This window comes from Pelophylax lessonae (genome assembly GCF_965119305.1).
Source record: "Pelophylax lessonae genome assembly, chromosome: 11".
NCBI classification, from domain to species: Eukaryota; Metazoa; Chordata; class Amphibia; order Anura; family Ranidae; genus Pelophylax; species Pelophylax lessonae.
Window position 1 is genome coordinate 203,493,007 of NC_138778.1, and position 133,597 is coordinate 203,626,603.

General features: G+C 46.7%; 1 protein-coding gene across 3 annotated transcripts; it reads right to left on the reverse strand.

Moving 5' to 3' along the window:
* Positions 1-47,212: 47,212 nt before the first annotated feature.
* On the reverse strand, positions 47,213-117,546 carry YTHDF1 (YTH N6-methyladenosine RNA binding protein F1). 3 transcript variants are annotated; one of them, XM_082272580.1, is made up of 6 exons: positions 117,280-117,546; positions 94,423-94,447; positions 84,644-84,723; positions 77,665-79,209; positions 63,808-63,869; positions 47,213-47,878 (listed from the first exon to the last, which is right to left on the reverse strand). In XM_082272580.1, exons 1-5 carry the CDS (start codon positions 117,304-117,306, stop codon positions 63,837-63,839), a joined length of 1,710 nt encoding a protein of 569 aa, XP_082128706.1. In that variant the 5' UTR covers positions 117,307-117,546; the 3' UTR covers positions 47,213-47,878; positions 63,808-63,836. The 3 variants fall into 3 exon arrangements, with proteins under 3 accessions (XP_082128706.1, XP_082128705.1, XP_082128704.1); XM_082272578.1 differs by having other exon boundaries at positions 47,214-47,878; positions 84,644-84,762; positions 117,280-117,545; XM_082272579.1 differs by lacking the exon at positions 63,808-63,869 and having other exon boundaries at positions 84,644-84,762.
* Between the last annotated feature and the right edge of the window lie 16,051 nt (positions 117,547-133,597).

A 133,597-nucleotide genomic window follows, 5' to 3' on the forward strand; every position in this document is an offset into this window, starting at 1 on the left:
CCTGTGGAGGATGCCGTGAAGAGGCCTTGCAGCTTACACATGTGTTTACAAATGTGTGTTAACAAAGCCGCTGCACTTAGTGGGAGGTCTATACTGATGGAGGGGGTCTGTACAGAGAGGGGTCTGCACTGATGGAGGGGGTCTGTACTGATGGAGAGGGGTCTGCACTGAGGGAGGAGGGTTTGCACTGAAGGGAGGAGGGGTCTGTTCTGATGGAGAGGGTCTATACTGGTGGAGGGGGATCTGCACTGATGGAGGGGGGGGGGGGGTCTGCACTGAGGGGAGTCTGTACTGAGAGGAGGGGGGTCTGTACTGATAGTGAGGGGTCTGTACTGATGGAAGGGGGAGTCTATACTGAGGGGGTCTGCACTGATGGAGAGGAGTCTGCACTGAGGGGGGTCTGCACTGATGAAGGTTCTGCACTGAGGGGGGGTCTATATTAATGGAGGGGGGTCTGCACTGAGGGGAGGGGATCTATACTGATGGAGGGGGGATATGCACTGATGGAGGGGGGGTCTGCACTGATGGAGAGGGGTCTATAGTCCGGGAGGGGGTCTGTACTTAGTGAGGGGGGCTGTATTGAGGGAGGGGGATCAATACTGAGGGAGGTGGGTCTGTAATGATGGGGGGGGGTCAGCTCTGAGGGGAGGGGGACCTGTACTGATGGAGAGGGATCCGTACTGATGGAGGAGGGCCTTCATTGAGAGGAGGGGGGTTTGTACTGATGGAGAGTGGTCTATACTGAGGGGGGTCTAGACTGATGGAAGGGGGTCCGCACTAATGGAGGGGGTCTGTACTGATGGAGGAGGGTCTGCTCTGAGAGGAGGGGGGTCTGTACTGATGGAGAGGGGTCTATACTGAGGGGAGGGGGGTCTGCACTGATGGAGGGGGGTCTGCGCTGAGAGAGGGGGCCTGTACTAATTGAGGGGGATTAGTACTAATGAAAGGGGGGTCTGCACTGAAGAGAAAGGTCTGCACAGATGGGGGGGGGTCTGCACTGATGGAGAGGGGTCTATACTCAGGGGGGATCTGTACTGAGAGGGGGGTCTATACTGAGGGGGGAGTCTGTACTGGGAGGGGGGTCTATACTGATGGAGGGGGTCTGTACTTAGTGGGGGGGTCTATACTGAGGGAGGTCTGTACTTAGTGGAGGGGGGATATGCACTGATGGAGGGGGGTCTGCACTGATGGAGGGGGTCTGCACTGATGGAGAGGGGTCTATAGTGCGGGAGGGGGTCTGTACTTAGCGAGGGGGTCTGTATTGAGGGAGGGGGATCTATACTGTGGGAGGGGGGTCTATACTGAGGGAGGTGGGTCTGTAATGATGGGGGGGGGGGGTCAGCTCTGAGGGGAGGGGGACCTGTACTGATGGAGAGGGATCTGTACTGATGGAGGAGGGTCTTCATTGAGAGGAGGGGGGTTTGTACTGATGGAGAGTGGTCTATACTGAGGGGGGTCTAGACTGATGGAAGGGGGTCTGCACTAATGGAGGGGGTCTGTACTGATGGAGGAGGGTCTGCACTGAGAGGAGGGGGGTCTGTACTGATGGAGAGGGGTCTATACTGAGGGGAGGGGGGTCTGCACTGATGGAGGGGGGTCTGCGCTGAGAGAAGGGGGCCTGTACTGATTGAGGGGGATTAGTACTAATGAAAGGGAGGTCTGCACTGAAGAGAAAGGTCTGCACAGATGGGGGGGTCTGCACTGATGGAGAGGGGTCTATACTCAGGGGGGATCTGTACTGAGAGGGGGGTCTATACTGAGGGGGGAGTCTGTACTGGGAGGGGGGTCTATACTGATGGAGGGGGTCTGTACTTAGTGGGGGGGGGGTCTATATTGAGGGAGGTCTGTACTTAGTGGAGGGGGGTGTGTACTGAGGGAGGGGGGTCTGTACTTAGTGGGAGGTCTATACTGATGGAGGGGGTCTGTACAGAGGGGGGTCTGTACTGATGGAGGAGGGTCTGCACTGAGGGAAGAGGGCTTGCACTGAAGGGAGGAGGGGTCTGCTCTGATGGAGAGGGGCCTATACTGATGGAGGGGAGTCTGCACTGATGGGGGGGGGTCTGCACTGAGGGGAGCCTGTACTGAGGGGAGGAGGGTCTGTATTGATAGTGAGGGGTCTGTACTGATGGAAGGGGGAGTCTATACTGAGGGGGGTCTGCACTGATGGAGAGGAGTCTGCACTGAGGGGGGGTTTATATTAATGGAGGGGGGTCTGCACTGAGGGGGAGGGGGGATCTATACTGATGGAGGGGGATCTGCACTGATGGAGGAGGGGGTCTGCACTGATGGAGGGGGGGTCTGCACTGATGGAGGGGGGGGGTCTGCACTGATGGAGAGGGGTCTGTACTGAGGGAGAGGGGTCTATAGTGCGGGAGGTTGGTCTGTACTTAGTGGGAGGTCTATACTGATGGAGGGGGTCTGTACAGAGGGGGGGTCTGTACTGATGGAGACTGTACTGAGGGAGAGGGGTCTATAGTGCGGGAGGGGGGTCTGTACTTAGTGGGAGGTCTATACTGATGGAGGGGGTCTGTACAGAGGGGGGTCTGTACTGATGGAGGAGGGTCTGCACTGAGGGAGGAGGGCTTGCACTGAAGGGAGGAGGGGTCTGCTCTGATGGAGAGGGGCCTATACTGATGGAGGGGAGTCTGCACTGATGGGGGGGGGGGTCTGCACTGAGGGGAGTCTGTACTGAGGGGAGGAGGGTCTGTATTGATAGTGAGGGGTCTGTACTGATGGAAGGGGGAGTCTATACTGAGGGGGGTCTGCACTGATGGAGAGGAGTCTGCACTGAGGGGGGGTTTATATTAATGGAGGGGGTCTGCACTGAGGGGGGGGATCTATACTGATGGAGGGGGATCTGCACTGATGGAGGAGGGGGTCTGCACTGATGGAGGGGGGGTCTGCACTGATGGAGAGGGGTCTGTACTGAGGGAGAGGGGTCTATAGTGCGGGAGGTTGGTCTGTACTTAGTGGGAGGTCTATACTGATGGAGGGGGTCTGTACAGAGGGGGGTCTGTACTGATGGAGAGGGGTCTGTACTGAGGGAGAGTGGTCTATAGTGCGGGAGGGGGGTCTGTACTTAGTGGGAGGTCTATACTGATGGAGGGGGTCTGTACAGAGGGGGGTCTGTACTGATGGAGGAGGGTCTGCACTGAGGGAGGAGGGCTTGCACTGAAGGGAGGAGGGGTCTGCTCTGATGGAGAGGGGCCTATACTGATGGAGGGGAGTCTGCACTGATGGGGGGAGGTCTGCACTGAGGGGAGTCTGTACTGAGGGGAGGAGGGTCTGTATTGATAGTGAGGGGTCTGTACTGATGGAAGGGGGAGTCTATACTGAGGGGGGTCTGCACTGATGGAGAGGAGTCTGCACTGAGGGGGGGGGGTTTATATTAATGGAGGGGGGTCTGCACTGAGGGGAGGGGGATCTATACTGATGGAGGGGGATCTGCACTGATGGAGGAGGGGGTCTGCACTGATGGAGGGGGGGGGTCTGCACTGATGGAGAGGGGTCTGTACTGAGGGAGAGGGGTCTATAGTGCGGGAGGTTGGTCTGTACTTAGTGAGGGGGGGTCTGTATTGAGGGAGGGGGATCTATACTGTGGGAGGGGGTCTATACTGAGGGGAGGAGGGTCTGTATTGATAGTGAGGGGTCTGTACTGATGGAAGGGGGAGTCTATACTGAGGAGGGTCTGCACTGATGGAGAGGAGTCTGCACTGAGGGGGGGTTTATATTAATGGAGGGGGGTCTGTACTGATGGAAGGGGGAGTCTATACTGAGGAGGGTCTGCACTGATGGAGAGGAGTCTGCACTGAGGGGGGGGATTATATTAATGGAGGGGGGGTCTGCACTGAGGGGAGGGGGATCTATACTGATGGAGGGGGATCTGCACTGATGGAGGAGGGGGTCTGCACTGATGCAGGGGGGGGGTCTGCACTGATGGAGAGGGGTCTGTACTGAGGGAGAGGGGTCTATAGTGCGGGAGGTTGGTCTGTACTTAGTGAGGGGGGTCTGTATTGAGGGAGGGGGATCTATACTGTGGGAGGGGGCCTATACTGAGGGAGGGGGGTCTGTACAGATAGAGGGGGGGGGGCAGCTCTGAGAGGAGGGGGACCTGTACTGATGGAGAGGGATTTATACTGGGAGAGGGGGGTCTGTACTTAGTGGAGGGGGGCCTGCACTGAGGGAGGGGGGTCTATACTGAGAGGGGACTATAGTTGGTGTAGGGATGACACAATGAAGGGGTGACACAATGTTTTTTCTATACCGGATGACACCAACCCTAGTGATGCCACTGCCTCATACTACCAGTAGTGACACTGACCCTAGCCAAATGCAAAACTAGTGAAAACAGTCAGAAAAGATGAGTAGGGAAAAATAGATGTCTGTGGCCTCCACCTGTAAAACCATTCCTATTTTGGAGTTTCTCTCATTGTTGCCAATCAAGTGCACCTGTTGTTAATTGTATTACTACCAAAGCAGCTGAAACTGATTAACAACCCCCTCTGCTACTTAACTGACCAGATCAATATTCCAGGAGTTTACATAACTTGAAGCTGTACTCTGAATTAAAAGTGTTCCTTTCATTTTTTTGAGTAGTGTAGTTTGCCCAGTGGGTCAATTAATCTCGGGCCGCATCAGCATTATGGTTGCCCTCAAAGGGCCCGTTATATCTGTAGGATTAGATGTCCAGAGCACCCCCCCCCCCTTACACCCTTACATGAGATGTCAAGAGCCTCCCCACCATCAAAAGTCAAGAGTCACCCACCCTTCCTTACATCACAGTGTAACCCCTCACCTTGTGCTGCTGCCAGTAAGAAAATGCGGGTGGATCTGGGAAGAAGTGCAGGGTCTGGAGGAGAACCAGAGGAGGGCTGGAGTCAGCGTCCAGAGTCTGCTGAATGTTGAGACCAGGGGAGGCAAAGACAAGGTGGTGTTGTGGCTGCCCAGAGGGATGCAGGATCTGTAGGAGGAGTTCTGCCCCCCTCTCTGCTGTGGACTGCTGAGAAGGGGGGGTGGGCAAAGACTAGCCTTTCTGCAGATGCACATAGGACTGCAGGATCTGGCGAAGGAGTTCTGTCCTCTTAGCTGCCGACTACAGAGACAAGGTGGGGGCAGAGACAAGGGGTGTGCCGCAGCTGTAGGAGAGGTGCGAGGGCCACTTGAAATGGCCTGGGGGGCCGCATTCGGCCCTTGTGTTTGACACCTGTGCTGTATATCATTTTTATTTAGAGTTCTATAAAGGAACAAATGTTTGTTAACTTGGTTTGTGTTTTTAATATATTTTTTAAAAGACATAACGAGTTGGTAAATGTAATATCTTTGTGAAACAGGATATGTTCATTAGTCTTTCACTATACTTTGATTTGTTATAGCACAGATGTACAGTATTGCTTCTTCTCCCTCTATTGCCCATTTAGGGAAACCAGCCATAGAGGGAGCATTGTGTTATGTTGACCTTTGCTTCTGTTTTTTTTAATCGACTAGCCTGCAGAAGGACTAACCGGGTGATCATTTGTAATCCAACTTCTGAAGGATTTCCTATATTCATCTGCTACAGTAAAACATGGAGGTGATGTTGAGAATTTAGCTGAAGAAGTACAAACTTGCTGAATCAACTACGATATGACTTCTTCTAGGAGAGCATATGGCCTGACAGGGTAGTAACCAGTCATTGGGATAACTACTGGTTGGCTCTAGGTAATACTTTTTTTATTTATTTTTATCAGTATTAGGTACTGTCTTTATAGTGTCCTATGCCCTCTTTGGTGGACACCATAGTTTTAGAGACCTGTCTTTATAGTGTCCTATGTCCTCTTTGGTGGACACCATAGGTTTAGAGACCTGTCTTTATAGTGTCCTATGCCCTCTTTGGTGGACCCCATAGTTTTAGAGACCGGTCTTTATAGTGTCCTATGCCCTCTTTGGTGGACACCATAGTTTTAGAGACCTGTCTTTATAGTGTCCTATGTCCTCTTTGGTGGACACCATAGTTTTAGAGACCTGTCTTTATAGTGTCCTATGTCCTCTTTGGTGGATACCATAGTTTTAGAGACCTGTCTTTATAGTGTCCTATGCCCTCTTTGGTGGACACCATAGTTTTAGAGACCTGTCTTTATAGTGTCCTATGCCCTCTTTGGTGGACACCATAGTTTTAGAGACCGGTCTTTATAGTGTCCTATGTCCTCTTTGGTGGACACCATAGGTTTAGAGACCTGTCTTTATAGTGTCCTATGTCCTCTTTGGTGGACACCATAGTTTTAGAGACCGGTCTTTATAGTGTCCTATGCCCTATTTGGTGGACACCATAGTTTTAGAGACCTGTCTTTATAGTGTCCTATGTCCTCTTTGGTGGACACCATAGGTTTAGAGACCTGTCTTTATAGTGTCCTATGCCCTCTTTGGTGGACACCATAGTTTTAGAGACCTGTCTTTATAGTGTCCTATGCCCTATTTGGTGGACACCATAGTTTTAGAGACCTGTCTTTATAGTGTCCTATGCCCTATTTGGTGGACATCATAGTTTTAGAGACCTGTCTTTATAGTGTCCTATGCCCTCTTTGGTGGACACCATATTTTTAGAGACCTGTCTTTATAATGTCCTATGCCCTCTTTGGTGGACACCATAGTTTTAGAGACCTGTCTTTATAGTGTCCTATGCCCTCTTTGGTGGACAGCATAGCTTTAGAGACCTGTCTTTATAGTTGTAATGGTGCTGGTGGCTGAGCCTGATGTGCAGAGGTAGCCTTGTGGGATCTAGTACAACAGGAACAAGGACGGGTCACACTGGTGGTAGACACGGGCTAGTCTGAAGTGCGCAGTCTAAGTGACAGCAGGTCTTCACCAGGGCTTCTGATGGTGAGGATGGATTTTACTGCGTGCTGAACACCAGGTCACGGTCCTCAGGGTTGCCCCACCAGGAGGTGAACAAGTCCAGAATCCGAAGCAGATAAGCCGACAAGGATAAGGCAGGAGAGTGGTCACAGGAACGAGCCAAGGTCAGGGCGGGCAGCAAGCAGACGAAGTAGTGGACAAGCCGGGAGGTCGATCAGGAAGTCAACAGGAAACAGCAGGTTCAGGATCAGGAAGTACAGGTAAAGCTGCAGACAAGACAGCAAAGGCTCAATGTTCCTGAGGTGTTTAAATAGGCCAGCCTTTTGCCAATTAGTGCAATTAGTCTGCACTAAGTTAACTCTTTAGTTGCAGATTCATGACAGCACTTCAGTGTGCACAGGGAGTGTTCCTAACAATAGTGTCCTATGCCCTCTTTGGTGGACAGCATAGTTTTAGAGACCTGTCTTTATAGTGTCCTATGTCCTCTTTGGTGGACACCATAGTTTTAGAGACCTGTCTTTATAGTGTCCTATGCCCTCTTTGGTGGACACCATAGTTTTAGAGACCTGTCTTTATAGTGTCCTATGCCCTCTTTGGTGGACACCATAGTTTTAGAGACCTGTCTTTATAGTGTCCTATGTCCTTTTTGGTGGACACCATAGTTTTAGAGACCTGTCTTTATAGTGTCCTATGCCCTCTTTGGTGGACACCATAGTTTTAGAGACCGGTCTTTATAGTGTCCTATGCCCTCTTTGGTGGACACCATAGTTTTAGAGACCTGTCTTTATAGTGTCCTATGCCCTCTTTGGTGGACACCATATTTTTAGAGACCAGAGTTTGGTGACCTATTTTCATTACGTTGTGAAGAGGTGATGATGATATTAAGGACCACCAATCCTAAGATTCAGGCTGGGAGCAACCTCAGAGGGTATCATCCAGGAGACAGTCTTCTAGGGATGTTGGATCTCCTGTTTCTAGTGTTCATGTATCAATCCAATTATAGTGTTAGCTGACTTGTGGTTAGATATTAATTGTAGGCACTCTTTAGGTTGTTTTAGCTGTTTATTTATTTTTATTAAGTTTTAACTTCTGCTTCCTTCTGAAATAGACGAATGAGCACAGTGATGTGTGAGTATAGGCTGTAGCTTGGAGGGTTAGAGCTCTGACTGGTCTGCTGGAGTTCAAATCCCTCTGAGGGAAAGCCTTGTGTGGCTAATATGGTGCCTGAGCTCCCTGATAGTGGGAAATGTTTCTGACCTGCTTCCCTATCCTACCATCTTGGGGTTCAGGTAGTGTGCAGTACATAGGAGAGAGGGCCCCAAAAAACAACAACCCCTTAAGTCCCTGCTTTTGGAATGGGCAGCCCATTCTGCTGATAGATGTTGCAGTGATGTCATATACTGTGGACCAAAGAGGCAGGGTGTGATACCCACACATGTTACAGGCCTGTGACTGGAGTGTTGATCACGGCCTCCAAACTTTCACTCAGGCTCTTCAGCACATCCATGTTTCTCTTACGTCCTCCGACAGTCGCCGCCGCCTCTAAGTCATCACTGTTGGGTTTTGACTTCCGCTCCGCAGGAGTAGCTAGGCATAAAGACTTAGTCAAAAGAACAAAGGCATTTGCATATACACACCCATGGGGGCTGTCCCATCTGGTCAATACCCCCCTGCAGTGACCACTCCCAACTCAGTTTCATTCTGCCTAGCGTCAGGAGTAGTTAGGATTCCCTGTGCTGGGGCTCCAGTCTCAGCCTAACTAATCTTTTATTTGATTTTCTTTGAAAATGTCAGTTTTTTCTTACTTTGCTAGCTGTTTATTTTGTCAGCTTTAGTTTTAGTCATTTCTTCGGAAGAAGATGGATCATGCGGTGCTGGGATTCGGACTGACCGCCCTGGTTCTCCAGGGCAGAGGGTCAGATGGACCCCCAGCCCGCCATCGAGCGTTCAGCCGTGGTTCGTCCTGGCACTATGAACGACCCATCCCTGCTCGCTGCAGGGATGCAGCCGTGAGGTGGCTACCTCACAGGACACATCTGCGATGCTGCAGTGTCATGTCCCTGGCTAACGGCACTCCCTGTCAGATGAGGACAGCGTCTTTCCGTTCATAGAGGCTCCCCACGCCATCTGGTACAGGTAAGTACTTCTGTGTGGGGCCTCTGTCTGGGGTGGCAGTCCTGTGTTGCTGTGTGTCCCCCATGTCTGTGCCTGTGTGACTCCCTGATGCGGTCCCTACGGGGATCGCTTGTGCATGCGCTGTGGTGCTGTATGTTTTAGGGGGTCCCCTTCCCTGTGTCACTACCGTGCTTGTGGGGGGTGCAGACTGTGTGTGTGGCGGCCGCAGCGGGGTGAATCCGAACGGTCCGCCATTTTAAGTTTGGGCAGGCATGTTTGGCTTCTCTATGGGCAATACTACATGCTGTTTTGGTGCCATCCGCCGCCATTTTGCGGTAGTAGAACGATCGTTGTCCGGCGGCCATTTTGGCGGAGCCTTCCATGCAATCCTATGGGGCAGCCATTTTCCCTGAGTCATGCAGCCTATAAGTTCAGCCTACTCTAGCAGCACTTCCTTTTCCTCTGAAGCAGGACATCGGTGGCAACACTCTGCGGGGCTCTGCAGGTTATCGCTCTCAATATCTTTCTGTATTGTCGCTTCTGGCTCAGTTTTTTCTTCTCCTGTTTGGGGGTCTTTGTCGCTGTAGCTGTAGCGGTGTGCTGCGCACTCCGCAGCAATCTTAAAGGGACAGTACAAACTTATTGCACTGTTGTTTTGTCACCTTGGGCAATGGATTCTCAGGACAGCAAATTCCCCCCAGCTCTGGTGGGGGTCCCCAGTTCTCCTGTGGCCCCTCTGAGACCTGATTTTGCCGCTGTAGTGGCGACTTTGGTGTCAAATATGGAAATGCTGATGGCTGAACGTGCTGCAAGAAAGAGGCCCAGATTGTCTCTCTCTTCTGATTCAGATGGTGATATGGCTGCTGCTGCGGCGGGCGGGCCCTTTTCAGGGTCTCGCTCATCCTTGGACCCGCTGGGGTCTGAGGGGGAGGCAGAGGTGGAAGGGGTTGATACCTCCTCCCCGGGGTCGCCTGAAGAGCGGGCGACCATGGATGAATTAATTGTTTCTGTTAAGGAAACACTACATTTGGTGGATGATGCCCAGTCCTCCGGGCGTTGTGTCCTCATTTGGGACGCACAGGACCCGCAAGTCGGCACAGGTTTTTCCATGCCCGGCTGAGTTTCATTACACTGTTAATGAAATGTGGCGCACTTTAAAACGTCCATTCCTGGTGCCTAGTCGGTTCAAATTGCTTTATCCCTTTGCACCGGCTACGGAATCACGATGGTGTGTGCCTCCACAGGTAGATCACACTGTGGCCGTGTTAAACAAGGCTACCTTGGTTCCTTCTGAGGATACCCCGGTTTTCCGGGATCCCACGGACCGGCGGTTGGAGTCTCTAGCCCGCCATTCCTATACGGTAGCGGGCTCGTTGCTCAAACCCATTTTCGCGTCCGTTTTGGTGGCTCAGGCGGTGGCTGATTGGACTAAGGTGCTTAGGAGCAACCTCGTGTCTGATGATGTTCCGCCTGCCTGGCTGGAAATGGTGGATCAAATCCACCAAGAAATCATGTATTTGTGTGATGCGGCCTTGAATGAGGCCCCTTTAGTAGCACGCCTCTCTAGTGTCTCTGGTACTTAACCGGCGACTGATATGGCTGAAGCGCTGGTCGGCTGACCAGTCCTCGCGGAAAACAGTTGCTGATTTTCCCTATGCTGCGCCTAGATCCAATCTAGGGGTCCTTTCGTGCCTTTCGCAACCAATCCAAGGGCAGGCCCTTCAAGGCCCAGGGCAGCCAGAGGTAGAAAAGTTCTGGAATGGCTAAAAATATATATATATATATATATATATATTTATACACGATTAAATAACAAAATGACAACTTCTGAGGTCTGTGATTAGGAGCATAGACAAAGAACTGCAGGAGGTCAGCAGAATTGAGACACAAGAAATGATAGTAAAAGCAGTGGTGGCTGGTGCTTCATGGGCCGGGGGGGGGGGGAGGCAGATGGACCGGACCGGACCACACCATACCCCCCCCCAGACCACACCGGCCCACACACCCTAGCATTGCCACCTACAATAGACCATACACAGAGCCCTTCGTACCTTCGTAAGATCAGAGTCATGCAGCGATGGCCTTTCCTCAGTCCTCAGTCCCCCACGTCTCCTGGAGTCCTCCCTCCTCATCCTCCTCCATGGCCAATGGCATGGGTTTGCCTTTCGGCCAATCGGGAAATGGGTCTCGGACCCGCTTCCTTATTGACCATGAGGAGGATCCGTGTAACAATAGCGAATATTAATTTGCTATTGTTACACAAATGGGTGGGCTCGGGGCACAGAGCACTGTGCCCCAAGCCCACCCTTTTCTGAAGCCTATTAGAGCCTCTGGCTCTAATCACGTGCTTTGGAAAAAAAAAACCCGCATTGAACTCCATGCGTCCGGCGCCCTGCATGTAGATTAGGGTGCCGGACGCACGGATAGGGGGGGCCCCTGCGCCCCCAATGCACCAGCCACCACTGGGTAAAAGGTAAAAAAACATTTTATATATATATATATATATATATATATAAAAAATAAAAATGTAAAAAAATGCAATTGTTTAGAATACACATTGCTGCCAAACTCAATGTTATTCCTTTAGGGTTTGGATTCACTTTGACCTTTGGATTATGGTCATACCACAAATAAGCCTTCTACTTTATCAGTATAAGAAATGGAAAGCTTTAACCACTCGCCGATCACGCACTGTAGTTTTATTGCTACAGTGCAGGCCGGCTGCACAGAATCACGTGTATATCCATGATTTTGCATTTCCGGGTAGGTGGCACCCGCATCCACCCAGCTGTGCTGTACTGGGCGCCAGCACATGCCAATCACCAGTTCCCGGCAAAAGATTTATGGCTGGGACCCACCGATTGGCGGGACCAGTGGCAGGAGAGAGCTTGGTGTATGTAAAACTTCAGAAATCTCTCTGCTGACAGCGGCAATGTGCCGGTTTTTGGTTTCGGCAAAGCAGGGAATTAAAACCGGCAAATCCCTTAGTAAAAGCCCCACACAGTACAAACTTTACACATTGTTAGGCATATATTTATCCCCGTGGTTACCCCAGATGTTAACCCCTTCCCAGCCAGTGTCATTAGTACAGTGTCAGTGTATATTATTAGCACTAATCACTGTATGAGAGTCCATTCACACTAACTCGATCCCAAAGTCGCACGATTTCCAGTGTGACTTTGATCTGACTTCACACTCAATGGACCTAAGTTGCATCAAAATCTGCACCAAAGAAGTGACTGCACATTTCTAAAAATCGCTGGGACTTTAGGTTGCACTGATCTGAACGGGTGCCACTGAAAAGCATGGACTGCGATTTGTCATGAGATTTGTCATGTCCAAAGTTGCATGCCAAGTCGCACAAGTGTAATAGAAGCCTTGGTGTCACTGGAGATGTCAGTGGCCGTTAGTCAGTTGCCACAGACTGTCAGTTTTTCCACTGTACTATCAGACTTCCGCTATAAGTCGCTGATCACCGCCATTACTAGTATAAAATAAACAAAAATTCCAGTACATATCTCATAGTTTGTAGATGCTGTAACTTTCACGCAAGCCAATCAATATGCACTCTTTGGGTTTTTTTTTCTTTTTACCAAAGACGTTGGAGAATACATTATGGACTCTACGTTAGAAGAAATCTGATTTTTAAATTTTTTTATTCAATATATTTTTAAAGAGAAAGTAAAAAATATTGTTTTTTTTCCAAAATGTATGCTATTTTTTGGTTTATAGCGCAAAAAATAAACAACGCAATGGTGATCAAATACCACCAAAAATAAGCTCTATTTGTGGGAAAAAAATGATATAAATTTTGTTTGTGTACAGCGTTGCACGACCGCGCAATTACCAGTTAAGGTAGCGCAGTGCTGAAAATAAAAAAATGGCCTGGTCATGAAGAGGTAAAACCTTCTGCTGCTCAAGTGGTTAACCAGTTACCGACCGCCCGCCGCAGATTTACTGCGGCAGGCAGCGCTCCTGAGCAAGGCAACGTATGTATACGATCCCCCTCCCTGTTCTGCCTGCTTCTAAAACCCTCCTCCCGCAGCGCTGCAGGCTTCTCTGTTCTGTAATAACATAACAAATTGTAAAAAAAATAATAATAATTAAACACTGTAAACATTTTTCCCAGTTTTAAAAAACAATTATACATTTTTTTTTTTATATAAAAAACAATTAAGGGCTGATTCACACAGGTTCTCTGTTCTGTTTGTGTCCGCTAATAATGATTTTAGTGTATTTTTAGTGAAAATATTGTAATGGGGGGAGCTGCCAGGTGGGATATACGTTAGGGTGACCAGACCTCCCCGGATTGAGGACACTGTCCCCGGTCCAAGTCTGTCCCCAGAATTAGGGCTGGATTAATGTAGACAGGACATCTCATGCTGGCTGAGAAACAACCTGGTGGCTCAGATGCGGACCCCCCCTGCTGGACGATAACACCTTCCTGTATATTATGTAGTCCTGTGCCCAACGTTCTGTGTATTATGTACTCCTGTGCCCAGCGCTCTGTGTATTATGCAGTCCTGTGCCCAACGTTCTGTGTATTATGCAGTCATGTGCCCAGCGCTCTGTGTATTATGTACTCCTGTGCCCAGCGCTCTGTGTATTATGCAGTCCTGTGCCCAGCGCTCTGTGTATTATGCAGTCCTGTGCCCAGCGCTCTGTGTATTATGCAGTCCTGTGCCCAGCGCTCTGTGTATTATGCAGTCCTGTACCCAGTGCTCTGTGTATTATGCAGTCATGTGCCCAGTGCTCTGTATATTATGTAGTCCTGTCCCCAGTGCTGTGTATTATGTAGTCCTGTGCCCAGTGCTCTGTGTATAATGCAGTCCTATGCCAAGTGCTCTGTGTATTATGCCGTTCTGTGCCCAGCGCTCTGTGTATTATGCAGTCCTGTGCCCAGCGCATTGTGTATTATGCAGTCCTGTGCCCAGCGCTCTGTGTATTATGCAGTCCTGTGCCCAGCCCTCTGTGCCTTATGCAGTCCTGTGCCATTTGCCAAAAAAAAATGTCCCCGGATTTCATTTTTTGGTCACCTTAATGTACTGGGCCCCGTGATTTCTGACAGCAGCCCTGGTCAGGATATTTGAAGCTCATATATTTGTTTTTTGTTAAAAAGGGTGATCGTACCCTTTAACCCCGGCAGACTTTCTAACATGCATAGCAATTCCTGTAGCAGGATCCAATTTCCTAACAGCATCATGGAATGAGGCAGAAAATTACAACTGCCACTCGCCTTTAGGTGCAAGAACACCAGCAGCAACACTAGTCATCACCCCCCCCCCCCCCCATGGCACCATTAAGGGGCCTGGGGGCCAATGTCTGCTGGCAGAAGTGTGGCAGAGGAGGTGGCCAATCACAGCTGGGAAATGTTGTGCTTCAATCAAGCAAAAGAAGATTCATGGGCTTCCCAATACTGCCATCTGCTGGCTATAAAAGATATAGCAAAACCTTTCTGAATTAAAAAGAACCCGATTTACTCAATAGATGCAAACAGTATTGGTGTTTGTATTGTACTGGAAGGCATCCCCAAAGTTTCACTTTAGTACATGGAGCGTATGTAGGATACAAACAACAGTGCAGGTCTTTTTAACCACTTAAGCCCCAGAGGATTTGGCTGCTCAAAGACCAGGGCCTATTTTGCGATTCGGCTCTGCGTGACTTTAACGGACAATTGCGTGGTCGTGCGACGCTGTACCCAAAGGAAATTGACGTCCTTTTTTTCTCACAAACAGAGCTTTCTTGTGGTGGTATTTGATCACCTGTGCGATTTTTACTTTTTGCGCTATAAACAAAAAAAGAGCGACAATTTTGAAAAAATAACAATATTTTTAATTTTTTTTTATATAAACCCCCCCCCCCCAAAAAAAAAATGTAAAAATCAAAATATTTTAACATTTTAGGCTAATTTGTTTTCTGCTACATATTTTTGGTGAAAAAAATAGCAATAAGCATATTTTGATTGGTATTATTTTTTTTGCTTTTTTTTTTTAAACTAGTAATGGCGGCGATCTGCGATTTTTTTTGCGGGACTGCGACATTGCGAGGGACAGATCGGACCCTTGACTGACATTTTTGGGAGTACCAGTGACATTACTACAGTAATCAGTGCTATACATATGCACTGTTACTGTAAAAATGACACTGGCAGGGAAGGGGTTAACTTTATTGGTGATCAGTGGGTTAAATGTGTCCCTAGGGGCGTGATTCTAACTGTGGGTGGGGCGCGGCTTGTGATGTAACCACAGAGACATACGATCCTACATAGCAGGATAGTATGATCTCTGCAGTTACACCAGGGAGAATGACAGGCAACTTTGTTTACATCAGCCGCCTGCCTTTCTCCCTCTCCAGCGGGAGATCGTGGTGGACATCGGAGCCGCCGGTCACTCGCACGGGGATGTTAGTGAACAAGCGGGAGCGGGAGTGCGCCTCCGGCTGTGCGCTCGCCCCCTAGAGGCTCGTGGGCGAGCAACGTAGCCCTACGTCGCTTTGCCCAGTAGGGGCTGACCGCCGCAGTAAATAGTCGTGCGGCGGTCGGCAAGTGGTTTAAAACTGAGAGCAGGTGGGCTCTTTATTTTTAGAAGAGACCTAAAATACCTCTTTTGCAATAAAAGAAGCCAACCTGCTTGCTCACAGCCTTCTTTGGAATAAGCTCTGAGCTGTGCAACATTTCCGGCACAACACCTGTGTGCCTGGGTGACTGTACTCCTGCGCATGCACAGCAGTGACATCATCATCCCACGCCAGCCAATGAGAAGAGTCACAGCCCAGCACCCAGAAGAAGCTGGGTAGAAGATCTGGATTAAGGAGACGTCAGATTGTTGAAGGGAGGGAAGTATCGCTGAGTTTAGCTCCTCTTTAAAGTAGATTTAAAGCCAAACCACCATTTAACCACTTCTGGACCGGAAGGATTTTCCCCCTTAATGACCAGGCCATTTTTTGCGATTCAGCACTGCGTTACTTTAATGGAAAATTGTGCGGTCGTGCACTGCTGCACCTAAACAAAATTTCCGTCCTTTTTTCCCCACAAATAGAGCTTTCTTTTTGTGGTATTTGATTACCTGTGCGATTCTTTTTTTTTTTTTTACACTATAAACACAAAAAGAACGACAATTCTGAAAAACAAAAAACAATATTTTTCATATTCTGCTATATAAACATTCCCAATAAAAGAAAAATTAAAAATCAAAAATGCTCATCCTTTTAGGCCAATTTGTATTCTGCCTTAGTGGGGGTGGGCGCGAGCTCACCCCCAGGAGTGCTCCTGCAAACCAGGGTACAGGTACAGTGCTCCGCGCAACCAAGCCAGCCTGCTGCAGTATATCTGCGGCGGGCATTCAGCAAGTGAATAGATAGGAAATAGGCTGAACCTAATTTTTATTTTTTGTCAAAGTTCCAGTTGCAAAAAAGAGTTCCACTAAGGATGTGGGATTATGTAGGCGACCTGAGCATCTAAATGAATATACAGATATTAATAAAAAATATAATTTTTTTGTACAAACATGTTAAAATGGCATAAAGACATATACATACAATAGATATGCCCTGGGCTGCTGTGTGTTTTCAGTGTTCCATTAGGGATTTCCCGTATATACCTCTTCTGGGGACAACTCAAAATTTTAGATTTCTTAAAATTTTCTGTCTACGTGATTATGTAAGCCAGCGAAAATTTGACTGGGATTCAAATCATTCCCTCTATAAAACTAGGAAAACTGTTTTGTTTTTTTTTGGTGGGTGGAGAGATCAGTAATTTGTGGTGATGGTTGTGGGGTGGGTGAAGAGATCTTTTTTTTTTTTTTTTTTTTTTGGTGGAGTGTGGTGGGGTGGTGGGTGAAGAGATCAGTTATTTTCTTTTCCTGATGTTGTGGTGGTGTTGGGGTGGGTGAAGAGATATTTTTTTTTTTTTTGGTGTTGTGGTGGTGGATGGGGTGGGTGAAGAGATTTTTTTTTTTTTTGGTGGAGTGTGGTGGGGTGGTGGGTGAAGAGATTTGTTTTTCTTTTGGTGTTGTGGTGGTTGTGGTGGGTGGTGAAGTGTGGTGGGTGAAGAGATCAGTTTTTTTGGGTGTTGTGGTGGGTGGTGAAGTGTGGTGGGGTGGTGGGTGAAGAGATCAGTTATTTTCTTTTTCCTGGTGTTGTGGTGGTGTTAGGGTGAGTGAAGAGATCTTTTTTTTTTGGTGTTGTGGTGGTGGGTGAAGAGATCTTTTTTTTTTTTTTTTGGGTGTTGTGGTGGTGGGTAAAGAGATCAGTTTTTTTTTGGTGTTGTTGTGGGTGGTGAAGTGTGGTGGGGTGATGGGTGAAGAGATCAGTTTTTCTTTTGGTGTTGTGGTCGGTGGTGAAGTGTGATGGGGTGGTGGGGTGATGGGTGAAGAGATTGGTTATTTTCTTTTTCTTGGTGTTGTGGTGGTGTTAGGGTGAGTGAAGAGATCTTTTTTTTTTTGGGTGTTGTGGTGGTGGGTGAAGAGATCAGTTTTTTTTTTTTTGGTGTTGTGGTGGTGGGTGAAGAGATCAGTTATTTTTTTCTCCTGGTGTTGTGGTGGTGTTAGGGTGAGTGAAGAGATCTTTTTTTTTTTTGGTGTTGTGGTGGTGGGTGAAGAGATCAGTTTTTTTTGGTGTAGTGGTGGTGGATGGGGTGGGGTGGGGTGGAGTGTGGTGAGTTGGTGGGTGAAGAGATCAGGGTTTTTTGTTTTCAGTGTTGTGGTGGTGATGGGTGGCGTAGGTAAAGAGATCAGTTTTAAAACCTAAAAGTCATTATGGAACCTTTTCTACTGGACCCACATAAACAGATAAGGAAACAGAACACAACCTGTATACAGTATCTGCAGGGAGATGGCTGTTTGTTGAAAGGAGAGCCTGTTCTACTCCAAATGCCGTACCACAACAGTGACCCTGATGAATCTGAAGGTGGTAACAAATATTTATCGACCTCTCATCTGGGAGTTGTGCTCCAGTAAGCATGACAGTTTCTTGGAGAAAATCCCAGATGTTGGGACAAGACCAGCAGCAGATAACTCATATAAAATCAGTTTGGATATTTTTCCCAATTTACCCATTGAATAATAGGTGTGTAGGTAGAGCGCTGGACCTATAACAGGAAGGATAAGAGTTTAGATCTAGAGACTACTGTCAGTCTAGCCTTGAGGGTTCCCAGAGTAGTCTAAGAAGTATGGAATGAAAATGCTACAGATATAGTTGAAATACAGTAAATATTTGCTTCACGTGCCAGGAGAGAAGTAGCCAACTCGTTTCTGGGACATAATGCTCTCCCTTCATCAGGGCTTAGATGCAGATAGTAAATAGGGAGAACAATGGGCTATAGATCGTTAAAGGATAGGTTAGGATTTTACCAATTCGGGTCGCAGTTTCTATCCCATCATTTATGTAAATCTTGTTGTCCACTAGTCTCATAATTTAGTCTCAACATCCCTGATGAAGGAGGAGTATTGAGCTCCTGAAACAAGTTGGGTTTCTTGAAATCTGTCATGGGAAAAACTGGATTTTTTAATTTTTTTTATTTATGGCAGCAGAGGCCACCAGGGCTTGTCTAGGCCATCCATGAGCAAGAAGGCCATAGTGGACAGGTACATACGAACCACCCAGACCACCTCCAAGGAGAGCAAAGAATCCTCTGTAGGATGTGACAGCTGGGGACACAAGGAAGGCAGGACAATGCACCCAGTCGGGCAAATATCTGACACCACCTATGGCATAAAGGTGGGGCCTAGAAGAACCACCTTATCCTTAAGTTGCACCCAACAGGGAGACAATCAAGAGAAGACCGTCAGCTCACACACCTGCCTCGCAGAAGCAGTGGCGGCCAAGAAGGCAACTTCCAGGGAAGGAGTAAGCTAAGGAACCTTCTGAATACTCTCCAAGGCAGGCTTCTGGAGAACTGAAGGAACCAAATGCAAGACCCATGGTGACAAGAGGAAGTGCACAGAGGATGCCAGATGACAAAGTTGCAAAGCAGGAATTGCATGACCAAAAGTTGCTGAAAAAAAGACAAGGGCAGAACCTGGACCCATAATGGTACTCCGGGCAAGGCATTGTATATTGCCCCTTTAGCCAGAGCCATCGACATGGGATGTGAAAAGACACACAGAGACATGCACAAGGCAATATAAGCCCGCCAGGGTGAAGATATATCTTCCCAGAAGCAGACTTGTGAACTTGCAATCTTGGCGAGCAATACCAACCAGACAACTCCCAGTTTCACAATCTGGACTTCAAGAATCATGTCATCAAGCCAGAACAGGTATCACAGGATGATAACTCGGACCCTGGGGCAGGTGGCCTCCCAAGAGGTGGCTGCCAGGGAGTGTCCATGACCGGCTGCTCCATGACAGTGAACCTCAGACCAGTCTGGAGTTACCCAAAGAACCAGAATCCCTTCAGCCACTTTCCTCCTTGTGCAGTAAGTTAGGTAGCAGCTTGAAAGGAGGAAAGGCGGAAATTAAATGAGATTGGTCGTACAATGCCACCAGCGCATCCGCCATGGTGTCCCGCACTCACACCACAAGCGCGGCACCTCCGCTTTGAGGTAGGACACCCAAAGATCCACATTCCGGAAACCCAGGGTAGGTAGATCTGATAAAACACATCTGGGAGCAGGAACCAATCCCCCTGATCCAGCGACTGATGATAGAGGTAAGCCGCTTTCAAATTCCCAGCTTCAGGAATATGCACAGCGGAGACAGACAGAAAATGCTGTTCCGCTCACTGCACGAGGCGGGAAGTCTCCAGCGCCACTGTCACACTCCACGTCATGCCCTGGTGGTCGATATAGGCTACTGGCGGCACTTTCCTATAGATCCTGACTGAGAGCCCCCCAAAAAAGATTTGTTCAGTGCTCCAGAGTCAATCCGACTGCTTGCAGCTCCAGGACTTTGATGGGCAATCAAGCCTCCTCCGAAGTGCAGCAGACTAATGCCTAACTCAAATTCAGGGCTTCTACCTAGCCAGACAGGCTGGCGGCCTAAGTGACGACTGTCCATCAAACGTGAAGAAGGACCTAACAGAGCAGGGGACCAGAACCCCCATAGGAGGAAGGTCCCCGTCAACCGTACCAGAAGAAACCTGGTCATCCAGGGAGTCACCCCCTCTTTGGACAGGAGCACCTACTTCGGAGCTCTCATATGGACCTGTGCATATGGGACCTCCTCGAAGATGGACACCATAAGACACAGAGTCTGCATGCAAGACTGCAGGGAAGACTTGTGAGATAAGAGTGAATGGACCGCAGTCCAAAGCTTTCAGAGTATGCCCCCCAGGAAGGACACCTTGGCCTGTTCAGAGTCCAGAGTCAGACCCAAATACTCCAGTCATCTGGTAAGGGCAGACATGCTGAGGTGCCGGACCAATCTGAAGTCCTCCAGGGAGCGCAATGCGAGCTCCACGAGGTCCTTTAGCATGACCGTGGAGTCTGCCCACCTGGGCAGAAAGTTCAAAGAACCAATCACGGTAATCCCCATTGTCTCAATGCTAGGACTTGAGCTAGCCCCTTGTCGGACCTGCCCGAGGAAAATGCCAAAAATGGATAACGTGCGCCTCCAACCGCAAGCGCATCAACTGCCGATGCCTCACACATTGGCACGTGCAGGTCTGCATCCTAAATGTACATGGATGCTAGAAAATCCCCTGGAAGCAAAGCACATAATAGGCTAGGGCCAGAGGCCCAGAAGCGACAAACCCTGTCCTTTGCTGGGACCAAACACGCCTTTGAAGGTGGGTAGGCCCTCCCTGGAGTGGCCAATAATGCTCGGCCTCACCCTGCATCCACCGATGGGACAAATGGTGGTGAGGAGTGGTCACGAAGGGTACCAGAGAGGAATATAAATTAAATTATCAGTTGTAGCCAGACACCATCCATCCGGGGATCTAAAAGCCAGGGAAGAGGGACAGTCAAAGAACCATGACCCGCCACCCAGGGAGTGGGAGGGGGCATGTATGCATATTGAGAGGGACCCCTCCGAGGGCTTAGAACATCCTCGCACCACCCCAGAGCCCTGGAAGAGCAGAAGCCCTCATCTGAGGAGAGCAAGAGAATGGAGGGGGAAAAAAAGGGGAGCCGCCCATAGTCAAAATGGACGCCGCGCCTGTCTCTTCTAGCAGGCCATAAAGACTAGGCCCCAATTTGGGAAGCGGCCCGCCACAAGGGATTGCTAATAAGCGAAACCAGCAATAAAGCCACGGGCCAAGGCGGAAAGGCCCCAGCACTTTTCTACCCGCTATAACAATGTCAGCACAGCCTGAAGTCTGCACTGTACATCCGGCACACAAAGCGACCCAGAAATTGGGGAAAAGGGGGAGCCCACAGTTGGGACAAAGAATCCAGGCATTCACATGCCTCTCCTGGCTACAACCAGGGATCGCCAGCTGGTCATCGAACCAGAGAGATCCACCCGGGCTGTGTACCCCTATTAGGTGATTTGCTGCAGAGCATTACGCTGCCAGCAGCACCATAACCCCAACATAATGCAGTCTGCAGCACAAACAAGGAACCCCAAAACCAGCCCGCCACCCCCCCAGGATACATCAGAAGGTCCCTGATTTCCCCAATGGACACTGTCGCACCTACCCAACAGAACGCATTCACCCCAGATGGGACCCTGACCGCTAAGGGGGGCGGGACAGGCTCTAGGCCTGAAAGAAACCCTACACCGCTGACCACCCCAGGGGGTACATGCATCCAAAGCTGCATCTCTGGAGGGAAGGGAGGGGGCATATTCTACTTTCTGATCCAGCAGGTAAGCGTGTAAGGCTCCTTTGATAGATCCTGCGCTCCATCAAAGTGGGGGGGGGGGGGGCTGTAAGCCAGGGTAACACTGGGATACAGACTATAGGCACCTGGTCATATGTGTTGCCACGAGACGTTTAACTCACCGGCTGTCCTGGTCCAGAATGGGGCTCAGTTGCCGCTGACCTAGCGCAAAGATGAAGGTCTGCGCACACTAGCTGGACCGACTGGGATGACCACTGGATCTAGATTATCCAGCCCGTCACCCAACCTGGCTGTTGATTGAAGATCTCCACAGGAAAAACTCCTAGGGACCTCGAAGCACAATGGTCTTTGTGTAGCACAAGAAGCATTTTTTACATGTTAAACTCAGATTTGCCTCGTTTGAAGTGATGGAAAAGGGCGACCTTGCCATTAACGTGGGACAGATTAAAATCCTTAAAGCGGACTCCTGACCCCCTGACATGCCACATTTGGCATGTCATTTTTTTGGGTGGGGGAGCGGGTACCTAGATTTGACAGCTCCCACTTCCACACGGGCCGCCTAGACGGCTCAAGCGAAAGTTCTCCTCCCCCCCTCCCTCCCTGCAATCTTCTGGGACACGTTAGAGGTCCCAGTACATTTCCCGGCCATTCATGACACGCAGCACTACTCACGCATGCGCAGTGCGCACTTGGCTGTAAAGCCACAAGCTGGCACAGCTGGGTGCCCACACTAGTGATGATGGTGCTGGGGAGAGCCGAGGGAGAGACCTGAGGCTTCGGGTGGCCGCATTGCTGGATCGTGGGACAGGTGAGTGTGTGTTCATTAAAAGTCAGCAGCTACAAAAAGTGTAAACACAAAAACGGCTGGAACTTCAGCGTACCTGAGTAACCATCCTGTGCCTTCTAGAACATTCAAGCAAGTAAAAAAAAAAAAAAAAATCTACTGGACCATAAATGGTAAACTTTTCCGAACACTTGTCAACGTCCAAAGAGAGAGCAGGAATCTTCTACAATAAAGCACATAAAAATGAACTCATTGCTTATCACCCATTTCAAATGAGCAGTTCCTTGGCTTCTTCTGGACATCACAGCTCACCCTTCTCTGCCCATCAAGGCTGGCTCTGGCATGCCTCCGTGGGTTTTCAGGAAGCACCAACCGTGGGTGCTGATGGCAGGCTATGTTCGAGAAAAACTCTAAATTTTACATTACATTATTAATGACAGGTAAGTGTCCTAATTTTAAAAGTCAGCAGAGAGGGGCGTGTCCTGCTGGCAATGAAAAAAGGCCAAACACTAGGAGAGCTGTGGCTCTGAGAACCGCACAGCTACTGTCCAAAGTGACCGGGGTACGAAATCTCCACACACCACAGTTCCCCAGCTGGGATCAGGCAACATGCCTAAATGGGACTACCTGCGCTCGGTACCTCAAAAATTGACTGATTTCTTCACCCTGGCCAGAGGATCGAGGAGGCAAGATGGCGCCGCGCCAGACACGTGCATGTCAGACCAGGGCCGGTGCTAGACTGTTTTACGCCCTAGGCAAGATCAGCTACTTGCGCCCCCCCCCCCAAAAAATAAAAAGGGAAGGGGTTAAAAACTGCTCTATGTCATATCCAGTGACCCTGATCTGATGGTTCCTCCATGTAATGCTGTCATACCCAGTGATCCCAATGTTCCTCCATGTCACACCCGGAGACCCTGATGTTTTTCCATGTCACACCTGGGGACCCTGATGTTCCTCCATGTCACACCTGGGGACCTCAATCCCCCATGGCACACCCAGGGATCCCAATTCCTCATGGCACACCTGGTGACCCCCAAACCCCTGTTACACTTGTGACCCCTCTCCCCCATGTCACACCTGGTGACTCAGATTCCCCATGGCATACCTGGTTACCGCAATTCTCTTTTACACCAGGGATACTCCATGTCACACCCAGGGACCCTGATTCCCTGTTCTGGGGACACTTACTGGGCAGTATGAAGAGAGTGGCCTGCACTCTGCCCTCCTTCACCATGATCCTGCTTATTCCTTCTCCCAGGACGCTCCTCTCCTGGACCACAGTGCTCACCACAGCTCCAACTGGCTCCTGGTGGAGGGAGAAGCAGCAGTCGGAGAGCTCCGCACCTCCTTCATCACCAACATCCTCAGACCATTCCGTTGCCTCGTCGCTTCTGCTCCAGTAAAGGTGCCGCCCTCCAGTGCCGAGCTCCGGCTCAGGTTCAGCTCTCCTCCACTCCCTGCTTAATACCGACCCAGGGAAATGAACGGCTGCCCACCAGCTCAGATTAGAGAGTCACTTCCCGCCCAGGGATTAGGCCGCTCAGTTCCAGACGAAGAGGATCATTATGCAGCTAGCACTCCGGTGGGCTCCTTTCCTGCCCCTTGGGGCTTCCCCAACAATGGTGGAAAGCCAGGGCCTGGTAGTTCTGCCACTGCCCCAGACACCTGGCATCTTCCTCTGTCCCTTCTTCCTCCCCCACTGCTGCCCCTTTCCTCAGCTCACAAGGATCATTCATGATGGAACGTGAGTGCTGACTCGTGGCTGCGCCCCTAGGTGGCAATGCGCCCTAGGCGGCTGCCTAGTTTGCCTAGTGGAAGCACCGGCCCTGTGTCAGACACAGAGGATTCCTCAACAGAAGTTGAGAGCACAACATCCACGGTACATACGGAGATCATATGCCCTCTCCTCCAGACAGCCCTACAACTCGTAGCCCTACCAAGTCTAAGAAGGCTAAAAAGTCTGTGCTGCTAAAGGATGAGGCCAATCCTGACAGCCTTTTACCAGGCCATAGCATGCAGCCACCATTAGAGCAATTTCCCTCCTCAACCCAACCAGTCTCTATAGCTGATCTAAAGGATATGTTGATCTCTTTGAGAGACTCACTACATGGAGATATGCTGAAGATGATGGCACCTGTACATGCCTCTATTGGTGATCTGCAGCAAAGAGTATCACATATTGAGGATAAAATGGAGGATGCTTTCTCTGTCCATAATTCTCTGGTAGATGTCTGCAAAGCACAACAAAATGATATTCAAAAACTCTCTGCCAAAATAGCCGACGTGGAGGATAGATCCCGTAGAAATAATAATAAATTTATATAAAATTTTCTTCAGCAACTATTGCGCTCTTTGCTTCCAACCTCTAAAGATATGGAATTGCTTATAGACAGAGCGCATAGGCTGCCAAAACCGGCTTTTCTTCCCGATAATGTTCCCCGCGAAGTTTTGACTAGAATACATTTCTATCATATTAAGGAGAGAGCCATGCAAGCCACACGAAAGAATCCACAACTAACAGGGAAATTCGCAGGCATTACTTTATATATGGATATATTTTTTTTTGGGGGGGGGGGGGGGGGCAGAACTCCCCTTTAAAACATTTTCTGCAAGTACATATAATACCTGTTGATCTTGTTAGATATCCTTGTAACTTCCTATGCCCAGAACCAAAATCTCAAATTATGTCATCAGGCTTTCCCATTATCCTTTGTGAACTACAAAATCACTCCACCCTGTGTAACAAAGAGGAGGGGCCTGTAATCCAAATCAGGAGAGAAACCTAGGGTGATACAGTAGGGGATAGATTAGGGTGAGTGAGCGTGGTCCCCACTAGGACAGGAAGTGTGTACTGGCAGGATCAACAGGTGAAAATGAAATCAACCCTGAAAAAGGAACACCAATGCAACCACCAAATCTAAGTAGCAATAAATAATATATGTAATTTTTTTTCTCTTGGGCTTAGATACACATTTATTAAAATTGGTGCACTCAGAACCTGGTGCAGCTGTGCATAGTAACTTCTAGCCTCAGCTTAAACTTTGAGAATAAGGCCCGATTCACACTGGTGCGACATGTACTCTGACTTTGAGAGCACAAGTCCTATCCCATTAAGTGCTATGGCACCATTCTAATAGGAGCGGCTTGAGTCGCTCCGACTTAGAAAAAGATTCCTGCACTACTTTTGGTGTGACTCCGGCGTGACTTGCATTGACTTCTGTTTTTAGGGCTTGGGCTTGGCCCCTTAGTTCCAGTGAAGGCGTCAGCATACCAAGACATTTTGGACAATTTCATGCTCCCAATTTTGTGGGACAGTTTGGGGATGGCCCCTTCCTGTTCCAACATGACTGTGCACCAGTGCACAAAGCAAGGTCCATAAAGACATGGATGAGTAAGTTTGGCATGGAGGAACTTGAATTGCCTGCAGTGTCCTGACCTCAACACGATAGAACACCTTTGGATGAACTAGCATGGAGACTGCGAGCCAAGCCTTCTCGTCCACATCAGTCCTTGTCCCTACAAATTTGCTTCTGGAAGAATGGTCAAACATTCCCATAGACACACTCCTAAACCTTGTGGACAGCCTTCCCAGAAGAATTGAAGCTGTTAAACCTGCCAAGGTTGGGCCAACTCAATATTGAACCCTACAGACTAAGACTATAATGCCATTAAAGATCATGTGCGTGTAAAGGCAGGTGTCCCAATACTTTTGGTAATATCGTGTATAGTTGCATTAGTCGGTCTGATAGTCTGGGGGAGACAGATTAAACAATATCTAAAATCTCATCTCAATCAATGTCCTCTTTAGCACCAAGATCGGCTTCCCATCTCGTTTTGACTGTGTAAGCTAGTGTAGTAACATTGAAAAGATGGATATAGAGAGGAGATTAACTTAGTAGAATCTGTACTTAGTATAACATCTACGATACAGTAGGAGTAGTGGACATAGAGGAGCATGAATTATGGAACTGGGTTTGTAGCGCGTGTCGAAGTTGAAGATACCCAAACAGTAGGTGATTGGGATTCCTCTTTCAACATTTAAAACGTCTTAGGTCCAGTGGAACGTGATGTAAATATAGTATGCCACGACTAGCCCAAATGATGGGAACCGGGATTGTCAACAAATCAGGTATGTTGCTATTGAGCCATAATGGAGTGAGAGAATGACCTGTCAAACTTTCAATTTATGCATAGTAATCCCCCAGATTCATTGGTGATGAGTAGCCATATCATTTTCGTAGCAGGTGTGGCTAGGATGCGGTTTGCTGCGCATAATAACTTGAAGAGGAGTGTATGCCGTGTGTGTAGGTTTATTGCAAACCAGAGATGGATAACATCGGAGATCTGATTTCTCAAAATAGTAAAAGTGGGATACCGGAAAAGCCAAATATTAGCCATAAAAATCAGGAAGTGCTGCTCCCTGCAGAGATGTGGGGTTTTTATAAACTGTCCAAGGTAGTTTAGATCTACCATGGCCCCAGACAAAAGGAATTCAAAATAGATTCTAGTGTTTTAAAGAATTTCAGGGGTATATGTAGGGGGCATATCATAACAGATACAACACTTTAGGCAATAATATAATTTTGATCCGACCCATTACGCCTAATGGGAATCGGGCCCACGTTTGTGTTTTGATTTTAATCAGGGTGTGAGGAGGGAGGAGGTTCTATATTAAAAGATAATAGAATTTTTGTAAGAACTTACTGTAAAATTATTTTCTCGTACGTCCTCTGACAGACGTAGCCACTTCATAGTTTCCTCACAAATGGGTAATGTGCCACCTACAGGAGTAGACTAGACAGTGAAACTATTTAGAAAAACGTTTCACTAGACACACCCTTAGGGGCTGTCCCCTCAGACATTACCCCAGACACATCCAGCTTACTAATCAGTTGCGTAGCAAGCAGTGAAGGAAAAAGACAACCAACCCCACAATAGAGGGGCGGGGGCTACGTCTGTCAGAGGACTCAGAGAAAATAATTTTACGGTAAGTTCTTACAAAAATTCTATTTTCTCTTACGTCCTCTGACAGGCGCAGCCACTTCATAGTTTCCTCAGAAATGGGATGTCCCAAACCAGTGTAGGCATGAGGGGTGGGAAGAAACGCAATCAACTAAACGGTACTGATCCATCAAGGCCAGAAAAAAACGTAGCCAACAGGGCAATAGAAGCTCAACCAACAGGAGCTAACCCAAAAAACGAAAAATTCACCCCAGTAAGAGAAAACCAAGTCTCTTCAGCAAACAGCAGCCTGCAAAATCTTGGGCCAAAAGAAGGAACCGAGGATGCCATTAAGTCAATCTTGTAGAATTTCGTAAAAGTGTGTACGGAGGACCAGGTCGTCGCCTTACACACCTGAGCCACAGAAGCCTGAAGACGAAATGCCCAAGAGGCACTCATGGCTCTAGTAGAATGTGCCCTCACAGGGAAAGGAGGAACCTGACCCTTTAGTGAATAGGTCTGAACAACCGTCTGTCTGATCCATTAGGAAATGGTTGCAGCGGACGCAGCAGAACCCTTACGAGGTCCCTCAGGAAGGACAAATAGGGAATCAGACGTTCAAAAAGATTCCGTGGCCGACAGGTAAACCCTGATCGCCCGGACCACATCCAGTGAATGCAGAGCAAATTCCTTGGGATGCTTGAGCTTCACACAAAGCGAAGGCAACACAATATCTACATTGAGGTGGAAAGCAGACACCACCTTAGGGAGAAAAGATTGGTTGGGTCGCAGAGCAACCTTATCCCTATGAACGACCAGATAAGGTAAACGGCAAGACAGCGCCGCCAACTCAGACACCCTGCGAGCAGAGGTGATAGCCACCAGAAAGGCAACCATCTGGGACAACACAGGCAGAGAGACTTCTCTGATATTCTCAAAGGGAGGTCGTTGCAAAGCAGACAAAACCAAATTCAGACCCCACAGAGGCAAGGGGGGATCTCCTTGAAGGAGCCAGATGACACACCCCTTGAACAAAGGTGCAAATCAAGGAATTATTTGCCAAGGGACGCTGGAAGTAAACGGCCTAGGCCGACACCTGACCTTTAAGCATGCCCAAAGCCAAACGTTGCTCCACACCTTTCTGCAAGAAAGCTAAGACCCTTGCCACCGAAAAGGAACAAGGATGCAACCCTTGTGACTCACACCAGGCAATATACGCCTTCCGGGTACGATGATAAATCTTCCTGGAGGTAGCCTCTCGAGCCCTCCACAAGGTAGGAATCATGGCATCAGAGAGACCTCTATTTCTCAACCCCTGGCCTTCAACAGCCACGCCGTTAAAGCCAGAGACCGTAAAGCAGGATGGAAGATCGGTCCTTGAGATAGCAGATCTTCCCTCAGAGGCAGCCGCCAGGGAGGCTTGTCGACCATCCTCAGGAGGTTCGTGTACCAAGACCGGCGAGGCCAGTCTGGGGCCACCAGAATCACCTGCACCTGTTCCAACGCCAATCTGTGGAGGAACTTGCACAGCATTTGAATCGGAGGAAAGGCATAAATCAGCCGATACCGGTGCCAAAGCACCACCAACGCGTCCGTGTCGTCTGCCAGAGGATCTCGAGCCCTGGCCACGAACCTTTCCACCCTTCTGTTGAGACGAGACGCAAACAGATCTGGCGTCCCCCACCGGGCACACAGGAGACGAAACACCTCCGGATGCAGGGACCATTCCCCCTGATCCAAGGACTGACGACTCATAGTCCACCTGCCAGTTCTCCACTCCAGGAATGTGAACAGCGGAGAGAGCTGGAACGTGCGCCTCAGCCCAAGTCAGAATTTCGGCCACTTCCCTGGCCGCCCGGGCACTCCTGGTGCCCCCTTGGTGATTGATGAAAGCCACAGCCGTGGCATTGTCGGTTTGAACCCAAACCGGGTGACCGTGCAACCAAGACGCCCAATGGAGCAGGCAGAGTTTGATCGCCCTGAGCTCCAGGACATTTATCGGCAAGGAAGAATCCTCCCTTGACCACACACCTTGGGCTGGCATCTGTGGCAAAAAAGACTTGCCCTGGCTCAGAGCGGGCGACAGAAGCCACCACGAAAGCTCCAACCTCGTGAGATGGCTCAAACGAACCATGCAGTCCAAAGAACTGAGGGTCCTTGTTCCATTTCGCAAGAATTTCTGCTTGCAGAGTCCTTGTGTGAAACTGGGCAAACTGAATCGCCTCGAAGGCTGACACCATCAGCCCCAGGGACCACATGCAGGTCCACAGTGAGGAGAGATCGCTGTCCCTGAGGACTCTGATCTCGTCCTGCAAGGTCTGAAGTTTGTCCTCTGGAAGGAAAACCTTTGCTTGAGCGGAGTCCAAGACCATGACCATGCCCAGATAATGCAGAGGTACTGACTGTGTCAGTGCCGACTTCTGGACGTTGATGGTCCACCCAAACTCCTGGAGAAACCGCTGGTGACCTTCACAGAGGGATGTGCAGGTACGTATCCTTTAAAATCAAAGGAGGCCAGAAAATCCCCGATTTAAAGATGCCACCACCGACCAGATGGATTCCATCCGGAATTTTTGCACCTGCACAAAGTGGTTTAGCGACTTGAGGTCCAGAATTGGACGCAACTTGCCCTCCTTCCTGGGAACCGTAAACAGGTTTGAGTAGAAGCCTCAAAACCGGTCCTGCTGAGGAACCGGAACAATAACGCCCTGTGCTAGAAGATCTTGCACAGCCCCCTCAAGATCCTTTAATCGATCTGGGGACAGGCGGAGATTTGATGGAAAGAACCTGTCTGCCGGACGAGATCGAAATCCGATCTTGTACCCTGTACGAATTAGTTTGTGAACCCATTTGTTGTGAATCAGAGACGTCCAGGGTTCCTGAAAGTAACTCAGACATCCCCCCTGAGCCGGGTGAGGACGTCCCTTCATGCGGAGGAAGACTTGGCCGCAGCACCAGACTGACTGGCCTTAGGCTTACCTGACCAAGCCTTCTTGTTTCCGCCGGAGGCTTTAAACAGTTTACCTTTTTCCTGCGCCCCTGAGCCACGAAAAAGCCCCCGGTGAGCCTTGAAGGAGGGACCCCGCTTACTGCGGGGCGCCTTACCCTTTGGGGGCCAGGGCAAAAGAGTACTCTTACCCCCTGTGAGACCCTTGATCATTTCATCCAAGGAGTCACCAAAAAGGCATTCCCCCAAAAAGGGTAGATCAGACACGTTCTTCTTAGGGGCCTGATCCGCCGACCAGCTCTTCAGCCAGATCATGCGGCGAATTGCAATCCCCACTGCAGACAATCTTGCGACCAGGGGAGCCGACCATGGCCTGGGCCATTTGGTCCGTGAGCTCGATGAGTCGGGGGAACCGACTCCGCCAGCAGGTTGTTCATAAGCACCTTAATCCATTCCGTGACCATCTGAGAAGCGAACACAGGCTTGAGGAGCGAGCCCGCCACCAAGTGCTGGTAGTGGGAAAGAGACTCCAGGCGCCTGTCCACTGGGTCCTTAAACACCGGGGAGTCCTCCATGGGAACCACAGTGGATTTATTCAGCCGGGACACAGTGTGGTCCACTTTAGGTGGCACCGTCCAACGAGTGGAAACTGAGTCTGCAAAAGCGCCATTGCTCATTCACGGTCTAGTGAAACTCCTCGGGGCAAAGGAAAGCCCGACCCGACTTCTGGGCTTTGCCGGAGCCGAAGACAACCCGCTTTCCTGACTGTGTGGGCTCATCATCAATATGCAAAGTCTCCCTGACGGAGCGAATCAGTGCTTCTACCAAAGCACGGTCCTGCGCTGCAGCTGAGAACTCCTCCTTCTCCTCCTCGCCGCCTGAGTGTGAAGACAGAGATCCTTCAGGGAGGACAGTGTCAGTGGCAACCACCTCAAAGCCAGAATCAGAAGATTGAGAGCGCATCAGCCGTTTCTTAACCACTTACCGCATATCGACGTAGGGCTACGTCGGTAAACTTTGCGGGCTTATACCGGGATGATGCCTCTAGCTAGAGACATCATGCCGGTACCGTGATTTGAAGCCGACGGTCGGCTTTCCGTCGGTAACGACCGATGCGGCTCGGGAGCCGCTCGATCGTTACCCGGGGGGCGGGAGGGGACGTCCCCCCCCTCCCGCCGCCTTCCGTGGCTTTGCTCGGGGCTCCCGTCCCACCGGGAGCCCCGAGCACCCAGCCGGCACATCCGCCGGCTGGATGGAGTCCCGATGAATGCCGGAAACGGCATCGATCGGGTCTCCGATGACGTAACCCGGAGGCGGCGTCCATGACGTCACTTCCGGGTTACTGTGCTGCAAAAGGCAGCAGATTTGAAAAACAGCTGTATGCAAAAATGCAGTTTTCGGCGTTTTGCATACAGGGAAGTGTAGTGGAGGGGTCTAGGGTCTTTTAGACCCTCGATCCCTCCATAAAGTGTACCTGTCACTACATATTGGTGTCACAAGGGATGTTTACATTGCTTGTGACAGTAATAAAAGTGATCAGATTTTTTTTTTTTTAAAAAACCTGTAATAAAGTTAAAAAAAAAGAAAAAATAAATAGGAAAAAAAAAAAAAATTTAGCCGCCCCCGTCACCGTCGAGCCGCGAATTAAATCGCTGTTCAAACCACACATGTGAGGTATCGCCGCGATCGCCAGAGCGTGGGCAATAATTTTAAAAAAAGAGCTACACTCTAACTCTAAACTGGTAACCGTTAAATAAATTTAAAGCGTCGCAGATTGAGATCTCTATTGACCGTAGTTTGTCGCCATCCCACGGGGGGGCGCAATTTTAAACCGTAACATGTTGGATATCTATTTACTCGGCGTGACATCATCTTTCACAATATACAAAAAAAATGGGCTAACTTTACTGTTTAGTATTTTTTACATGCAGTGAAATGTGATTTTTCAAATTTTTTCCAAAAAAATGGCGTTTTAAAGACCGCTGCGCAAATACCGCGTGACAAAAAATTTTGCAATGACCGACATTTTATTCTCCAGAGTCTTTGCTAAAAAAATATATATAATGTTTGGGGGTTCTAAGTAGTTTTCTAGGAAGAAATACTGGTTTTAACTTGTAAACAAAAAGTTTCGAAATAGGGCTGGGGCTTAAGTCGTTAATAGGAACTTGTGACATGACAAGATCAAATTTTGTACGCCAGAGCTTCAATGGCTGCAGACAGGGATGCCAGGGAAGGAGATCTGGATGACCCGGATGCACACACAAGATCAGTGGGGAAATTTTCACTCTTGGACTCCATTTTGGTAAATTGACAAAAAAAGATACACTGGCACTTTATATCAGCACCGCCAAATCGCGCTACTGCTGGAGTTCCCCTTTAGCAAGCAGACCCACTGACAAAAGCTAAACGTGTCTGAAAAATGCCCAAAAGGACTAAAAAAAACCCTTACTGTGTCCAGAGAAACAGGATGAGCAGCCGCTCTCCACACTGTCTGCAGAAAGTGAAATTCCTGGGAGGAAGTGACCTCAGATCACTAGAGGCCGAACTCCCCCTGAGCCAGAAGAAAATGGTGCCATAATAAGGAATAGGAGAAGCACAGGGAAAATGGCCACCGCTCATACAGTGCGGCCTGCCCACATCCAAGATGGCGCCAGAAAACCACGCCAAAACACACAGCAAGGCAGAAAATGGCGTCTGCCCTTACAATGATGCAGCCTGGCTGCTCACACCCAAGATGGCGGCCAAACTCGGTGCTGGCGATCAGGAGCCCAGGGAACAAGACCACCGCGGGAATCCACCACAGGGACCCCCTCAAGGACAACGTAGTAGTCATACACCCCCCCCTTGGCGTTAAACGCCGCTATAGTGCCCCCATTAGGAGCAGGGAAGGCAGGACCTGTCCTGACATGCCAGGGTGATCTTACAGAGACCGCAGCTCTGACATCCCCAGGAGTGGGCCCAGATCCCCCCAACGATGAATGTCCCAGGGACACGGGGCAGTATCACTCACCATACCATGGACCACGGGGCTCCGCTCCGATACAGCTCGCCGCCCACCCTGAGTGGAGGTGCTGCCAGCCAAGAAGGGTATGCTGCAACCAGGGTGTTCCAGGGTGATGCGTCCCAGTGAAAACCTCCATTCGCATGCTCGTCCCCATCCGTCGGGGCACCGTTGTGGCGAGGCCTGGGCGGACCATAACCTGCGCACACTCGTTGGCCAGGCTGGGAGACCATAAGGATCTAGATTATGCAGTGCGAAATCTCAGCCCGGCTGTCGCTTGTAGTTCACCAGGAGGATCCCCCTGACACTAGCTAGCGATAGTAAGCAAAGACAAAAAAACAAACAGAAACATTTCTCAAAGAAAAAAAAAAAAAACCTAGGTCCTACTCCTAACAGCAAGAAACTGATTAGTAAGCTGCATGTGTCTGGGGTAATGTCTGGGGGGACAGCCCCTATTGGTGTGTCTAGTGAAAAGTATTTCTAAATAGTTTCACTGCCTTGTCTACTACTGTAGGTGGCGCATTACCCATTTGTGAGGAAACTATGAAGTGGCTGCGTCTGTCAGAGGACGTAAGAGAAATGTAGTCTTTCAACGTTCTTGTGACCACTACTCCTAAATACTTAATAGAGGACACCCTAGCAAAAGGAAGAGGGGAATTGGTAAGAGATTTGGTCACTATGCATTCATGGGAAAATTCACTTGAAAGGGTCCCACCCACTGAAACCTTGGAGAAAGAAGAGATCACATGATCTTCCATGTAATTTCCAAAGGCTCAGATGAAACATCAGAGCAGTGGAGGGGTGTGGCAAAGGTAGAGGAGTTGACCTACCAAGAGAATCTCTCACTTTGCCTTGAATGTGTAAAAAGACCAACTGACTTTAAATGGAACCTGTGAGGACAGATATAATGGAGCGGAATTGTAAAGGTACAATATCCGGGACCATTATACTAACCCTTGTGGCAGTGGCCCATCCTCGATCACCTTTACAATGGCAGCTCTCGGGGTCTAAACTGGCATGCAATAATTGGACACCATAGGGGCCCTGAAACTGGTAAACCAATCCCTAAAGTAGGACTGACATCAACCAAATCCCCACCAATAAAAACCATGAGTCCAATTTCATGACATTATTGAATCTTTATTAGTCTAGACAAGCAGAGAGCATAGTGGCCAGTGTGTGGGGTTGCTGCAGAACGCAAGATGAGAAACCATAGGCAAGAAAACAAAGATGCTTATTGGCTACATTCAGTCAAATGAACCCCTCCCACATCTGACAGAGGGGGAACCTGGGGGGTGGGGACACAGGCTGCTGTCCCTCAGGGCTCCTCCATGCATGCAGGAACTGCATATAACAACAAAAACCCTCTAGGATACATCAATGGACCCCTGATGAAGTGAGCAAAATGATGAAGGACAGATGCTGTAGTCGTGAGAGATGAAGGGTTTGATGTGGACTACACAAAAGGGAAAAAAAGGGATTTTGCCAAAATGACAGCCCATTTTGTTTACCAAACCAATGTTCTGCTTCAACTTAAACAATACATTTTAAAAAATCCCATCAAAGAGGCATAATTCCTGTAAAAATACACATCACCATCGCTCAAACCGTGGTGGTCGCCATTTTATGAAAAGCTAACAAGTTCTCCTGTTAAAGAAATTATGAATCCATGTCCTGCTGCCAACATGTTCCCCGCAATGCGCTGTGTTTTCATCCGCTGCCGGAAGGAAGCAACACATTTTGCCGGATCCTGAAGATTGTTTAGACGGAGATCTGGCAGTGCAGGCAGCGGGATGAGTATTAATGTTTTCTTTGCAGGGAGGGTGACTTTTCAGCTTTTTAAAATAGCAAGTCCCTTAAAGAATATTATCCCAGCATCGAACTAAAGTGGGACGCCAACAGAATTTAGTATAGAGTAGGAAAGGGTTAGAACCTCAGCCAGTTTGCAGAGACTTAACCCACCTTCCAGTCATGTTTCCATTAAGAAAGAAGGGGGAACTATTGTAGCCTCTCAGGGTTTTATTACTGGGTCCTCAAGTGGGAGGAGTTTCCCTTCTTCCCTAAAGGGAAACACTGAGAATAAAAAAATATGAACCCTTACCCCACTCTAAATCCAAAAATGTTGGTTGGTGTTCCACAATAAAGTATATATACAGCCAAAAGTTTTGGACAAAGTAGGAAATTGCTAAACCGTTAGATATTATGAAGATCAGGTAAGGGAAATCTGTCTCAGAACAGAAGATTTCCCCTCTATTGTGATGGTAACAAACTTAAAAATCCTTTTCCCAACCCTTTTTGGTTTTGGTGACTAACCAAAAGGCCAAATATCCCAGATTGGAATAAATGCAATATAATTTTTACAGGATTTCTAACCCTTCTTCCGCTCCATCCAAAACATGGTTTTATATAGACTTTCGTATCCAAGTCACATGGGTGAGTATCATTTATGGCTTCTGGTTGTGAATTTCCATAATCAAAATGTCAAACTTCCCCAAAGAACCAGCCCTGTTTAAGACGCGAAAGTACACTGTTGATAACACATGATCGAGGGGGCTGCACTGGACACTACCATTTATTTAATGGCTGAAAATTGCATCTTAAGTCACACAGATTTTAAACTTTAGGTTCTCCACCTTTCATAGGACTAGTTTAAAAGTAGAGGTGAGCTTGGGCGTCCTCTAAACTCATCTCCACTTGAACCCTGTTCCTTTTTTATACCAATGAGTTGCAGGCCAGATTATTCCCACCCCACAGCCAGTCTTTGTCTATGTGAGCTGCAAGGCAGGTATGACCCAGCCCATCGGAGTAATGCCTCGTACACACGCATCTATAGTTGGCCGTGAATTTTCGGCCAACGTCCGATCGGACGATTTTCGGCTTTTTAGTATGATGCTTTCGACAACCGACTCCGACTTTTCGGCCGAAAAAAATCTGGTGTGCAGGCTATAAAATTTTTGTTGGCCGTCAACATAACGGCCGATTTTCCGTCAGTCAGTACAGATTTTGGCAGACAAAAATCTGATAAGCAAGACTGGGCATGCTCAGAGAAGAAAAAACACACGGAAGGTAAACCAGCACATGACATCACTTCTGAAGTTGGTTTTTGTTGGCCGAGAAAATTTGTGCGCAGTCTAGAGCACATTTCAACCAACACAACAACACTGGACAAAAGACGGCCGATCGGTCGGCCGATAATCGTTGCGTGTGTACGAGGCATAAGTTATAGTTCAGGTAGAGACGAGTTTGGAGGATGCCCAAGCTCAGCATATCTGAATTTTCCCCAACTGCTTAAGACAAAAAGCAATATGGTGTGAGGGTAAATCTATAAGACAGGGTTGAACCGTTTAGAGACATTCTGTTAAAGGGTCTGCACAGACCCAAAATGAAAAATACTAGAGTTAGCAGTTACCATACTAATTATAAGCACTGATATAGTTTAGCAACTGACTTGTGCCAAGTACTGAAACTTGCTAAAAAAAAAACATTTCAGTCCGCAAGCTGTAGAATAAATGAAGTAAAGATATGGTATGGGAACCACCATTAGGACAGTTGGGTGGACGATACGCTCAACTGCCCAGGCTGACACCAGGAACAATGCTGAGGCAAGAAACTGGTGTGTTGTGGCACCATGGATCAGCTGACACATGGTAGGCTACAGTCTGTCTATGGCTAGCCTCACACAAGCTATATACTTGGGACAGGATTCAAATCCAACTTTCTTTAATCTGCCTCATGCCATCTGTCTGCTGAAACAAAGGCAGATTATCCCCTCCACAACAATTTAGTAAAGTCAATTTATCAAAATTAACCGGCTCCATCATCTGTTTCTTAAGCCTCGTACACACGCGTCGAAAATCGGCAGGGAATTTTCGTCCGACGACCGATCTGCCAATTTTTGGCTTGTTAGTATGATGCTTCCGACAACCAACTCCGACTTTTCGGCCGAAAAAAATCTGGTGTGCAGGCTATAAAATTTTTGTCCGCCGTCAAAACACGGCCGATTTTTGTGCAGTCAGTACAGATTTCGTCAGGGAAAAATCTAATGAGCAAGTCTGGGCATGCTCAGAGAAGAAAGAACACAAAGAAAGCAAACCAACACATGACATCACTTCTGAAGTAGAATTTTGTCGGGCGAGAAAATTCGTGTGCAGTCTAGGCACATTCCAACCAACAAAACACCACTCTGGACAAAAGACGGACGACCGGTCGGCGGAAATTCGTTGCGTGTGTACGGGGCTTTAGCCTACTACTCAACCGATTGGCAGCTTTCAAGAGATGACTTCAAACAATTTTTAGGTCTAACTTGGCTGGTAGCAAGAGAATAAACTGGATGCGGAAAGTCTGAAGCCAACATGTAAGAAGGCTTTACCCAAATCAGATTCCTGGTTTCCAGCAAATTAAGGAAAACATTTCTGATCGTTAAAGTGTATAAAAGAAAAGTTGGATTGTCCATAGTAACCATATTCTCACAGGTTTTAACAAATAAAAACAAAAGTGACACAGATATACAAGACCAGGTCCAGAAAACTGCTGTTTATAATGACCATGAACAAGCATTTAACTTAAGTTCTATTGTTATAGCAATAAACACCATTAAAAGCAGAATTTAAAGAGGAGCTGCAGGCAGGTTCCAAAAAATTAAAAGTCAGCAGCTACAAAAACCGTATCTGTTGACTTTTAATTAACAGACACTCACCAGTTCCGGGATATAGCACTGTCCTCATCAGGGTTTGGTTCTTCGCTGGAATTTGAGTCCCCCTTGTGGCTTCACAGGCAAGGGTTAAACTTGGCAACTGAGGGTCCAGCTATGGATGGACCACTAAAATTACACATCAAATTTTGCTTTTTTTTTTTTTTTTTTATTCTTAGACAACATATGTACCCTTTCAGGATCAACAGAATGCAGTTGAGGTGGAATAGAGGGGAACAATTTTTCACAGGGATGGACAAATCCTAGGAGCCTGGTCCCCAATGTGTACCGAGGCCTGTGTCAATGGGCTTTGGGCTTGTACAGATGCCATCAATTTTGCAGCTGGAGACACTTATGAGATTCAGAATTCATCGACCAAAGCATTTGACCTGCTTAAAGTAGGTTTTGCAATTGTATAGACTTATGGGAATGCAAAGCCGATTTGAAGGAACAAAAGCCTATCGACACAGACCCCAGAAAGTACAGATGGCACCCAACTTTTTGGAAGCCTATGGAAGCAGAGGTACCCCAGAGAAGAACTTGTTGGCCTCAAAGATGCGTTTATTTACCTTTCTTATGCTCGCAGAGGATATGCTGTCCTGCAATGTTACTGAAATACCCATCAACTGTCATAAAAAAACTTCCTTTCTATCCTAAACATACTTCAATCCTCTTGTAGAGGCTTTGAAGCCAGTGAGCGGCCATTTCAGCACAGAGGATGGATGCATTTAGGGATAAATGGCTGCCTCACCATCTGCCCCAACAACATATAAAGCACTTCAAGTCCCCAGGGAGAAACATAAATGAACAAAAATTTTGATGTGTAAGATATCTGGATCAGATGCATTGATGTAACAGCAGAGCATCCCCATTACACCCCTCACCTCAATTCAGAGATCTTACGTCCCTGTAGATCTTTTATAGTCATGAATACATTTCTACCATAACAGATTTAGAAAGAAGCAATTTGTTCCAGCAATATCTGAACAAGGAGTACCCTACGGAGGCAGGCTTACCTGTAGTCTAACAGCGCTCTCTGGTGGCGAGAGTGCAACAGCTTTCAGTCCAGATCTACAAAGTCCCCTTTTAAACACAGACAGACACGTTTTTTTTCTGATGTTTTAATATCAGGAAGAGAGAAATTTTGATTCAGAAAGACACGGTGTTAGTATAGACCCTGAAAATGCTGCAGCAAGAGGGAAGAATGGTGCATTTGGTTACGGTCGATGCAGCCAAGCCCTGGCTATTCTAGATCAGTAACCAAAACACACACAGGTATGTAGAGGGGGGGACATGCAAGACGTACACATATCATGAGGCTATGATGTATAAAATGGAGGACAGGATGTGGCTGGGACACAAAAAAATGAAGGCAAACCCCCCCCCCCCCAATAAAATAAAACAAACAGGTCCAGTTTGAGACAGAGTTGTGTCATGAATCCTGCTCAGGCGATTGGCTGTTGGACAGTGCAGACCCAGCTATCTAACCTATACAAGTAGAGTTATATTAACTCATGTTGCTTTAATATACTAATTAGTGGTGTAAAGAAGCAGCTTGTTTTCTTAGCGGTTATCATCAAATGACAGGCCTTTTGCCTATATCAACTCTTCTATCGTTGGCAGGAAAGGGACTGCTGGAGCATTACCAGTTGCACTGGTGAACACAAACTTACTTTTCTAAAACTTCGTTGGCATTCATGTTTTTGCCTGGGAAACCAATATCGTTTTTATTGGCTACTAGTTCAAAAATACAAGCATTCAAACATAAGGAGTTAAATCAGCTCTGTGAAGATGATCTATAAGGATTCAGGGGACCCTAATGAAGACCAAGGCACTATTCCCCCCCACTGACACCAATGATGGGGCACTATTCTTCTCCCAGACACCAATGATGGGGCACTATTCTTCTCCCAGACACCAATGATGGGGCACTATTCTTCTCACAGACACCAATGATGGGGCACTATTCTTCTCACAGACACCAATGATGGGGCACTATTCTTCTCCCAGACACCAATGATGGGGCACTATTCTTCTCCCAGACACCAATGATGGGGCACTATTCTTCTCCCAGACACCAATGATGGGGCACTATTCTTCTCACAGACACCAATGATGGGGCACTATTCTTCTCACAGACACCAATGAAGGGGCACTATTCTCCCCCACTGACACCAATGATGGGGCACTATTCCTCCCACTGACACCAATGATGGGGCACTATTCTTCTCACAGACACCAATGATGGGGCACTATTCTTCTCACAGACACCAATGATGGGGCACCATTCCTCCAGTACATACTAAGCTCCAGACCTTCATCTACATTTAAGCAGAATACGTTCAACCTGACTGCAAGAGCTACAAAAAGTAGGTAGGAAATGATGTATATGTGATTGTATGGTTGGGTTTTTCTTTTTTGTTTTTTTTTCTTATTGGTTGAACTAGATGGACTGGTGTCCTTTTTCAACCTAACTATATGCAACTATGATTCCTTACATCGAAATAGGTATTTTGCCTTGCAAAAGCTACTCTTGGTCACGTGAAGAGCATAGTAGACAATCTGGAGCAGCATTTTCTCCAACAAAAGCAAGTAATTTAGCCCTCGCATCACTATTGATCAATTGTAGCAGGACTGTTGACATAGCTGTGTTAATATTTGAATAAGGCTGAGCATTTAAGATTATATTAACTGTCAGGTCTCCTATTTTGGACTGTAGGGAAGCAGGCTTCTAGAACAGAAGGATGAAGGCTTATTTGGATATGGATAAAATCCAAACTAAATCTAGGCCAGTTTCTATGGTTCTCCTTAACACAAGTTTCTTTCCTTACATTTTAGGAGCTCCCCTCTTCAAAGTTGCTTCTGGGATTACTATATGCAGAGGATTAAAGGCAGGATCTAAGATAATAGATCAAGTTGGATGTGTACATGGTAGACAACACTAACCCTTAATTCAGGCTTCATATGCTGTTAAATTTTAACCACATTACAAATCATTGTTCAAGCACTGAAGGGAGTCCTTTCCCCCCAAGTACTTGGAGCTCCTAACTACAAATTTAGAAGGTGCTTATCCGTTGAGCAACTGAATTATGGTGATCAAAAAGGCAGTAGCCCAGGCCCAGAATCAGGTATTTCACCTCTACCATTAACTAAGCTCGGGTAAAGAAAATGCATTCTATATTTGATGCACTTGAATGAAACTCTACCCACACTGATCCAATGTTACCAAACACCTACCAAAGAGGTAAAGTCCAGGCTTAACCACTATGATCAAAAAGGCAGCAGCCCAGGCCCAGAATCAGGTATTTCACCTCTACCATAAACTAAGCTCGGGTAAAGAAAATGCATTCTATATTTGATGCACTTGAATGAAACTCTACCCACATTGATCCAGCGTTACCAAACACCTACCAAAGAGATAAAGTCCAGGCTAAACCACTATGAGTGTTGGCCGGAAAGGGAGCTCATCCAGGCTCCAAGTTGCAGCAATGTCAAGAAGGAAGATCCATAAGCCACACATCAGATGGCAGACCCCTATGGAGAGGTAAATGGCAGCCTCAGCCTGGGCTACGACCAGGCCACACCCCCATCTGACTGGTCCATCTACATCCATACGGGTCTGCCATCTGGTGTGCAGCTTACATATCTTCCTTCTTGACATTGCTAGAATCCTCCCCACTTAGGGGCCGACCTCTCCCTAGCAGCAGCAGTGGCCTCCAGCACTGTCCAGACCTCCACAGTAATTAAACATAGGCTTAAGTCGACTATAGATCAGCCTTTCTTAAACCTTTTACCCCAAAGTAAGCCTTGAAATAGTTTTTAGGTCTCAGGGAACCCCTGCTAAAATTAGCCCATCGGGAGTCTTTGGGAAATGCCTCTTACATTGGTGGTCAGTGAGAAGAATGACCCCACAACAGTGGTGATCAGAATTCCACACTTACAGTGAGCTAAAAAGATCATTAGTGTCATGCCAAGTGGCGACAGACCTGAAACTATGTAGCCGCTATCAGATGGAAGGTCAATTAGCCATAGCCCAAGGAACCCCTAGGAACCTCTGGAGAAACCATGGGGTTCCACAGAACCCTCGTTGAGAATGGCTGCTAAAGATTCTAGAAGTATGACCCCATTCAAGTCTACAGGGAGTAACAATGCAGACATGGCCAATGTCAGAAAAGATTTCAGGCTTGAGGATGTAAACTCTGGTGAAGGTCACCACTGCTAGGGAGAAGGGGGTCAGATCAAGTTAGGGGCCTAGGGGAGGATGGCCTGGGTTTTAGTTAGAAAGTAAACTTTTCCTTTAAGCTAGGACTTGGTGGATCAGACTATAAAGGGGGCAAGCCAGTTTACTCTCTTAAAAAGAAATTCCCTAAAATGAGGGTATCATCATTCGGCTCTTGGTCCTCTCTTGCATTGCAGAGGAAAGTCCTCATCTTCTCTAACTACTCCAGATAGGACCTCTAAACCTTCCAAAAGGCTTCAGGCTAGTCTAGTCGGAATATGGAGAAGTCATGTGCAGAATACTTTAATAAGAATGGTTTTAATCTGATCAAAACTGTACTCATCTAGAACAGTGGTCTCCAAACTGCGGCACTCTGCTTGCCTTTAATCGACCTTTGGGGCACAATTACTTCCACTGATACTAACAATGGGGCACCATTCCTGTCACAGGTACCAACGATGGGGCACCATTCCTGCCACAGCCAACAACGATGGGGCACCATTCCTGCCACAGACACCAACGATGGGGCACCAATCCTGCCATAGGTACCAACGATGGGGCCCCATTTCTGCCACAGACAACAACGATGGGGCCCTATTCCTGCCATAGACAACATCGATGAGGCTCCATTCCTGCCATAGACAACAACGATGGGGCGCCATTCCTGCCATAGACAACAATGACGGGCACCATTCTTGCCACAGACACCAACGATGGGGCACCATTGCTGCCGCAGACAACAACAATGGGGCACCTTTTCTGCCACAGACAACTATGGGGCACCATTCCTGCCATAGACAAAGATGGGGCACCATTCCTGCCATAGACAACAACGATGGGGCACCATTCCTGCCACAGACACCAACGATGGGGCACCATTCCTGCCACTGACACCAATGATGGGGCACTATTCCTCTCACAGACTACAATGATGGGGCACTAATCCTCTCACAGACACCAATGACGGGCACTATTCCCCTCCACTGATACCAATGATGGGGCACTATTCTTCTCACAGACACCAATGATGGGGCACTATTCCTCTCACAGACAGCAATGATGGGGCACCATTCCTCCAACTGATATCAACAATGGGGCATGGTTTCTTCCACCGATACCAATGATGGGGTACTAATCCTCATCAAGCCAATGATATAGCACTACTCCTCCTTCTCCTACTGACCACCAAGCCTGAGGCCATCTTTATTTTCACTAATGCCGACCAGGGACATTTTCCACCCCCACTGGCCACAATTCGGTCCCCCTCCCCTAAAATCTGAAGGACAGCGAACTGGCCCTTTGTTTGAAAGGTTTGGAGACCCCTGACCCAGAAGAACAAGCTGCTAAGATACACCACATGATAAAGAATTAAAAAGCGGTATTTGAATGTTGGTCAACTACTTTTTTTTTTTTTTTTTAAAGCAAGGTCTTCAATGCACAGCCAAGCCCATCGTATGTCACAGAGCTTCCAGGAATCAAAATGTTCCTGGAACCAGCACAATTTAAGGAATCTACATTGTCAAAGCAACTGTCATGGACCAATGGCGGGACACAGGCTGCAGCTGATGAACCAGTCTGATAAAAGAACCGCGTTGTTGCCCTGGACACTCCAATCAGATTAAAACTAGAAATTTTGCTGTAAAAAGTCTTGGCTGAGGCACAGCACACAAAGTTCTTATTTCAGACAATTTGATCATGAGGCCCAGTGTGTGACATCACTGGTAACAAACAAGTTGCACATTTATGAATGTGGAGATTGGAAATACATGGCAGAAATCCATAAACACTTACTGCTTTATCTGCCAAAAACATATGCAGTTCTGTTCATCCAGTGTTGTGATTTGAACAGCTCTGCCACAATAAGGCAGCATCACTCTATTTTCCAGGTTAGGAGTTTCCTCTCCATTACCTTGCTCACTGCACAAAGTACCAGCATCATTGCTGGTATTCAATGAGCAAAGAGGGTGACCAAGGAAGTCGCAGTTTGATTATCCTAGAAGTGCGAATCACTCAAGTGGCTTAACAGATTTACTGCTGTGCATTTAGCCATTTCTTCGGAATTATGCTTTCTGGTGGGTTTTAAAGACAGACTATTTTAAAGTAAAAAAATAAAATAAAAAATGTGGTCTTTAATAAATTTGCAGTAACCCTTAGCAACTGGATAATGTCTTGCTGGTTGCTACAGGTATCTGCACCTCATTATTACCCATCTTTTTAAAAGGTTAGTTCACCCAAAACAGATATTTCAGGCTTTTGGCAGAGGTCAGAGAGCTGCACCAGTTTGGGGACCCAGAGGGATTTTTGTATTAGAATAATAATGTATCAGCACTATGAGAGGGACCCGCTGAGCACACTCCCGGAATCACAGGGAACATCCAAAATTCTGGGGTAGGTGGGAATAAAACCCAAAGCCTGTAGGAGTTATACAGAGTCTGCAGTTGACTTGGTTTACCAGACTCCTTTTAGGCTGAAATATCGCTTGTGAGTGGACGGTTTTGCCCAGAGAACCTTCTGATAGCAAGATCACAAGAGGTCTTTTTTTTTTTTGGGTGGAAAATGCACAAATGTCACATATCTAGCTTGATGAAAATACATTCTTAAAAGGAGTTTATAAGAAAAATTTACATTGCAGCCAAAGGGCCCCCAGTAGTTTTCAAATCATTGCGCATTGTAGATAAATAAAGATGCTTTTAAATTGGATACCTGAAGGTCAAACACGGTTTACGCAAAGGTTGTCCATAAACGTAGCATTTTGAGCGATCTGTGCGCTACTGCATATAAGTAGGATGGACAGTTAAGCGCGCCCTCATCATCAGAGAAAACAAGAGCTGTCTATTGTCCACAAATCTGGACAGGCACGGTGCACGCTCCCTTGTCCACAAACAGGCACAGTGCATGCTCCCTTGTACACAAACATGCACATGCACAGTGCATGCTCCCTTGTCCATCAACCTGCACATGCACAGTGCATGTTCCCTTGTCTACCAACCTGCACATGCACAGTGCATGCTCCCTTGTCTACCAACCTGCACATGCACAGTGCATGTTCCCTTGTCTACCAACCTGCACATGCACAGTGCATGTTCCCTTGTCTACCAACCTGCACATGCACAGTGCATGTTCCCTTGTCTACCAACCTGCACATGCACAGTGCATGCTCCCTTGTCTACCAACCTGCACATGCACAGTGCATGTTCCCTTGTCTACCAACCTGCACATGCACAGTGCATGTTCCCTTGTCTACCAACCTACTCATGCACAGTGCATGTTCCCTTGTCCATCAATCTGCACATGCACAGTGCATGTCCCCTTGTCCACAAATCCGCACATGCACAGTGCTTTTTCCCTTGTCAACCAACCTACTCATGCACAGTGCATGTTCCCTTGTCCATCAACCTGCACATGCACAGTGCATGTTCCCTTGTCTACCAACCTGCACATGCACAGTTCACACTCCCCTTGTCCACAAATCCGCACATGCACAGTTCACACTCCCCTGTCCACAAATGCACAGTGCACGCTCCCCTGTCCACAAATGCACAGTGCACACTCCCCTGTCCACAAATGCACAGTGCACGCTCTCTTGTCCACAAATCCGCATAGGTACATTGCACACTCCCTTTTCCAAAAATCCACGTATGCACTGAGCAAACTCCCATGCCCACGAATCCGCACAGGCACAATACATGCTCCCTTGTCCACAAATCTGCACATGCACAGTGCACGCTCCCTTGACCACAAACATGCACAGTGCACGCTCCCTTGTCCACATATCTGCACATGCACACTCCCTTGTCCACAAATCTGCACATGCACAGTGCACGCTCCTTTGTCCACAAATCTGCACATGCACAGTGAATGCCCCCTTGTCCACAAATCTGCACATGCACAGTGCACACTCCCTTGTCCACAAATCTGCACATGCACAGTGCACGCTCCTTTGTCCACAAATCTGCACATGCACAGTGCACGCTCCCTTGTCCACAAATCTGCATATGCACAGTGCACACTCCCTTGTCCACAAATCTGCACATGCACAGTGCACGCTCCCTTGTCCACAAATCGACACATGCACAGAGCACACTCCTTTGTCCACAAATCTGCACATGCACAGTGCACGCTCCCTTGTCCACAAGACTGCACATGCACAGTGCACATTCCCTTGTCCACAAATCTGCACATGCAGTGTGTGCCCCCTTGTCCACAAATCTGCACATGCACAGTGCACACTCCCTTGTCCACAAATCTGTACTCCCTTCCTGTCACAGCAGCGCTAGGAGCAGAGGAAGCTGAGAGACGTACTTGGGGGAAGAGCGCACTGTGTATGTGCAGATTTGTGGACAAGGGAGCGCACACTGCGCATGAGCATATTTGTGGAAGAAGAATGCTCGTTCCTGTGATGATGGGGGCATGCTCATTAGACCACCGATCTTAGCCAATGCGTAGGACAGCATGGACCGCTCAGAATGATAACTTACTGGCTCTGCGAAAGCTGTGCTTGGTCTACAGGTTTGTAATCTAAAAGAGGCACACTTTGAATACAATGCATTGAAATCTGATTGGGCCCCTTGACAGCAGCTGTAAACTTTAGTATAAAGGTGAACTAACCTTATAAAAAGTCAAGCCCCTTCAACTGACCTGTATAACTACTGTGCTCAGAATTCCTCCCCTAATCCATTAATTCCATGCACTGTTGTCGAAAATTTAATTATTTTTTTTATTCACTTCCAGAGTAACAAATATTCCCCTCTGCCAGGATTAACCAAGCCAAAAGCATTGCTGCACAACTGCTGTTATATCCTTTGTGGCTAATACATGGTTACATAAAGACAATTTGCATTCACCAATCCGTGTGATGTATTCTGCCTTGTATCCCAAGAATGTACAAATAAAAAAATTAGGTGTGGGTAAGGGGGTTACCTTTACAACTGGTGAAAAGCAGGGGAGGGGGGGGTACCTTTAAACTGCAAAATAAAACCGGCAACAGAAACAGACAAATCGGAAGCAGATATGGTTTAAATGACGTTATTAAATTCTGGAGGTGCCCAGGAACACAGCACAAACGGCTTATTCATTACATTTCACAGGTTGTCACACTAGTTATATAGTGAGGTGGGGAGGGGGGCGGAGCCAAGACCCACCCCTACAGTGGCTGCAAGGACAATTTTCTCTTGTCAAGGATTATTTGGATTCTGCCCTTCAATTTTGGGTCAGTTTGACAAACTATTTCTTTTTATTCCTCAGGACAAGTAGCAGATATTTGGGTTGGGAGGGGGTTGGGGGAAGAAGAGTAATAGTACACTTATAATCTACAGGTGTATAATGATACAAGAAAAAGACAGGTGGACTGGCCAAAACAAAAGAAGATAAACCGAAAAAAAAATGAAATTATTTTAGGAGTGGAGGTTATGTTGTAGCCTGCGTTAGAAGATACACAGATACTGAAAAGCGTCATTTCAGTCCCAGGCCTACAGGCTGCACCACAAAATGTCTATTTCAGTTTTTTTTTTTTTTTTTTTGTTTAAATCACCTCTGAAAGTTACTTTTTTTTTTGTTTTTGTCTTTTAAGATCAGTTCTATTCAGAAAGGTGAAGCCGTGTCCTTATGGTTTGCTTCGAGTCTGGCGATCCTGCGGAGAGATTAAAAACAAAGTAAGATTTGGTTTATCGCTGACAAATAAATGTACGAAAAAACAGAGGAACGGTGTTCATTGCAAACCTGTTTTTATTTTAAAGTGGACCCAACACTTAAATGAAAGTAAACCTTTTTGCCTCCGCGGAGAATCAATATTCCCTGGGTTCACGCATATGCGATGTCAGACATCGCATGTGATTCGCACCGCAACTGATGTGCAGATCACATGCAATATCTGTGCAAATGGCAATTCAGCAAACATGCATTGGATTTGCACAAAACCACAACCAATGGGATCCAATTCCTGTCCGAATGCACAGTTCATACTGCGATCTACAAACCGATCCGGGGTGTCATTAATTGTGTATTGACACCCGCAGCGGTTTGCAGAGGGCAGTGTGAACTACCTGCGGGGGGAGATGCGACGTGGGAACCCGCACTAGAATCGCGCTGGTTCCCGCATCACATTTGTGTAAACCCCGGATTAACCTTTCTTGCCCAGCATCCTTAAACCTCGTACACACGCTACGAATTTCCGCCGACCGGTCGTCCCCCTTTTGTCCAGAGTGGTGTCTGTTGGTTGGAATGTGCTCTAGACTGCACACGAATTTTCCCGCACGACAGAATTCTACTTCAGAAGTGATGTCATGTGCTGGTTTGCTTACTTTGTGTTCTTTCTTCTCGGAGCATGCCCAGGCTTGCTCATAAGATTTTTCCCCGTCGAAATCTGTACTAATGAGACGAAAATCGGACGTGTGTTGACGGAGGACAAAAATTTGAATGCCTGCACATCAGGATTTTGTCAGCCGAAAAGTCGGAGTCGGCTGTCGAAAGCACCATACTAACAATCCGAAAATCGGCAGATCGGTCGTCGGACGAAATTTCCCTTCCGAATTTCTTATCGTGTGTACGGGGCTTTAAAACTGTGCTATTACACTCAAGGGGCATCTGCTTGAGCGGTCACATGAGCGGGAGAGGAGAGAAAGGAGATGGTCCCGCCTACTCCCAATCATCACTAAAGACTGTGAGCCGTCTTAGGCTGCATTCACACCTGAGGGTTGACTTTTTGAGCATTTTTATGCATGGTTTTTGAGCGTTTGTGTATAGCGTTTTTAAAGCATTTAACTCCATGGTGCCGGCCGGACTCAAAAAAAGCGGGCTTGGCGCCAAGTGGCCACATATTTGTGTGCATTAGTGCAAAGAGCACTGTGTTGAGAACGCGCGCCCTGGGCACGGTTATTAGGCAAACAGAGAAAAATACAATCTGTTTAATAATTTTTTGCTATTTTTTTAGCGTTTTTATTGGCTTTTAATTTATTTCTTATATTATTTTTACTTTTTTTTGTAAGGGGATAAGGGTTAAAGTGTTACTAAACCCAAAAGCCTGCAGTCACTATATCTAGTCTCCCACAGTACATTTGTGTACACACTAGCCGAAAATCGTACGGTCCCCTTCCCCGACCGTGAGCACCGCTCCCCCGCACCTCACACACAGTCGGTCCGCGCGGCGGGACGTTCCCACCCGCGGACTCCACTCACCCCCCGTTCGGCTCCCGCCCTGGCTTCCTCCCGGCGCGCGCGGCCCCGCTCTCTAGGGCGCGCGCGCGCCGCTGTTCTGAAATTTAAAGGGCCAGTGCACCACTAATTGGTGCCTGACCCAATCAGCCCAAAACACATAAAAACCCACTTCCCCTTCCTGTCCTTGCCGGATCTTGTTGCCTTTTGTGCCTTGAGAAAGCGTTTGGTGTATTTCCCTGCCTGTGTATCAGACCTTCTGCCGTTGCCCCTGACTACGAACCGTTGCCGCCTGCCTTGACCTTCTGCTTCGTCTGACCCTGTCTTTGCCTTGTCCTTCTGTACCACGCCTGAATCAGCTGTCTGTGAGGTTGAGCCGTTACCGGAGGATACGACCTGGTTGCTACCGCCGCAGCAAGTCCATCCCGCCTTGCGGCGGGCTCTGGTGAAAACCGGTAGTAACTTAGAACCGGTCCTCTAGTACGATCCACGCCAATCCCTCACTGACACAGAGGATCCACCTCCAGTGCAGTCATCTGCCGCCAGTCCGGACCCTGACAGCTGAATTCGCATTGTACAGACATCACATGTGATTTGCATAGCAGTGCGGTGCGAATCACATTAGAGGTCTCACAGCACATTATGTGTGAACCGGCACTGGGCAGAAACATGCTTAAAAACACATTAAAAAACGTTCAAACAAGCTTTTCCATGCACTTCTATGGAACAAAAAAAAAATGCACAAATCTGCCCAATTCAAGCTACTAAAAAAGCTCATGAACGTTTTTGAGCTTCAGGCGACTTGGAGTGGAGATGTGAACCATCGCCATAGAGGATAATTTTTTTTTTTTTCTCCTCCAGCGTTTTGGAACTTCAAGCTTCAAGCTACAAAACGCTGAGGTATGAATGGGACCTTAGACAGCTCAGTCACTGTGCATGCAGTGAGTGTGTTCTTAGAACAGAAACGTCTGCCGCTCGTGGACGCAAATGTGCAAAGTTTGGGCATTAAACCCACCCTCTTTGCTGCCATACATACAGTATCTCACAAAAGAGTACACCCCACATTTTTATAAATATTTTTTTATATCGTTTCATGTGACAACACTGAAGAAATGACACTTTGCTACAATGTAAAGTAGTGAGTGTACAGCTTGTATAACAGTGCAAATTTGATGTCCCCTCAAAATAACTCAACACACAGCTATTAATGTCTAAACCGCTGGCAACAAAAGTGAGTACACATTTTGGGCGCAATTAGCCATTTTCCCTCCCCGGTGTCATGTGACATATTAATGTTACAAGGTCTTGGGTGTGAATGAGGAGCAGGTGTTTTAAATTTGGTGTTATCGCTCTCACTCTCTCATACTGGTCACAGGAAGTTCAACATGACACCTCAAGGCAAAGAACTCTCTGAGGATCTGAAAAAAATAAATGTTGCTCTACATAAACATGGCCTAGGCTATAAGAAGATTGCCAAGACCCTGAAACTGAGCTGCAGCACGGTGGCCAGGACCATACAGCAGTTTAACAGGACAGGTTCCACTCAGAACAGGCCTCGTCATAGTTGACCAAGGGAGTGGAGTGCACATGCTCAGTGTCATATCCAGAGGTTGTCTTTGGAAAATAGACTTATGAGTGCTGACAACTTTGCTTTAGAGGTTGAAGGAGTGGGGGGGTCAGCCTGTCAGTGCTCAGTCTGTACGCCGCACACTGCATCAAACTGGTCTGCATGACTGTCGTCCCAGAAGGAAGCTTCTTCTAAAAATGATGCACAAGAAGCCCAAAAACAGTTTGCTGAATACAAGCAGACTAAGAACATGGATTACTGGAACCATGTCCTGTGGTCTTAGGAGACCAAGATAAACGTATTTGGTTCAGATGGTGTCAAGCGTGTGGCGGCAACCAGGTGAGGAGTACAAAGACAAGTGTGTCTTGCCTACAGTCAAGCATGATGGTGGGAGTGTCATGGTCTGGGGCTACATGAGTGCTGCCGGCACTGGGGAACTACAGTTCATTGAGGGAACCATGAATGCCAACATGTATTGTAACATACTGAAGCAGAGCATGATCCCCTCCCTTCAGAGACTGGGCCGCAGGGCAGTATTCCAACATGATAACGACCCCAAACACACCTCCAAGACGACCACTGCCTTGCTAAAGAAGCTGAGGGTAAAGGTGTTGGACTGGTCAAGGATGTCTCCAGACCTAAACCCTATTGAGTATCTGTGGGGCATCTTCAAATGGAAGGTGGAGGAGCGTAAGGTCTCTAACATCCACCAGCTCCGTGATGTCGTCATGGAGGAGTGGAAGAGGACTCCAGTGGCAACCTGTGAAGTTCTGGTGAACTCCATGCCCAGGAGGGTTAAGGCAGTGGCGGAAAATAATGGTGGCAACACAAAATTTTGACACTTTGGGCCCATATTGGACATTTAAACTTAGGGGTGTACTCACTTTTGTTGCCTGCGGTTTAGACATTAAATGGCCGAGCGTTGAGTTATTTTGAGGGGACAGCAAATTTACACTGTCAAGCTGTACACTCACTGCTTTACATTGTAGCAACGTGTCATTTCTTCAGCGTTGTCACATGAAAAGATATAATAAAATATTTACAAAAATGTGAGGGGTGTACTCACTTTTATGAGATACTGTATATGAGTTACGTTGGTGGTAAGAGAAGCTTCCCCCCCTTCCCAGCAGAAACTGCCAGAAAATATTCAGAACTCCTGGGTATAAGAGCATGTGACTCAGTTTACCCTAGTGTGCAAGCTACGGTGCTTGGTCTCATGGGAGTGGGTGGGAAGACCCTGTTCCTGTGTACTCTTACACTGAACAAAATTATAAAAAAACGCAACACTTTTTTGTTTTTGCCCCCATTTTTCATGAGCTGAACTCAAAGATCTAAGACTTTTTCTAAGCACACAAAAAGCCTATTTCTCCCAAATATTGTTCACAAATCTAAATCTGCGTTCGTGAGCACTTCTCCTTTGCCAAGATAATCCATCCACCTCACAGGTGTAGCATATGAAGATGCTGATTAAATAGCATGAATATTGCACAGGTGTGCCTTAGGCTGGCCACAATAAAAGGCCATCCAAAAATGTGCAGTTTTACTGTATTGGGGGTCCGGGGGGGGGGGGGGAGGTCTGAAAATCAGTCGGTATCTGGTGTGACCATCATCTGCCTCACGCAGTGCAACACATCTCCTTTGCATAGAGTTGATCAAGTTGTTGATTGTGGCCTGTGGAATATTGGTCCAATCCTCTTTAATGGCTGTTCGAAGTTGCTGGATATTGGCAGGACCTGGAACACATTGTCGTATACGCCGATCCAGAGCATCCCAAACATGCTCAATGGGTGACATGACCGGTGAGTATGCTGACCATGCAAGAACAGATCCTTGCAACATGGGGCCGTGCATTATCATGCTGCAACATGAGCTGATGGTCGTGGATGAATGGCACAATAATGGGCCTCAGGATCTTGTGATGGTATCTCTGTGCATTCAAAATGCCATCAATAAAATGCACCTGTGTTCGTTGTCCATAACCCCACCACCAAACCGTTCACTCACACAATGCCATACACGCTTGTCTGCCATCTGCCCTGTACAGTGAAAACCGGGATTCATCCGTGAAGAGAACACCTCTCCAAAGTGCCAAATGCCATTAAATGTGAGCATTTGCCCACTTAAGTCGGTTAAGACGATGAACTGCAGTCAGGTCAAGACCCCGATGAGGGCGACGAGCATGCAGATGAGCTTCCCTGAAATGGTTTCTGACACTTTGTGCAGAAATTCTTTGGTTATGCAAACCGATTGTTGCAGCAGCTGTCCGGGTGGCTGGTCTCAGACGATCTTGGAGGTGAAGATGCTGGATGTGGAGGTCCAGGGCTGGTGTGGTTACACGTGGTCTGCGGTTGTGAGGCCAGTTGGATGTACTGCCAAATTCAACGCCTTTGGAGACAGCTTATGGTAGAGAAATGAACATTCAATTCACGGGCAACAGCTCTGGTGGACATTCCTGCGGTCAGCATGCCAATTGCACGCTCCCTCGAAACTTGCGATATCTGTGGCATTGTGCTGTGTGATAAAACTACACATTTTAGAGTGGCCTTTTATTGTGTCCAGCCTAAGGCACACCTGTGCAATAATCATGCTGTCTAATCAACATCTGATATGCCACACCTGTGAGGTGGATGGATTATCTCGGCAAAGGAGAAGTGCTCACTAACACAGATTTAGACAGATTTGTGAATATTTGGGAGAAATAGGCCTTTTGTGTACATAGAAAAAGTCTTAGATGTTTGAGTTCAGCTCAGGAAAAAATGGTGGCAAAAACAAAAGTGTTGCGTTAATAATTTTGGGGAACGCCCTGGGGAACGAACAGGGAGAGCTAAGGAACGTTATGCGAGGCTGGGAAGGTAGCATGAAAGAGAACCTGGAATTTTGTCCAGCACAGAAAAGGACAGGTTCAATTTAAGCCCATTTTTGGAATCAGGGAAGGTAGGTTAGAAGTCAGAAGCAGCTGTAAACCTACTTTCCAACCACAATAAGTGGCGACACTGCAGGTGCCTTGACCTTGAATATATGTAAACCCTAACTGGATAACATTTAGCTTGCTAAAGCACTTGAGTATCTTAACCACGACTACCTGACGCTGCAGGACGTTGGACATACCGATCTCAATAACTTCAACAACATCCTTGAGGTTGAGACCTCCTATCCATTTTTGCCTTTTATGGTGTATATGGTCTGCTGCCGACCCAGTCCGGTCCAGTATCTGCTCAGTATTTAGTAGAAGCCCCCTTTTGATCTAATACAGCCAGGAGTCTTTTTGGGAAAGATGCAACACCTGGATTTAGGGATCCTCTGCCATTCCTCCTTGCAGATCCTCTCCAGTTCTGTCAGGTTGGATGGTAAACGTTGGTGGACAGCCATTTTTAGGTCTCTCCAGAGATGCTCAATTGGGTTTAAGTCAGGGCTCTGGCTGGGCCATTTAAGAACAGTCACGGAGTTGTTGTGAAGCCACTCCTTCGTTATTTTAGCTGTGTGCTTAGGGTCATTGTCTTGTTGGAAGGTAAACCTTCGGCCCAGTCTGAGGTCCAGAGCACTCTGGAGAAGGTTTTTGTCCAGGATATCCCTGTACTTGGCCGCATTCATCTTTCCCTCGATTGCAACCAGTCGTCCTGTCCCTGCAGCTGAAAAACACCCCCACAGCATGATGCTGCCACCACCATGCTTCACTGTTGGGACTGTATTGGACAGGTGATGAGCAGTGCCTGGTTTTCTCCACACATACCGCTTAGAATTAAGGCCAAAAAGTTCTATTTTGGTCTCATCAGACCAGAGAATCTTATTTCTCACCATCTTGGAGTCCTTCAGGTGTTTTTTAGCAAACTCCATGCGGGCTTTCATGTGTCTTACACTGAGGAGAGGCTTCCGTCGGGCCACTCTGCCATAAAGCCCCGACTGGTGGAGGGCTGCAGTGATGGTTGACTTTCTACAACTTTCTCCCATCTCCTGACTGCATCTCTGGAGCTCAGCCACAGTGATCTTTGGGTTCTTCTTTACCTCTCTCGCCAAGGCTCTTCTCCCCCGATAGCTCAGTTTGGCCGGACGGCCAGCTCTAGGAAGGGTTCTGGTCGTCCCAAACGTCTTCCATTTGAGGATTATGGAGGCCACTGTGCTCTTAGGAACCTTAAGTGCAGCAGAAATCTTTTTGTAACCTTGGCCAGATCTGTTCCTTGCCTCAATTCTGTCTCTGAGCTCTTTAGGCAGTTCCTTTGACCTCATGATTCTCATTTGCTCTGACATGCATTGTGATCTGGAAGGTCTTATATAGACAGGTGTGTGGCTTTCCTAATCAAGTCCAATCAGTATAATCAAACACAGCTGGACTCAAATGAAGGTGTAGAACCATCTCAAGGATGATCAGAAGAAATGGAAAGCACCTGAGTTAAATATATGAGTGTCACAGCAAAGGGTCTGAATACTTAGGACCATGTGATATTTCAGTTTTTCTTTTTTAATAAATCTGCAACAATGTCAACAATTCTGTGTTTTTCTGTCAGTATGGGGTGCTATGTGTACATTCATGAGGAAGAAGAATGAATCTAAATGATTTTAGCAAATGGCTGCAATATAACAAAGAGTGAAAAATTTAAGGGGGTCTGAATACTTTCCGTACCTGCTGTATGTCTTAATATTTGAATCAGTGAGCCATTTAAGAGGTCACTATTATCCTTGGTCCCCGATGAAGCCCACTACATTGGCGAAACATGTCGGACCCTGGTGACCCTATCATTGTATCTCTTGGTTCAGAGTATCACAATTATGTGTAATTTATGTACACTATTTTAATAGCTTATGCCTTTTTCTGCATCTATGACCTAATGTTTGATCAATTTGATATGTAATAACATTTGTATTTTTAACTGTATTGGTTTCGATTATCTGTTTTCTGCCAGACAAATCACTGCCTTTAAAGTCCCATTTTTTCGGTGGTTTTATGACTGTAGGATACAGTCATTCAACACCTTTCCTATATGAGTATCTTAACCAGTTGCCAGTGGCCGTTGGCATATACAGTGGGTAAAATAAATATTGAACACGTCACCAATTTTCTAGGTAAATAGATTTCTAATGCTGGCCATACAAGTACAGAATTTCGGCCATTTGCAGACTGAACGATTATTTGTCGATCAAAAGCGAATTGTCCATATGATCGTTCATATGATCATTTCCATGTTCGTAGTGATTGTTCAATAACAATAAAAACATACAAGACAGAAAATTATTTTTTTCGTTTCGATTATAACATACACTTACACAATTGAAATAGTAAAAGTTTTCGATTTAGATCTAACGACATTAGCCGGGTCCGTGGTCGAAATCGTCGGTAAACTTGGGTTCACCAACGGCACGAATATTGAACGACCTTTCCGAAAACTACCAGTTTCTGCTGAAATTCTGTGCGTGTATGACCAGCATGAAGGTGCTATTGACATGAAATGTTCACCACATGTCTAACAACCCATGCAACCCATACATATAAAGACACTAAAACAAAAAAGTTAAGAAATTAATGGCGCTTTTCCACTGCATGGAACCGTACCGGTTCGGCACCCTTTTGTGCTTTTCCACTGCTGGTACGGCATGGTATAGGGTCGGAACGGTTCGGTACGGTACGGTATAGGTTTGCTTTTCCACTGCATGGAACCGAACGGTACGGTACGGCCCTGAAAAAACAGTACCTACTCGATTGTGGTTCTAACAGGTACCATATCCCACAATCCTTTGCATGCAGTCACTACTAGCCACTGATTGGTCAGAGAATCCCACCCACCCCGTTGTTATCCCACCCACTTAACTTTAGTACTGCTTTAGTGGAAAAGCAAATCTATACCGTACCGTACCGAACCGTTCCAATCCTATACCATGCGGTACCAGCAGTGGAAAAGCAAACCAGGCCAAGCAGGGCCGAGTAGAGCCGAGCCGGTACTAGCCGGTACTTGCAGTGGAAAAGTGCCATAAGTTATGTGTAAATAACGGAATGACACATGGAAAAGTATTAAGCGTACAAGATCCTTTGTTGGTAATGACAGCTTCATGATGCCTCCTGTATGAAGAAACCAGTCGCACGCATTGCTCAGGTGTGATTTTGGCCCATTCTTCCACAGTCTTCAAATCTTGAAGGTTCTGTGGTCCTCTTCTATGAACTCTGATCTTTAGTTATTTCCATAGATTTTCTATTAGATTTGAATCAGGTGATTGGCCAGGCCATTCAAGCAGCTTTATTTTCTCTCTTTGAAACCAATTAAGAGTTTCCTTGGCCTTGTGTTTGGGATCATTGTCTTGCTGAAATGTCCACCCTCGTTTCATCTTCATCATCCTGGTAGATGGCAGCAGATTTTTATTAAGAATGTCTTGGTACATTTTTACATTCATCCTTCCTTCGACGATATGAAGTATGCCAATACTATATGCTGAAAAACAGCCCCACACCACGATGTCCCGCCAAACTTCACTCTTGGTATTGGGGTATTTTTGGGGTGAAGTGCCATTTGACCTCCAAACATGGTGTGTATTATGGCATCCAAAGAGTTCAATTTTGGTCTTATCTGACCAGGCTATATTCTCCCAGTATTTCACAGGTTTGTCTAAATGTTGAGCAGCAAACGTTAAACAAGCTTCAACATGCTTTTTCTTCAGCAATGGAGTCTTGCATGGTGAGGGTGCATACAGGCTATGGTGGTTGAGTGCATTACTTAATTTTCTTTGAAACAATTGTACCTGCTAATTCCAGGTCTTTCTGAAGCTCTCCACAAGTGGTCTTTGGCTCTTGGACAACTCTTCTGATAATTATTTTCACTCCTCTGTCATACATCTTGTGAGGAGCACCTGGTCGTGGCCGGTTTATGGTGAAATTATGCTCTTTCCACTTCCAGATTATGGCCCCAACAGTGCTTACTGGACCTTTCAGAAGTTTAGAAATCCTGTAACCAATGCCATCAGTATGTTTTGCAACAATGTTGCAAAGGTCTTGAAAGAGCTCTTTGCTTTTACCCATTATGAGATGTTTCTTGTGTGACACCTTGGTAATGAGACACCTTTCTATAGGCCATCAGTCGAGACTGAACCAGCCAATATTAATTTGCATGACAAGGGGCAGGATTGCTTTCTTATTACTGATAGATTCCAAATAGTGTCTTGGCATTCCATGACTTTTTGCACCTCCCTTTCTTCATGGGCTCAATACGTTTTCCCTGTGTCATTCCATATTTTTTTTTTATACAACTAAAATTTCTGAACATATTTGTTTCCGTTTCTTTGTATGTATGGATTGCATGGGTTTTGGTACCGACATGTGGAAAACATTTCTTGTCAATAGCACCTTTAGAAGTATATTTACCTAGAAAAATGGTGACGTGTTCAATACTTATACACGGTATGTGGCAGCATAGCAGTCAGCTGCACCCACATAAAGGCGTACATCTGGCGTTTATGTGCTGGGAGGATGTTCATGTCTCCAGTACTGTAACTAAGCTGCCACCAATAGCTACCAATCAGTTTATAAGTGAAGGCTGGTAGAGCAGGTTCCCAACCATGACCACTGTGATAGGCAATCAGGAGCCGGTATGGACCATCTGGTGCCAGCGGTAGTGGGATTAAAAACTGCTTTTTTTTTTTAGATTCATAAACCCTTTCTACTTGTTTTCATTATTTTATTTTTTTTTCAGATCTCCAGCAGCCTCTGTCTACATGCTCTCCAGTGGTGGCTTCATGCCATTTCTCAGGGTGTTTCCCGATGGTGACTATAGTGGACCATGGCTGTGTAAGCTGTGGAAATGGTTACTAGTAGTCTCCATCAGAAGCTCACGTGACAAGGTAAAGCCTCGTACACACGCATCGAAAATCGGCAGGGAATTTTCGTCCAACGACCGATCTGCCGATTTTCGGCTTGTTAGTATGATGCTTCCGACAACCAACTCCGACTTTTCGGCCGAAAAAAATCTGGTGTGCAGGCTATAAAATTTTTGTCCGCTGTCAAAACACGTCCGATTTTCGTGCAGTCAGTACAGATTTCGACAGGGAAAAATCTAATGAGCAAGTCTGGGCATGCTCAGTGAAGAAAGAACACAAAGAAAGCAAACCAACACATGACATCACTTCTGAAGTCGAATTTTGTTGGGCGAGAAAATTTGTGTGCAGTCTAGGCACATTCCAACCAACAAGACACCACTCTGGACAAAAGACGGACGATCGGTCGGCCGATAATCGTTGCGTGTGTACGGGGCTTAACAATGAAAGAAAAGAAGTAAATAACAGGGACAGAGCATTGTCACCCTATAACAAGAAGCATATGAACAAGAACCCTCATAGCAGGATCAACATGGGATTATTTTAGGGCATACTCACACTGGGAAAGGTTGTACCAAACCATGGGCCAAGTCGAATTGTCCTCCTCCCTTCTTCTGGTCTGTACTCTAAGGAAACATTCTAGTGTACGCTCACATCTCCTCTGCCAATCAAACCATAGAGATCTCCACTTCCGTGCCCAGTGATATATGGAGGGTTTTGAGCTCAGGCCTGGTTTACACTCAACCCGGACATGAACTGTCCCCAGGACAACCACTTCCAAGGTCCCAGGCACAGTACACTTAACTGTTCTCAAGCCTTTAGAACCCTTACACTATAAAACGCCAAGGAGGTGAACCGTGCCTGGGTACACACTACTGAAAGCTGGAGATCTAAAGAAATACTGTAAAGGACTTTTGAGATTTCAGCCTCAACCCATCTTAAAATGTCCCCTCCTAACACCTATGCTAACCCGGGTAATAAAGATGTATATGCATACCTATTCTCAGCCCACTCCTGGTCACAAGATATCCTGTGTCAACCAGTGGCAGCTGCAGGGGAGAAAAGGGAGTGCTCAACAGCAGCAGGGAATGCCTGGAAGTGGCAACGTTACCTATAGGCTCCTTTGTCGGCGCTCCCTTCTCTCCTCTGAGGCTGCTGCTGTCTGACACAGGGGAGCCATACTGTCACGTGACTGGTCTGGAGGGGACTGAAAACTTGAGTTTACAATGGTTTAGGTTTGTACACAGATATGTTTATTCTGATTTTAATCACTTATTTACTCTACCTAAAGTGGTATTAAAGGATCGTCTTTTTAAAAAAGAACAAACATAATTACCTGCTGTGTGTAACGGTTTTGCACAGAGTAGCTCCAATCCTTTGCTTCTCAGGCCCCCAGCTGGTGTTCCTGGCTCCTCCCCCTTGACCAGTGCCCCCAATAGCAAGCCACTTGCAATGGGGGCACACTGGTGCGTGCTTGCTCCCGAGCCCTGCTCTATGCGTCCATAAGACACAGCACCGGGACTAGGCCCTGCCCCCTCCTCACTGATTGTGCCTGACAGCAGTGGGAACCAATGCCCCCCTGGCTCCAGATGCTGTTTGAGAAAAATGAGGCTGTCGTGCATATCGCTGAAGGTAAAAAAAAAAAAAAAAATACCTTCAGCTTTTATAACCACTTTAAAGAGTGTTTGATTGCTAAGTTCTTAGTGCAGAGCTAGCAGGGAACAGATACAGCATGGGATATATACTGTATCCACCTAGGCGAGTATAAGGGCCCCAAACCAACCATATATTTATCTTTTAATGGGCAAATCTGTTACAAACTAGGGAAATTCTCAAAAGTATAAAGTAACAGGTGTCTGCAAATCAGCAACGTGGACGAAGTTCACAGCAGGTGAAGTGGAATCACAACTCTACTAACGCCAGAGAATCAGCCCGGGTAATATTTCCATAAGGAGATCACATTTCCCTTCGGACAGGTTTTATTTACATAGAATTATATCATTGACAGGTAACCCTCTTGCTGGACAGGTGTGACAACTTCTGCATATGACATTAATAGGAACTCCTCTCGAGAAACAGCTTGGCTTTTCTTGGTGCCCTAAAGCAGTGGTCCTCAACCCTGGCCTACAGGGCCCACTAACAGGCCAGATTTTAAGTATTACCTTGGGGAGATGCAGACTAGAGTACTGCAATCACTGAGCAGCAAATGATATCACCTGGGATGTATTTCAGATATCTTGCAAACCTGGCCTGTTAGTGGGCCCTGTAGGCCAGGGTTGAGGACCACTGCCCTAAAGCACATCTAGGAAGCCTTTGAAAATAAACTACTCATAAACCTGGGCAATATGGACAGAGATACTCTTTATAGCCAAAAGTATGTGGACATCTGACCATCACACCTCTAGGAGCTGGTTGACATCCCATTCATAAACCATGGTCATTAGTAGTGAGCCATTGGCTCCACCTCCCCTAACTCTGCAGCTATACCAATGAGAGTGAGTCTGTGGGAATTTGTTCGCATACATTTTTTTCACTTGGGATTGTATTAAAGGCTCACTGACGTGGTTGTGTAAATCAGTAGTCTGAGTGGACTTTGTTACATAGATTTGGGCAGATAAAGAAGATCATAACTACTCTAAAATGACCCCTGACCATCACACCTGTCTGAGCTTGTTGGACACCCCAATTCCTGGCCCACCTTTGTGCCTAGAACCACCTCCACTTTTCTGTAAAAGCTTTCCACAACATTTTGGGATGTGTCTGGGAGAATTTGTGCCCATTCAGTCAAAAAGGCATTTGTGAGGTCAGGTAGTGATGTTGGATAAGAAGACCAAGCTTACATTTGGTGTTCTAATTCAGTCCAAAGATGTTCAGTATGGTTGAGATCAAGGCTCTGAGCAGGACACTCAAGTTCTCCACACCAAACCATGTCCTCATGGAGCCATTACCACAAAGGTTGGTGTCTTTGTATGCTGTACCATAATCAGCACTGTTCACTGAAAGCACCTGAACTCATTATTATGGAGGGGTCCACATTCTTTTGCCTATACAGTGTATGATGAAAAATGCACAAGCCTTTATTTAAACCAGGATGACCACATATAGAGGCAGATGAATTGCTACACAACGCCTGAAGAGGCTCCCAATTCTGGACCTTTACAGCCAAGGAAGCTGCCATCTTGGCCTCTGATCTGCAGTTGCCACAGTGCTGCACACATGAATAATTATGATACCTGCCTTGTGATGGCTTGACAGTTTGGTTGAGGACACAAGCAATTGTGACAGAAGTAACAAATAGCCCCCGTTCACATGCAAGCGATCCGACTTCGGGTGGCGACCTCCGAGGTCGCGGTGCGAGCAGCGCGCCGCAACCTCGGAGCGGCCGCCACGGACTTCATAACATTGAAGTCTATGGCGGTCGCCTCCTGGTCGCCCCAAAGAAGCTCCGGACCCTTTTTCTAAGTCGGAGCGACTTGTGTCGCTCCTATTAGAACGGGTCCGCAGCTTCCCTATGGAAGGCGACCTGTGAGGCAACCAGGTCGCCTCACAGGTCGCCTTAGTGTGAACGGGGGCATAGGGTCCAACAAGCTGCACGTTCAAAAAAAAAACCATACACTTTATCAGTATAAAAAAAAAAAGCAACAAAACCAGCAAAAAAAGACACTGTGGGAGCAGTGTAGAGGGTGAACGTGTTTTACGCTATCTAGTGCGTACTCATGACTCCTGGGTGAGCATTAGTGCGAAACGCGCTCACCCTCACCCTTACTCCCATGGTGTGCTTTTTTGAGGCTTCTTTTATACTGATAATAAAGCAGGTGTTTTATCGGAAGTGCAGCTTGTTGGATTCTATTTGTTACCTCTGCATATGGCGGATAAAGCAAAGCTGGCACCTACTGTGTCCAAAGGTGGAGAGGATGGCTTAGCAGACCCACCTAGAGCGGCAGCATATACTTAAGCAACTGTGACAGTTATTTACGGCATGCCTTAAATGTAACTGTTTTTTTGGGAAAAAGTTAAAGCATAGCGGCAAACTTTTTTTTTTTTTTTTTACACGTTTTGGATAGAGTGGAGAGGGATTAGAACACCTGTCCATTTTTATTGCCCCCATTAAGGAGATTCATCCTCTCTATCTGTCCAGTTTACCATTATCATTGAAAGTGAAAGTAAAAGAAAATCCCATATTTTGGGTTGTCCCCAGAAAAGTAATAGAGGGGAAATCTCCCAATGGGGACACTAGATCTGATGACCTTGGGGACCCCAAAGGATTACCCTAATTTGGGATGTCCCCAGAAAAGTAATAAAGGAGAAATCTTCCAATGGTGACATAAGTTCTGGTGGCCCCAAATGGATTTCCTTAACTTGGGTTGAAAAGTAATTAGAGTTGAAATCTTCCAATGGAGACATTAGTTTTTGTCGAACGGAAGACCCCAATGGAGTCCCTTAATTTGCGTTCTCCCCAGAAAAGTAAAAGAGGGGAAATCTTCCAATGGGGACACACGTTTTTGTGGCCCGGGGGACCCCAAAGGAGCCCCTTAATTTGGGTTGTGCCCAGAAAAGTAATAGAGGGGAAATCTCCCAATGGGGACACTAGTTCTGGTGGCCCAGGGGACCCCAAAGGATTCCCTTATTTGCATGGATTTCCTCTCACTTCCTGTTTGGCAATGGGACAAAATGAAGGCTAATCTCTGAAATGGGACACAGATGGTGGAAAAAAAAAATCACTATCCAAAATGAAAAAAAAAAAAGTTTTGCCTCTAGTTTTACTTTGAATGGATGGGTTTAGTTCCGCTTTAATAAGATTAACAAGGAGATGGGAAAGTACAGAACACAACAGCTTCTACAGGGAAATAGATATTTGCTCATAACTCTGAGCTGCCCTGTAGCTCAGATCTGTTGATCATCTTCAAACGAGCTTTTTAATAAAAGGCAAATCCTGCTTCAGTATTTTGTTCATTCTGAACTGATAGGCTTAATTTGAGAGCTGCATGGACAATCTTTCCGATGCCAACACCTGAAAAAAGGCCAACAAATGCAAAAGAAGAATGTTTTACCTTGCGAACCTTCTTCTCCCTCTCGTTTGCTAGCAGTTCCTGTCTCGGATGCCACTGCCACTCTATGCAAATGAAAGGGAGAAGAAAGATTGAGCAGAGAGAACATAAAGACAGCCCCTTCAGGAAGAGGTCAATGAAAGAAAACAATTCACCAGTAATGGAATGTGAAGCAATGTGGTCTGCAATCACTGGAGGGGATTTAACAAATACATCTAGGCATACATGCACACATTTTGGGGCAGAGACCCTAGAAAATAAAATGGCGATCGTTGCAAAATTTTAAGTCACACTGTGCGCAGAAGTCTTTCAAATGCAGTTTTTTTTTTTGGAAATAAATGACACTTTAATTAAAAAAAAAAAAAAAAAACGAAACAGTAAAAAAGTTAGCCCAATTTTTTGTATAATGTAAAAGATAATTTTAAGCTGAGAATCATGATTTTAAACTGAGAATCATGATCTTTATTCTAAGTAAAAACAAAAAAATTGTGGTTCTCATTTTATCCAGAATCGTGCAGCTCTAATGTACATTTTTTTTTTTAATACATTTGCAAAGGTTTTAAACTTCTTTCATGTTGTCATTATGGGGTCTTGTTTGTAGTAGAATTTTGAGGGAAAAAAATGAATATATTCCATGTTGGAATAAGGCTGTAACAAACCGTGGAAAAAAAAAAAATGGATTTTTGTAAGCACTTACCGTAAAATCATTTTCTCTGAAGTCCATTGACAGACGCAGCCTCCATACTTCTTATCCATTGGGTTATGCTGTCCCCTGCAGGAGTAATTCTAGGCAGGAAAAGTAATTCTCCACGCCGACGGGGCTGTCCCCATAGGCATAACTCCACACCCTCTGCTCCAGCAAACCAGTTTCATTGTAAGCAGTAAAGATACAAAAATCATCCCCATAACAGAGGGGCGGGTGCTGCGTCTGCCAATGGACTTCAGAGAAAAGGATTTTATGGCAAGTTCTCAAAAAAATCCTGTTTTCTCTATCGTCCATTGACAGACGCAGCATCCATACTTCTTATCCATTGGGACGTCCCAAAGCAGTGTAGGCATGAGGGGTGGGAAAAACGCAAACCAAATAGTTAACGTAATTTCTAAAGGCTAAACTTAGCCAACTAGGTAACATGAAGTTCAACCAGGAACCACAGGAGCTCACCCATGAAAGAAACCCCTCTAAACAGAAACAAACGAGTCTCTAAAGAGCAGCCTGCAAAACCTTGCAGCCAAAGGATGCATCCGAAGATGCCAACAAATCTACCTTGTAGAATTTTGTAAATGTGTGCACAGACATCATACAAACTAGCAGTACTGAGGCCTGATGGCAAAAAGAGTGCTCTAGTAGAATGTGCCTTCACAGGGAAAGGAGGAACCTGACCCTTCAATGAATAAGCCTGAACGACCGGCTGCCTAATCCATCTGGATATAGTCGCAGCAGATGCAGCCAAACCTTTACGAGATCCCTCTATAAAGGACAAAAAGAGCATCTGATTTCCCAAAAGACTCAGTGACCATCATCAGGTAAACCCTGATCGCCAGAACCACATCCAGAGAGTGCAAAGCAATTTCCTTGGGATGCTTAGGCTTAGGAAAGAGTGAAGGCAACACAATGTCATCATTTAAATGGAAATCAGACAACCCTAGAGAGAAAAGACTTAAATTAGTTCGGAGTACCACTTTATCTCTGTGGACCACCAAATAAGGAAAAACAACAACAGGACAGCACCGCCAACTCAGACACTCTGCAGACAGAAGTAATTGCCACAAGAAAGGCAACCTTCTGGGTTAAAGAAAGCAGAGAAATCTCCCTAATGTTCTCAAAAGGAGGCTTTTGAAGAACAGACAAAACCAGATTGAGATCCCACGGAGTCAACAGGATCTTCTTGGGGGAGCCAGAAGACGCCCCCCCCTGAATAAAAGTGTGAAACAAGGCATTAGCCAAGGCCGACACTTGGCCCTTAATAGTGCCTAAGGCCAACCACGTACGATGATAAATCTTCCTAGAAGTCGCATTCTTAGCCTTCAACAGGGTAGGAATCACAGATTCAGAGAGACCCCTATCTCTCAACAACTGCCCTTCAACAGTCATGCTGTTAAAACCAGCGACCATAAAGCAGGATGGAAGTTCGGTCCCTGGGACAGCAGATCCTCCCTCCGGAAGTCTCCATGGAGGATTTGCCACCAAGTTTACTAGGTCTGCATACCAAGACCAACAAGGCCAGTCTGGGGCCACCAGATCAACTGAAATTCCTTCCACCAACACCTTGCGGAGAAGCCTTGGCAAGAGTTTTATCAGAGGGAAGGCATAGATCAGCTGATACTGGCTCCAAGGAGCCACCAAGGCATCTGTGACATCGGCCAGAGGATCCCGAGACCCGGATTGTGGACTGCGGAAAGAGCCGGAACATTGTCTTCCGCCCAAACCAGAATCTCGGCCACCTCTTTGGCCGCCAGGACACTCTTGGTGCCCTCTTGACAACTGATGTAAGCCACAGCTGTGGCATTGTCCGATTGAATCCGAACCAGAGAACCGCATAGCCGATTCGTCCAGTGGATCAGGAAAAGCTTGATTCCTCTGAGCTCCAGAATATTGATCGGTAAGGAAGACTCCTTTATTGACCAGGTGCCCTGGGCACAGAGCTTCCCCAGCACTCCACCCCAGCCTGGTGTCTGTGGTGACCACCGTCCAAAACAGTGGTAGGAAGGACTTGCCCTGACAATGCTGGCAACTGGATCCACCAGGATAGAGCAGATCTCGTGAGTCGGCTGAAGCGTATCATTTGCCTGAAGACTGTGGATCCCAAGTTCCATTTTGCAAAAATCTCTTTTTACAGAGATGAGACTGAGCAAACGGAACCACCTCGAAGGTCGATACCATCAGACCCAGGGCTCTCATGCAAGGCCATAATGAGGACAGATCAGTTTGAAAACAGCAACCGCATCACACCCTGCAACTTCTGAAGTTTTTCCAGGGGAAGAAAGATCCTTGCCAAGGCAGAATCTTGGTCAGCCCCAGATAATCCAACCTCACTGAAGGCATCAGAGTCAATTTTTCCTGAAAGGTCTGAACGGGTGAGGGTGCCCCTTCATCCTGAAGAGGACTTGTCCATAGAACCGGACTGGCTGGTCTTGCCTGACCATGGCTTTTTAGCCCCTCCAGAAGCCCTGAACGACTTCACTTTTTCCTGCGCCTCTGAGGCATGAAAAAAAACGTCTGAGCCGTGAAAGAAGGCCCCCTACCTTACCTTTGGAGGATTGAGGAAGAAGAGTACTCTTCCCACCAGTTAGACCTTTGATCAACTCACCCAGTGAGTCGCCAAATAATCGCTCTCCCAGGAAAGGGAGATCAGTTAAGGCCTTCTTGGAAGCCGGGTCTGCCAACCAGCTCTTCAGCCACACCATGCGTCTTATGGCAATCCCCACAGCCAACACTCTGGCCACCAGGGGAGCCGCATCTAAGGACACATTACACAGGAACACCAGAGCCTGGGCCATCTGGTCCATAAGTTCCATCAGCTCTGGAAACTAAGTCAGCATCTAAGTTCCCCTTAAAAATCTTTACCCATTCCATAACCTTCTGTGATACCAAAACAGACACAAAAATCGGTTTCAGGATTGGAACCGCCAGCACATGAAGGTAGTGAGAAAGGGATTCCACCTGCCTGTCCACCAGGTCTGTAAACACCGGGGAATCTTCCACAGGCACAATAGTAGATTTGTTCAACCTGGATACAGGGTGATTCACCTTCGGTCCAACGGTTCAAAACCATCTCTGCAAAGGAATAACAGCGTTAAAGCACTTAGGCACTACTAGCACGTGCTTGATGCGCCGCCATTGTTCATTATCAATATCATGAAAATTCTCAGGACAAGGGGAAACCTTGCCCAATTTTGGGGTTTTGCAGGAGCCAAAAGACACCCGTGTCCCCGACAGTGTGGACTCATCTGCCATTTTTAAAAAGTTTCCCTTACTGATACAATCAGGGCTTCCACCAAAGCACGTTCCCGCGCTGCAGCTGAAAGAGGACAGGTCCTCTTCACCATCCGACTGCAAGGACAGCGAACTCTCAGAAGGGGGGCGTCCTCTCTGAATCAGAGGACCCCACTGATGACAGTGAAGGCAGCAAACGTTTTTTTGGCTATTAACCTTTTTCCATCACGAAAGCGACCTTGGTCGCCAGGCTTTCTAGTGCTGTTGAAATCGCGGCCAGCAACTACGTTCCAGAAGGTCCGGTAGTCGCACGAAGGGGATCTGAGGGTGAAACCACTGCCCGGGACTACAAAATGAGTTCAAAAGAAAACCGGGCATGGTCCCCACCACCGATCACAGCGGTATGCAGAGTCCTCCTTAAATATATGCAGATAGTAGAGTGCGCAGGGATATGCCCCCAGTACTTCACCACCTCTCTGAGAAACCTCCAGAGCCGATCTGTGCAGCAGGAAAGTGAAAGTCACAGGATAGGACATCAGCCTGGATAGAATGTGAAAGGTCACGCTGCCTGTGTAGATCAATAGGGCTACACAAAAATGGCTGCCAATGCAAGTCAATGGGAAGCACAAGGAAAATGGCTGCACCATGCATGTCAATGGGGAGAAATTCTCCTTATGCCCACACAAAAGATGGTGGCCCCCACGGTTCGCCATGCGGACCCCAAATTGGAGGCCACAGAGGATCTACAAGACCCAGCAGAAAAATATACAATTTTCACCCCCCAGGACACCAGGCACTGCGGCAATGGCGCCCCCCCAGGTGAAAACCGCAGTAAGGGGAGGGGCAAGGTATCCTGACAGGCCAGGGGGATCTTTTAGGAAGTACTAGGTCCTATCATCCCCAGGAGTGGGCCCACATCCCCCTCCAAGGCCACTAAAGGATAAGGGGACGGACGGACAGACATTATTTATTCACCATACCATGGACCGGGTGGGCTCTGCTCTGGACAGACCACCTCCCACCCGGAGTGAGGGTGCTGCCAGCTGAGCGGTACGTTCCAGGTCGTCGCGTCCCAGCGAGACATCCACTCGCAGGTTCCTCCCCATCCAAAATGGGTCTACATCATGGCAAGGCCAGTGGGGGACTATAACCTGCTCACACTCGCAGCCCGGCTGGAAGACCTTAAGGATCTAGATTATCCAGTGCGAAACCTCAGCCAGCTATTGCTTGTAGTTCACCAGGATGAAACCCCCTGAATACTAACTAGAAGTGAGTAAAGAAAATAAAATAAAATATTCTTAAAAGAATAAAAAAACTGAGACCGAAGTCCCACCAGGAAACCTAGATCCTACTCCTTCACTAGGCAGAAAAAAAAAACTTGTATGCTGGAACAGGGTGTGTGGGGTTATGCCTATAGGGACAGCCCCCATAGGCGGGGTAAACTTTTTCCCCTGCCTAGTCCTTTTCCTGCAGAGGGGGCAGCATAACCCAATGGTCTAAGAAGCATAAGAGCTGCGTCTGTCAATGGACGATAGAGAAAAGTGATGTGAATACTTTCCGGATGCACTGTAAATAGCTGGGGCTGCATACAATTCAGCATGCCAAACAAGCGCACCTGTTGGCCCAGGTTAGCCCAAACTATTTAAAGGGCCAATAAATGTGGAGTAAGACTTAAAGTGATCAGCATTTACTCCGGTTATGTACCAAATAAAAATGGGTAAATGCAGCTAGTGTAAATACACAGATCTGTTGTAGTTTTAGCTCTCAGTGGTCTCCTGCATGTGTGCCAATCAGTGCTGTGACAGCAGCGCACAGAGCTGTCAAGACAGCATGAGTAACCTAGAAAGAGCAAAATGAACATCCTCCGTTTTCCGTTAGCCAGCCAGTAGGGGCAGGGAAGCAAGATGTACAGCTTAAAGCCAAGCTTTTAACCTTTGGATAGAGTAGTGAAGAGTTAGGCCTTCAGCCAGGTTTTAAATTGTGGTCTGCATCTCTGCCAGGGTAATCCACCTTTCCTTCCTGTTTGTCCTGATGACCACTCTCAGGACAGAGTGAGGGAATTTTAAGTCGTCAGAGAATGAGGTGAGGGAAAATCCTCCAATGAGGACACTTGTTCCAGTGACAACGCCAATCACTTAAAAGAAATTTCCTCTCAGTTCCTTCTGAGTCCTTAGAACAGGAAGTGAAGGGAACCCTCCCCAATGGGACAGACATATACCTGAAAGGGAATTACCCTTTTCCTCTACTAGATCTCCAACTGAAAAAAGAAAAAACTTTGGGTTTGACATACTTTTTTAAAGCAATACCACCACCTTGCCCATGTAAGCTTTGGTAAAGGCCTCCACCAACCCAGCACTTCCTCATCGCTCCAGCCTCACCTAAAGCTGCTGACAATCCCAAGTCCTTCCGGGTATAGAACATGCGTCATTGTCCAGGCAACATCACATCGCTGAGACTGAACTGTCACAGCTCTCTAGTCACCAACACCAGTGATTCTCGCATCAGCTACAAGAGAGGCAGGAAACACGAGGGAGTGCTAGTAAGGTGGATAAAGAGACGCCCAGGGGGGCCCTTTAACAAGGGCACTGTTGCTTTGCCATACATGGGCAAGGTGCAGTGAATGGTCACTAACCTGGCTCTGGCAGGGGAACTTGGATCACAAGATTGGCTGAACAGTGTTAAAAAAAAAAAAAAGAAAAAAAAGAGGAGATGTGGTAAAATAATGCATTTGTATTTAGCGGCTTAACCAAAGTATGGAATACATCTGTGGAGGATCATTTGAATTGAACTAAACTTTTTTTCTGGACAGCAGGAACTATTAGGAGTCAGAGTGTACCCGTTTACAGTAATCTTATGATGGTGCTGGAACTCTCTGAAAATACCTTAGCAAACACCTGATTTCAGCGGTTTGTAGGCTTAGGCCACCCCCACCATCAGGAAGACTGGGGGAGACTAGTACCGGTTATCACCAAATACCAAGGAATACCCGCTTGCCTTTGGAAATCAAGGAGGTTCAGCAAACTGGACCAGGCTTTGTAAGGGGTTTTCCTCTTGGTTGAAAGACTCCCAGCTTCATTCAACACACTTCCTGTGAGCTCAGGGCATCATTCAACACACTTCCTGTGCGCTCAGGGCATCATTCAACACACTTCCTGTGCGCTCAGGGCATCATTCAAACACCCTTCCTGTGCGCTCAGGGCATCATAGGTGTCCAACACACTTCCTGTGAGCTTATCATCCTGTGAGGGTATCAAATATTCAACCCACTTCCTGTGCGCTCAGGGCATCATTCAAACACAATTGCTGTGAGCTCAGGGCATCATTCAACCCACTTCCTGTGCGCTCAGGGCATCATTCAACACAATTCCTGTGAGCTCCTCAGGGCATCATTCAACCCACTTCCTGTGCACTCAGGGCATCACTTACACTTCCTGTGAGCTCAGGGCATCGCTCAACACACTTCCTGTGAGCTCAGGGCATCGTTCAACACACTTCCTGTGAGCCTAGGGCATCGTTCAACACACTTCCTGTGAGCTCAGGGCATCAATCAACTCCCTTCCTGTGAGCTCAGGGCATCATTCAACACACTTCCTGTGAGCTCAGGGCATCATTCAACACACTTCCTGTGAGCTAAGGGCATCATAAGTGTCATTTATTCCACTTCCTTTGAGCTCAGGGCATCACAAGTGTCATTTATTCCACTTCCTGTGAGCCCAAGGCATCATAGGTGTCATTCAACACTTCCAATGCGGTCAGGGCATCATTCAACCCCCTTCCTGTGAGCTCAGGGCATCATAGGTGTCAACCAACCCACTTCCCGTGAGCTCAGGACATCATGAATATCATTAAACTCATTAACTGTGAGCACTGGGCATCATTGAACTCACTTCCTGAGAGCCCAAGTCAACAATGGCATCATGGGTGTCCTTGCATCTCTTTTCTGAGCCTAGGGCATCAACCCCCTTTTCCTTTCATAGGGTGCATGGTCAAGCCACCCAGTGGTGCTGTGCTCTGCAGCATTCAAGATCATCTATCACCAAGATAAGTAGAAAGAGGACCAGTGATATCGCAGAACTAAGACCGCTGGGGAAAAAGCATGCATGATGTAAAAACAAAGTGTGCAGGTATAAAAGGTTTTTTTTTTTTTGCCTTCCTCTGGATCAGCTGTATGTAGAGGGTTCTGTTTATGGAAGTTTTCTATTACTGGTTGAACTCAAAGGTCGTGTCTTTTCTTTTTGCAAACTATGACTCATGTTTCTGCAGAATGTTCTCTAAGTCAGTCTTTCTTTCATCAATGGCAGTGGTACTTAGCGGTCAACAATTGGACCATGCTATAGAAGGTTTTTTTTTGTTTGCCTTCTTCTGGATCAGCTGTGGGTAGAAGGTTCTGTTTATGAAGGTTTCCTATTGGTTGGTGTTGATAAACTTGTGTCTGTTTAAGTTACTAGGTCTTTGGCTTCTGAATGATTTTCTCTACCTGTCTTTCCTGTACCAATGGTGCTCGTCAGTCAGGACTTCCAAAATCTCTTATGTATCCAAGTGGACTGATATTTTACTTATCGACAGAATGGAGTTTACAGCCATCAACTCTACACCAATTGTGAAAAGATAGGAGGGAAATCTCTGCTATAAAAGGAAGCTTTTAAAATTGACCTCTCAACTTAAATTTAAGTCCAGTACAGTAAGCTGGCCTATGTATTCAATACAGAGGAAATTAGAAATGTGCTAGGAAAAGGAAACCTGGGATCTTATTGCCACCATAGGAATCATGCGTCCTATAAAAACATCTGTACAAGTAATCTTACCTCCAATGGGGAACCCATAGCATTAGGATGTGTTACTGGAAACATTACCATCAATTTAAAGCCCAATTACAGATTCAGTTCTTTTTATATCTACTTTTAAGAACCTTTCATTGCAATACTCATCTCTCCAGCACTACCTTCCACTCCGTGGTCCTGCACAGTTTTTGTCTTAGATAAAGGACTCCCAGCTAAATTCATCCAAGTACCTGTGAGCCCAGTGCATCATGGGTGTCATTCAACCCACATTCCGTGAGCCCAGGGCATCATTCAACCCACGTTCCGTGAGCCCAGGGCATCATTCAACCCACGTTCCGTGAGCCCAGGGCATCATTCAACCCACGTTCCCTGACCCAACAGGCATCATGGTTGTCCTTCAACCCACGTTTCCTGACCCAAAGGGCATCATGGGTGTTAAACCCACATTTTCTGATCCAAAGAGCATCATGGGTATTATTCAACCCATGTTCACTGACCCAAAAAGCATCATGGGTATTATTCAACCCACGTTCTGTTAAACCCAGGGCATCATTCAACCCACTCTAAGCCCAGGGCATCATGGATGACTTTCAACCAACGTTCCATGAGCCCAGGGCATCACTCAAACCACTTTCCGTGAGCCCAGGGCATCATGGATGACATTCAACCCACTTCCTGTGAGCTCGGGGCATCATAGGTGTCATTTAACCCACTTTCTGTAAGCCCAGGGCATCATTCAACCCACTTCCTGTGAGCTCAAGGCATCATAGGTATTATTCAACCAATTTCCTATGAGTCTCAATTGAACAATGTCCTCTTATATCTGAATTTTTTGTCCCTCTTTTTGGTAATATAAGTGTGCATGCCCACACACAAAAAGACCTAGGGACAACACCTAAATATTAGAAGGACTGTGTTAGACTGAATTATTGTGTGTTCTCACTTCTAGGGAAGGGTACATTGAAAACATTCCTCTCAGGTTACCTCTACCTGCACTGCAGCAATTAGGAGTATATTGGGGAGGTCTCAGAATTACCTGCCACTATATTGCCTCCTTATTCAACAGGCACTCCTGGAAAAAAAAAAGTGTCCCTAATCTTTCTAATGGGACCCAAAAACTGTCCTATGCTGGAGTATACTAGTCACTCATATCCCTGTTCTGCACCAAAACCTATCTTGTGAACACAAAATAGCATTTCCTGTGAGCCCAGGGCATTATGGGTGTCATTAAAGCCCCTTAAGTCCAGGACATCATGAGTGTCATTCAACCCATTTCCTGTGGGTAAGGGCATCCTTCCACCACCTGTTTTCCTTGAACCCAGGACATCTTGGGTGTCATTCAACCCTTTTCCTATAAGCCCAGGCTATCATAGGGTGAACCGTCAAGCCACCCAGTGTGACCTGTGAGGCTTTTAGCATAGTTGAAAGCCTCCCAGCTCCATTCAACCTACATCCTGTGAGCCCAAAGCATCATAGGTGGCATTGAACCCATTTCCTGAGAGCCCAAGTCAACATTGGTGCCATTCACCCCACATTCTGTGAGCCCAGGGCATCAGGGGTTATACTCAAACCCTTTCCCTTTAATAGGGTGCACTGTCAAGCCACCCAGTGGTGCTGCTCTCTGCAGTATTCAAGATCTACTCCTTCTTGATCAAGATCATCTACTCCTAAAGAAATAAGTACAAAGAGGACCTGTGACATGGATCTGTGATGTTGCCTAACTAAGACCACCAATGAGTGTGCAGGTATGGGGATTAGAAAGCTGAAATTAAGTATTCTCTTAGCCAAAAGCTTCCATATCACTCAAATCTATTGCATTTTTTTTTTTAGCAAAACTAATTTAAAAACCCTAAGAATAAAAAGACAACTGTCTCTGGTACTCCAAGACACAGGGAATAGTTTATAAAGGGTGAAATAGAAGATTCCCAGGAAAAAAAACCATAACAACATCTGGATTTATTCTGGTTATGTTGAGGGAAATCTGGCTAACTCAAAGTGAGCAAAAAAAAACAGAAAGAAATGGAAGAGGATATCTTTGGTGAAAAATGCATCTCAAAATAATCTCAAACAGATTGGAGATAAGGGAGGCCATTTACATGGAAATTAAATTATACTTCTACAGAAAAAAAGTCAAGCTAGGCCCCGGCTTCTTCTGCCTACTGGTCATTAATTGTGAAATGTGACCTCATTGTTTCCATACAATCAGTTACACAAAGCCACAAGCTTATCTCTCCTCTTTCTCTTGAAGCCTCTCACAATAGTTATCCAAGGCAGCTATTACATTTTTTATTTTTTTTGCAGCATTTGGATGCCCCTGAGGGCTTGGATCCTGAACATCCTACATTTCCTTACAATGGGACCATGGTTTTATTTGGAGGGTCTAATATCTGAAGGCTCCCCTTTCCTGAAGATACGTACTTATCTACCAGGGATTGGCATCTTTTTCAAACATTGAGCTTCAGGAGGGACACAAAGAGGTGACAGAGGAAGAGGAACCCTAGCAATCAATCAGATGACAGATGTCACAGTCAGAAAGCAGTTCTCAAGCAAACGTTTTGTATGTACATAACTGCCATTTTAGGTTTTCAATCACTGAATTGCAGCAATTCGATGTAGCTGCCATCATTAAACTAAAGTCCAAGCCCAGGATTTTAAAGGATATAAAAATGGAACCCCCAGGTCTTTGTAAAAATCCAGCTTTTGCTGCAATACTCAACTTCTCTACAGTGGTGTTTCCCAACAGACACTATGTTGAGACATCCCATTGCCAGTCCTCTCCACAGTAAATGACGCCCACCGTCATTTAACCTAATTCCTCTGAGCACAGGCTGTCACAGATATACCCACCTTTGGGAGGGGGGCACCCCATGTCAGCCTGGGGTCACACTACATTGTTGCAGACCGCTCTGCCATCATAATGTTGGCGCCATTCTCTGCAGATTTGAAGACTGCCCATAGAAGACCCATGAGGAGAAGAGGAAGGACACCAGAATGTCATGTGACTGCTTTAAGATACCTGAAGCAAAGGTACGTATGCTAGAAATTAAAGTGGTTGTAAAGGCTGAAGGTTATTATACCCTATTGCATTTTATGAAGGGAGAAAACCTTCTGCATGCAATTCCCCCTGCAGCCCCCCCTAGACACCTACCTTAGCACAATATTGATCTAGCAATGTGCACAAGAACAGAGGCTCAATTAGCTCTAGCCCTCCTCATTGGTTTAGATACAGCAGCAGAAGCTATTGGCTAGTGGTGAAGGAGTTGGGGGGGGGGGGGGGCAAGCACGCTCAAGCGCCCCTATTACAGGTGACTATGAGGGATTTAGCAGAGTTGAGGAGCCAGGAGCTCCTACGGTGGTGGGGGCTCGAGAAGAGAAGGATCAGGGCTGCTCTGTGCAAAACCATTGCACAGAGCAGGTATGACCTGTTTGTCATTTAAAAAAACAGGACTTTACAATGACCTTAACGCCGGGGGCCTCCCAACCCTTTAAGGGGTTTCTGGTGCTGGGAGGTGGGTCTGGGTTTATGACCACGTTACTGGCTTTCACAGTGGTCACATGATCGGAAAGCTCCCAACCGCAAGCAGTGATCTGGAGCCTTCCGTTAGGCCCCGGTAACTGTGCAGGGAGCACATGGGGAACGTGTTCTCGGCACAGGTTTGTTTACATTTAGGTACGCAAATATATGGCCTTTTGGGGGCCAGGCCCACCCGCTGAGAGGCCCCATATTTGCATACTCTTTGCGCCTAGAGTTTAAAGTATAAGGTGAGAACAGCTACTAAGATCGGATAGTTCAACTAGAGTGTCTAGCTTTCAGTCTGAGCTGAATAAGCCTGCAGAAACAGAACAGTAAGGCTTGGTTCACACCTACGGGTGCCACCGTCCGTGGATGCATTTCCACACATTGCATTACCTTCACTTCAATGGGCTGCCAATACGTGTGAGAAATTAAGTCCCTGATTCTTCTCCAAAATTGCGCTGCGCCATGTGGTTTAGCATATGCAATTGCAGATGCTTAGGGGTGCCACAAACAAAATAATGGCACTGCCGTGCGTCTGCTAAAGGTCAGCGCATTTCTGTGCGTGTCGGGAAAGTGCACAAATTTTGAACACGTTCCCAACATGCATAGCTGTGGACGGAGCCTAAAGGCGTCTCAATGTGCTACATTACTAAGTAGGAAGCATGTGTGATAAGTCATTGATAGTGGAAGGTACAGAAGGTGCACACCAGTCAAAGTTGTAAACTAAGCCATGGAAGGAATACAAAATCTCCTTCTCCCTGATCGGGCTTTAGAGAAGCCCATCCTACCCACACCTAACAACTGTACTTCCATTTTCTCCATCAGCTCATCCCCCACAGTTATTGCCTTTTGTTTCACTTGACCCTCCCTTCTAGATTGTAAGCTCTAAGGAGTAGGGCCCTCTGATTCCTCCCATATAGAATTGTATTGTAACTGTATGGTCTTCCCTCATATTGTAAAGCACTGCACAAACTGTTGGCGCTATATAAATCCTGTATTATAATAATAGTTTCTCCCCCAGGCATTGGTGTATTGCACAATTCTATCTCACTGCTGTCAGAAATCAGGTGATCCAAGCACCCCCCATTTGTTTAATCGGTAATTATGAAGAGGTGTTCACATACACTCATTATCTCTAACATTCAGAAGCCCTGCTGTCCAAAGATTTACACCTGTCCTGGAAATCTCCTGGACACATCAAGCTCAGAGAGGAAACTCCATAGACTTCAGGAAATACACTCCCAGTGAACGTGTGATAAGCCGTCTGCATTCCGGCTGACAATAAGGAAAACTTGAAAGATTTGCTGACTTGGCAATGTCTCGCTGTCTGTTGGATAATATTAACCAGTAACCAATTTTATTTTTATTTTTTTTGGCCCTGGTCATCAACAATTTGCTTTAACACATTAAAGAAAATGAGTAGATACAAGCTGGGTTCATAAAATTAATATTTCTGCACATGTGCCCATGTACTGTAGTTCTTTAATGTTTATAATTGATTACATTCTAAACATACGGGATTAGGTATCAAATACATAATTATATTAACCCCTGTTGCAGCTTTCTGACAAAATTTAGGAAATTCATAAAATGGGGTGTACCAGGATTTAACAAGACTAATTCTTTACCTTGCGCACGACCTCTTCCTCCTCCTGGCGCTTCTCATAATGAGAAAAGTCATCAAAGATGGAGGTCGTGTGCTTGTAAGTGGCAATGATTTTAAGCACTAGTTTCGCTTTTTCTAAGGGCACCTCCTGCGTGTCTCGCGAGTTTGTGACCGGTTTGTTGTCGTTGTTCTCCAGGCGGATGTGCCTCAGCTGGTTGTTCGGGACGTCCTTGACAAAGAGCCACTTGACGTCAAACTTGCCCTTCCACTTGTCCTGCGACCAGACACCGGCGCTGGTGCCGTAGTCGACGGGTGACCGCATCTCGGCCACGCCACAGAAATGTCCACTGCCGTTGACGCTGAAGAGCAAGTAGACCGGGCCTTTGCCGTTCATGGAGCGGAAGGCGCTGTCTAGGCGCTTATTCCCATGCTCCGTGCTACACCAGATAGAGTACTTGATGGAGCGGTGGATATCGTCCTCAGAGTAGCTCTTAATGATAAACACTCGCCCATTTTTCAGGTTCCAGTCAAAGTCCTTGGGGTTGTAGCTGTGGGAGGCTTTGAGCTTCTCCAACACTGGATGGGAGTCACTACCGGGAGCAGCGTGAGGCTGGGCCCCACCCAAGGGATTACCATCAGATCCCCCACCTTGCCCGTAGGCAGCGTTCCTGTTCCGAGGGGCTACCCAACGGTTTTGTGGGGCCTGTTGCTGCTGCGGTGGTGGTGGCGGGTTTTGGAAGGGGGCTTGGGATAAAGGCGGTGGTTGGGCCGGGATGGGCTGCAGCAGCTGCTGTTGGGGTTGTGGTTGAGGGATGGACTGAGGAGACGGGATCTGCTGAGGCATTGGAGGCTTTGTGACCGGGCCCTTGTTATCCCATGTGCCGATGTCCATGTTGTGTTTGATGGGTGGCGGAGGCAGGGCTCCACCAATGATGGTCACGGGCTTGGTTTTTGTCTTAGGCTGGGGTTTGGCAGGTTTGCTGGCTATGGCGGCCCAAGAGGTGGGTTTTGAGGGTGGCATGCTTATACTTGTGCCCCCATTGCCAGACAGGGCGCTAGGCATCCCTACACTATTGACCACAGAGCCCACTGTCTTGACTGCAGATGCCGTAACATTGCTACCTATCTTTAGCCCCACCATGCCCTGTTCAATGCTGTTCATGCCAGGTGCCTTGTTTAGAGTCTCATTGTGAAACCCGGTCTGTCCATCCACAATGGTGCCCCCCAGAGAGCTTGGCGGGTAGCTATAGCTACCTCCATAGGCAGAGTTCTGAGTCTGCTGACCCTGAGAGCCGCTGGTGCCCCAGGCGGAGAAGGCATGGTTCTCGGGGAAGAAGTTGAAACGATGTTGGTAGATGTTGTTTCCAAGTCCTCCAGGCTGGCCAAACACGGCATCGTGCATGAAATGGTGGTCTCCATTGCTCAGTTGTCCATACGGGGTGAGGTACGGGATAGGAGGATCCCCACCTGTTGACCACGGTGCCTCACTGAGGGAGTACGGGAAACCAATCGATGGAGGGTAGTAGCTGGAGAGGTATGGGTCCGTCATGGAAGGGTAGCTGTTACTCTGTTCAAAAAGAAAAAACTGAAATTTAGTCAACTCACTTTAGATCATATTGTGCTATCTCTTTACAGTGTCAATAACAGACCAAGTATAATCAATAATTGTCACAGAACAGTAGATCAACTAGACAAAACTTCTTTTATACCACAAAGGGTCAAAGAGTTTGTCAGTTCTTTACAGGAGCATGTGATTAAATTTGTGGTGGCTAGGATTTCCCTTCATTTCCTGTGTGATCGACGGGACAGGAGGGTAGGGCAGATCTCATCAGCACAAGGAACATAATAAAAACCTGAATGTTCTCCCCTGCAGCTGCTGCTGACTGACAAGGGGCCAACTGACCAGAGCAGGCTGAAATAGTTTTATACAAGTTTATAAGTATATACATCTTTCTAACAGAGGTTAACCAGCATAGGTTTTAGGAGGGGCTGGGGATATTTGTAAGACTAGTTAGGTTTAGGTTATAATTGTACTTTATTCTGTACCAGGGGCTCAATGTCATTGTAGAGCCAACAACACAGTTGTCAACTCCTGCACATCTTATAAAATATATTGTCATTTTCAATACAGGTCCTTAAATGACCAAAACTGTGTCACAAGTATTTCCTACTTCCACTGAAAAACCAAATCATTAACACCACATCCACTATAAGATTATTAAATTCCATATGGCTGGAAAGGCAATAGAGTTGAAGTAATAATCTCTCTTCTTACTTAAGGAGCATGTATGGACACAAATTCATCAGCTTTTGATATGCACCTGTCAGTTGTCTCAGTACTTGTCTTGTAAGGGCCGGATCATGCTAGCTATCCTGTCACAAGTGGAAAATCACCAACAAGATGGCTACAAAGAATCTTCTGCTCCACCATATTGCACCCTCACTAGCTGCTTGCTCTTCTATGACAAACCCACGGCAGACTGACACCATGAGTGTTCACAGTGTTCTTAGTCAGGGGCGACTCTAAACAGTGGCCCTATGCTTGCCTTTATTCGGCCCTAGGGGCGCCACTGCTCCGATGCCAACAATGGGGTGCCATTCCTCCCACCGGCACCAAGAATGGGGTGCCATTCCTCCCACCGGCACCAAGAATGGGGTACCATTCCTCCCACCGACACCAAGAATGGGGTACCATTCCTCCCACCGACACCAAGAATGGGGCACCATTCCTCCCACCGACACCTAGAATGGGGCACCATTCCTCCCACCGACACCTAGAATGGGGCACCATTCCTCCCACCGACACCTAGAATGGGGCACCATTCCTCCCACCGACACCTAGAATGGGGCACCATTCCTCCCACCGACACCTAGAATGGGGCACCATTCCTCCCACCGACACCTAGAATGGGGCACCATTCCTCCCACCGACACCTAGAATGGGGCACCATTCCTCCCACCGGCACCAAGAATGAGGCACCATTCCTCCTACCGACACCAAGAATGGGGCACCATTCCTCCCACCGACACCAAGAATGGGGCGCCATTCCTCCCACCGGCACCAAGAATGGGGCACCATTCCTCCCACGGACACCAAAGATAGGGAACCAATTCTCCCCCCGACACCAATTTTGGGGCACTATTCCTCCCAATGACACTAATGGTGTCTTTTTTTTTTTTTTTTTTTTTTTTTTTTTTTTTACTCCCACTGACCACCAAGCCTTTGGCATTGTTTACTCCCATTGATGCCAGGCATTTTCTACTCCCACAGGCCGCCCCACGTACAGTTCGAAGGACAGTAAATTGGGCCTTTGTTATAAAAGTTTGGGGACCCCTGCTCTAAGTGATTCTGCAGCCAAAACAGGATTGCTAGTATGACAAAGACATGAGAAGCAATACAATGAAAATGGAGGAAACTAATAGAGGATATAAAACCAACACACTAAATTTTCCTTATACAACACACTGTTTATTTCCCCATATCAAAGACTTTATGACATTTAAAAGACCCGTCACATTCATTAGGATGCAAGCTAGGAAATTCTCAAACCTTTTACAAAAAATGTTACCAGGACTTCCTCTTTCCACATAAAGCAGCTCTTACTCACGGTGTCCATTTTAGGTCATTGCTGTTGCACACAATTTTTTTTTTCTGCTGCTGTGTGTGTCACCACTGGGGAGATTTCTCCTGACTTCCTGTCCAGGAGACCACTTGGAAAGTGAGGACCTTTCCAAGGAGAACACAGACCACAAAAAAAAAAAAAAAAGAAAACCTGCCAAACACATCCAAACCTAAGCTGCCATCAAGCGAGGGGATGGTTTTCCAAGGATGGTGGTGGAATATTTGAAGAAAGCCTAAAAGAACAGGTTGATGTAACCGAGTTGTCCTAATACACACTATAAAGCCCATAGTCCAAACCTCACTGCAAGCTACAAATACTGTAGCTGCTGACTTTTAATATAAGGACAGTTACCTGTGCAGGGACTCTCATGTCCTCACTCGAGCCGATTCTTTAATCGGCTTCAGGTGCCGGCATTTCTAGTAAGGGAAACCGGCTTCCTATTGCGTGAGTCGTGCTGTGCCTTGTGAATAGACCCGTAACCTTTTGGGACCTGTGATGTGGGTGCAAACAAGCGGAGCTTACCCTTTCGGGTGGATCTCTGCTTTAAAGTAAAGGCAAAATCTGACTAACACTAAACCTACTCTCAGCCATATTCTAAGCCTAATCTAACCCTGTAAAGAAGAGATCATTATACTTACCTATTCTGAAACTGGTTTGGTCTCAGGCTGAGCTGTCTGTTGTGGCTTCAGTGTGTAGGAGAGACAGCCAACGGAAGCCCCATAGAAAGTCTAAGGGTGACATCCCTTGCCAGGCATTTCCTAGTGGTTGGCTTTCTCCTGCACACCGACGGTGCTGCTGGAGACCAGGATGGGTGCAAAACAGGCAAGTATAGCGATTTTTTCTTTACAGGGCTAGATAGGTTAGGGTTAGAATGTGGTAGAGAGTAGGTTTAGCGTTAATTAGGTTTTGCCTTAACTTCCACTCTAACCATACTCTTCATTGGAAATAGCTGAACCCAATGTGAAGGAAGGCCCACATACAGTGGGTACGGAAAGTATTCAGACCCCCTTAAAATTTTCACTCTGTTATATTGCAGCCATTTGCTAAAAGCATTTAAGTTCATTCTTCTTCCTCATGAATGTACACATAGCACCCCATACTGACAGAAAAACACAGAATTGTTGACATTGTTGCAGATTTATTAAAAAAGAAAAACTGAAATATCACATGGTCCTAAGTATTCAGACCCTTTGCTGTGACACTCATATTTAAAGAGGAAGTAAACCCTCCTCAGGAAGTTGTACCTATAGGTAAGCCTATGATAAGGCTTACCTATAGGTACTGTAAATATCTCCTAAACATGTACGGTTTAGGAGATATTTACCTTTAATGCAGCCAGTGACGTCACTGGCGCATGCGCTCTGAAGGAACGGCTGATCGTGCCGTTCCTTCAGAGCCCCATGCCGTGACCGTCGGCTCCCGCGCGCGTGCGCGGGAGTGACGTCACCGCGGCTCCGGCCAATCAGATGGCCGGATGCCGCGATCCCGGAAGACGGGCGACTGAACATGTCGCTCGTAATACAGGTAAGAGAGCGGCACGGTGGGGGCTCGTTCTAAGGTAAGTATTTCATAATGAGCTAGTATGCGATGCATACTAGCTCATTATGTCTTTCTCTTGCAGGTTGTAAAAAAAAAAAAAATGTTTTAAACGAGTGTACAACCTCTTTAACTCAGGTGCTTTCCATTTCTTCTGATCATCCTTGAGATGGTTCTACACCTTCATTTGAGTCCAGCTGTGTTTGATTATACTGATTGGACTTGATTAGGAAAGCCACACACCTGTCTATATAAGACCTTCCAGATCACAATGCATGTCAGAGCAAATGAGAATCATGAGGTCAAAGGAACTGCCTGAAGAGCTCAGAGACAGAATTGTGGCAAGGCACAGATCTGGCCAAGGTTACAAAAAGATTTCTGCTGCACTTAAGGTTCCTAAGATCACAGTGTGCCTCCATAATCCTCAAATGGAAGACGTTTGGGAGGACCAGAACCCTTCCTAGAGCTGGCCGTCCGGCCAAACTGAGCTATCGGGGGAGAAGAGCCTTGGTGAGAGAGGTAAAGAAGAACCCAAAGATCACTGTGGCTGAGTTCCAGAGATGCAGTCAGGAGATGGGAGAAAGTTGTAGAAAGTCAAGCATCACTGCAGCCCTCCACCAGTCGGGGCTTTATGGCAGAGTGGCCCGACGGAAGCCTCTCCTCAGTGTAAGGCACATGAAAGCCCGCATGGAGTTTGCTAAAAAACACCTGAAGGACTCCAAAATGGTGAGAAATAAGATTCTCTGGTCTGATGAGACCAAAATAGAACGTTTTGGCCTTAATTCTAAGCGGTATGTGTGGAGAAAACCAGGCACTGCTCATCACCTGTCCAATACAGTCCCAACAGTGAAGCATGGTGGTGGCAGCATCATGCTGTGGGGGTGTTTTTCAGCTGCAGGGACAGGACGACTGGTTGCAATCGAGGGAAAGATGAATGCGGCCAAGTACCGGGATATCCTGGACAAAAACCTTCTCCAGAGTGCTCTGGACCTCAGACTGGGCCGAAGGTTTACCTTCCAACAAGACAATGACCCTAAGCACACAGCTAAAATAACGAAGGAGTGGCTTCACAACAACTCCGTGACTGTTCTTGAATGGCCCAGCCAGAGCCCTGACTTAAACCCAATTGAGCATCTCTGGAGAGACCTAAAAATGGCTGTCCACCAACGTTTACCATCCAACCTGACAACTGGAGAGGATCTGCAAGGAGGAATGGCAGAGGATCCCCAAATCCAGGTGTGAAAGACTTGTTGCATCTTTCCCAAAAAGACTCCTGGCTGTATTAGATCAAAAGGGGTCTTCTACTAAATACTGAGCAAAGGGTCTGAATACTTAGGACCATGTGATATTTCAGTTTTTCTTTTTTAATAAATCTGCAACAATGTCAACAATTCTGTGTTTTTCTGTCAGTATGGGGTGCTATGTGTACATTCATGAGGAAGAAGAATGAACTTAAACGATTTTAGCAAATGGCTGCAATATAACGAGTGAAAATTTTAAGGGGGTCTGAATAGTTTCCGTACCCACTGTATCTATGACCATCTAGAGTAGACATGGCACACTATATTAGAACATTTCCCAACTTCAAGCTGCAGAATAAACCTATAGAAACTCAAACAGGTGCACTTTGAATGGAATATACCAAAAGCCAAAACCAGCTGCCTAGAAAGCCACTGATGAAAAAGGCATACAGGCTTTGTTGCCCCAGAAGTAGCTTTGAGCAACGTCTGCTTCCATCAGTGGCTTTTTAGACAGGCGTGACAGATTTCCTTTATGTGAAGTACAGTATCACACAGCAATTTTCATTGGCTAACCGCCCCTAGGCAGGAGATATTTACTGACCTGATTGGACTGGCCGGACAGGTACTGCTCGAAGTCGTTGTCGTGCACGCTGTCCTTCTGGTGTAGGGATCCATTTTGCACTGAAATAAGATCATTGTTTGAGCGCCCTAGTGGAAAAACTTTTGAGGAGAAATTGAGTTTGTAAACTAACTAGGCAAGGATTGGCCTAAGACACAAGTTTAAGCAAAAAGTTGTGGGAGAGGGAGGGGGGTAGGGAACTATATAGCTGCATCCATTCAACATAATACACCAACACAAAGGGGGCCAAAAACACATTCAGTACATCACTCCAAACACATACACATTCCCCCGTGTACAGAAAAATACCAAATGATCTGCCCAAAATCCAGCAAGATCCTAACTTTGAGAAAATCCACCCTTTAGGTTATGGAGGAGATTCATATAGGGGAGGTGTTCTGTAGTCCTGCTGTGGAGAACTATTACTGGGCTGACAATACTGCTTTGTATATCAATGCAATAGAAGCAGAGATATCAGCTCACTACAGGAAGTCAGGAGCTCACTGGATTTCTGGCAGATCTGCAGGAAATTTTTTAAAATGCCAGACAAACTAACCAAACATTTTTTACATTTTGGAAAGAATGGTGAAGGGTTTACTTTTCTCTGTGGTCCCAATGAGGGAGAAATTCCCTCCCCTCATTGTCAACTATAAAGATTTTCCATCACATGAGTCCAGGAAGAGGAGAGGGAAAACTCTTCCAATCAAGGTCTTAGAAAGCAAAAAACACAACAGGAACCTCCCCATGGCTGCAATCTTTGTACGGAGGCTCCAGGAGCTCAACTCAACCAATATAATGCTAAATGTTACCTGTCCTAGTAGTTACCGGCCCTTCGTGGAACTAAGCTGAAGAGGTTGTCCACCCAAGAGTGATATTTTTGTTTATAGGCAGAACCTGGCGAGACTTGTGTACTGGATACTCAGTGAGGTCTCTTCTCCTCCTGGTACATTCTCAGTATAAAATAAAAATACAGCAGGGATGGTGGAAACTCCTCATAATGGGCACAGCAGGTATAAAAACCTGGGAACTCAGCTCAGGGACGGTGGGAACAACTCAATGGGCACAGCAGGTGTACAGACCCAGGAACTCAGCACAGGGATGATGGGAACCCCTCATAATGAACACAGCAGGTATAAAAACCTGGGAACTCCGCACATGGATGGTGGGAACCCCTCATAATGGTCACAGTAGGTGTACAGACCCGGGAATTTAGCACAGGGATGCTGTGAATCCCTCATAATATGCACACAGGTGTACAGACCTGGGAACTCAGCAAAGGAATGATGGGAACTCATAATGGGCACAGCAGGTGTACAGACCCAGGAACTAAGCACAGGGATGGAGGGAACCACTCAATGGAGCACAGCAGGTGTACAGACCTAGGAACTTCACTTAGGGATGGTGGGAACTCCTCATAATGGGCACAGCAGGTGTACAGACCTGGGAACTCAGCTTGGGGATGGCGGAAACCCCTCATAATGGGCACAGTAGGTGTACAGACCCAGGAACTCAGTACAGGGATGGTGGGAACCCCTCATAATGGGCACAGCAGGTGTACAGACCCAGGAACTCAGTACAGGGATGGTGGGAACCCCTCATAATGGGCACAGTAGGTGTACAGACCCAGGAACTCAGTACAGGGATGGTGGGAACCCCTCATAATGGGCACAGCAGGTGTACAGACCCAGGAACTCAGTACAGGGATGGTGGGAACCCCTCATAATGGGCACAGTAGGTGTACAGACCCAGGAACTCAGTACAGGGATGGTGGGAACCACTCCTAATGGGCACAGAAGGTGTAAAGATCAGGGATCTCGCCAATATAGTACCCAAGAGATAGAAAAGGCTGAGGGTATAAATCTCCATCGTTTACCAAAGACTGAAATAGTTTCAGGCAGACTAATCTTTTAAAAGGCAAATATAGAATTGTGATAGGCTGCCCATGTATCTTCAAATGTACAATTTTCTTTTTGAAAAGGGAAATGTATTTACTATGTGCTGGTCTATATGTGGCTAGTGCAGTGTACATTTCTTTCTCGTCTAAGGAATACAGTGGCTATGGGGGGGGGGGGGGGGGGGATGGTGGTTCTGAGGCAGACTCAATTATTCACCCCACAGTCTTCTCCTGGACCATACTACATGATCCTCCTGTCAGTCTGAGAAGTGCAGATATGTAAATACTGTGCTAACTTCATGCAGTTGGATGAAGCCTGTTGGGTGGCTTTACCTGATTGGCAGGACAGGCTGCTCATAGCATCTCACCAATCCTATTGGAAAACTACATTAATCCTTACAGTTTTCATCAGCAACGACTCCGTCTCATTGCTTTCAGTTCTATTTCCTATGCAAAGTTTCAGTATGAGATGTCAGTCACACAATCACCATCATCCAAAACCTCCAATGCAAATCTAGCTGATAAACAGGCAAATTCAGCCTGACCTGCTAGAAGCTATCCTTTCCCAGGCTTGTCTGTGACACAAGAAGCAGCTGCCACTGTCTGCCACCCTTGCATTGAAAAATGATGCAAGCTTTATCGGCTATTGATTTGTGATATTGGGCCTATAAAAACACAGAGCATGCGTTCATCTGCCTAATATTTATTTCTACAAGCCATAAATACCAACTCCACCTTTTACAAAAAAATAAATGCACATTTAGCAGAAAAAAAAAAATGTGCATTATACCTTTTTTTGTAAGAGTCTGCAAAGCATTGCAACCGCAAACAACGGATCATGGGTGCAATGCTAGGCTTCTGCAGACTCTTCCACCAGCTCCCTGTCTGTACAGAGGTAAGGGCTTTCAGATCGAGAGCTGCAGGAAAACGTCAATGGACTACAAGTCCCGTGATCACCACACTTGTGTCCCTATGAGAACTACAAATCCATTTGCCCCAGTGGAAGATGGGACTTGTAGTTCATTCACAGAAGTTCTGCTTTGACCATCTTTGGTTCCAGCCAATGGTCGCTACAGCACCTGCTTACATACACAGCCATTATTCCAGGAACGTGTCTGTTGGGATTGAATGATCTACAAGAGAACAATGCACACAAACAGATTCCAGTGAATGAATGAATGAATGAATGACGTGTGTGGGCGGAGCCATGTAAAGTTTCAAAAGTGACAGCGGCTGCTAAACACAGGTTGAAACTCTTGCAATAAAGAGATCCTGTCATTGATTTAAAAAACAAAAACCCAGAAAAGCCAAATATACTTAACTGCTTGTCTTCAGTGCATGTTGAATACCTGTGTCCCGCATCTCAGTGATGTGGGAAACAGCAACCTACATGGCAGAAGATGCAACCAACACACACTGTAGTGGCAGACACTGAAGATTATTGGATTTGAGGGAGGGGGCGACGGGTCAAGTAAGATGGAAAAGTCTTTGCCGGTAGTGGTTTTTATAAATCACCAACAGAAAAGCTTAAGCCCTGGTTTACACCATGAACTGCATTTGAATTGCGCAGGACCTGCACTGCATTCCCATGCTATTCACATGAGACTCAATGCAGTGCAATTTTGAGCCCTTTCATTTAGAATAGACTCAAATTTCACTGCACCAAAAGACATGCAAGCACCTTTTTCTGGAGCCGTGCCGCAACCAGACTGCATGTTTCTTTTGTACCATACGATCTGGTGCGATCCATGCAGGTAAACACACTGCATTTGCTTCCTGCATTTGAGGCATCATTAAATTTATATTTATAACATAAATAAAGGAGCCTGCTTTATACCTTTAGACCACTGAAGCTGCCCCCCTTTAAAGTGAAAATAATCACTTAATATAGAAACAAAGCAAGGTGTGATAAGTCATAAATACAAAAAAGAATATTCATGTAAAGTGAAAGTAGAAATTATGAAAAATCCATAATGTGCATTGTGATCCACCACCATGCATGTGAATCTTCTGTGTCCTTAAATGGTCTTCCAACTGTGCCACCATAAATCACCAGCCACTGAAAAACGCAGCAGTGAGAAACAACAAAAAAAAAAAAAAAAAGGCATCTTCCTGAAGATGCGATCAGTGAAACTAGTCGATGCTCTACGGGTGTCCCCGCTTCCTATTCCTGTGCGATTATTCCAGGCTCTACGGGTGTCCCCGCTTCCTATTCTGGTGTGATTATTCCAGGCTCTACGGGTGTCCCCGCTTCCTATTACAGTGTGACTAGTCCAGGCTCTACGGGTGTCCCCGCTTCCTATTACAGTGTGACTAGTCCAGGCTCTACGGGTGTCCCCGCTTCCTATTACAGTGTGACTAGTCCAGGCTCTACGGGTGTCCCCGCTTCCTATTACAGTGTGACTAGTCCAGGCTCTACGGGTGTCCCCGCTTCCTATTCCAGTGTGACTAGTCGATGCTCTACGGGTGTCCCCCAATCCCTTTTCCAGTGTGACTAGTCGAGGCTCTATGGGTGTCCCCACTTCCTATTCCGGAGTGACCCCGCTTCCTATTCTGGTGTGACTAGTCTAGGCTCTACGGGTGTCCCCGCTTCCTATTCTGGTGTGACTAGTCGAGACTCTACGGGTGTCCCCGCTTCCTATTCCAGTGTGACTAGTCGAGGCTCTACGGGTGTCCCCACTTCCTATTCCAGTGTGACTAGTCGAGGCTCTACGGGTGTCCCCGCTTCCTATTCCAGTGTGACTAGTCGAGGCTCTACGGGTGTCCCCCACTCCCTTTTCCAGTGTGACTAGTTGAGGCTCTATGGGTGTTCCCACTTCCTATTCCGGAGTGACCCCGCTTCCTATTCTGGTGTGACTAGTCTAGGCTCTACGGGTGTCCCCGCTTCCTATTCTGGTGTGACTAGTCGAGGCTCTACGGGTGTCCCCGCTTCCTATTCCAGTGTGACTAGTCGAGGCTCTATGGGTGTCCCCGCTTCCTATTCCAGTGTGACTAGTCGAGGCTCTATGGGTGTCCCCGCTTCCTATTCCAGTGTGACTAGTCCAGGCTCTACGGGTGTCCCCCACTCCCTTTTCCAGTGTGACTAGTTGAGGCTCTATGGGTGTTCCCACTTCCTATTCCGGAGTGTCCCCGCTTCCTATTCCAGTGTGACTAGTCGAGGCTCTACGGGTGTCCCCGCTTCCTATTCCAGTGTGACTAGTTGAGGCTCTATGGGTGTCCCCGCTTCCTATTCCGGAGTGACCCCGCTTCCTATTCTGGTGTGACTAGTCGAGGCTCTACGGGTGTCCCCGCTTCCTATTCTGGTGAGACTAGTCGAGGCTCTACGGGTGTCCCCGCTTCCTATTACAGTGTGACTAGTCCAAGCTCTACGGGTGTCCCCGCTTACTATTCCTGTGTGACTAGTCAAGGCTCTACGGGTGTCCCCGCTTCCTATTACAGTGTGACTAGTCCAGGCTCTACGGGTGTCCCCGCTTCCTATTCCAGTGTGACTAGTCCAGGCTCTACGGGTGTCCCCGCTTCCTATTCCAGTGTGACTAGTCGATGCTCTACGGGTGTCCCCCACTCCCTTTTCCAGTGTGACTAGTCGAGGCTCTATGGGTGTCCCCACTTCCTATTCCGGAGTGACCCCGCTTCCTATTCTGGCGTGACTAGTCTAGGCTCTACGGGTGTCCCCGCTTCCTATTCTGGTGTGACTAGTCGAGGCTCTACGGGTGTCCCCGCTTCCTATTCCAGTGTGACTAGTCGAGGCTCTACGGGTGTCCCCGCTTCCTATTCCAGTGTGACTAGTCGAGGCTCTACGGGTGTCCCCCACTCCCTTTTCCAGTGTGACTAGTTGAGGCTCTATGGGTGTCCCCACTTCCTATTCCGGAGTGACCCCGCTTCCTATTCTGGTGTGACTAGTCTAGGCTCTACGGGTGTCCCCGCTTCCTATTCCAGTGAGACTAGTCGAGGCTCTACGGGTGTCCCCGCTTCCTATTCCAGTGTGACTAGTTGAGGCTCTATGGGTGTCCCCACTTCCTATTCCGGAGTGACCCCGCTTCCTATTCTGGTGTGACTAGTCTAGGCTCTACGGGTGTCCCAGCTTCCTATTCCAGTGTGACTAGTCGAGGCTCTACGGGTGTCCCCGCTTCCTATTCCAGTGTGACTAGTTGAGGCTCTATGGGTGTCCCCACTTCCTATTCCAGAGTGACCCCGCTTCCTATTCTGGTGTGACTAGACGAGGCTCTACGGGTGTCCCCGCTTCCTATTCTGGTGAGACTAGTCCAGGATCTACAGGTGTCCCCGCTTCCTATTACAGTGTGACCTCACATCCAGCCCAAACTTCGGGCTGTTGAAATGCATGACTGTTACCAAGCGATTTGGTGGTGCTGGTTGACAGAAAGGCGGTTAACATTGGTGCCGTCTAGGCACAAGTGCTATATTCTGTCTAGTACAAAAAAAAAAAAAAAAACTAGCGATGCACCAAAACATCGGCCGAAAATAGGGTTTTCAGCATTGTGCCGAAAGAATAAAAAAAAAAAAAGGGGAGGTGCCAATAATGGCTGCTGAAAACGTTGCGATTTTGCAGTGCTCCTGGTGTGTTTTTCATAGGTCATGCGACTGAAAAAATGCATACAAAACACAAGCATGCATTTTTAAATGCATTCTTGCTGCTTTCAATAGGAAGGTTCATCTTTGGTAAGTTTTTTTTTTTTTTAACTGATCAAATATGCACCAAAAATGCAGAAAGCAGTATTTTTAACACAGCTTCAAAAAAGGTGCCGATAACTGCCGACAAATTCATATTTAAAATATTATTTAGTAAAAAGTCAACTATAAATACAATTATTTAAAATCTATTAAAATTTTTTTTTTTTTTTTTTTTAAAAAAACGTCAATTTTGGTTTTGGCCAAGTTCACCCTGAATTTTTGGTTACGGCACCAGAAATTTTCATTTTGGTGCACCACTTATAAAATACTACACTATATGTACTTCAGTGGTTTGATGCTGTGGTGTCTATGGAGTGAATATTGAAGAATTGGGGGGAGTGTGAAGACCTATTGATGTATGGTGTGATCGATCTGGGAGGAGGATTTATCCCATTGCGTTTCTTGACCTTTAGTAACAAAGAGGTCGCTGGATTAATGGCGAGTGTGCATTTCTTTTTACAGTGGCTGGTAATTTATGGTAGCACAGTTAAAAGACCATTTAAGGGCACATTGAAGATTCACATGCGTGGTGGTGGATCACAACACACATCTACGGACTTTACAAATATTTAATGTGTTTCACTTTACAATATTATTGTTTGTTTTGCATTTAGGGCCGGTTCACACTTGTGCTATGCGGGAAGGCTGCGAATATGCAGCGTGTTCCCGCATTGCATCCGCACATCTGGCAGTTCACACTGCCATATGCGATACACAGGGGGTGTCAATTAAATGTTAATGACACCCCCAGTTTGATCGCATATTGCAGTGCGATCTAAAAGTTCGCACAAGTGTGAACCACTGTGCGATCTGATCCTGATGCGGCTGAAAAAAATGCCTCCTGTGCGTCTTTGGTGCGGGTGCAGTGCGAATTTCAGCCATACAAAGTGTAAGCCTGAATTCGCATCCGCACATGAGATCGCATGTAATGAAGGAGCAGTGCGCTCCGAATTACATGCGATCTCCATAGCCGCACATATGTGAACTGGCACTCAAGGGTGATAGCAACTGGCTTTCTTTTTTTATATTAAATTTGTATTGACACCCACAGCGGATCGCAAGGGCAGTGTGATTGGAAAGCGGTGGGGGAAACATGCATGGATTGCGGCATTTCCCAAACTGCAGAAGTGTACACCTAGCCTTAAAGCAGGGGTGGGGAACCTTTTTTCTGCCAAGGGCCATTTGGGTATTTATAAAATCATTCGGGGGCCGTACAAAATTATCAACCTAAAAATTTGCCTGTTATATTTGGTCAAAAATTTAATTACCTCACCCCTAATGTGATGGCTGCAACTATTTCTCTTTGGTGAGGTGTGTGATGTTAGCTGGTATTGATGATGTTGCTACTCGCAACTGGTTTTCCAGGTTTGCGTCGGTCAGTCGGGAGCGCAGTCGACTTTATGGTGGTAAGCTTTGAAAAGAACTGCTGGCGGGTACAGCTGGCTGGTACAGCTGGCGGGTACAGCTGGCTGGTACAGCTGGCTGGTACTGCTGGCTGGTACTGCTGGCTGGTACTGCTGGCTGGTACTGCTGGCTGGTACTGCTGGCTGGTACTGCTGGCTGGTACTGCTGGCTGGTACTGCTGGCTGGTACTGCTGGCGGGTACTGCTGGCTGGTACTACTGGCGGGTACAGCTGGCTGGTACTGCTGGCGGGTACAGCTGGCTCAGGCTGGTACTGCTGTGGGTATTGCTGATTCAGGCTGGTACTGTGCTGTAGGTATTGCTGGCTGGTACTGTTCTGTAGGTACTGTTGTGGGTAATGCCGACTCTGGCTGGTACTGCTGTGGGTACTACTGGCTCTGGCTGGTACTGCTGTGGGTACTACTGGCACTGCTGTGGGTACTGCTGGCTCTGGCTGGTACTGCTGTGTGTTTTGTTGGCGGTAAATGCTGGCTAGCAGCGGCGCCGCACTGGAGGAAGAGGCGATGTTTACTGTATTGGTCGCAGGCGGAGTGCATTTGATATCACTCCGCCTGTGACTCACTCAGACTGTCAGAACGGAGCCGGAACTATACAGGAAGCATTGGCTCCGTTCTGACAGATCAGCTGAGAGACACAGACTCCGCTGCACGGGGGGCCGGACCAAATGACTTAGAGGGCTGCATACGGCCCCCGGGACATAGGTTCCCCACCCCTGCCTTAAAGTATAACTAAAAGCAAAACTTTTTTTTTTAGCTTTGGATAGAGTGCAGATGGATTAGAATGCTTGTCAGTTTGTATTGCTGTGTGCCCAAGTTAGAGAGATTCATCCTCTATTCGTCCTGTTCATCATTGAAAGTAAAAAAATCCCAAATTTAGGGTTGTCCCCAGTAAAATAATAGAGGGGAAACCTTCCAATGAGGACACTAGTTCTGATGATCTGGGGGTCCCCCAGGAAATCCCTTAATTTTCAGGGATTTCCTCTCACTTCCTTTCTGGCTATGGGACAGGAAGTGAAGGGAAATCTCCACAATAGGTCAAAAAGATAGCAAAAAAAAAAAAAAAAATTGCCTAGATTTCCATTTTAAAGAACTTAATCGGTGACTAGTGATGGCCACAGGCATGTTTGTGTCGAGCCTGCGCCAGGAAGCCGTCACTGCACACAGCCAATCATAGGGAGTGAGGCATTTTCTGACTGACAGCTGCACATACACATGCAGCCTGGGATTGGCGGTGTGCAGTGCCGGCTTCCTGGAGGGTTCGATCCAAACAGGCCTGAGCCAATTGCTATAGGCGACTATGGCAGCACCATCCAGCCCATCTCCGATTTCATTCCGGCCTATAGCAGTTAACATGCTGTTGGCTAAAAATTACTTTAAAGCCTCTGAATGAGTATAAAGGAAGATCAAACATTCTTGGACAACCTCTCACTCTTGTACCCAACAACAGATGTACACTGCAATACTAGAATATATGAATGATCGCAAAAGACAAACAATACAAAGCATTTATCAATGGGAGTGGAATGCTATCTGGGTTGGGATAACCGATCCAAAACTAATTCTTCTATGGGAAAGCAAAAACTTTTATTTGATGCTATTGGGGGGGAATAAAATAAAAAATTTGCAGGCACACTGAAAAGCAAATTCTACTGTATGAAATGTTGCAGGTAGCGCATGCACATCACACATCATTCAAATAGTCAATAAAGGGGATTTTAGGGGCAGGAAGAGACTTAAAGAGCACAAGGAAGCTTACCTTTACTGTCTTGTCCTTTTGGTCTCTGCGATTCAAAACGAGAAAAAAATAAAATCAGAAAAGTGCTCCAGACTGTGTGTATGATATACTGCAAGGTTCAGTCTTTCAGCGATTTTAAACAGTCATATGTACACAAACTGAAGGAGAAGTGTGTCGCCCTTCCACACTCATGCTGATCATTAAATGAGTTGTAAAGTCAGAAGGTTTTTAATCTTAATGCTTTCTGTGGCACCCTCCCCAGCATCCCCTTATACTTACCTGAGCCCCCCCCCCCCTCTGTCCAGTGATTTCCATGAGTCCCTCGGCTGTCCAGGAATTGTCCTCCTGATTGGCTGAGACACTGCAATGGCATCATTGGCTCTCACAGCTGGCAAAGTCAGTTAGCTAATCAGGAGAGAGAGAGGGGGCGTGGCCAAACTGCAGCTCTATGTCTGAATGGACACGGTGCTGTAGCTCGGCTTGGGTGCCCCCATAGCAAACTGCTTGCTGTGGGGGCACTCAGAGGGAGGGAGGAGCCAGGAGAGCCGAAGAGGGATCTGAGAAGAGGAGAACCCGGGCTCCCCTGTGCAAAACCAACCGCACAGATGAAGTATAACATGTTTGTAATTTAAAGAGAAAAAAAAAACACCACCCAAGACTTTACAATCACTTTAAGTATACAGATTAGAACTTCTTACTGGCTGCCATAGACAAAGCACTTGTAATCCAATCATTGCCAATCACACATCTATACTACTCCTGTAATCCCTCTGCGTACAAAACGTGACAGTGAATGTAGATACATACCTAAGAAAACTTTAAGGCTGGGTTCACACATGTGAGTTCCTCTGCATCCAATTCGCATAACAGGCAAGTGTGATCATCTCGCAATGGAGCCGCTTCACACAGGACTGGGGCGGGGGCGTTGCAGCATTGAAAAAGGGGTCATGTGCGTCTTCTGGTCTGATTCAAGCGCAACTTCAGGCAAAAAGACCCGATCTGAACCAATGCACAGGGACGCACCGGACCCCAGGCATGATCCCATGGCCGCAAAAGTGTTAAAGTTGCCTTAAGTGGTTGTAAACCTCGGACAAAAAATATGAAAAAGCATTTCCCTCTATGTTGTGCACTTGTCTCAAGAGAACCAAGTGTCATTTGTGTCTGCTGCCTCGTTCCTCTGCTATCAGCATGAACCACTTCTGACAAGTTTTCCTGACACCAAGAGAAAAAAAAAGGCTCCAGCACACAGCCTGTGATTGACAACCTTAGCTCTGTTCCTGTGTGCTGTGTGAAGGGGGGCGTGTTCACTCCTTCCAATCAGCCATCAGAGCTCTGCTCACCAAGCTCTGCAGTGTAATTTCTGCTCTCCATCCCCTTTTTTCTGACCGATCAGACAAGCTTTAGAAATTCTGGCCTTAGAATGAAGAGAAGACTGCAGGCAAATCGGTACAACATATTTAGGAGGTTTTGTTTCATCTCTGTATTACCTGTAGCAAGTCACTTTATTGAGTATATGTAAGGAATTACAGCCACTTTAAACCAATTTAAAAGTTCAATGTGTCCCTACCCCAGCACGCTAAAAATAAAATGCTAATTTTTTTTTTTCTTCTAGAGGAGGCTTTAAAACAAGAATACGGTCCCCAGTCTTTCCCCCTGCCAGTTCCGATGCGCCACCCGGCCCCTCAAAGCTGCTTTTATTGCTGATCTCTGACCAGTGGTATCGCTATCCCTCTCGCCAACATCTCTTACTAGTGTGGGCCGCGCGTCTTGCGTTTGCTCGGGCACGGCAGCCTATTCATTTGAATGGGCTGCTGGGCCGCGTGAAACGCACAAGGTGCATGCACCTTCTTAAAAAGGTGGGCGCAAGGAAACTGCTGTGGGCTGAGGTGTGGGGTTGCCATTCAGAATGAATGCAAGAGCAGTGAGATTCGTCTGTGATCATCAATGCGATCCGCGCAACACCCTAGTGTGAACCGAGCCTTATAAACCACCATGAGCCCAGTAATATATGTGCAGACATAGGAGTGCTCACAAATAGGCAATGGAGAAAAGTGCTAGATTGCAAGTTATTAGAAGATCATATACTTTATATGCTCGAAGATGATTTGGGGGCACAATAAATTTTTGCTAGACCTGAATACAGCTTTAATGTGGAGGTTACAATGAAGCCTAACTCCAGGTTTACCTTCGCTTTAAGCCCATTCACACTAGCGCGACCTCCAAGTCGCCTCATAAAGGGGGCGACTTCTAGCGCAACTTTTAGCGCGACTTGTGAATTTTTTTACGCGACTTGTATGATAGACTACTTTGAACGACTTTGTATTTGGCCAATCAGAATATGAAAAAAGTGTCCCTGTGAAGTTTCATCTCTGTAGCATGTCCAGAACCAGAAAAAAAAAAAAAAAGCATTTTTCTTATCATTTTTATAAGAACAGGAATACGGCTCCTCTCCACCTGGCATTTATTCTTGCAAGCATTTATCGGGCATTTTTGGAGGCAGGCATGACTTTTTTGGATTCAGCGTCTGGGGGGGTCTAAAAAGTGTACCTGTGAAGTTTCAGCTCTGTAGCATGTCCAGAACCCACACTGCTGTATTAATAATAAGAAAAATGTTCTTTTTTTTCTGGTTCTGGACATGCTACAGAGCTGAAACTTCACAGGTACACTTTTTAGACCCCCCCAGACACTAATCCAAAAAAAGTCATGCCTGCCTCCAAAAATGCCCGATAAATGCCTGCAAGAAAAAACGCCGGGTGCAGAGAAGCCGTATTCATGTTCTAATAAAAATAAGAAAAATGCTCTTTTTTTCTTGTTCAATACCATTTTTATGGAAAGTCGGATCACAAGTCGCTTCAATTAAGATAAGGAGGCGACTCCCATTGAAGTATTGGGACAAGTCAAATCACAGGTCGCCTCAAAGTAGTACAGGACCCTTTTCTGAAGTCGGAGCGACTTCAGTAGTGCCAATTAAGACGGCACTGATTGATTAACATTGTTTTTGTTATGTCAAGCGACCTGGGGCGACACAAGTCGTCTCATAAGTCGCGCTAGTGTGAATGGGCTCTAGTTTGTTATGCTAAAAGAGGGGGGGGGGGGGTTGATGTCACAATAACTTCTTGAGCCAATTAGAGGAAGCCTTGTATTCACTGATAAAAATATAAGCCATCCTGTGAATGGCTGAGCAGCGATCTGTCACCAGTTCAGCAGGCAGCACTTAATTACTCCCATTGTCCCCATCCATGAAGAATAGCAACAAGAGACGCTGCTCTTTAACAAACTTTACACTTCACCTTGCCACTCCCTTCTCCAATTACATCTCCATGTCAATATGGTATTGTTCTTGTATACCGGCCCTGGAGAAGACTGCTCTGTTTTCAGTACATAGAACCCATACAGGTCCCTTCCCAACGCTCTCTTCCACTTTGGCCTTTGCACATTTTGTAGTGGAATTAAAATGGACAAAACTGGATTTTAATGACATGCTTACACTTATGTCCCGTATTGTAACACAAGAACATAAGTTAAGTTTGTTGCTTACGCCCCCAGCCAGGTATTCCTTATAAAAAGGCAAATCTCCAAGTTTCACAGCTGGATTCTAAGTCTTGTTCCCGACACTATTCCTCTAGCTCTGTAGGACTATGCCATACAAGTGATCCGGTGGTTGGCAATAACTCACCAGCGGCAGACCATTTGCCTGTTACAAAGTCTTTTCCTCGGTCTTATAAGCCAGGGGGTCTCCAAATGTTCTAAACAAAGGGCCAGTTTACGGGTTTCCACAGACTTTAGGGGGGGCCTGACAGTAGCCAGTGGGAGTAGTAAAAACGGTCCCGATGTCAGTGGAAAAAATATTGCCCCTATTGTTTGTTTGAGTCAGAGGAATTGTGCAAGTGGGAGGAATTGTGCCCCGTCCTCTGTCACTAGGCCTGATCATTGGCGTAATTCAGAGGAACGGTATCCCATCGTCATTGATGAAATTCAGAGGAACGGTGTCCCATCGTCATTGGTGTAATTCAGAGGAACGGTATCCCATCGTCATTGGCGAAATTCAGAGGAACGGTGTCCCATCGTCATTGGTGAAATTCAGAGGAACGGTGTCCCATCGTCATTGGCGAAATTCAGAGGAACGGTGTCCCATCGTCATTGGCGAAATTCAGAGGAACGGTGTCCCATCGTCATTGGCGAAATTCAGAGGAACGGTGTCCCATCGTCATTGGTGTAATTCAGAGGAACGGTGTCCCATCGTCATTGGTGTAATTCAGAGGAACGGTGTCCCATCGTCATTGGTGAAATTCAGAGGAACGGTGTCCCATCGTCATTGGTGAAATTCAGAGGAATGGTGTCCCATCATCAGCATCATTGGGCCCCATCGGTGTAATTTAGAGGAATTGTGCCCCATCACCAAGGTCACTGGGCCTCATCATTGGTGTAATTCAGAGGAATTGTGTCCCATCATCAGCGTCATTGGGCCTAATCACGGCTGTAATTGTGCCCCATCATCAATGTCATTGGGCCTCATCATCGGTGTCATTTAGAGGAATTGTGCCCCATCATAGGTGTCGTTGAGGGTAATTGTGCCACATCATCGATGTCATTGGACTCCATCATTGGTCTAATTCAGATGAATTGGGCCCTATCATCTGTATCATTGAGGGGAATTGTGCCCCATCGTCAATGGGCCTCATCATTGGTGTCATTTGGAGGAATTGTGCCCCATCATAGGTGTTGTTGGACCCCATTATTGGTGTAATTGAGGGGAATTGTGCTCCATCGTCAAGGTCATTGGCCCCATTGTTGATTTCACTGGGAGTAATTGTGCCCCCTTCATTGGTGTCAGTGGGAGGAATTATGCCCCATTGTTGGTATAATTGGATAAAATAGTGCCCCAAGGGCTGGATAAAAGCAAGCAAAGGCCCTGGGCTGCAGTTTGGAGATCATTGTTTTTACCGTCAGAGAGGTAAGGATGTGGAATTCTCTTCCACAAGCAATGGTATCGATAGTGTCAAAAAACTATTAGATGGGCACCTTGTATACCCCTTTATGTTGTGGTCTTCAATGTACTATTGACAGCACACAGATCATAGGTTGAACTGGATGGGGTCTTTTTTATAACCTCACTATGTAACGGTTCTAGACAATTTGCCTCTATAACCTTCATATATTTGGCTGCAATCTTTTTGCCTTTGATTCTGAGCAGGTCCTGCCCATGAAAAAGACCCTTAAAGCATGTTGCTCCCACCACCATGCTCGACAGTGCAGGCAATGATTTCCAGGTCACAACCAATGCTGGGCTTTTTGATCGGCTCATTGTTTTGTGCTAAGGCTAGGTTACATTTTCACCTCTACGGGCCATTTCTGTGTCTTCTCACAGACCTTTAACTAAACTCCAAAAAGGACCAAACATTTTTTTTTTTTTTAACATAGCTTTCTTCTAGAAAAAATAAAAAACTGGGGCCTTTATAAATTATTTTTTTGTTCATCCAGACCAATTTTGTGAAATCCTAATTAAATGCAGGGTGGAACACTCCAAAAAGTAAAAGAGGTTTGAGGAACTACAGGAATTCTCCATTTATATGTGCTGGCTTACAATGGGTGTACACCACCTCGTGGATTTGGCTCTTTACAGTTTTATGTCTCTTTTATACTCCAAACCACCCGATTGGAGTCTTATTAAGCAGCAGATGGCCCATCCTCCCTCATAATGCCTGGAGTAGTTCTTTAAAAGGGGAGGGGTAAAAACTTATTATAGTCACCATATCAAGTCCTTATTGTAAAGTAATGTCTATACTGTTTGATTCTTCACCATGTACCTACTGTAACTGCCAGTGTGTGCAACCTCTCTGTCTACCCCTTATAAGTGCTAACATTCATTCCTCCTGAGCAGAACCACCTATGGGACTTGAGGGAAATGACATAACGAGACATGAAGATCCGTGAAAGTAGGACCCATCACATTTTTTTTTTTTAATACAAAATATCACCCATAACCTGCATGTGAGAAGATTTCACAAAAAACGAACACCTTTCAGACATGGACTATATACAGGCTGAATGTTATCTGCTGGGAGACCTTCACAAGGCCACCAATCCGGCAAGCAAAGAGAATAAGGCCCCTTTCACACTATCCGTCCATCGGATGGACTCAGTTTATCTCAGCGGGGGATCGATCCGCAGATCCCCCGCTGAGCAGGAGAATGACAGCTGTTCTCCGCGCTGTTTGCGGAGATATAGCTGTCAGTTCCCCATGCATCTCTATGGGGGAATCGGATGGGAACGGACCGTCGGTCCGTTCTCATCCAATCTGATCCGCTGGACGGATGGAAAATAGGGTTTCCATCCGTCCAGATTTGAAACAAAAACCCAGCACATGGCTGCTGTCAGAAGAGAGCTTTGTGCTGTTTACATACACAAAGCTCTAGTGTTACGCTGTCACTCTGATAATGGATCCCCAACATCAATCATTGGCCGGGAACCGGTGATCGGAATATGCTGAAGCCAATAACAGGACTGCCAGGTGGGCAGACATGCAGAATTATGTGTACACACGCATGCATGTATATATATATATATACACACACACATACACACACACACATTATATATATATATATATATATATATATATATATATATATATATATATATATATTAGGGCTGGGCGATATGGCTGAAAACTGTATCACGATATCAGTGTTTCATATCGGTCGATATCGATATATATTGATATTTTTTATTACTCATTTAAAATAAGGACCCTAGGGTCAGAATGCAGGGTACTGGCATGGTGCAGGAGAATGCAGGGCGACTGGCATGGTGCAGGAGAATGCAGGGCGACTGGCATGGTGCAGGAGAATGCAGGGCGACTGGCATGGTGCAGGAGAATGCAGGGCGACTGGCATGGTGCAGGAGAATGCAGGGCGACTGGCATGGTGCAGGAGAATGCAGGGTGACTGGCATGGTGCAGGAGAATGCAGGGTGACTGGCATGGTGCAGGAGAATGCAGGGTACTGGCATGGTACAAGAGGATCCAGGGTTGTGGGCATACTACAGGAGATGCAGTGCTGTGGGCATGGTACAGGTAGACTATGCCCGCAGCACTGCATCCCTTGTAGTGTGCCCGCAGCCCTGCATAACGGCAGGTAGTGAAGCTGTTTCACTTACCTGTTCCAGAGGCGCCTTCGTTTTAAAAATGGCGCCGCCCGGCGCCGATACGTCATTGCGCACGCGCCACCTCCGCTCGTGTAATTTCGGCTATTCCCGGCCTCTCCTGAGCGGCGGCGGCGCGTGTGCAATGACGTGTTGGCGCCGGGCGGCGCCATTTTTAAAAGTTTAAACCCGTCGGAGCGGACTTTGATTTATCGTTCAAGTTTTCCTATTGCTATCGAGCACGGGACTATCGCGATACCTATCGGTATCGATTTATCGCCCAGCCCTAATATATATTATTATATATATATATATAAAAAAAAAAACATACACAATTCTGCACATCCAGCCTGCACTGTAGGAGCAAAACTACATTGCGTGATCAGCAAGTGGTCAGGCTTTAAAAAAAAATAAATAAATAAATAAATAAAACCTGGAAGCTGATTGGTTTCTTTGCAGAGCTGCACCAGATTTTGCACTCTCCGGTTTTAGTAAATTTCCCCCCCACTGAAGAGCTGAAAGAGTAACGGTGTCTAATTGTCATAAGTTGTAGAAAAGTGGTGATCTGGGTAAATTCAAGTGGTTTAGAACCCCCAGCGAATTTTGTTTTTGTGTCCCCATTTCACTTTAACACACAATGGTAAATACAATATGAAGAAAAGCACAGAAAATCAGGAGGTAGAAGAATGTTGAGAACTGGAACTTGGCATGCAGCATGACAGTAAGGAGGAAAGGTGGACGTCATTGTGGTAGGGGTGATGGGAGATCTAGGAGGTGGAATTTAAATTTATAAAGGGGGGGGGGGGGGGGGTGACAAGCAGTCGCAGGAAGAAAAAAAAAAAAACATTTAGTTTAGATTGGGGGGGGGGGGGGGGGGGAGTACAGGTACAAATTTGAAATAGCAAGGGACATTTGGGGGGGGGGGGGGGGATTTAAAGTATGGAGGCTATTTGAAAAGCAGAACAGTTGCTAGGACATAAGGAGATTGTGATACTCTGAAGAGGGCTCTCAGACTGATGAGAAAGGAAGAATGCCTGGAATTACAACAGAATACTTGTATATAAAGGATAGAAAGATACATTAAAGTGGAACTTTACCCTTAACAACTTGATATTAAAAAAAAAAATACGTTCTTTAGCAAGGAACATATTAAATTAGGGTGTGCTGTAAATTGCTTCAAGCATTGCTCTGGTTTCTTGTTACTGGAGGCTGCCATTTTGCTGAAGCCCAGGGCCCCCGAGCAGCAATAAATCTTTAGGCTGTCAGCAGGGCAGCCTCTAGTGGCTCTGATTTTCGGCACAATGCCTAATAATAAAAAGCAAGTGAGCATGTGCAGATCAGGGTGAGACAGTGCAATACTGGATTTTAAACAGTATAGACACTTATTTTTAATGTTTTACATAGCTATACCTGCAATGGGCCAGCCTAAAGTCATCTAGCAGGACTTAGCCACTTGCTTACCAGGCCAATTCTGACACTTCACTCATATGTTAAAAAAAAAAAAAATTTTCTTTGCTAGAAATTAAACTTAGAACCCCCAAACTGTGTGTGATATATATATATATATATATTTTTTTTTTCCTTTTTTTTAGCAAAGGCCACAGAGAATAAAGTAGTGGTCATTGCAATTTTTTTATGTCACACGGTATTTGCGCAGCGATTTTTTTAAACGCAATTTTGGAAAACACACTTTAATGAATTAAAGAACAAGACAAATAGCCGATTTTTTTTGTAAAATATGGAAGATGATACACCGAGTAAATAGGTACCCAACATGTCATGCATTAAAATTGCGCCTAACTACGTTACTTAAAAATCTCCATAGGCAACACATTCAAATTTTCTACAGGTTACTAGTCTTGTCACAGAGGAGATCTAGTGCTAAAATTATTGCTCTCGCTCTAACGTTCGCAGCGATACCAAACATGTGTGATTTGAACACCGTTTACATACGTAGGCATGACCTACACATATGAGTTTACCACTGCGAGTGAGAACAGGGGGGGCGGGGCTGTTTACATTTTTTTTACTATTTTATCACTTTTTTATTTTTACACTGTCCCTTTATTTTTTGATCACTTTTATTCCTATCACAAGAAATGTAAAAAAAATAAGATTAAAAAAAAAAAAAAAAAAAAAAAAAAAAAGGGCCTTTTTTCATTTGGTGCATCATGAACCAGGCGCATCATGTCGTCTCTTAAGTCCTCCTAGGCTATAGAGATGGGCAGAGGCAACCCCTCCTGCCGCTTCTAAAAGTGATCCAGCAGCAAATCCACTGCTTGGACCACTTTTAACAGTTAGAGAAATCGCCAGCTGAAAAAAACAATACCGGGGGGGTTATGGCATATTGCCTCAGCCATAACCCCGGTATTCCACCTCCTACCAAGGATGTCTTTTGACTATGGCCCAGTAAAGAGGTAAAAGTATAACTACAAGGCAATCTGTTTTTGTATAGTGGAGTGGAATTAGAATGTCTGTCAGTTATTATTGCAGTGTGTGTTCTCGTTAGGGAGAATCACCCTCTCTTTGTCCTGTGCCCATTATCATTGAAAGTCTTAGGAAAAGTAAGAGGGGAAATCTTCCGAGGACACTAGTTCTGGTTGCCAGGGATGTCCCCCCAAGGAATTCCCTTTGTTTGCAGGGATTTCCTCTCATTTCCTGTTTTGGCTCTGGGACAGGAAGTGAAAGTAAATCTCCCCAATGGGACAAAGAGGACAAAAACTGACTGGGGTTAGAAGCCTTCCTTACTCTATCCAAAATTCCTATAGTTTAACTTTGTTATAGTTTATAATATATTCTACTTTAATTTTCTGACTAAAGTTCCACTTTAAGGAAAGGAATTTGGTAGATTTTGAGAAGGATATTAGGCAGATAACCCCTGAATAGATATTGTGGGGTTAACGAAAGAAGGATGCAGGATAATCAGGGAAGAGTTTACTTAAAGTGGAATATATAGATGCAAAAAAAAAAAAAAAAAATTGACTTCTTAGGCACATGCACACACTAATATATAGTGTGTGTGTGTGTGTGTGTGTGTGTGTGTGTGTGTGTGTGTGTGTGTATTAAAAAAAAAAAAACACAAGACAAAATACATATAAAAACACATGAAATCAACCTAGTGTGATTGAATATCTGACCAGACCACAAGCTAGCACTAGCTGGGATCAGCTGGCAACCTAAAGCCCAGTACTGGTAGCCAGTATAGTTGGAAATGGTCAGCACCAATGTCAGAAGCTCTACGTGTTTTGCAATATTTCGCTTCTTCAGGAGCTCATTTAATATTCTAAATGGAAGAATAAACAACCATAAGTACATTTTAAAACTGATTTAAACAATTTTGGCTAATGGGGTAAATCAAAACTGAGATAATTCGATAAGTGCTTGATGTCCAAGGGTGGAAACCAGCATGCAGGGAAGCCAAGGACAAATGTGAGGACGCACACGGTACCAACGCCATAACAAAGTGACACAAGAGTGTGCCTTATAAAGCAGAAAATGGAACTGTAGCCAAGAGGTAGAGAAAGCGAGACACTCAACCTCCTAAAAACAAAGCTAGGTAAATGTATGGAGACACACCCCACATATCTCCACCAATGGGGCAGAGAGGCATAACAAGCTCCTCCTCACAATAACACCAACGCATGTGGAATAACGCAATCAGATCAACTTGCATGATAGTAATTTTGTATCACCTACAGAAAAATATATATTAGAGCTGCACGAGTAATCATTTAAAACAAAAAAAAAATTTGTGATCTTGATCCCCCTCACGATCTTAAGAGCCGGTTCACATTAGAGCGATACGACTTGCCAGGGCGACCTCACAAGTCACGGTGCGAGGAGCGGCCGGCACGGACTTCATAACATTGAAGTCTATGCAGGTCGCTCCGGGTCCCCCCAAAGAAGCTCCGGACCCTTTTTCTAAGTCGGAGCGACTTGTGTCGCTCCTATTAGAACGGGTCCGCAGCTTCCCTATGCCAGGCGACCTGTCAGGCGACCAGGTCGCCTGACAGGTCGCCTTAGTGTGAACGGGGTCTAAAAACGGCATTTCCTCGATTCTTACAGAGCCGTTATCTGCTTATTCACAGCTGTAAAAAAAACACCCAAAAAAAAAAAAGCCTTCAGCAAAAGTTTATCAACATTGTTAAAGAGGAAGTAAACCCTCCTCGGCAAGTTGTACCTATAGGTGATCCTATGATAAGGCTTACCTATAGGTACTGTAAATATCTCCTAAACTTGTACCGTTTGGAGATATTTACCTTAAATGCAGCCAGTGACATCACTGGTGCATGCACTCTGAAGGATTGGCCACTCGTGCCGTTCCTTCAGAGCCCTGTGCCGTGACTGTCAGCTCCCGTGCACAATCGCAGGTCCAGCCAATCAGGTGACCGGATGACGCAAACCCGGAAGAAGGGTGACCGAACATGTCACCCATGGGAGAAGTGAGCGGTCGGCGCTTCGGGGCTTCGTTCTAAGGTAAGTATTTCATAAAATACTAGCTCATTATGTTGGTCTTACAGGTGTACTTTTTGAAAAAAAAAAAAAATAAATTCTGAGGTATACTTCCTCTTTAAGGCTGCTAGATAACTATAAAACACAATGTTTTACAATGTATCATTTCCTTCTTTTAGAACTTCCATCTGTAAGGGAGGGCAGTTTAACCTCTTATAGGCTAAACCTTTTTATGACATTTGTGGCTTATAAGTTAAAATCAGTATTTTTTTGATAGAGAATTACTTAGAACCCCCAAATATTATATATATATATATATTTTTTTTTTAGCAGAGACCCTAGAGAATAAAATGGTGATCGTTTCAATCTTTTATGTCACACTGTTTGCGCAGAAGTCTTTCAAACGTAACTTTTTGAAAAAAAAATACACTAATGAATTAAAAAAAATAAAACAGGAAAGTTAGCCCAATTTTTTGTACAATGTAAAAGATGATGTTACACCGAGAATGGTGATCTTTATTCTAAGCAAAAAAGTTGTGATTCTCATTTTATCCAGAATTGTGCAGCTCTAATATGTATAAAAAAAAAAAAAATAATAATATGAGATGTGTACTACATTCACAACAGAACCAGGGGAATATGATAGCCTATAAAGCCTGTATTATCCCTTAACTCAGCCTTTTCAACCAGGGTGCTGTGGCACCCTGGTGTGCCTAATGGATTCTTCATGGGTGCCTTGGCAAAAAATTGCCACAGGTTTTTACTGTGTAGAACTACAACTCTGGGCACTGTGCGGGTCAAGCCACTGCCACCCTGGGCACTGTGCGGGTCAAGCCACTGCCACCCTGGGCACTGTGCGGGTCAAGCCACTGCCACCCTGGGCACTGTGCGGGTCAAGCCACTGCCACCCTGACAACCCTGGGCACTGTGCGGGTCAAGCCACTGCCACCCTGACAACCCTGGGCACTGTGCGGGTCAAGCCACTGCCACCCTGACAACCCTGGGCACTGTGCGGGTCAAGCCACTGCCACCCTGACAACTAGTGACATCACTGGTTGATAAGGACAATGACGGGTGCTTGCACAGCATCCTTATTTACTCCTCCTCATCCCTTCTCCATCAGCACTGGGGTCACATTAGCCAATAGAAGAGAAACTGAGGGAGAAGAAAACCCTAGAATACTAGTCCATACCAGTTTGCAATAGTGGAGGAATAAATCACTTCTAATGTTGGATGGCCCATGTGTATGGATGTTTCTGCATTATGTAAAACTATTCGTTTGTTTTGTTTTTTTTACATTTTAGAATGGGGTGCCTTGAGCGTGTGCAGAATTGTTAAGGGTGCCACATCCAAAAAAAGGTTGGTAATGTATGGATGCTCACCTCACAATACACTCATGGGAAAATTGCCCAGGTTGCATTGGGGATAAGGGTTGCGGCGTATTGAGGTTACACCAGGGGGCATTGCGCCCTAGCGATGCCTCCTACTAAGTGAGCTGTTCCGTCCCAGCCGGCTCTATGGGCGAGTGGTCACCGATCGTTCTCGCATGCACACTGTGTGACTCCAGCATGCACACATCAGACTGGCCAGGTTGGGACTCACATAAAAGGTGCAATTGGGGGGCCTTTTAGCATCAGACACCCCCACTCACTTGTATGGGCAGGACGTGTGGCCATCCCTGGTGACCCTGGTATGTGGAATACTCTGATTGATTCTACTCTTGGCTACTGTGATATCTGTTTTCATCTGTGTTATCTTTATCATACACTTTCTATGAATTTTTTGGATGCTCCTTTGGTTACTTGATTACCTTTTACATTGCAGATCCTCACATTGTAGCAAATCCCCTGTTGTTGGTAACTTAGTGTTATGCAGTTGCTCTACTTCTAATGCAACGTGTATTCATGCTTTCAGCTGGATACCGCCTACCTCGATTGTTTATTGTTAGACATACTCGCCAACACTTCAACCTGGGCAATTTTCTCTTTTCTCATGAGTGTATTGTGAGGAGAGCATCCATACATTACCAACCATGATAAGCTAAGGGATAATGCAGCCTTCATGGGCTGTCATATGCCCCTGGTTCTGTTGAGAATGTAGTACACCTCACATGTTTATATATTTTTATACAGTACATACATATTTTCTTTAGGTGATACAATATTACTATCATGCAAGCAAATCTGATTGCGTTATTCCACATGCGTTGGCGTTATTGTGAGGAGGAGCTTGTTATGCCTCTCGATGCCCCATTGGTGGAGATATGTGGGGTGTCTCCATACATTTACCTAGCTTTGATTTTAGGAGGTGGTATATCTCGCTTTCTCTACCTCTTGGCTACAGTTCCATTTTCTGCTATAGGGACACTCTTGTTTCACTTTGTTATGGTGTTGGTACCGTGTGCGTCCCCACATTTGTCCTTGGCTTCCCTGCATGCTGGTTTCCACCCTTGGACCTCAAGCTCAGTTTATCTAATTATTTCTGTTTTGATTTACCCCATTAGCCAAAATTGTTAAATCGGTTATAAAATGTACTTCTGTTTTTTTCTATCCATTTAGAATATTAAATGAGCTCCTGAAGAAAGCGAAATATCGCGAAACATGTCGAGCTTTGGACATTGGTGCTGACCATTTCCAACTGCACTAGCTACCACTACTGGGCTTTAGGTTGCCAGCTGATCCCAGCTAGCGCTAGCTTGTGGTCTGGTCAGATATTCAATCACACTAGGGGGGGGGGGGGGGTGTGTGTGTGTGTGTGTGTGTGTGTGTGTGTGTGTGTGTGTGTGTGTGTGTGTGTGTGTGTGTGTGTATATATATATATATCTTTTTTTTTTTTAATAAATCCTTTTGATTCTATATATGCATGCCTTAACGTCCATTTATTTTGTTTATATATATATATATATATATAGTCCAGGGATCCTCAAACTACGGCCCTCAAGCTGTTGTGGAACTACACATCCCATGAGGCATTGTAAAACTCTGACATTCACAGACATGACTAGGCATGATGGGAATTGTAGTTCCTGAACAACTGGAGGGCCATAGTTTGAAGACAACTGGTCTAGTCAATAGGATGGGGCACCTAATACCATCTATTTCTGCACCCACGGTACCACCCCGGGTTGGTGAAAGTCCAGGCTAGATCCAAGCTTGAAATGGCTTCTACCCCCCTCCTAACTTCTGTTATAACTACCCTGTAGAAGAGAGAAGCTTGCCTTGTACTTACCTATTCCCAGGGCCCTCCAGTCACGTGATCGGCTCCGAGCGGCAGCTTCAGGGGAGGGGACAGACAACAATGGATGACATCATTGCCCATGCATTCAATCCATCATTGGCACTCTTCCCTGAAGCCGGCCGCTGGGGGGGGGGGGTGGAGGAATCACATGACCGGAACTGGAGCACTCTCGGAGGAGAGGCAAGTATATATGCATCTTCTACAGGGTAGTCGGAATAGGAGTTTGAAGGGGGTGGGAGGTGATTTAAGCTTAGGGGACAGATACTGAGGGCTAGAAAAAGATGGAGGTGGAACAGGACAGATGATAGAGAAGGGATAGATATGAAGGACAGCGAAGGAGAACACCACCAATCTTAAAGTATAACTAAAACCTACTGTAGGAGAGTCTAAAGAAGTACCAAACACAGTTACTATGTGATGCACATGCCTTTACCTTCTCTGAAAGAGCCAAGTCCTCCTTCATTTGTGTCTCACATGTTCCCCCTCCTAGACACTGCTGCTCGCAGTGGGCAGTGCAATCAATCCAGAAAGCAGTGAGCAGGACTAAGTGTAGCCAGGTGCTGATTGACAACTCCAGCCAACATCACACTGTGGTGAAAGCAGACAGCCTACACAAGAGTGACAATTCTGCTCTGAATTCAGGAGCAGTGCAGCATTATTGTCACACCATCATAGAAAGCTGCATAAGTTGGACGTCTGCAGGACAGACAGATATCGGTGGGACTTTGAATTAGGTGATGCAGCACATCACTTAAATTCAGAGACCCTAGTACAATTTATAAACTATGGTAAGGAGCGGGAGTTTGGGTTGTAGTTCCTGGTAGATATTGGATGAAGTCCTTGGACTATGTAAATTTGATGAGAACATTACTAGGAAAAAAATCTGATGAGCAGTTGCAAGGAAAAATAGTGGGTGGTCAGGGAACCTCAAGAGAAATTCTGCAGAAAGAAGGGAAGTAGGCGATCATGATAGTCATAGGAAGCGGGACACAGTAGCTAGGCTAGCAAAATATTAGAGAAAGATTTGAAGCGATATCAGATGCTGGGGTTTTAAAGCCAATGGGGAAATGCATCAGGAAGGTGTTGGGGAGATTTTTGGAGGAGGAGATTGCCGGGAAGGCACAGGACAGATGTTTGGAGGAGATTGCCGGGAAGGCACAGGACAGATGTTTGGAGGAGGAGAATACCGGAAGGCACAGGACAGATGTTTGGAGGAGGAGATTGCCGGGAAGGCACAGGACAGATGTTTGGAGGAGGAGATTGCCGGGAAGGCACAGGACAGATGTTTGGAGGAGGAGATTGCCGGGAAGGCACAGGACAGATGTTTGGAGGAGGAGATTGCCGGGAAGGCACAGGACAGATGTTTGGAGGAGGAGATTGCCGGGAAGGCACAGGACAGATGTTTGGAGGAGGAGATTACCGGAAGGCACAGGACAGATGTTTGGAGGAGAATACCGGAAGGCACAGGACAGATGTTTGGAGGAGAATACCGGAAGGCACAGGACAGATGTTTGGAGGAGGAGATTGCTGGGAAGGCTCAGGACAGATGTTTGGAGGAGGAGATTACCGGAAGGCACAGGACAGATGTTTGGAGGAGGAGATTACCGGAAGGCACAGGACAGATGTTTGGAGGAGGAGATTGCTGGGAAGGTACAGGACAGATGTTTGAAGGAGGAGAATACCGGAAGGCACAGGACAGATGTTTGGAGGAGGAGATTAGCGGAAGGCACAGGACAGATGTTTGGAGATTATCGGGAAGGCACCGGACAGATGTTTGGAGGAGGAGATTATTGGGAAGGCACCGGACAGATGTTTGGAGGAGGAGATTATCGGGAAGGCACCGGACAGATGTTTGGAGGAGGAGATTATCCGCAGGCACAGGACAGATGTTTGGAGGAGATTGCCGGGAAGGCACAGGACAGATGTTTGGAGGAGGAGATTGCCGGGAAGGCACAGGACAGATGTTTGGAGGAGGAGATTGCCGGGAAGGCACAGGACAGATGTTTGGAGGAGGAGATTACAGGAAGGCACAGGACAGATGTTTGAAGGAGGAGAATACCGGAAGGCACAGGACAGATGTTTGAAGGAGGAGAATACCGGAAGGCACAGGACAGATGTTTGAAGGAGGAGAATACCGGAAGGCACAGGACAGATGTTTGAAGGAGGAGAATACCGGAAGGCACAGGACAGATGTTTGGAGGAGGAGAATACCGGAAGGCACAGGACAGATGTTTGGAGGAGAATACCGGAAGGCACAGGACAGATGTTTGGAGGAGAATACCGGAAGGCACAGGACAGATGTTTGGAGGAGAATACCGGAAGGCACAGGACAGATGTTTGGAGGAGAATACCGGAAGGCACAGGACAGATGTTTGGAGGAGAATACCGGAAGGCACAGGACAGATGTTTGGAGGAGAATACCGGAAGGCACAGGACAGATGTTTGGAGGAGAATACCGGAAGGCACAGGACAGATGTTTGGAGGAGGAGATTAGCGGAAGGCACAGGACAGATGTTTGGAGGAGGAGATTGCTGGGAAGGTACAGGACAGATGTTTGAAGGAGGAGAATACCGGAAGGCACAGGACAGATGTTTGGAGGAGGAGATTATCGGGAAGGCACCGGACAGATGTTTGGAGGAGGAGATTATCGGGAAGGCACCGGACAGATGTTTGAAGGAGGAGAATACCGGAAAGCACAGGACAGATGTTTGAAGGAGGAGATTATCCGCAGGCACAGGACAGATGTTTGGAGGAGATTGCCGGGAAGGCACAGGACAGATGTTTGGAGGAGGAGAATACCGGAAGGCACAGGACAGATGTTTGGAGGAGGAGATTGCCGGGAAGGCACAGGACAGATGTTTGGAGGAGGAGATTGCCGGGAAGGCACAGGACAGATGTTTGGAGGAGGAGATTGCCGGGAAGGCACAGGACAGATGTTTGGAGGAGGAGATTGCCGGGAAGGCACAGGACAGATGTTTGGAGGAGGAGATTGCCGGGAAGGCACAGGACAGATGTTTGGAGGAGGAGATTGCCGGGAAGGCACAGGACAGATGTTTGGAGGAGGAGATTACAGGAAGGCACAGGACAGATGTTTGGAGGAGGAGAATACCGGAAGGCACAGGACAGATGTTTGAAGGAGGAGAATACCGGAAGGCACAGGACAGATGTTTGGAGGAGAATACCGGAAGGCACAGGACAGATGTTTGGAGGAAAATACCGGAAGGCACAAGACAGATGTTTGGAGGAGGAGATTGCCGGGAAGGCACCAGACAGATGTTTGGAGGAGGAGATTGCCGGGAAGGCACAGGACAGATGTTTGAAGGAGGAGATTACAGGAAGGCACAGGACAGATGTTTGAAGGAGGAGAATACCGGAAGGCACAGGACAGATGTTTGAAGGAGGAGAATACCGGAAGGCACAGGACAGATGTTTGGAGGAGAATACCGGAAGGCACAGGACAGATGTTTGGAGGAGAATACCGGAAGGCACAGGACAGATGTTTGGAGGAGAATACCGGAAGGCACAGGACAGATGTTTGGAGGAGGAGATTGCTGGGAAGGCACAGGACAGATGTTTGGAGGAGGAGAATACCGGAAGGCACAGGACAGATGTTTGGAGGAGGAGATTAGCGGAAGGCACAGGACAGATGTTTGGAGGAGGAGATTGCTGGGAAGGTACAGGACAGATGTTTGAAGGAGGAGAATACCGGAAGGCACAGGACAGATGTTTGGAGGAGGAGATTAGCGGAAGGCACAGGACAGATGTTTGGAGGAGGAGATTATCGGGAAGGCACCGGACAGATGTTTGGAGGAGGAGATTATCGGGAAGGCACCGGACAGATGTTTGGAGGAGGAGATTATCGGGAAGGCACCGGACAGATGTTTGGAGGAGGAGATTATCGGGAAGGCACCGGACAGATGTTTGAAGGAGGAGAATACCGGAAAGCACAGGACAGATGTTTGAAGGAGGAGATTATCCGCAGGCACAGGACAGATGTTTGGAGGAGATTGCCGGGAAGGCACAGGACAGATGTTTGGAGGAGGAGAATACCGGAAGGCACAGGACAGATGTTTGGAGGAGGAGATTGCCGGGAAGGCACAGGACAGATGTTTGGAGGAGGAGATTGCCGGGAAGGCACAGGACAGATGTTTGGAGGAGGAGATTGCCGGGAAGGCACAGGACAGATGTTTGGAGGAGGAGATTGCCGGGAAGGCACAGGACAGATGTTTGGAGGAGGAGATTGCTGGGAAGGCACAGGACAGATGTTTGGAGGAGGAGATTACAGGAAGGCACAGGACAGATGTTTGGAGGAGGAGAATACCGGAAGGCACAGGACAGATGTTTGAAGGAGGAGAATACCGGAAGGCACAGGACAGATGTTTGGAGGAGAATACCGGAAGGCACAGGACAGATGTTTGGAGGAAAATACCGGAAGGCACAAGACAGATGTTTGGAGGAGGAGATTGCCGAGAAGGCACCAGACAGATGTTTGGAGGAGGAGATTATCGGGAAGGCACCGGACAAATGTTTGGAGGAGAATACCGGAAGGCACAGGACAGATGTTTGAAGGAGGAGATTGCCGTTAGGCACAGGACAGATGTTTGGAGGAGGAGATTGCCGGAAAGGCACAGGACAGATGTTTGGAGGAGGAGATTGCCGGGAAGGCACAGGACAGATGTTTGGAGGAGATTACCGGAAGGCACAGGACAGATGTTTGAAGGAGGAGATTGCCGGGAAGGCACGGGGCAGATGTTTGGAGATTATCCGCAGGCACAGGACAGATGTTTGGAGGAGATTGCCGGGAAGGCACAGGACAGATGTTTGGAGGAGGAGATTGCCGGGAAGGCACAGGACAGATGTTTGGAGGAGGAGATTGCCGGGAAGGCACAGGACAGATGTTTGGAGGAGGAGATTGCCGGGAAGGCACAGGACAGATGTTTGGAGGAGGAGAATACCGGAAGGCACAGGACAGATGTTTGGAGGAGGAGAATACCGGAAGGCACAGGACAGATGTTTGGAGGAGGAGATTGCCGGGAAGGCACAGGACAGATGTTTGGAGGAGGAGATCGCCGGAAGGCACAGGACAGATGTTTGGAGGAGGAGATTGCCGGAAGGCACAGGACAGATGTTTGGAGGAGGAGAATACCGGAATGCACAGGACAGATGTTTGGAGGAGGAGATTGCCGGGAAGGCACAGGACAGATGTTTGGAGGAGGAGATTGCCGGAAGGCACAGGACAGATGTTTGGAGATTACCAGAAGGCACAGGACAGATGTTTGGAGGAGGAGATTACCGGAAGGCACAGGACAGATGTTTGGAGATTACCAGAAGGCACAGGACAGATGTTTGGAGGAGAATACCGGAAGGCACAGGACAGATGTTTGGAGATTATCGGGAAGGCACAGGACAGATGTTTGGAGGAGGAGATTGCCGGGAAGGCACAGGACAGATGTTTGGAGGAGATTACCGGAAGGTACAGGACAGATGTTTGGAGATTACCAGAAGGCACAGGACAGATATTTGGAGATTACCAGAAGGCACAGGACAGATATTTGGAGGAGATTATCGGGAAGGCACAGGACAGATGTTTGGAGGAGGAGAATACCAGAAGGCACAGGACAGATGTTTGGAGGAGGAGAATACCGGAAGGCACAGGACAGATGTTTGGAGATTACCAGAAGGCACAGGACAGATGTTTGGAGGAGATTATCGGGAAGGTACAGGACAGATGTTTGGCTAGGTGGGGAGTATTCTATGGGATCAGAGAAAGAACTTGGGGTTCCTCAAGGTGGCATAAATCAAATGCTGGAGATGGGAACTCTGGGGGGCACAGAGGCAGATTTCGGGAAAAGGGAGCGTTAGGGAGGAGTAAAAGGGAAGATGCCAGAGACGGGTTACAGGATACAGATGTTGGGGGAAGAAGTTATTAGAGGTGAATGTTAAAGGGAATATTATGGTGAAACAGGAGCAAGTGTTAAGAGTGAGTGTCAGGGGCAGATATTGGGGGGGGGGGGGGTATCGGAAGCAGATATCAGAATAGGGCTATAAAAAGCACATGTTGGGGGGAGGGTTTCAAGGAGGTAAAGTGTCAGACAAGGGGAAGATACAGATGTTGGGGATGAGATGTTGATGAAATGCAGATGTAGGCAAGACTTGATGCCAAAAAGGAGCAGATGTTGGGGGGGGGGGGGGTATCAGAGGGAGTGGAGGTACAGAAGTGGGGACATTGGAAAAGGTTTAGGTAGGGATGTTGGAGGAAGTTTTGGAATTGCTGTGAGTGGAAGATAATAGAAAAGGGTGTTGGGGGGTGGACAAGGACAGATGTTGAGAGGAGGAATCAGGGGAGTAAATGGTCAAATGTTCTGGGTGGGGAAGTGAGGATGGGCAGAGCTGTTGGGGAGGGGGCATCAGGAGATAAAAGATAATGAGAAGGGTGCTTTCTGTATGGGGTACAGGGGGAGAGAGGGCAGATGTTGGAAAGGGGGGGGGGGGGGGGGGAGTATCAAAGAGAAGATGTTAGAGAGGTGGTGAAAGGGACAAATGTTGGGGGCAGACATTGGGGGGGAGGGGGAACTATCAGAGGGCAAATGTCAGGGGAGAGGGGAGGTGTTGGTTTTTTTTGGAGGGGCAATTCTCAGGGTTGGAGTAGGATCAGACCCCTATGGGGAGGAAGATTATGGGGGGGGGGGGGGCAGGATCAGACCTCAATGTGGGAGGAGGTTTATTAGGGGGGCAGATTTAGGGGCAATAAGGCTACTAATTGGGCAGATGTTGGGGTGAGGGGGTGTTGGTTTTTTTTTTTGGTGGGGGGGGTCTCAGGGTTGGAGTAGGATCAGGTCCCTATAGGGTACGGATATTAAGGGGAGAAGCTATCAGGATGCAGATATTGGGTTATTGGGGGGGGGGGCAGATCTCAGGGGCTGGAGTAGGATCAGACCCCTGTGGGGGAGGATTATTAGGGTGGCAGATTATCGGGAGGTGGGGCGTTGGTTTTTTTTTTTGGGGGGGGGGGGGTCTCATGGTTGGACTAGGATTGTGGCAGGGAGGATTATTTGGGGAAGAGGGGTTTTTGGGGGGCAGATCTCAGGGAAAGATTAGACCCCTGTGGAAGGAGGATGAATATTAGGGGAGCAGACATTGGGGGGGGGGGGGGCAGATCTCAGGGTTGGGGCAGGATCAGACCCCTGTGGGGGAGGAGGCAGATGTTGGGGGTGGGGGGGTTGTTGGAGGCAGATCTCAGGGTTGGGGTAGGATCAGACCCCTGTGGGGGGAGGATTATTAGTGGGAGGGTGCTATGGGGGGGCAGTCGTTGGGGAGGGGGCAGATCTCAGGGTTTGGGTAGGATCAGACCCCTGTGAGGGGAGGATTATAAGGGGGAGGGTGCTATAGGGGGGGGCAGTCGTTGGGGAGGAGGAAGATCTCAGGGGTTGGAGTAGGATCAGACCCCTGTGGGGGGAGGATTATAAGGGGGAGGGCAGTAGTTGGGGAGGGGGCAGATCTCAGGGTTTGGGTAGGATCAGACCCCTGTGGGGGGGAGGATTATAAGGGGGAGGGTGCTATAGGGGGGGGGCAGTCGTTGGGGAGGGGGCAGATCTCAGGGTTTGGGTAGGATCAGACCCCTGTGGGGGGAGGATTATAAGGGGGAGGGTGCTATAGGGGGGGGGCAGTCGTTGGGGAGGGGGCAGATCTCAGGGTTTGGGTAGGATCAGACCCCTGTGGGGGGAGGATTATAAGGGGGAGGGTGCTATAGGGGGGGGGGGGCAGTCGTTGGGGAGGGGGCAGATCTCAGGGTTGGGGTAGGATCAGACCCCTGTGGGGGGAGGATTATAAGGGGGAGGGTGCTATAGGGGGGGGCAGTCGTTGGGGAGGGGGCAGATCTCAGGGTTTGGGTAGGATCGGACCCCTGTGGGGGAGGGGCAGATCTTAGGGGAGGAAGGCAGATGATGGGGGAGGGGTGGTAGGATATCGGGGTATATCTCAGGGTTGGGGTGTAGGGTCAGCCCCCCCGGTGGTTGGAGGAGGAGGCCCCCTCTGTGTTTCTCTCACCTGCGGGTCCACGCTGGTGGCAGACATGATTCATGTAGAGCGGAGTGGAGGCCGCGCTGTGTACAGGCCGCACTAGGCCGGCTCCTCTCTCTTCCTCTCAGTCGGTGGGGCGGAGCGGGCGCAGGGCGGTGTCGGGGCTCTCGGGCTGTGTCTCCGGTCGGGGTGTGAGGCCTGGCCCGGGACTTCCACACTCACCAATGGCGGCGGGGACTGGGCAGAGTGCGGCTGACGTCAGCAGCGGCGCGGGGCAGGCCGGGTAGCGGAAGCCGCCGCACATGCGCACACGGGACGCAGGAGTCAGCGCGGCCGAAAAAGCGGAAGTGACGCGTGGGGAGTGAGGGCGGAAGTGAAGCAAAGGGGAGCGGCCCGAGCACGTGACTGCCGCCAAGCCTCATTATCCCATTATTTCTGTGCACGCTGGAGCAGAGGGGGAGGAGTCTGGTTGCTATGAGTGACTGCCCCACCTTTTTTTTCTAGCAGTGCACAAAGCCCTTTACCTCAAGAAGTGGACATTGCATATACAAACAGTGTCAATAAAGTTTAGAGAATAAAAGCAAGCATGGCCCTCTGTTTACTATGCTCTTGTATGTAGAGGAGCCCCATGGTATCAAACACACTGACCTCTCCCTCCTGCCAACCCCCAATTCCACAGTCCAACCATAGCGCTATTATTTTTGAACCTCTTCATGCCAGACGTACGCATACATGTGGCCTCTTGGCGTGTGGGCCTTAAGGCCGAGCAGCCGCATATATGTGGCCCTGTGTAAACCACTTACCATGCTGAGAGTGCGCTCCCTGCTCGGAAATCGCCCTATGCACACTTGTGATTGGGAGCTTTCCGATCATGTGACTGCTTTGGTAGCCAATAACAGCAGTCAAAAGACCTGAATGCCCGCCTCCTGGCTTTTAAAACTCCGAACTGCTTCAGAACCGCCTACTGCATATAGACTGCGGCAGGGCGGCCCGGCTGCGCGAAATCAGGTACCAGTACGTGATTTCCTGCATGAGGTTTAGAAGGCGCGCCCCTTCCCCAGCGACCTGCTCCCGCTCTAATTAGAATCGCAACCCGCCGATCGTTCAGAGGAGAGGCAGAACGGCGGTCTGCCTATGTAAACAAGGCAGACCGCCGTTCTGTGAGAGGGGAAAATGGAGATCTTGTGTTCCTGCTAAGCATCCAGTCAAAGCATCTCCCACACAGTTAGAAAGCACTCCCTAGGAGCAAACTTAACCCTTTGATCGCCCCTGATATTAACTCCTTCCCTGCCAGTGTCATTAGTACAGTGACTGCATTTCTTTTAGCACCGATCACTGTATTGGTGTCACCGGTCCCGCTAAAAATCGCAGATCGCAGCTATTACTAGTAAAAACAATAAAAAAAAAAATTAAAATGTCCATAAATCTATCCCATAGTTTGTAGACGCTATAACTTTTGTGTAAACAAATCAATCAGGGTGGCACAGTGGTGTAGTGGTTAGCACTTTCGCCTAGCAGCAAGAGAGTCGCTGAGTTCGAATCCCAACCACGACACTACCTGCCTGGAGTTTGCATGTTCTCCCTGTGCCTGCATGGGTTTCCTCCGGGTACTCCGGTTTCCTCCCACACTCCAAAGACATGCTGGTAGGTTAATTGTATCCTGTATTTAAAAAAAAAAATTGTCCCTACTGTGTATGTATGTGAGTTAGGGACCTTAGATTGTAAGCTCCTTGAGGGCAGGGACTGATGTGAATGTGCAATGTATATGTAAATTGACAGCGCTATATAAGTACCTGAAATAAAAATAATATACGCTTATTGGGATTTTTTAATTTACAAAAAACATATTGGCCTAAATTGATGAAGAAATTACATTTTTTATATTTTTTTTTTTTATTGGATGTATTTTATAGCAGAAAATAAAAAATATTGTTTTTATTACAAAATTGTCGGTCTTTTTTTTTTATATAGCGCAAAAATTAAAAATCACACAGGTGATCAAATACCACCAAAACAAAGCTCTATTTGTGGGGGAAAAATGACATCAATTTTATTTAGGTACAGTGTCGCACGACCACGCAAACTTCAGTTAAAGTAACGCAGTGGGGTGTGTCCTATGCCTACATACTTTTGGTAATAATTGTCCCTCGTTCCCATCTCAAAAAGTTGGGAGGTGTGCTCCCTGCGCCTTCTCTCCCCTGATACATTAGCTCTGAGCTCAGAGGTTGAGAACTCTTTCCTGTGATAATGAAGGTGAAGTTACAATTAGGCCTCTCTTAGTATTCCAGTCAGGTTTCAAAGGGTACAGTATCTCACAAAAGTGAGTACACCCTTCACATTTCTGTAAATATTTTATTCTATCTTTTCATGTGACAACACTGAAGAAATGACACTTTGCTACAATGTAAAGTAGTGAGTGTACAGCTTGTATAACAGTGTAAATTTGCTGTCCCCTCAAAATAACTCAACACACAGCCATTAATGTCTAAACCGCTGGTAACAAAAGTGAGTACACCCCTAAGTGGAAATGTCCAAATTGGGCCAAAGTTTCAATATTTTGTGTGGCCACCATTATTTTCCAGCACTACCTTAACCCTCTTGGGCATGGAGTTCACCAGAGCTTCACAGGTTGTCACTGGAGTCCTCTTCCACTCCTCCATGATGACATCACAGAGCTGGTGGATGTTAGAGACTTTGCCCTCCTGCACCTTCCATTTGAGGATGCCCCACAGATGCTCAATAGGGTTTAGGTCTGGAGACATGCTTGGCCAGTCTATCACCTTTACCCTCAGCTTCTTTAGCAAGGCAGTGGTCGTCTTGAAGGTGTGTTTGGGGTCGTTATCATGTTGGAATACTGCCCTGTGGCCCAGTCTCTGAAGGGAGAGGATCATACTCTGCTTCAGTATGTCACAGTACATGTTGGCATTCATGGTTCCCTCATTGAACTGTAGCTCCCCAGTGGTGGCAGCACTCATGCAGCCCCAGACCATGACATTGCCGCCACCATGCTTGACTGTAGGCAAGACACACTTGTCTTTGTACTCCTCACCTGGTTCCCGCCAACACACGCTTGACACCATCTGAACCAAATACGTTTATTTTGGTCTCATCAGACCACAGGAGATGGTTCCAGTCAGGGCTGCTGTTAGAAATCGCGGGGCCCCGTACAGACTACCTGGCAGGGCCCCCCCAAGAAAATATTAAAGATATATTTAGCTAAAATTACAACAAAATCACTATTATCAGACACAGATATAACATAACTCACATAATTCCTGCTAAATCTAAAAAAAAAAATATATACTGTATGTTAAATAAAAAAGAAGATGAGATGAGAAAAATATACAGGCTGGGCAGTTGGAGCTCAGTGATCAGAGAGACAGAGAGAGAGAAACAAAGTTACAATTTACAAATAAACTCCTGAGCAGAGATAAGTGCTGGGAGGGAGGGGGATTAGTGAGGGACAACTGTCTCTTTCTCAGCAGATAAAAGCTGATAGCAGGGAGAGGGACAGATCAGATTCAGGTGCTGGAGGAAGATTTCTGTATTTGTTGTCCATCACTAATCCCCCTCTCTGTGTGGGCCCCCCTGTGTGCTCGGGCCCCCTACAAGAGGGCTGGTGGTCCCCCCCTATCAGCGGCCCTGGTTCCAGTAATCTATGTCCTTAGTCTGCTTGTCTTCAGCAAACTGTTTGTGGGCTTTCTTGTGCATCATCTTTAGAAGAAGCTTCATTCTGGAACAACAGCCATGCAGACCAATTTGATGCAGAGTGCGGCGTATGGTCTGAGCACTGACAGGCTGACCCCCCACCCCTTCAACCTCTGCAGCAATGCTGGCAGCACTCATACTTCTATTAACCAAAGACAACCTCTGGATATGACGCTGAGCATGTGCACTCAACTTCTTTGGTCAACCATGGTGAGGCCTGTTCTGAGTGGAACCTGTCCTGTTAAACCGCTGTATGGTCTTGGCCACCGTGCTGAGCTCTCAGTTTCAGGGTCTTGGCAATCTTCTTATAGCCTAGGCCATCTTTATGTAGAGCAAAAAAAAATTTTCAGATCCTCAGAGAGTTCTTTGCCATGAGGTGCCATGTTGAACTTCCAGTGACCAGCTGAGCTCAGGAGAGAGTGAGATCAAGTGAGGGGATTTGAATCAAAGAAGGAGCTCGCTCCTGTGATGGTGGACATAATGGCTAGGTATCTCTTAGCAATGCCTAGGAGTTTTCCAGTCAGGCTTCATGAGGTACATAAATGGCCAACGTTTATAGAAAGCTGCACTGCTTGTTTTTATCTACAGACACCCCTTATCTGCATAGACATTTTCTTTCTATATGTGAACTAACCCTTAAAAAACAAATAAAATCAATTGATTCCTCTCGTCTTCTGTCCACCTTTCTCCCCCCTGAACCTGGCCATATACATTAGGATCATTGTATGAGGTTAACGGTCTTTCTTGGGTTTCCTCATGGCAGCATACCATGGATCATAGGGGACGGAGCTGACCCGAAATATGCTGTCAGGAGATCCCAGGAAAGGAACATTCTGATAAGTATCTGATAACAATTTTCTGTATTTTGAATGGGCTGGCAGAGAACCTTAACCACTTGCTGACCGTGCTATAGCAAAATGACAGCTACAGCGTGATAGGCCAGTTCTGGGAGGGCGTCAAATGATGGCTTCCTGTGATGACCCCCGCCATACCTCCTTCGGACACAGATGATCATAAATCAGGGTAAAGAGCCAGTCATAACGGCTCTTTACCGAGGGATTAGCTGTGTCAAATCACAGCTGATCACCATGTAAACACACTTTCACAGCGTGAGAGGAGAGACCTGGTAACTGGCTAGTGTGAAAGCGGGCATCTGCACTGATAATTAGGGCAGCGATCTTCAGTGTCCTGATTATCAGTGCAGCCCCAACAGTGCCTATCAGTGCTACCAATCAGTGCCAATTGGTGCTGCCAATTAGTGTCTCCTTATCAGTGCCGGCTATAAGTGCCCATCAGTGCTGCCAATCAGTGCTGTCAAACAGTGCTGTCAATCAGTGTCTCCTGATCAGTGCCACCTATCAGTGCCCATCAGTGCTTCCTATCAGTGCCGTCAATCAGTGCTACCAATCAGTGTCTCCTAATCAGTGCTGCTAGTCAGTTCTGCCAACCAGTGTCTCCTCTTGAGTGCCGCCTATCAGTGTCCATCAGTGATGCCATTCAGTGTCTCTTAATCAGTGCCATCTATCAGGGCCCATCAGTGCCACCTCAGCAATGCCTCCTCATCAGTGACCACCAGTGCCACCTCATCAGTGCTCATCAGTGGAGCCTTTTAGTGCCCATCAGTGCTGCCTATCGGTGCCTTCAATCAGTGCTGCCAATCAGTGTCTCCTGATCAGTGCCACCTATCAGTGCCCATCAGTGCTTCCTATCAATGCCGTCAATCAGTGCTACCAATCAGTGTCTCCTAATCAGTGCTGCTAGTCAGTTCTGCCAATCAGTCTCCTCTTGAGTGCCGCCTATCAGTGTCCATCAGTGATGCCATTCAGTGTCTCTTAATCAGTGCCATCTATCAGGGCCCATCAGTGCCACCTCAGCAATGCCTCCTCATCAGTGACTTCCAGTGCCACCTCATCAGTGCTCATCAGTGGAGTCTTTTAGTGTCCATCAGTGCTGCCTATCGGTGCCTTCAATCAGTGCTGCCAATCAGTGTCTCCTCATCAGTGCCTATCAGTGATGCCAATCAGTGTATTTTAATCAGTGCCGCATTTTAGTGCCCATCAGTGCCGCCCTAGCAATGCCTCCTCATTAGTGACCAGCAGTGCCGCCTCATCAGTGCTCATCATAGGAGCCTTTCAGTGCCGCCTATCAGTGCCACCTCATTAGTGCCCATGAGTGCCTATCAGTGCCCATCAGAGAGGCCAATCAGTGCTGCGAATCAGTGTCTTCCATCCATACCGCCTATCAGCGCCCATCAGTGCCGCCTTAGCAATGCCTTCCCATCAGTGACCACCAGTGCCGCCTCATCAGTGCTCATTAGTGGAGCCTTTCAGCAGTGCCACCTCATCAGTGACCATCAGTACAGCCTCATCAGTGAAGGAGAAAATGTTTTTTTTTAAATTATGGTGTTTTTTCATTTGTTTAGCAAAAAAAAAAAAAAAAAAACAGTGGTAATTAACCACTTCTGGACCGGAAGGTTTTGCTCCCTTAATGACCAGGCCATTTTTTGCGATTCAGCACTGCGTTATTTTAATAGAAAATTGCGCGGTCATGCGATGTTGTGGTATTTGATCACCTGCGTGATTTTTATTTTTTGCGCTATAAACAAAAAAAAGAGCGACAATTCGGAAAAAAAAAAAAACTATATTTTTCCCTTTCTGCTATATGACATTCCCCCCAAAAATTTAAAAATCTAATTTTTTCATCCTTTTAGGCCAATTTATATTCTGCTACATATTTTTGGTAAAAAAAATCCCAGTAAGTGTATTTTGATTGGTTTGCGCAAAAGTTATCACGTCTACAAACTAGGGGAAAGGTTTATGTCATTTTCATTTATTTATTTTTTTACTAGTAATGGCGGCAATCAGAGATTTTTAGCAGGACTGCGACATTGCGGCGGACAGATTGGACCCCTAACTGACACTTTTGGGGGTACCAGTGACATTACTACAGTAATCAGTGCTAAAAATATGCACTGTTACTGTAATAATGACACTGGCAGGGAAGGGGGTTAACCTAGTGGGTGATCAAGGGGTTAAATGTGAGCCTAGGGGAGTGATTCTAACTGTGGGGGGGCGTGGCTTGTGAAATTATCACAGAGATCTGTGTTCCTATATAGAAAGATCACAGGGGCTCTGTGATCATTACAGAGAGAAGAACGATTAGCTGTGTTTACTACAGCTGCCGTCCTTCTCTCTCAGCGGGGAGCTATCGTGGGTGCCTGGCGGCAATCGCGGCCACGGGCCCAGTGCATTTGCATCCCCGCTGCCTAGTGGGGGCGGGAGTGTGCAGCCGGTGGCGCGCGTTCGCCCCCCAGCACCACCGGTAGTCCTACGGTTCGCGCAGGAGGGGCGGCGGCAGTCCAGAACTGGTTAAATACCACCAAAAAGAAAGCTCTATTTGTGAAAAGAAAATGATAAAAATATCATATGAGTACAGTGTTGCATGACCGCGCAATTGTCATTCAAACTTGCCGCTTTTGTAATAGTAGGGTGCCAGTCAAAAGAAATGGCATTGCACTGCACTGCGGTAACCCACGCCTTTTGTTGTGTCGTCACTGCGACACATTAGTGACACGGCCCGGCAATCCTTTCCTGCGACTGTAGGGATTTGTATTTTTACACAGTAGGCTGTAATGGATGTGGATCCCATATAACTGTGCCTGTATTCCACACCACTTTGCTATCAGCCCCTAGTATAAATGTTTAAACCCAGAAAGAGGAAGAAAGGGGAGAAATGAGACTTCATGATACCCTCAAAATATGAAAAATGTATGCAAAATATAAAATCACATTTGTTGTAATATCATTAAAAATAACCCCAAAGAATCCCGAGGAGCAATTTACAACATACAGAGTATCAAAGACTGATAAAAAGATATATCACATCATATCACTTCATCACTTATAACAATCAAAACATGGCCTGAAAAAATGACGGTCTCCTTTGCACAGATCTAGATCTCCGACGCGTTTCGACTGATTACGTCTTCCTCAGGGGGGTGGCAGTTTTGAAGGATTATTAGTAAATTTCACAACTATAGCATATTGTGCTGGAGGTTCACAGAGACAGGGGGCAGTATTACCAGAGAGGTGTAGCATATAGGGATCAGCCTATATATTTGAAAGAATCCTGAACATCTAAATTGGTAGTTCCCATAGAGGGGATTGTTTCTTCAACTAATAAGCCAGACCCCTCTGCAAAGAGAGATGAGCTCAGAAAAGAACCTGTGAAGCAGTCGATGGGAGACCAGGATCTATCAAAGTAGAATAGTATGACTCTGGTGTTGAATAACCAGGGAAGAGCCCTTCAGCTGCCTCCACCAAGAACAACCAATTGTGGATCCCAACCACAGCAGGACTGTATGAGAAGGGTTCAAGTGCACAGATCCATTACGATCCATAGCTGCGTAAATCGTAACAGGTAAATCTGCTTCCATGGATTAATTTTGACCGTATTTTACATTGTATGCATGTCAACGTGTGACCCGCTAAACAACTAGTAGAGTGCACCCATTGTGTGTTCGGGGCCCCACACGCATCTCAATTTGGGAACAGTGGTTGTGTCCATGCATCCGCCACATCCCAACTGATACAAATGGGACTGTCTGCACAGGGATACACGGAAAAACCTGTACAGCACTAGGAGGGTAAACGCAGGCCCTTTCACATGGGTAGGGTTGCTACCCCATCCCTTTAACCACTTGCCGACCGCCGCAAGTAGATATACTGCGGCGGTCAGCCCCTCACAGGCAGAGTGACGTACCGGTACATCACTAGCCTGCGAGGCTCTGGGGAGAGAGCGCGCGCCGCGTGGTCACGGACCCCCCCCCGCGCATGTGAACGGCGGACCCGATGTCCGCCGCTCACTCAGCGATCGTCGGTGCAGAGGGAGAAAGGCAGGCGGCTTGTGTAAACAAGCTGCCTGTCATTCTCCCCTGTGTAGAAACTGTGATCACACGGTTCTACTATGTAGGACCGTTGATCACTGTTTCTACAGCTCAAGCCACAGCCAATCACAGTTAGAATCACGCCCCTAGGGACACACACAGCCCCTCCCTCTCAAATAAAGTTAACCCCTTCACTGCCAGTGTAATTTTACAGTAACAGTGCATATGTATAGCACTGATTACTGTAGAAATGTCACTGGTAACCCCAAAAGTGTCAAAAATGTCAGTCAGGAGTCCGATCTGTCCACCGCAATGTCGCAGTCCCGCAAAAAAAAAATCGCAGATCACCGCCATTACGCGTTAAAAAAAAATGACAAAAATGACAAAAATCTTTCCCTTTGTTAGTAAACGCGATAACTTTTGCGCAAACCAATCAAAATACGCTTTTTGCGATTTTTTTTTACCAAACATATGTAGCATGAAACAAATTGGCCGAAAATGTTAAAAAAATTTTGATTTTTAAATTTTTTTGGGGGGGAATTTCATATAAAAAAATGTGAAAAATATTGTTATTTTTGCAAAATTGACGCTCTTTTTTTGTTTATAGCGCAAAAAGTAAAAATCGCACAGGTGATCAAATACCACCAAAAGAAAGCTCTGTTTGTGGGAAAAAAAGGACGTCAAGTTAGTTTAGGTACAGCGTCGCACGACCGCGCAATTGTCCGTTAAAGTCACGCAGTGCCGAATCGCAAAATACCCCCTGGTCTTTAAGCAGCCAAATCCTCCGGGGCTTAAGTGGTTAAACCAGGACACCTAATAATTACACAGGTTCTGAGGCTAATATAATGCAGATAAGGCACTAATGCCTCGTTTCCACTGAGTGGTACGGTACGGTTCGGTTCAGTACGGTACGGTTCGGTTCAGTACGGGACGGTTCGGTTCAGTACGGGACGGTTCGGTTCAGTACGGTAAGGTTCGGAACGGTACACATTGCGTTTCCACTGCCAATAGTACCCTTTCATGATAGGCTTGGTGTAGCTGGAAAGCTGTGATAGACGATTCTCTGTCAACCAATCAAAGTTCTGCAGAGTGTAACTCCACCCTGTTGGTATGGTACTAATGTGCTTGGTACCCCAACGAAAGGGTCCCAAAAAAGTGGTACGGTACAGTAAGGAATTAGGGTACCATTCTCAATGGAAACGGCATAAATAGCGTACCGTACCGCTCAGTGGAAACGAGCCATTAGTGTGTTTAATTAGCACCTTAATCAGCCACAGAACCTGTGAAAATAATATGTGTCCTGGTTTAAAGGGATTAGGTGGTAACCGTACACATAGGGCATGGATTCATGCATCCCATGGGAACAAGACCTAAGTGGACTTGGCTAGATGCACTCCTGCCCATGTATATGCACACAATGTGCAGGCTGTGGCGTGGGCACGGAAAGATCACCTTTATGAAAGAACCAGACTTTGCACACCACCTTGGTTTTTCTGATGGATGTTGTTCAGCAGCTTGATGGTTAATGTGATCAGCTGATCCCCTCCAGCTGGGAAGCTTCACTATAAAGCCATGTGACCTGCTTGGCTCTCTTCTTATGGTGGTCAGTGGTTGGAGAGGTAGGTTGTTCTGGAAAACATTCTGCATTGATAAGCATTTGAAAATCTTTGGGTGCTTGTTAAAGGCTTTTGTTTGAGAGAGTTGATAAGAGAGCAGTAAGGATCACTGATATATGATATGCTATATATATTTAGTACTTTTTGAAAGTACTAGCCTGGCACTGCATTACTTTAGCTGGCAATTGTGCCGTCATGCAGCAATGTACCCAAATTATGTTTTTACATCCCTTTTTTGTTATCTTTTATAGGGTGGTGTTAATCTAACATTGACACTCTCAGCAGATCATATGGATGCTGTGCAATTCTTATGCGATGCGGGGAAATGTAGGGAATCTTGTCCACATTGTGTCAGTGTGAATCAGGTCTTAGTGGGAAATGCTTTTACTAAGGGATGTGCGGGTTTTTATTCCTTGAATAAAAAATGGTCTCAGGACCCACTTCCTGATTGGCAGAAGGAGAATCCATTTGACAATAGCAAAATATTCATTCACTAATGTCACACAACTGGGTGGGTTCAGGGAAAAGTGCTCTGCATCCCCCAACTTCAAACTTTTTTAAAGCCTATTAGAGCCTCTGGCTCTAATCACGTGCTTCAAAAAAAATAAAAACCCCATTGGAATCCATGCTTCTGGCGCCCTGCATGTAGATTAGGGGCCTGGATGCATGGATGGGGGGGCTGGGCCGCCACTGCTTTAGATGGATATCACTCGAGGGTGTAGCTTGATGGTTAGCTTGATGGTTAGCTTGATGGTTAGCTTGGTTAGCTTGATGGTTATCGCTATAACTGTTTTTTGTTGCTGAGCCCGCAACAAAGGAGCATCTTCACAGAATAATTTTGAATTTTTGACCACTTGGTTTCTAGTGCCTGTGGTCATTAACCAATTCAATACCGGGCACTTTTAAGCCTGGTACACACTATGGGTTTTTCTGGTCAATCCAGCAGATTGAATGGGAAAAACAGTTGGCTCTGGTTGGATCCGCTGTACTAACAATCTGATGTTAGTCCAGTTATCTCTCTGCTGATAGATGGACAGCCATGCCCCCGAACACTCCGGTCAGTGCTCTCAGCCATTGACTAATACTGCTGATCAGGAGCCCGTCGGCTGCTGGTAATCAAGCATGCACGGGCGACTTCTGTTGGCCGGGCTGGCATACACACCGGCCAATCAGCTGATATTTACTAAACCGGCTGATGTCTCCTGACATTTGGCCAATGCTTACGGGGCTTTACTCCTTTCCTGCAGTTTTCTATTCAGCTTTCAGCACTGTCGACTTTGAATAACAATTGCACAGTCATGCAACTCTGTACCCTAACTACATTTTTTATCAATTTATTTACACAAATAGCTTTTGTTTGGTTTATTCACCACTGGGTTCATTTTTTACTAAAACGAAAAGACCAAAAAATTTTCTTTGCAAAATGTTATCTTCATGAATTTAGGCCAAAATGTATTCTGGTACATTTCCCAGTGTTTGTTTTTTTAGTCTGTAGGAAGGTTCTACAGTCTACAAACAATGGTGGGTGTGTGTATAAAAATCGATTAATCCTGATGTACTGACAGCATCTTACTACCTGAGGCCAAAATGTCAGGGCAGTACAAATATCCTCCAAATGACCCCTTTTTGGCATGTAGACAATCCATGGTATTTAATGGGCAGGGCGAGTAATTTTGTCAAATTTTTGGATAAAAAAAAAATGTATTTCTTTTATACTGTCACCAGTGCAGTAAAGCGTTGTCATAGAATGGGTGTGACAAGGGTCGGACACATGACAATGCGAAAAAAACCATTTTATTTCACACTTTGACCAGAGCAATATGTTACCATAAGAACATTATACTACTCTGGGGAAGTGATCAGTTTTTTATTTTTAACACATGGTTTCCATATAGCAATGATTTTCATTGCTATATGCAAGCATTTTACAGAGAAACCAATCCATTCACTTTGTTTTGTTGGGATTAGCTGTGATTGGCCCAGTCTGTACCATGTGATCACTGTGACCAATCACAGCTAGCAATACAATTGTACACAATGAAGGGCTTGAAAAGAAGCTACTATCATGTGACCTGCTGTTTGGTTACAGTTGTCACATGGTACTGGCAGTGTGCCGGTGTAACGTTAAAAAACCATACCCCGTGGAGAAACCATACCGTCGTCACTTCAGCTCTGAAACAGTTGAGCAGCGCAACAGTGCGCATGCTCAGAGCCACGGATACGTAAATGAACATGAAAGAATTTGACAAGTGCGCATGCTCGGTGGGCATGAAATTCTCACGGCACTGTGTCTAATGTAATACTTGCGGCGGGTACATTAAAACACTTCGGCTGCAACATAAATCATCTCCGGTAATGAATATAAAAGCGGCGGCGGGTGTATGAGATGTAAATGTGACGGCAATCGCGGCTCCGTGATCCGCTTTTATATTTATTACCGGAGATGAGGGCAGTGACAGGGCGAAGAGCGGAGATGATTTATGTTGCAGATAAGCTGTTTTAATGTAAGCGCCGCAAGTGTAACTACCGTGAGAAATCCATACCCTCCGTAGCTGAACTGGAAGTGACGAGGGTATGGTTTTCTCACGGGTATGGATTTTTCACGGAACACCGGTACAGTAATCAGCTGTGTTCGGTGGATGCAGCTGGTGACAGATCGTGCCGCTGCGCGGAGCGTGATCAGGGAGGACGTCATGACGTCCACCCAGATTAATAAGGCCGGCCCTGGCATCATTTCCCAATAGGCTGGGTGGGAACCGGTTAATGTATGACTTTATTCTTGGCAATTTGTGCATTATCCATATTCTGTCTAAGTGGGTTGCAGGGTGGTGGCAATAACAGTCCAAGTCCAATGAAACCACTTGTATTGAAATAATGCAACAAACTCTGTGGGAAGACAACCCAACTGGGAACACTCTAAGGTCCCACAGCGTGTAGAGCAGGTTTCAGCAGAACTGACAGCACCTGTTGGGAGGGGCATAGTGCAATCTGGCCATTTGTGCCCGAATGGGAAGATGTCCAGAGAAGTTGCGAGCCCTGCACTTTCCTCCTCGTAAGGAACCTTTCCCTGCTACTACTAGGCAAGGTACCGGCCTCTACTGTACCCACCTGCAAAATGCGCACCAAGCCTGGGAGTCGGGGTTTCAAAAGACTCTGCCTGACCCAAGATGGCTGCTAGTCACATAGGGGGGTAGCATTCAATTGTAATGCATCCCTAGTGACCCAGGAAACAATAGAGGAACCATGTTCCTCTTGACTACCTTTCCAACTGCAGTGCAAGAGCACCACCTTCAGTTAAATAGAACACTTCTGCCTACATGTCTCTTTAAAAATGCTGCAGAATGAGATCTGATCCTACTGCCAAAAATCCAGTGAGCCAATTTCTCTTAAGCTGATGAGACCTCTGCTGCTTTGAAATCCAAGGAAGGGCTGCCAGCCCTACCTTGTTGTCTTCTCATGGACTACAGAACACCTTATGATTATCTTCATAACCTGCTATTCAGGGTTTCTGTAGTCTAGGAGAAAAGAACTGGGCAGGGTGGATAGGGTAGTAGTCATCTCACAGGTCCTTGGCAGACCTTGAATGTCACCTGACTTCTGGCAGGACTGGGTTTTTGATTCACCATTTTTTTTTTTTCCCCCCCAGGAAACATAGAGAAATGTGAAGGAAGTATGGAGAGGTACAGAAGATGGCTTATTTTGTGTAGATACTTCGCTATTAATTTCCAATGCTAGGGAAAGTTCTGCTTTTACTGTTAGGGCTACCCCTGTAGGAGCCACTGATTAGGATGGGTCCCTTTTTGCCGCAACCTTTTCCAAAATAGCCTCAGCCCTTTTGACTTGCCAGGTAATACTTGGTACCCAAGAGAGGCGTAATTAGAATCTTTAGGGCCCCCGGGGCAAGAAACCATGAAGGGCCCCCCGGACCCCTGGCCGGGGCCCTTCCCTTCAAGCCTGGAGCTCTTCCCACTGATCCTGGGGCCCTTTACTCCTGTTGCGGGGCCCTTTATTACGGTCCCGCAGTGGGACCCTTTCACAAGTTCTACAGTTTGCCCCTGTTTTCCTGCCATCTTGGGCCCTCCCCGCAGTGGTGGGATGCTAGGGCCTGGTCACAAGTGTGACCTTTGCGATCCTAGAAGTTCACCCACTGGTGTCAGTAGTTTTTATTTTTTGGTATTTGAATTGTATTTTTTATCATTTTATTTTTTTTTTTTACAATGACACTGACTATGACTCTGTCCATTCAGAAAAGGAAGGAGCTGGTAAATGACATATTTACCGACCCCTTCCTGGTTCTCTTTTGTGACACATCCCCTGCAGCAGCCGGCAGGAGAGGGGAGGGAGCACGTGGGGTGGGGGGATCAGGGGTGCACAAAGGGGTCCAGAGACAGCAGAACGCAAGTGAACTGGATAGGAGTTGCGAGGGCAACATACAGAGGAACCAATCTCCTCCATTGTCCTCCTGCAGCTGCAATAGGAGGAAAAAGGACAGTGATTTCTTTACATGCTTCCCCTGCCGCCCCTCCTATCCAGGTGTACAAGGGACCCACACAGGCCCCCTGGAGCATGGGGCCTGGTTGCAATTGCAACCCCTGTAGTTATGCCCCTGCCCAAGAGTAGTGCTATATAAAATCGACACCTAACCAGTAGTAAAGGGAAACTCAATATTGTCACCCATCATGGGTGCTAACTAGGCATAAAATGGATTAACAATGGTAATACAACTTGGCATACAGTGATTTAACAGCAATATGGACTCTACATAGACTTCTATTGGCTTGCTTTGCTTTAGCTCTGCCCCCTGCTGGCTGGAGGATGGTGTGCAGCATATTAGTATCTTATAAGAGGGAGAGAATAGCGGCTTCTGGACCACCCCACACATATATACTGTGGCAGGGTGGCCTTTAGCGAAAAATCGCATAACCTGTACGTGATTGTCTGGGGCATGACCAGATCCTGCTGTGATTGGTCTCAGCTGGACCCACCCATTGTTCCCCAGGTAGGCAGATCGCCGTTCTTTGACCAAAGACAAATCTGTGTTTCTAAGCAGGAACATGGATCTGTTGACTTGCAGTACAAGCATCCCTAGGGATGCATTTAATCTTCATTGCCCCTGGTCCCCATAAAAGTGTCACTTAGTGTCCGATTTTTTTTTTTTTTTTTTTTTTTTTTTTTTTTGCCACAATGTCGCAGTCCCACTATAAGTTGCTGATGGCCACCATTACTAATAAAAAAAAAAATTACAAAAATATCCCATAGTTGTAGATGCTATAGCTTTTGTGCAAACCGATCAATACACGCTTATCTGGATTTTTATCAAAAATATGTAGCAGAATACATATTGGCCTAAACTTATGAAGAAATTTCCTAAATAGTTTTTTTTTGGATGTTTTATAGCAAAGTAAAAAAAGATGTGTTTTTATTTTAAAGGATCGCTTTTCATTTATAGCACAAAAACCAGAGGTGATCAAATGCCACCAAAAGAAAGCTCTATCTATGGGGGGGGGGGGAAGGACATCAGGCTTTTTGTGTACAGCATGGCGCGACCGCTCAATTTCAGTTAAAGTGCCGTATTGCAAAAAATGACCTGTCATGAAGGGGGTGGGGTAAATATTCTGGAGCTGAAGAGGTTAAAGGGTTATCTTTATATTGCTGTAGTGCAGAACCTGGCTTTTTATTTATTTTTTTTTATTTTAATACCGAGGATTGTTCCACAAGCTGGACAGGTAGTAAAACCCACAGAGCTCTTTAACGACTTGCCTACAGGGCACTTGAACCCCCTTTCTGCCCAGGCCAATAATCCGCTTTCAGTGCTGTCACACTTTGAATGACAATTGCGTGGTCATGCAACACTGTACCCAAATTTTTATCATTTTTTTTTCTTCCAACGGAGCTTTCTTTTGGTGGTATTTATACTATAGTTTTTTTTTTACTGGGTTTTTAGTTTTTTGCAGAACAAAAAAAGACCGAACATTTAAAATAGAACAGTTTTTAGTTGTAACATTTTGCAAACTGGTAATTTTTCTCCTTTTGAGGCGGCACTGGTAGGTGACAGATTCAGCACTGATGATGGGGCATTGCTGGGTGGCACTGGTGGGCATTGCTGGGTGGCACTGGTGGGCATTGCTGGGTGGCA

Bases quoted from the DNA above. Each gene is read 5' to 3' on its own strand.
- YTHDF1 (XM_082272578.1), bottom strand. From the start codon at position 117,306: ATGTCTGCCACCAGCGTGGACCCGCAG. The intron at 84,763-94,422 runs GTAAGCTTCCTT...TCTCCTCAAAAG, and splicing joins AAAAGGACAAGACAGTAAAG to TTTTTCCACTAGGGCGCTCA. The intron at 63,870-77,664 runs GTAAAGAATTAG...TCATTTGCATAG, and splicing joins AGGAAGAGGTCGTGCGCAAG to AGTGGCAGTGGCATCCGAGA.